Here is a 144179-nt window from a genome sequence, read left to right on the forward strand (position 1 = left end):
ACGAAGCAGTTCATCACCTCAAATATTTAAAATACCACATTTTTTCTTTTTTTTTTTTTTTCAATTATTATTTTTTTTAAACCTGAAATCGTATGCCCTCGTAGGCAGGTGAAGCAGGTTTCGCCCCTGGCTGGCTGCCGGTCGCAGCGGGTGCAGGTCACGCAGCCCGTTAAGGCGCAGGGGCCCTGCTGGAGTTCCTCAGGTGGCATTGCCCAGGCTTTGCCGACAAACTACATTCACCCTGCCCACACTTCTCAGTACGCATCCATTTTATATTTTGTGTGGAAAGTGCAATCTTCTTGACAGATATAATTGCCGTATCTTTGATATATCTTTGCAATGCTGAAATTTATTCACTTCCACAATACAGAGCCTAAAAAATACTTCAGATCCCACCACCGCTGGCTCCAGCCTTGTTTTTGAGTCTCTGTTTACAGCCATGGGTTTGAGAACCTGCAGGACACGTGCTGTGTGCCTCCAGATAGCGACACCCCCGCGACGAGGCGTTGTGGCCTATGCACTATGCAGCCCCACATACACACTATGTCTTACTTCTTCTCCCAGGCCCAACAGCAAACGTAAAATACAGCTACACTAACAGTGCTATCGCACACATAGCCTGGTGAGGGAGGATGTGGGGAAGCAAAACCCCTCTCGACATATGGAAGCAAGGATCTTGGGCACATCTGGTGTTGCTGAAACAGTTGTTCGTCGCGATGACTGTTCTAACAACTTTAATTACTCACAGTTCATTGTAATTATTAGTTGTGCTGTAAATTGCCTTCCTTCAGCTACAGCGGTCTTGAGAAATTGCTCAGCATAGTAACAGCAAGGGGTTTCTATCTACCATACTAATTGTAAACTCTAATTGTAGAGTTTAAGTTCAGGCAAATAAAAACATGCCAACTGAAACATTCAGGTAGTCCCATAAATATTTTTCAGCACTTTTATGAAGTGTTCCCTTTCCTGAAACCTGAAGCTCTCTTCCACACAGACCTAGCAATGATCCCATTTTTCAATGTGTGCACCGGTGTATTGCTAAAAATGAAATGCAAGTTTAAAAGGGCATTATTAATATGAAGTGTAATATTTATACTAAATACAAAGCTGCTTGTTTTCTTGTTCTTCCTTGTGCATCACATTTTCAGCTTGTTAACCTGCTGTGAAAGCTGACGCTTCCCTTCAACTGTTTTTGATGGCTCCTGCTCTGTCTGGGTGCTTCCCAGTTCCTCTAGCCAGCTCTCAAAGGGTTGGTTCCCTTCCTGGGGCTCCCAGCAGCAGCTTCTTCCCTCCTGTCTCTGCACCCTTCTCTCCCCCAGGACATCCTTCACAGCCTGAAATGAAACCCAGCTCCGCTCCTCTCAAAAGGTTGCTGTGGCACTTGCAAAGCACCTGCTGCAGCGTGGATTTTCTCTAAGCAACACATGCCAGTAGCAGAGTGGGTGTTGGAGCTAAAAATGCCACAGGGAGATGAGGAAAAGCGTGAGAGGAGGGCATTTCAGAGGGCACTCACTCTGAATTGGTTTGGGGCACAGGCCTCAGTGTCTTCTAATTGAAACTAACTAATTTGAAAGATGACCAGGTGGGAGAGGTCCCAAACAAAGAGAAAGTACACAGGAATATCTCCTGCTCTGTTCAGTGATTATTGTTTTACATTACTGGATAAAGTCTGAAAGAACCACTCTTAAAATACAGAAAGGTCTGACATTTTTATGGGCTTCAGAATGTTTAGATGTAATTGTTTAAATATAAAATGATAATGGATGGAAAAACTGTGGAAGGCTGACACATAACTGCTTTTCTATTAGAAATTTGTCGTAATTTCTGTGTGATTTTCTCAAGTTCTAACAGTTCGGGCAGAAATTTTCTGTGCTTGGTGTCTGAGGGAGATGTCTAAGCACTAGCTGCAACAGTTTTGCTGTTTCTGAGATCTGAGGCAGAGAAAAAGACCATTGCTTTGTCAGTGTTAAAATATGCTTACATGAGATAGATAGACCTTGTACTCCTTCATTTTGCTCTTAAAATTCTGTAACTGAATTACATTCACAAATACTGTTTGAAAAGGCATTACAGTGGTGTTGGAAGGCAGGAAGGTTACATAGAAGAACAACAATTGTCTGTTCTACTTCGGGTTTGTTCCTTTTGGGCAGTCTTCACAAGCTAATTTTTTCAACAGAAGGAAGGAATTCAAGTTGACTAGCGGATGAATTCATTTCCAGAAATTAATAGCAAACCTTCTGGGTCCTGTGGGCTACCTTCTACAACATCCATATGACTGACACAAGAAGGTGCTGCGGTGGAGCTGGAGGCTGGAAGAGAAGGGGAGCTCTCGGAGCCACTTGCTCATCAGTGGTGATACCAACTCCTCTGCGGGCCCAGCAGACAGCACTGGGACATGGCTGGGCATCGGGAGGCAACGTAACCCACAAGTAATCCATGCGGTGCAGTGTCTACAGCATCTGCTGCCTCAAGCAAGTGTTTGGGCTCCCAGCCTGCAAACAGGCATTCTCTCTGCAAACATCTGGCCCGGTGGGAGATGCTAGCTGGCCCTACGGCAGTGATCACTGCTGCCACAGCTTTGCTAGCAGACCTCTGAAGTAACCACTTATCAACTCGATTAAATGAGTAGCTTAACTACTAGTTTTTTGGTAATGTGGCATTTCACATTCATCTGACACACGAGAGGGTCAAGAAACTTCAACTGTATGAATGGTAGAATGGTAGCGAGGAGCAGCAGACAGTGGGTCACTCTTCCACCAACACAGCTGGTGCCTGGGGAGAGCATCTGTCCGCAGAAATTGCATTGACTGTATTGACTGTTCCAGTTTGGGGAGTTATTTTTGTCTGGTGCAAACTAGGGAGCATTCACATGAACTGTCAGCAAAACTATGGGGATAGGTAACTGCGGAGCAGTGCAGCTGCTTGTGAAAGAGAATTTTAGCCTAAGGAACAATGAAACAGTTTTGATCGTGTAATTATTTATAAGCAGTTAGCAGTCCTTAAAAAGAGAGATTCTGGGTATCTCAAGATGGGTGCCCAGAATATATGTACCCTTTTAAATTATTTTGGCCCTGCTTTCCCTGACATTATTTCTTATTTGTGAAAACAGAATTCCATATTCTTCTTCACAGGATTTCTAAAAGATCACACGCTTATCTCTGCACAGAATTCAAGCAAGTACCACAACAAAACCAAAGAGGAAGTTGGCCATTTGCTGCAGAAATTTCCTGGTAAAGAGCAGTATTCTCCAATGAAAATGTTAATTTTGATCACTGAACTTTTGATTACTGAAATAGAACATGGAGGACAAGGAAGCCCACTTTTTTTTTTTTTTTTTTTTTTAGATAAAAGCTGAACACCTGTGAACTAATTACAGTTTTCTTGGCTTGTGACCTGTGGTATCAGAGCTTCCTTTTCAAAAAAAACTTACCCATCTTGCTGCATTATGGAGATATATTTAGGGACAATGAGTACGAAACACATGAAAAATAAAATCTCAACGAGAATAACAGAGGAAACAAGCTTTATTTTTATTATTTGAAATTTTTGTGCGTGGTAAAGGTACACATTTGACTCTGATTTTCCTACATTTCCAAGACAGAGTAATTTTTATTTTTATTGTCGGCTAAAGCATCAATAATACCGTGGCACACAGGAAGCTAAAACTACACACACACACACACACACACACACAAACACTTTGATGCGCATCTTTCATCCTCGACCTTAAGGAGACAAAGTTTGTGTTTAGCCTCATAGGGATTCAAAAACAAAACAAAAACAAAACAAAACTGACAAACAAAAAAAATGCCACCATCACCAACAAAAAAAAATTCATCATGAGTTTCAACAGAGCGCAAGACTTACATAAGACTTACATGTACACAAAACATATGAAATGGACTTACAAAGGTGGAATGTACAAAAAGCTTTAAAAAAAATCAAGAGAAAAGACAGACTCTTGGAACCGGAAAGCTGCAGCGTATCAACTGGTAGAGATTTCTAATGGGGGTACTGCTGTACACTGTGCAGCTCAGGGAACATTCCCATGTCATAAAGCCAAAGCAAAATTGTCCGGGTTAAGGCCGTGTTGCTCACAAACATCACTGAAGTGCTGTACATTCATCGGAAATAACGCAACCAGTTAGGAACCTTCCTACTGCGGAGCACAGATACCTTCCGTGCACTCTCCACAAACAGACCAAAACAATCACTGCTCACAGTTCTTCAAGAAAAGTCTCGATGTACACCATGGTTTCATAACTAGCTGTCACCCACAGCTGGAAGTCATTTCTTTATAACAAACACAACATATTGGGCACTTATAGTTCTCATTATGGCAACACTAGATCCTTAATTATAAAAAATAGTGACGTAAAATTGAAAACCCTCTAGCTTTTACAGAACAGAAGAGCATTTACTAATAAATAACTCTCCGTCTACATTAGACAAATGCTTTGCCTTAAGCCATTTTCCTTTTCCTATTCAGCTACGTTGCTGCTGTTTTAAGCTAGGTAAAAATCCTCTACTATTTGTAGTGGATCTACCTGAACAGATCCTTTTATTCTGTTCACCAAATAATGAAAATACAGTTGGCTAGTTTGTCCTAAAATACTCCAAATTACACAAGATCTGATAACCTTTTGCGATTACTTTTGAGTGGAAGATTAGTTAAACGAAGCACATACTTTCACCATTCATGCTGCGCTGCTAGTCAATTAGCATTCCAGGGAAGTCAAGGGAACATTTGGTTATACCTGAAATCTGGCAGCAGAATGCCTGTAAAGCCTTTAATAAATGCTAACAACTCAGTAAATCAAGTAGTGCAATTTTGACGTTCACTTAATTGAATGAGAAAACAATCTGCCAGGTTTTTTAGAACAGAATTTCTGCTTTGGTTGTTCTTTGTAAGGTTAGTAAGCCAAGCATTTTAGCTAAGTTGACTTGAAAAGCACACTGCAAAAGCAACATGTTCCTCAGTTTTCCTGTGCCAGGGAGATAAGGTAAGCCTTTGGAAGGAAATAGCCTATACCACTGAATTTGAAACTGTAATTTGTAGCATTTGCTATCTATCAGGAGGAAATCCAAATCAGTGCTATTTTTCAAGTGCCCTAAGTGCTGTTCTAATGATGTCCGAAATATCAATAAAATGGAAAACCCAAACCACTATTCAATCTTAAGAAAAAAACCCACATCACCCCTAATACTGCTAGCTCGGTAGCAAGGGGGTTGTGTGCCGAATTCCACATTTCATCAGGATGCCAAGGGTTGACAGAGGCTACGTAAAATCCTGATGAGCAGCACGGTGTCAAATGAACTGAAAATCTCCAAGTAAAGTAGATGCACGGAACAGTACAGTCCTAAGTATACGTTTTGATATATGGGTTAGGGTCTGATTGCTGTGGTTCTCAGAGTTCCTGGCAATGGAGGATTTGGCAATATTTCTTTAGAGGAAGCCACGCAAGTTTTAGTAAAATGTTATTAAGAAAATTCAAATTTGGAAATAGATTCAATCAGTAGTATCCATAACTGACAGCAACAATACAGTTTTCGTGTTCTCTCTTTTTTTTTTTTTTTTTTTTTTTTTTTTTTGTTAAGCAATATAGTTAAAACACTATGTACCTTTGTTCATTGATAATTAGCCATCTAAGGGTATTCCAATGTTAGAAATTGTCAGAAGGCTTCTTATAAGGACACTTAGAAGAAAATTACTTGATCATCATAACATTTGATTTAAAACTTTGTTAAATTTTGATAGGACAGCTTATTGTCTAATATCTGAGGTAACTATCATCTTAGGAATTTTAGGACAAACTCAGTTCAAGCAGAGGCTATTTTTTTCTTTTGGTAATAACAGACTTGATTTTTAACATTTCAAAAATGTTACTACCAGTTTCTTAGCTGCATTATATAGTCCAAAGCTTATGCCTTATACACAAATATTTATTCCAATGAAATAAGGAAACTTGTCTTTGCATGAGAGTTTGTAAATTGACTCTATGTGCAAAAAAAAATAAACAAGGGAAAGAGAAAAAACAGTAATTAAAAGAAATAGACAATACTACATATAAGAATTTGTGGGTCTGCATTTTTACAAGTCAAACATATCTTTCTGAAAAACCATTCATTTCTTTTTTTTCACAAATTGATTGAAACAACTTTAACCTTTTAGAAATAAGACAAACACCTGTAACAAGTCATTTAACAAAGGTTTCTTTCAATTTTGCAAATATGCTTAAAACGTTCCCCTGTTCCTGACCCAATGCCCTTTTGTTTCAAGGCCCTAAAAATTAGAAGAGAAAAATGCTACTTGTCACACTGTTTTAAGCATTGGCAGCACGCTCACCAGCTCCTCGAATGAGGTTTAAGAGTGAGCACCACTGTTTCTACGTTAGGCTATGGTAGCAATTCATCTTTTGAGCACTGGATTTAGAATTAAGAGTAATGCCAATACTCCTTTAAAAAGGACAAGTACACACTTTAAAAAAAAAAAAAAAACAAAAAACTTTAAAAACAGAACCAAGTCATGTGATTGTAAGCATTTCCAATTAAAATAATACTTCAACAACGAACACAGTAGAAAGATCTGGCAGGAAGGAGGAGGGACATTTTTCAGAGTACTGCCATTGTCAAATGGCACACATATGTTCCAGTTTGCTGAAATAACATACATTTACTTTTTAAATTGTTTTCTGTCAGTCAGTCATACATACATACATACAAACAAATCAGAACAAATCTCACAGTCCTTATTTTATCCTCTAACAAAATTCCCTTTGATGAAGGACTTCAGGAATTGGTTCAAATTCATTCTTATTTGTAATGTGTTTTTTCCTCATGTAAAAAGAAATAGCTTTGGTAACCCTTGGCTTTCCTATACAACCTCTGTTTACCACAGTTCCTTTGGTTGTATAATGTAGGTCCTCCATAGGGGTACCTTCTCTGGCTTTCTGTCCTGTGTGATGCTGCATTTCTTTTATTTGTTAATACAATGAGTTGCCTTAAGGAAACATGGCAATGAACACATACGAAAGAGTGGCACACATGAGGTTAATTGAGTTGACATTGTAATAACCCTGATCCTAATGAACTAGTTTGGTGTCAAAAGGTCTGTCGTTATACAGAAATTCAGCTCTCACTAATGTATCACTACAATTAAGCTTTTCCAGAGCTTTAGAAATGTCAGGTCTCTGCAAAGTCCTTCCAGCACACTGAGCAAGAGGAAGAGTGAAGAACAAGCACATGAAACAATCCTTCATTAATCCCACAGGAGCTGGGAACTTGCATTGATTCTCATAGTGCTAAATGTTGAGCTGCGTTAGGTCTGACAGTTAGAACTAGACTGATTTTGTGTGACTTAACTTTATACTAAAAGGACCTACTTGTTATAGATAGTAAGACTTAAGAATGTTAAAAGTGTAATACCTACCATGATAATGACATCTAGAAGATTCCCAGGATCACCTTTGGGTGAAATAATGCATAACAATGACACTTTTTCAAATTTGGAAGCTCTGAACAGGAGCTACCTTTCGCAGTCTTCAAATAGCTTTGGGGATTTTTCCCCCAAATTTTCTCATTTTTGCCTAACTAGTTAATTCCAGTTCCGTAAGTTGCAGTTTGTGTTTAATATCACATTGTCTCTATGAATTCAGTTATAGAGGATTCTGTGTATTAACCCTTACAACAAAAAGTTGAGTGAGGAACGTAAGAGGTGCAAGTTCTATGTAAACAAGATTAAGTTTGGAAATTAACATGAGAAGTCCATAAGAGACTCCTTCATAATTAAAAATGAACTCAAAGTAGGAGACATCCTGCCTTGGGTCTCTGGGACCAGTCTTTGCTTACGGGTGGAGGATTATCCATCTCCAGAGCTCGTTGTTACTGTAAGTATCGATAGACCTTGAAGCAGTGATTTCCAGAGTCTGCAACTACAACGTGGCCATCTGAAGTAAGGGACAGACCTTGGGGGCCATAAAGTGGGTCAGCAGATGTGTTAATGTAGGATAAAAACGATCCGCTTCCATCAAAGACCTTTGGGGTGATAAAGCACATATGAAAAGTTATGAATAAAAAAGAAAACTAGCAGACAAAAATCTGCTTTCAGTTATACCACTATTCTTATTTTTGAAACTGTTGGCATACATACATACATACCCTAGAATAAATATACACAGAATCTGATCTGTTAGTCTCATAATATGCAAGTTTATATACAAATATATTTCCTTATTAAAAAGAACTAATTAAGGCTACCAGGATCTTTGGCAAGAATTAAGCATGCAACAAAGTAATAATAAAAAAAAGCATCTTGGCTGTTCCTTGCTCTAAAAATAACCAGCTAGAATAAAACAAATTCAATCAGGGACTCAACCAACACCTTGTTTTCCTAACAAATCTTACTGTTGTGGCTAGCATGAATCTTAGGTTCCCACACAGAGAAAACCAGGAATTTGTTTACACTGTTGACAGTGCTTCCTGAGAACAGCTCACGAGCAGCTCCCTTATTTTCATATTCAGTGAACCTAATGTCTACATTTAGTTATTTATTAGATATTCTTTGGCAAAAAAGCTAAGAATTTTGTGATTAGCACTTTAATAATAAAAAGAGTGCAACTCTATTAACCTAAAAGCAGAATATTTTTCCAACATTTTAAAAAGTTGATAAAAATCTGCTGTATTTGCCTCAGGGTCTATACAGATCATTTGTTTTCTTTGTATTTTCTACCATGTCTCCAATCTTCTGTTATGATGATTATTATAAATTACTGTAATCTCAGTAAAGCTTGTAAGCCTGAACTCATCAAATAGCTTCTGGGGAACTACTTGGAGACAAGAGCCTAAGTAACCGTCAGACTTGCCAGCAGTCACACTGGGAAGTCCATAGCCTGACACTACCACTTCTAAAAGTGGACAGACCAAGAATGAGGCATCGAAGAAAAAACGCTGTGTTAGAAACCACATCACTGTTGCTGTCCTGCTTCTTGGGATGTCTGAAGACTTTAGTGACCAGAGTTATCAATCCATTAGTTTTCCTAATTGAGCACCTTTGAAATACATAAATCTCTACCTGTATTCGGCTGTTTCCCCAATCTGCTACAATAATATTTCCATTAGAGTCTACAGCTACTCCAGTTGGTGCATTAAACTGTCCATTGCCTTCTCCATTTGATCCAAACTTCAGTATGAATTCTCCCTCTTGGTTAAATACCTGTATGGTTTTAAATAAGAAAAGGAAAAAGCATGACATCACATCAAATATTACTGATCTACTACTACCAGTTCACTTACTAACAAAATTGGGAATTGAAGAATTCCAAGCAATATTCTCTGCCTCAATCACTCACTCCCCCTCTCTCTCCCTCCCCATCCTTTCTCAGCATGGACATTTATAGTTCTCCTATTTTGCTCTTATTTTAGAAATATTTAGAAATATGATAAAAGAAAAAAGAACTCACTGACAATGCCAGCACCAGCCTACATCCTGAAAACAAGCTAAGCAAAATAAGAAGCATTCCCATAATTAAAAAAGCCAAAATATTTAGAAAGTGAGATTCAGGATGTTTCATTTACGTAACATCATAACTATCTCCATTTATTTTCATCCATCTTGGACCCAGGCCCAGCTGTGCCACGAGGTCCAGCAGTGTTCTTAAGGACCAGCTGTGACCCAAACAAGAAAAAGCAAAGACCTGACAAGTGCCAAACACACACCGAGGTGCTAAGAAGGGGGGAGGTGAGAGGACATCAGCCTCTTCCAACACCCACAACGGACAGAGAGAAAGCCTTTGGGGGCGGAAATGAATGAAGCCCCAGGGTGGTGCCTCAGATGATGAAAAACAATAGGAAAAAAGTCAGCTAATAAGAAAAAACAGGCAAAGATAATTTGCTCTCTGCCCGGATTAAAATGGGGTGTCAGTGACAGAACACGAGAGAAGCCTATATTGAGGAGGATTTTGCACAGAAGATGCCTGAAATGAGGAAAAAGCTTGAAGCTTAATGGCAGAAGGAAGATAATGCTTTGCAGAGTGAGGATGTGTAATTCAAGACACTGGTGGCAGGAAGGATTTGGGAGCTATAAGAATGAAAATTGTTTCTGTACAAATGTATTTACTATTTAAAACAAAGTTTACTCTTTGCTCTTTTCCTCACCATCTAACAAAAGATAACAGCATGATTCAGTTTATAAATAACACTCAAAGTGTCAACAACTATCTGCATTGATTTAGAGAACGCTACAAAAATAAGAATCCTTGCCAGTTAGTACCAAATTGCAACAAATAACATTTTTATCCCCCTGAGTCACACCAGACACAGACAGGACGCTCTGTTCTCATTAGCGACGCAATTTATTTTAATTCACTAAAACGCCTCATTTCTTACATCTCTTCACTTGCTTTTGTTCGTTTTAGTTGGCCCTTGTTGTTAACTCTCTCCAGGCATCCTTGTTACCACAGTAAGCCCTGCTGGTGGAGAGGTAATTTATGGAGCCACAGGCCTCCTGCTGCTAAATCACGTAAACACTCTGCGACAGGGCTCCTGCCACAGCCTTGGCTTTACTGTCGTAATCCAAACCACATGAGTCGCTGTTTCTTCTCATGTTCCAAGAGCATACAAAAGCAAGATCACTGCTCAAATGCTAGGTGATTCAGCACCACTATGGACATCAAGCTGTATATGCTTAGTAGTAGGCAGACAGAAATTTCATATTCCACGTAAACATACACAATTTATCATTTTAGTAACACTGATGAACTCGACTGAGGCTGCATCTGTGCAGAGTGCAGAAAGTGCCTGAAAGGGTTTGTCATGTCCTGAAAACAAACACAGGTGACTAATTTCTGAAATGGCCTGTAACTCCTTAACATAAAATTTCCATCACATCTCAACATTTACCCTTGTTCTGGTTTATTACTGGGACAAACACATATACCACCCAATCTTACCATGACTGTTTAACAGGCCATGAGTTGGGACTTCCCCTGTGAGTAAAGACTGGCGGACACTTCTGCCTTGTGCAGGATGTACTGGATAAAAACTGATGGTCTATCACACAGTTGTTAAGACTATCATGTGATAAATGGATCCAGAATAACAAAGCTTACAAATATGGAATTAAAGGCTGTCAGGTATCTTCACTTTGTTATACCTGTATTCTACTAGAAAAGTGGGAAGATTTTACTGGGGTATTCAAAAGCAGTTATCAGTTACCTAAAATAGCAAAGAACAATAAATAACTGGCTTGGCAGACAGCTAATCAAAAATAACCACAGTGATATAATTTATCTCAGGTATAACTTATGTTTAAGCAATTGAATTAAAGAACATGACAGTGAAACCAAAGGCAACTGATTGTATCTCCATTAAGCAATGCACTGCATGCAAAGGTCTCCAAATGTGCAGTCCTCTCAACAGGCCTCATACATAGCGAGCATCATCTCTTTGTTTTTAAAGATACTTTATTTTCCCCAGGAAAGTAACATGATATAATAAAAGGCTTTCCAAACTGCTATTAATTCACAGTACCTTGACAGAATGGTTATGAAAATCTGTAACGATAATTTCATTGTTGCTGTTTACAGCTGCAAAATGAGGACCTGCAATACAGAAGGAAAAAAAAAAACTAAAAATTATACCATTAAAATAATTTTTAAAATAAATACATCAAAATATCACTATGTTTGCTTTCTGAACAACAAACAGTTAAACAGGACAATCCATTTCAAATTACTCATATTTGAAAGAATAAATCAAATTACTCAATTTGAAAGAACAAATGAAACATGAAATTACATTTCATGTTTAAAAAAGCTCAGCGTGCCTTTTTGTAAACAAATCATTTATTCTTCAACCATGTCAGCTAGTGCTATCATACCAATTAGCACTGTTTGTTCCTTCCTCTTCCTCTATATACGGATGACTACATAGATACTAATATGCTTATTAAGACAGCGCAGTGCTTAGGGATAAAGTTGTATATATAAAATGAAAATAGTACTCAAAAAAGTACAGCAGCTTTAAATGAAATCTTCCATCATTTGTTTGCTTGCTTCTTACAAGCTCTCAAGGAAGCAAGTTTTAGGACAAATACAAAAGTTAACTAGAATAATATTGCTAGGGAAAAAAAAATACATTTTTGTTTTCTAGTTTATTAAACTATGTGCACAAACTTACTAAGAAACGATAACTTGAAAACAGGAAATCACCTGAATCAAAACACTTGGTGCTATTTTGTGTTATTAAACTGGAACTCGGTTGCAATTTTCACAGTTCGTCAGTATACAGTATAAAACAGGTGAAGACCTCTACAGTGAAAACATTCCAGTAGTGACAATTCACCTGTTCTGTGTCGCCTACCACCAAGAATAGATGATACATTGCGCAAATGCACTGTTACAGAGTACTTGCACACCTATTATCGGGATGTATTCTTACAAATTTTAAGATGAAAGAAATTGGACGTACCCAGAAAATGTTGGTGACACTTGGCTGTGTTACAGCCAAAGCTTTCATAAATTATATAGTTTCACTTTATAAAATTATTTTACTCATATAGTTTTACTTTTGCCATGAGATACTGAAAGAGATCTCAAGAAAGATGAGAGCTGTTATATCATTTAAGCTATTTCTCTCTTATGCTGTGAGCTTGTCAAAACATCAGACTAGTCTATAACTACTTACTGTAAGTGACCAAACACCTGCAAAATGACCTGCATATATAATTTGGTGTCTTCATTTCAAATTCTGAAAGAGCTTTTCAGTCAAAATATGTATCAGTTTTGTTGTTTTTCTTTAAACCTAATTGCATGTTCTCATTGAGAGACACCATGTGCAAGTAGTCAGTTGAATATATAAGTGGCAATTTCCCCAGACTGGCGTTTCCCATTTGCATAACTGTGTCTCCCTGATCTCAATCTTAACACTGTTCCATTATGCCTGTTTTCTAATGGGAAGATACTACTTAGGGCACGGGTTAATGTGTATCTGACCACGGGAAATACAAAGCATGATGTCTGAGTTGATTATCATGAACGGCTTAGCGTGGGCATTGCAAAGCATTTATAAAATGCTGGTTAAGATCAGTCTTTCTCGGGTCAGTGATCTGAAATGCTTCCAGGCACAGAAAGGTAGATGAAACAGCCCAGTTACAGCTACATTTGCAGAACAGATGTTGCAGTCTTCCCGGCCAGATAAACAAATGGTGAAGTGAACAGAAGCTGTGTGTTTAGTAGAACCTTTCCCCCCTCAGGAAAAAAATGAGTAGGATAGAGCTTCTTCAACATGCTCAAACATCATGCAAATGTGAGCAGAAGAGGCAAGAAAAGGGGATTTACATATTACCATCAAGTGTACCTGCAAACTGCTTGTCACCATTTCCTCGGCTGCCGAACCGGGTGACTATTTTCCCATTTGCCTGGAAGATGAACACACAGCAAGCTTTATTGTCCACCACAATGATGTGTCCATTACGATCCACAGAAACGCCTTTAGGGCCCATGAGCTTTCCAGACCCAATTTTGGCCTAAAAGGGAAAACACAGAACAGGAAAATACATTAACGTGATAGAAATAAGTTAGTACTGTTCAAAGATGTCCTGTATTACAGACACACAGTAGCACGGAGAGAAATTTTTGTTGGCAAAAGTTTGCCAGAGGAAAGTGATTGCTTTATCAACTCAGATCGTGTATTTCTTCATTATATCTTCAGCCAAACAGAAAGATTGTTTTCTGTATGTTCTTTCTGGGGTGGAAGATCTGCTACCTCATTAATCTCCGTGTCGTCTTCCACCAGATCTACCTGGGACTGCTTAGACACTTAAAGTGTCAGCTGAAACCTGCAAAGGAGTTAGGATCATGCTGCCAAACTGCAAATGGAGTAATTTCTGAAACACTAAAGAAATCAGAGTTTGGTCCTATCTTTGGTGAAATAAAAATACTTCATAATTTTAAATAGTACTTGTGTCTACCAAAAACATCTGCCAGTATAATCAGCACCAGGAAGGGAACTGTATGCAATATTGTACCAAGGGAAAAAAAAAAAAAAACTTCAGTGGAGATAATGTGGATCTCACACAGTGAGTTATTTAGAAAGGCTGGAGAGCTCTCCAACCAGAACACGTTAGAAGGAATGGGCAACTTATACACCTTGTTATATGTTCATAACATGCATATGTATGTTTTTATATACACTATTATAATAGATATTACAATATAATTTTACATACATATGTATGAAAATACTTCTTTAAGTAGGCTAGACGTATACATGGGTATTTACACAACTGACTGCAATTGCCTTTTATTGGGTTTTGTGCATTACAATGGATTAATGGCAGGTCAGACTGTAGCTTAGCCTTCCTATTCTCTTTTTTTTAGTTATTATTCCTCTTAGTTATTCCTTTAGGTTTAAAAAGAAAGGAAGAGGAATAATAACTAGAGAGGCAACTGTTGAGCTCAGCCTTGTGTTCTGTGTTTGGTCAGACCTGCTTTCTATTCTTGTCACCAATTACAGCTCATCCTCAGGGCGAGGAGCTGTGGGAAGCTCCAAGCTGCCCCTCAGCAGCTCGGAATATTCCAGATTGTCCTGTTAGCACAGGCAGGCCTCCTGGCTGAAAGATGCAGGTACCTACACCAGAACTGGTGAATGTTAGATTCCTCTCCCAGACCCCAGGAAAAGCCAACAGAAGCTACAGCCAGCACCTCTCCTTCCAGGAGAAGCACACAGGTAGCCACCACTGGCCTAGACATATGCTTTGACTGCCTCTCAAAAAGCAGGGTGAAGCTAATGGGGACTACGTACAGGATCTACATAGTGGGTGGCTCTAGGCAACAGCATCCCACCTAGCCCAGGGCAAGCAGAAATTCAGGCAAAGCCTTCACAGAACCCTTGAGCTACCCAGGCGTATACCCAAGAAGATGCTGTGATCACCTCCCAGACCATTTCACATTTTTCACCATTCTTCTTTTTTTATCTTTTTCCCCAAGCAGATTCTAGAAGCTGGTTTAAACTGCATACAATCAGTCAAGTTTTGACCTTTCAATTAAAAAGAGAAAAAATAAAATAAAAAAACACGTTATAAAAATACCACCAAATTGTTTGGAGGTTTTGTTGTTGGAATGCAGCAACTTGCTTGCTGGTTTGGGAGGGGCTGGGAGGAGATGGGCAGCTTAAATGATGGGCAGGTTTGGAAGCAGTTTCCCAGATTGGCTCCAAAAGTCTAGGCTCCTGCTGGCCTTTTTACCGTTCTGGACAGGCAATCCTGGCTGTGCTGGAATTATGAATCCCAGAGCTTCCAGTCCCTGTAGTAATTTGTCAGAGATGTTCTATAAACATAATTTTATGTTTCCAACTGAATTTAAATGAAATAGATAGGAAGAGATTCATATTCTTTATGAAAAGACCATTTTTCACTGCGCTGCCTTTGCAGAAGGAACAGATCACCACTTAGAACAAGTGATGCATCTGCCTTCTGTGTCCGTCTCCCTGCCCTGCTGCAAGTGGTGAGGAATTTTCCCCTCTGCTCAGCACTGGTGAGGCCACACTTGCACTACCGTGTCCGGTTCTGAGCCCCCCAGTAGAAGAGAGGTGTGGACATATTAGAAAGAGTCCAGCTTAGGGCCACCAAGATGATCTAGGGACTGAAGCATCTCTCATGTGAGGAGAGGCTGGCAGAGCTGGGACTGTTCAGCCAGGAGAAGAGGAGGCTCAGAGGGGATCTCCTCCATGTGTACCAATACCTGGAGGGAGGACGAGGAGAAGACAGAGCCAGGCTCTTCTCAGTGGCACCCAGGGACAGGACAAGAGGCACTGGGTGCACACTGTTACACAGGAGGGTCCCTCTGAACAGCAGGGAGCACACCCGTACAGGTGACGGAGCTCTGGCACAGGCTGCTCAGAGAGGCTGTGGGGTCTCCTCCTTGAAGATCTTCAGAAGTCACTTGGATGTGTCCTGGTCATCCTGCTCTGCGTGGCCCTGCTGGAGCAGGAGTTGGGGCAGGTGGACCCAGAGGTCCCCTCCCACCTTAACCACCCTGTGATTCTGTGAGTGGCTGAAGGTCTCTTAGTCCATGACTGACAAGGCAGGACAGATTACAGGGCATGGAGAAGATCCATCGCCTAACTCATTTTGCTCAGTTCCCAGATGTTTTTTAAGCAAACAACCAAATTAAGATATGAAGGAGCTCAGCTGTCCTTAGGAAACCCCATGTTCCTACTCGACCGTGCATTCTCATGGGTGGGGTTGCAGGTAGAAGTAGGAGCCATCCCAAAATAAAGGAATCCAGATTCCCTGAAGCTGTCTAGTATGAAGTCAAAAGCATTACTGCACAACCTCTTTCAGTCTCAAATAAAGAAAACCTCAGGGAATAAATCTTGCAGCTTAAAAGACTACACTTAGCTAGCATGCAAGGATCATGTGTCTGGTTTATGTTCAGATACATATGCTCTTAGAAATTGCTCAATATTTAGACAAAAAACACCTAATTAAATCATGCTAAAACATCCCCAGGAAAAACTATTAAAAAAGACTGTGATCACCAAGGGAAAGACATGAACACACCTACAAAACGTACTCAGGTTTGCGTAACAACAAAGCAACAACATAAACCAAATGCAAATCAGTAGATTTATTTCCTCTGGGGTGATTAAATCATACTCCCTTTTTTCTTCTGGGATGCCTGGCTGTTTGTCTGCCTGTGCACTGTACCACCTCCTTACCATCTTTCCAGGATTCCTATGGAAAAATGACTCAGACTCATGAGTACAGTGTCTTCCTGACCATATGAATACATAAGAAATAATAAAAAAAAAAAAATCAGGAATAAATCACGTACTACAATAACGGGCACTCACTGCTGAGAAAAGGAACAAAAATCACTATCCTTGGGCCAGGATTTAAAACACAATTTGCAGGCAGCAATAAATTATGTCCAGCTAGAGCCTGAAGTTCTTTATACTAAGAATCTCTGTTTCCAGTTTAGATCAAAATACATTAATGACACGTCACTGGGTCTGGCTGAACATATGCTTTGTGTATTTTTATTTCAGAAGGTTTCTTAGAATTATAGGTTTGATTATTTAAAACAGAGTATTATGAAACCCAGTCACTCCTGTTAAGTTTATGAATGGAAGTATTTTCAGACTTCTCTGCCATTAGAAATGAATAAAGTATAATGAATCATCTGAATCCTTAATACAAATACTGTGTTTAATTGAATTCAGTCAAGGACATTATGTCCCTTATTTTATAGGCACTTATAAATTTAGATTGGTTTTCAAATATGTGTTTATAAAGCCACTCTACCAGAATGGAAAAATATTCCACTCTGGGATATTCATAGAGGTGTTTTTTTTATTTTATTTTTTTTTTTTTTTTAAAGAGACAGCTAGGCTATATAAAAAATGAGCTAGACACTCTCTCTCTCTCTATATATATATATGTATATATATAAAATTATACAGACTTTTTCACTGAAGTAGTAGGTGTGTTGGGGCTTTAAGTTCATTTCCACCAATCTTGTTTCTGTCAGAAAGGTTCACAATTGTTCATGACTGTCAGGAATTAATTTACAGACTTAAAATACACCTCTTCCTGTTCCAGAACTTCGCTAACATGGAGATGCATCATCACCACATATTGCAACTTCACACGATAAATGGATTTATCATTCACTTGACTGTCTTAATAGAACCATGACCACACGCCACACTCCACAGAACTATTCCTATCTGAACTTGCAGCCAGCTTCAAGCAGCTCCCTTCTTAGTCCCTCTAATGAGACAAGAAGAAATAAAAGTCTGACAGATCAGGTGTTTCCTTCCATCTTTTCCCACCCATCTTAACATGATGTCTTAACTTGATTTACAGCCCTGGTAGGCTGACAACAGGCTGTCTTAGATGTGACCCTTCAAGACTAGAAAGAAATAAATCTTGTCCTCAGAGAACCACAAATCCTTCTTGTGGTCCTAGCCTCCAGTTCCTTCACTAGGTATGAACACCACTCCTGGCACAGAGGCTGAAACATCTGCTTCAGCATGCGTTCTCTCTCAGCCTAGCAATTAAGACATCTTTTATAACACTTTTCTTAAGCAATCTGAAAGTAATTTACAGAGGAAGCCAGCCTTGTTACCCGGTTTTTATACATGAGCAAAATAAAGCACTAGGAAATGAAATGGAAGATCAGTAGTCACCTGTGAGACCCATGACATAGCCAGAAACAAAAGCCCCAATTTCTAAGACCCTATCAGATGGTTCATTGTTCGAAGGATAAGGTAGCCTTTCATTTTAAGAGACTCATGTTTTGGTGTAACTTTAGCTGAGGGTTTGCCAAGCTCTGCATTATGCCAGCTTCCCAGCCTTGAGAAAACGGAGCGCTGTCTGTGTTGCCAGCAGCGACTGAGGAAGGTGACACTTCTCTGCCTGGCAGAGCCTGCTGGGGTGAGTCAGCCCCCTTCTGTAATCAGGGAGGTGCCTGGGCCTGGCTCCAGGAGAAATCCGCCTCCTGGCTCACACCTCTATTAAATGCTGCTAAACTAAAGGAGAGTGAATACAGAAATAACAGATCAAGTACAAAACAGGCCCCTGATAATGCTGAGTTAACAGCTAGCAGACCCCTGTATCACAGATGATACAGTGTCTTGCAGGCACAATCCTTAGAGGTGAAACACCATTATCCCTTTATTTATCTGTGTATCTTTGCCAGCATTGCCCAGCTTAATCTGACAGAGCCCCCATAAGAATGCCATTAATACTATGAACACCTAAGAATTCATGCAGCTCTTCCCAGATTGCCACAGGCTAGACCTGGTAAAGCTGTGTCCTGTGCTTCAACTGTGTGACTATGCCTTCCATCCGTATATAGCATGCTTCCACAAATAACCCCGTGTTTTTCTCTCACAAATATATTTTGTTGCGTGAAATCTAAAAGTACTATTGTATATTGATAATGTTTCATCTTTCGTTTAATCAGCCTAGTCCCAGGAACTATGAAGTCCAATGCACTAACTAGCATAACCCACACAAACATTGCTGACTTCATGTAGCTTCTGCAGTCCAGCAAAAACATTAACTAAAAGTGAAGCCAGGCTCCGTGTCTGAGGAACTACCTTAATTCAGTTTGTTCAATACTTGTCGCGCTGCAGGTAGATTACAGTATGCAGGATCATGGCTCCTCCAGAGCCATGGCTTTTTCCTCCAGAGCTGACACCATCCAAAATGCTGGATTTACAGCCTGTCTGCAGAAGGAAGGAAAATGAACCCTCCACCCTCCGTTTCCAGATCAAGCCAGCTCACACTGAAGATGTTAAAAATTATTTATACCACACTTAAGTTACTCAGAGTATTTGGATTCTTAACTACATCTTTGTTTCCTTCTGGTGTCTTCATTTCATTCAAGGCCTTCAGCCAAAGCGTTCCTGTGTACAGTTTGGAAACTAGTCAAGAAAGATCATACATTCTCTGCAAATGCAAATATTTTTTAACAGCTGCATTACATATTAGTGCTGTTTTACTTTAGCTTGGAGTCTACATAAGATCTGGATACTTTTAAAAGCATACAGGTGTCTGCTTCTCAGAAAGGGATCACTGAGGACCCTGCAAGCAGAACTAGCTATTTGCTATACCATTTGTCACTTTGGAAAGTCTAATAAAGGAAGGCCATTTCTTGGCAGCCACATGATCATGTCAGGACCTGAGCTTTTTGGTCATTAGGCTGTCAGAAAATGCCAAACAGGTGACTTATCTCCAATAGAAGGCTCTAGAACTAAGTAAGTGTGGTAGAAATTTCCCTGCAGGTTTTTTATCTCACCAAACAATGTGCTGCTAATTTCTGCTAGAGATGGCTATTTCTAGCATGCATTGCCAGTCTTTGTAACACGCATTCAGAGAACAGCACCAAATGAAGGCAACTTTTAATTCCCTCTGGAATTGCAGCTGGCTCCCAAACATGAAAAATACTGCAGGTTTGCAAGCCTTAGTGGAGTACAGTAGCTGCCTCTTTATTTTACTCCTATGAGAATCACTAGAGCTGCTATGAAAATAAGAAGTACACTCTTCTCAGAAATTCTTATTTCGGAAGCCTGACATTATTTCCTGCAGTTTTTCCACTGCACATCACCCCAGATAAAATACTCCTGACCATGCTATAGCACTGGAACAACCTCCTGGGATGCCTTTCCTCGCATTTATTACCAGCAGGACCATACGTGAATTATGCACCTGATTTGTTGATACATATGGAGTAAATAGAGGAAGTCACCATCAGTCTGCTACCTTATGTTTCCCTTCCATATGTTACTGAAGACTTCCCATAAGTTTTTATGTCTGTCTTGTGTGTAAATACATATATACACACGCCTTTTTGTATAATCAAAATACTAATGATATGATGTTGTGAAGCTAGTCCAACTACACTTGATTACATGAGCTATTCTCAACTGTGAGTTGCAGAAAGGCATCCAAGCACCCAGTGGGAAGAACTGTAGAATGGAATGTATCAACTCTGTCTGTTATTACATTGGCATCACAGCTGTGACCTCTTCCTATTTATTATACAACGTGGCTGTTCCCACATTACAACAACAAAACTTGGACTAAGTTACAAACTATGTAGTTTCTTCACACAAACACACACACACCAAAAAAAAAAAAAAAATTCCTTTGCATTCCTTTTTAATAAGGAAAAAATAAGGAAAAAGCTCAGCAGAGCTCACATGGTAACTCATACCTTAAATTTTCCATCTGATGAGAATATGCTAACCCATTTGTTATCATAATCTGCAATAATGATGTCACCACTGGGATGCACAGCCACTCCTGTTGGCCGTTGCAACTGGCCAGGAGACCTTCCTCTTATGCCAAAGCGACTTTTGAACTGGCCATCGTTGGAAAATATCTGTAACAGAAAACATTAATTTTAAAACTAAGTCAGCATAAGAACATCATCTATTTCTTGGAGCTTACATTAAGTCTGAACACTGTAGTAAGGAAAGAGTTAGGCACGTGAAACACTTTAAAAAATCCATATTTGAAAGTAGTAAGCCTAATTTAAGAAGAGGCCTCAACCTGGATCCTGATTTCCTAATAAAGATTTTCTCAGCACTTACATTGCACTGTTTCAGAGATCTCAGAGTAATTTACAAACATTAGTGAATTATACTTCACAATGTCCCTCTCAGGCAGTTGGAAAGAAGTGGTGTTATTCCCATAACAGAAATGAGGAAAACAAGTGTCTCAGCCACAGTCAAACACTTAGACTCTAGAAGAGATAGGAGCAGAAGCTGAAAGAGAATTTCAGTATGTAATCATTTAACTTCGGAATAAGTACTGGGCCACTTTCTGGGAGATCTGTTAAATTAAAGGCTGCAAATTACCAAGTGGGAGGGTACTGATGAATATTTGACTCTGTCTCTTTGAAGAGGCCTGAAAACAAGTTGTTACTGCATGTGGCTTTCTGGTTCTGATATACTAAGAACGAGCCACTCACTTCTGCCTTGTTCATTGCTACCACATGAGCAGCCTGAAGAGCGATGACAAATTGTAAATGGTTTAAAGGACACACACACACACAAAAAAACAACAAAACAACAACAAAAAAAAAAAAAAAAAAAAAAAAAAAAAAAAAAAAAACATGGCAGGCAAAATAGAAAGCACAGCTTGATTTTCACACAGGTTACAGGAGCCAAGAAATCACGGGTGTCAGGGATGCTTGCACAAAATATTTTATCATGATACCAGACAGAAAAATCCATTAGGCAGACTAAATGTCACTTTAAAATTACATTTACCTTTTTTTTTTTTTGTATTTGTGCTCACTTAGGAAATGATACTTGTGGCACCTTGTCCTATATTTATTTTGAAACACAGGGTGATAAATTTACAATGTAAAATCATATTTACAAAAGGGCATTTTTTCCAGATTATTGCACTGTTTGCTTTCTTCAATCAATGCCAAACATAATAAGGAAGGAATATACTCTGATATACATATTAGATACAGTGCAGATATGAAAAAGATAGCTGCAGGTCAAGAAGATGGGATGATAATGAGTGATGTTGAGATTTCTCTGAATTTACATGTCCTTGAATTGTACAAAATCTGTCTTTCCTGGAATACAAATAAGGCAAAGGTAGGGGGGAGAAACAGAAGAATACTGAAAGTGGCATATCCTCATACCTGCACACACTGGTTGTTGCTGTCTGCTATTAATATTTTTCCATTTGTAGATGCAGCTACACCTTGAAGATTTGTAAATTCCCCTTTGTTTCTTCCTTTGGTGCCTAAAATTGAACACAAAACACATAACAAATTAGGTTAGACAGGACTAATCAGTTAGGACTTAAATGCCAATACATGCATTTATTACATCCTTGATGTATGGATGCCTATATTGAAGAGTTCTTATCGCTGGTACAACTTCAAAGAACCATCTCAGTAACAGATCCCAGTTAGGTACAAGAAGAGATTGTCCTTATTCTTATCAGAGGAATTACCTCTGGCTTTTGTGGATTAAGGTGTCTTCACAATTTCACAATTTGCCTCTTGCGAGAGGTTACAAGTAACATATTTTTCATATGTTTGACTTTTTTTTTTTAAATATGGATTTTTATTCATCTGAGAAGGCAATGAAAGAGGCAGTACTGGGGGAGTATACAGATAGTCTAAGATAAGAACCTGGATGGATGGCAGGCGTTTAGTATAATTAGCTAAATCTCCTCAGTCAAGTTATAAAGTCAAGGAAGAAACATACCGGTCGTTTCTTTGGATGTGGCCTTTTCAAAACAGGGAAGTTCGCCATTCACTCATACAGTTTTCATTCACAGGATATAGAAGTTCCCTTAGATAGGAAACTGTGATGAAGAACTGTTTTTGAATGACTGGGACTTGTGGACCAATGAAGACCAATACCTGGAGACCGAATCTTTCTGCAAAGACCTTTGATAATCCTTATAAAGCAACACACACACACACACACGGGTCCCATTTTTATCCAGGACAAATGCAATAGCGATTTACACAGAACCGTAAGTCTTTTCCCCAGAGGGTCTAATGAGATAAAGAGCAATAAAAAGTAAGGTTTTCACAAAAGTTCATTAAGTTTAGGTGCCTCATCACGTAGATGCTTGTTCTGAGACGTTATGAGGAGAACTGCAAAGCAAACTGGTGTCTTTAAAAGGTCAGCACTGAAGTGTCTGGTCCAAACTACACCTGGAATACAGTAACAGTATCCAAATTCTGCTGTGTTTGTAAAGAAGGCTCAGGGGTCTCTAGACAAGCTGAAGTTATGATCTTGAACCACAAGGTTATTCATAATGATTGAATGAATTTCAAAACAACAAAAAACAATTCTATAAGCTGTTCTTTCTGAGACTTGGATGCAGAGCTATTTTTCCCCAGTAAAGTATTTTCACAAGCATTCACTGGCTGCCTATCAAACATTAATTGGTTTCAACTGAAGAACTTGTATTTTACTGTAGTCAGTCCAAATATCCTGGAGCTCAACGATTAAAACTGTTCTGACTGTGACCCCCAATAGAAGGCATCCATATTAGCTCTAATTTGTATTTAGCTTTCATTAGGGATGTGCACACTCTTAAAACCCGTTCCTTCAGCTGTGGTGATGGATGTGGGATGCATATTTCCTGTCACTGGCCAACAAGCAACATTCAACTCCTCGTCACCTGGTGCTGACAACAAGTCCCTTTGTTCCAAGGCTTGTTTTCTTATCTCTGTATGCTTACATCTTCTCAACAAGGCAAATGCTCCTCAATTTCTGTAGTCCAAGAGGAAACTACGTGGTAAGGGAATAGTGAGTTATGCACCAATTATGTTGCCCACACTTGAGCCATTTCTGCATATTCTTTTACTGAGCAGTGCCTGAGGGATGCCTGCAGTAATTTTTTTCCACCATATGTTAATGTTAAGTTTCCTTTTTGCCTTTTAGCCAAAGAGAGTGGATGAAAAGTAAGAAGCGTTCCTTTTAATACCGAGAGAAGAGGAAAAACATTTGTTAGAAAAGAGGAGGTGCAAGCTAGAGCATCTGGAACCAACTAGCACAACCGTTGTGGAATGTATGCGCTTTCCCCTTAGAAAAATGTTCATTTTTAAAGATAAGTGAGATCTATATAAAGAGTTACTCAGTTTTCTTCACATATGCATCAAAGGAGGGGGCAGGAGGAAGGAAAAGAAAAGAAATTACCCAGGAATGCCACTGTCACATTTCACAGTAAGTGTTAGATACCGTATTTTACTAGCACAGTGTGCAGATGAAATTAAGCTCCATGAAACATTCTTGTTAATAGCACTTTGCATTTATTAAACCCAGGACACAGGTCCTAATTTGCACACAGGCTCCTCTACAGTCTCCTCTGCAACGGGGCAAATTTCTCGGAAGAGTTCAGCTGAGGCTAGTGAAACACACACCTTATTTCTTAAATTATGTTCAGGAAGAAAACAGATAACCTTGAACTTCCTACTTTGAGTAATTCACTATGCCAGCAAAGATGTGTAGCCAAGCACAGGCAGTGGCAGCAGCTCGGTTGAGAGGAAAGCTCATAGTAGAGTATGTCCACACTCTGGGAAAGCAGGATCCTGCAGCCCTGTAATACCAAAGGATGACGGCTCCTCCCTGTTAAGCATATTCCTGCCTTACAAACACCTGCCTGAGAGAGAAACTTCAGCAAATCTTTTACTGCGAGGTATCACCTCTCTACACGAAGGCAACCAATGCTTTGTCTTCTGTTCTCCGGGCAGTCAGTCAGTCTGACTGACCCCAGCCCAGGGCTGGGGCTAAAGGATGCACTTGTGGATCCTTGTTGCAGGGTTTCCCACACAGCTTGGCTTGGAGATAAAAACCTGCATCTTTCATATTTCTTGTTGCCCAGCCTTGCTTCCCTTCTGGCTCTGAGCTACTGAGGGGCACAACGGAGGAAAAAGACATTTTACTGCAATTTCTGCAGCAAGTTGCTTGGGACTGGGAGGGCGGGCTGAACAGAGCCATTAGGAATCAGATCCACGGAACAGCTCCTTTCAAACCATCGCTGTATACAGTTCTCCAAATAAACAATCAGATTGGATTTAGCCCTGTCTAATCCCGGCTGACATTAATCATTGTACCCTGCACAAACCAATTAATTTAGCTTTGAAGACATGCGTTCAACAACTGAGTAGCCATTTTTCAGCTCAAGACAATGCAGCACACCCAAAATGCTGCAACATTTCAGTCTTTTGTTCTTGCACAGTACAGGCCAAGTTGAATCTCACCAAAAAGAAGAAAAAAAACTAGAAACCTATAAAAATCACAGGGGTTGTTAAAAATTACATCACGTACCTAAGTCTGCGGTGTAAGCGCAGGGCATCTGGACAAACCTGCTGAACAATGTTCATTTTTGATACTCATAAAAACAGAAGTTTTTTTGTTTTCATTTTGCTGTGTTTTACTGATGTGAATAATAACCTCCCTGATTGCTAACCTAGATTTACCAGCTTCCTAAAACAGAAGGAAAATACATACCACTCCCCCCAGCAGAAAGGGAATGTATTCAAAGAGACAAGATCCCTGCAGAAAGATTAGAGATTAAATGGGAGACTGAGGATGCAGTACCAAGAGCATGTTGTTTAACTACCATTACTTTCCTGCCTACAACACCAAATACTTCTTCTGGGACTGTACTCTACATGGTATTGAGAAAAGAAAAAAAAAAAAAAAAAAAAAAAAAAGGAAAAGGTAAAACTGAACAGCATGGAAAGCCAGCATGGAAAGCACAGACAAATATGAAGGAATTGCTTTCTTGTTTCTTTGTTCCTTAGCTTCATTTCTTTCTTCTCTTAGAGGGCCAAAAGATATTTAGTCAAACCCTACACATTATTAGGATATGCCTCTCCTGTAATAGATAAAACTGAAACACAAAAGGCTTTGTAGCAAAATTGTACTAAATCAGATTTAATAAACTACATACTTATCGTAGAATAAACATCAGTGTTACTAATCCAAGTTATCTAAGTTTTAAAACCAGTCTGTTGCATGAAGGCACACAGTGTTTGTAACCTGTAAAGAGGAATTCAGTAGGAACTCTGGCAGACACACATACTGTTAGTAGTGGAGTTCGAGCTAATTTGTATTCATTTGCTTGATGGAACATCTGCCCCTAAAAGCTTGGCAAAGAGCTCTGCCAAGCCTTGCTTGTGCGACAGAGCCCCACCGCAGCGAGGTGTACATGGGTCCTAGGGGTAGGTGCACCGTATGCCACAGCTACAGAGCTGCTGGGACAGCAGCAACATCCCAGACCACAGCAGGCAAACCTCTGTCATCATAGGTCATTGCCTCAGTCTGAGGCATCAGAGTTCTTCGGCCCCAGTCCGATACAGGTATGGCTGCAAATCTACACGGCGTAGGTCTGGCCAAATTTCACACTGGCAGTCACAAGCCTATAAAGAGTTCATGACTGGCCTCAGAGGGATTTGAGCTCATAAACTGGAAAATGAAATTCTATTTGCCCATTACAAGGCTTTCCTATTTCTACAGAAGTATAAATTCTGTATAGAAAATATATCCTACTGCTTCTTAATTGGTGTGTTCCTAGTTTCTGAAATGGAGGATAGAAAACAACTGATGAAAGCGTGTCAGGAGCCTCTGCACATCTCTTCCTTCCCCAGTGCCCTTAGCCTGGCCGTAACGTGGATAGGGTTGGACCTCCCTGCAAAGGTTGGGACAGGGGAATGGATGAGCAAGTGCTGCTTGCTATGGGGGAGCTGGGATTCCTCTGAGCCAGGCATACAAGGAGGCTCAGTTAGAGAAATAGACATATTTCTCTATGTCAGTTAGAAAAACAGACATATTTTCAAGATATCCATGCAGAGAGCTCACTTTTATTTTTGTAATTGCTTAAGAAGTTTATACCTATAGGCAGCCCTCTTTCTTTCAAATTGGACAATCCAATACAGAATGTCAGGCTGAGGCCTTCAGAGAAAATTTAAATACCAGACTAAGAACAAGTCCCCTAAAAATTTAAACATTTCCCTAAAACCAACTCACAGCTCCCCATTCATTATTTGTCAAATGTAAATCTAACCCTTCTGCTCCCCCTGAGCCTGCTTTGAAACTGCACTCTTTATCAGGCTACCAGCTATTATTACACAGGCCTTCTTCATGAGCTCATATGTGGAGTAAATTCACAGTAAGGCTCCTATTTGGTTTCAGCACTGATAACAGCCCAGATGATGACATCCACACCTAGTAAGGAAGCTGACAGAAGCACTGTTAACGGCTTATTTTCAGTCTTTTTTTTTCTTCTAAAAAATAAAAAATTAAAAAAAAAAATGCAGAGCAATTTACACCCATTAAACTTACCAGCTAAACTTAGCCGCTCAGTTACATGGTTGAACAGAGAGCTAAACACAGTCTGAGGAAAAGGAAAATTGAGCTTTCTAGCAGAGAGCCAACTCTCCATCTGGCTGTGCCTGATGCCAAGTCCAAGCACAAATAAACGAAGAGAAAAAGAGAAAAAGCAGTTGAAGTGGGAAATGGCACCACTACTGCTAAATACCGTCAAAGAACCCAGTCATGAAAAGTGCCAGAAAGAAAAAAGAAAGAAAAAAAAAAAAAAAGGAGTACCAAGGCATACAGCCTGGTATGGCAGAGCTGGAGCACAAGACAGGGTCCTGGGCAGAGGAGGAGCTATCTGATGCCACCCATGGCTCTTAACCCTCCTTTGGGGGACCTGGAAGAGGCTTACCAGGGAAGGTGGAAGTGGCTGACACTTCCCTCACCTCCACATTCCTCCACTCAGCGTGGGTTTAAGGCACAAAAGCTGGGTAACAAAAGAGCTTTTCCTCTCACAGTAATGCTTCCTACCACTTGCAGCAGTAGAGAAAACCATCGTACAACAATTATGTTCTGGATATCACAAACAACGTCTTGCTCGTGTATGTACAAACTAGGTACATGCCACAGAGATGGATTTTTGTTAAACTATGGATTTACTTGTTTCTTTTCATTCCTGTAGCAAGTTTAGCAGGCTGTAACATTTAGAACATGAGAACTGCATGGACACACTCTTACAGCTCATGCCTGCTTAAAAAAAAAAATAATAAAAAAAAAATGTTGAGGTCATAAATTATTGAGAGAGAAGAAGAGGAAGCAAGAAATACTCTGGTCTTTTAAATAATGAATTATATAACTGTATGAACATGCAGTCAATAGCGTGACCCTAAAGTGTCTAGATAGAACCACAAGCCTTTTTAAAAGCCATGAATATGACGGAATTGGCAACGGATGCAATGCCCAATTCCCCATGAATGAAAGCACTTACCTGCACTAATGTTGTATTAATATTATTTTTTAATACCGACACAAGAACTATCTCCTGCTAGGAGCTGAGTGATTTACTTGTGCATACAAGTCCATATATCAGCATAGATACAAGGGCATGCTCCATATATCCAGATGCCCAGAGGAATATTACAGTATGATTCTCCAACACAGCTGTACAAGCTTCTGGCAGCCCAACTACAGGCTTTATCTTGCCCAGTTTAGAACAAAAATCCAGATTTGGCCAGGCTATCAGAGCTCAAAATAAAAATACACAGTTGTGTTGGAAAGCAGCAATAAACTTTATTTTGCATGACTTCATCAACAAATGAACCGAAACTCAACTTTTCCAAGTGCGTTGAAACTGGAACTGGACAAAATCTTAAATCCCTGAAGGCTATCCCTGTGAAAACGTCGGAAGTTTTACCTGTGTTTATTAATTACACATATGTTGGAAGCGTGTAGAAAGCTAGAGCATTGCAGCTGCAAATACTTAAGAGACTTTTCAGATGATACATAACCCCACAGGGACATCCCTATGCAGGATCAGTCTGTCAAATGAGTGGCTGAGAATGGAACGTGGAATGGGATGAAGCATTACCCTCGGTTCAGTTTTTTTAATAAAACAGCAATCCTTATATCCCAAATGTGGAAACTCATGAAGGGTTTCAACAAGCTAAAGCTCTAGAACTAGAGCTATGCATTTCCTTTTTTTTGTTTTTGTTTTTTATTTTTTGGGGGGAGATAGGGGACACAGAGCAAGGAAGACAGCAAACAGGGAGGAGGAAAAACTCTGAAATAAAGAACGTAATCTATTTCATCACAACAACAAAAAAGGGCACTGAACTTTTCAAACAACATTCAAGATTGTTTTAGAGATTATGGTGTATTGGAGAGAACCATTTGGACAAAAGGAAAAAAAAAACTGCAGCCATACTACTGTTTGGTAGTTAGGTTAGAAATCGGTCACTAGAAACAAGGGATACAGAAGTGAAAATTGTAATCTGAAATCCTGTTAGTCCATACCGAAAGGTTTATAACAAAAATATTAAAGTTTCAAAATAATTTCAGGATATTTTTTCTTAAGTATTTACTATTAAACACGTGTGTTTTTCTATTTGACTCTAAGAGGAATTTTGAAGTCTGGGTCAACCTTGTCTCCATTTAGACATGCAATTTCCACAAACAGACAAATTAGCGCTTGATGTATGTGACCAAAAGGGCCAGCACTGTGAGAAGGATCAGCCACAATGGCCCCCTGCCATTCCCAGGCATGCTGTGTCTGTGCAGGCTTTTCTGTCCTGCTCCTGTCTGCTACAGACCTAGGGAGACCCTTTCAGTCTGAACCTGCCCATCGAGCCCCTTCTCTGTTTTTCATAAAACATATCACAAGCACTCCTAGAAGAGTTCAGAGAGACACTTTCTTTCAGACCAGGTCTGAATCACCATAAAACTTAGCCTTACTAACAGTAGAACAGGATGCCATTGACTCTGTATAAATGCTTGGAGTTGCTATATATAGGGGGTTGTTTATCTTACAAGGAAATGCACTGGCCATCTGGGAAAGGCCAGACATTTTGAGTTGCTCCATCCAAAGGTTGCACTGTGCTGTCCTGTCAGTAAGCAAAGCATGCATGCTGAATGCATTTTCTGATACAAAACTTAGGTTATTGCACAGACTGTCTGTCACAGTAAAGATTCCTAAAGAAATACTAACAGACGAGAAATCAGGTAGACAGGGCTAACTGACTGACAAGTGGTATCCAGATAAGTTTTCAGCAGAACTACTGAAAATCCCTGCAGGATTAACCACCACCCATTCTCCACTACAAGAAGGAAAGCTACCTTGCTAACCAGTGGTCAAGCCTGGTAAACACGCTGCTGAAATCCTGGCTTGCACCTATTAGGAGTTAACTTTGTTAGCTTTAGCTTTAAAACAGATTGCATCAGAAGAGCTGAAAGAAAATCACAATGACACCTAGATGTTGTGTTTACCGAGCATTAAAAATGCACAAATTTAGAGATATAAAGAACCAAACACTATATAAAGAACCGAACATATTTAGACTGGGGGGAGAGAGAACACAAATAAGGGAAATCCTAATTTTGTCCAATGCTGACATCAAGAAATAACTATATTTGTCCCAAATTTTAGCATGTATAGATCCTAGTTAATTAATTAGATTAACCTTTAACATAATCATTTTAGAGAGGGAGTCCTCCAACTTTGCTTCTTGCCATGCAGCTTTTTAAAGAAGTAATTTAATCTAAATCTGCAGCATTAATCTTTTTATATTGCCACTTTTCATCCAGTTTCACCGAGCTATTTTTAATAACGTCAGTAGTCAGCACAAGTCACCTACCTACTCTGAAGATCAAATCATCTTCAATGGGATTTTCTTTTCTTTTTCCAGTGCTGTACATGCTCGCAGGTCTTTTCACAGCTTTCTGTTTCACGTGACCACTGCCAGGAGATTTAACACGCCTCTTAACCCCTTCAGTGGTAGGTGACACATCTGCTGACCTGACCACTTTAAGTTTAAATGGGCTGCCCTTGATATGCTGATCATAAAGTCTCAGTGACAAAGTGAAGTCCCCTTCTTTCTGAACAGTATACAAAAATTCGTAAGTGCCGTTTTTATTGTCAAGTATTTCCCCATCTGCTACGCTCCCATCAGGCGTGCTCAGTTCAGCAGTGAGGTAAGCGTTCCCAGATTTACAGAGCTCCCCATCTTTGTCCTTCGTTGTGATGGTAACAGACATGGGCTGTCCGATCACGGTCTGCCTCAACCCCTCACCTGTGGCGACTGTTTCAGAGGCAACAGCATTGGTGGTTAAAATGGTACCCAGATTGTGAATGGACTTCTTCAGGCCTTCCGTTTCCACTATGAAGTCCAACTGGTCGTTTTCACGGGGCTGCAATGGGAAATCCCGCTCGGCCAGCTCGTTCAGCTTGTCGCTCATCTGCTTCTTCACCAGCAGCACTTCAGTTTCAGTGCCATGGTTGAGGGCTTGGGCCGTAAAGTTGCTGCAGCTTTTAATGCTCTCTTGTCCTTCCAGTAAGGTATCCAGCTGCGTTTGGAGGACCTGTGTGCATTGCCAAACACCAGATTAGCATCACGTTGCAAGATCTGTGCTAGCAAGATGCTGCATGCTTTCTGCCTGAAGGCATTTGAAGAAACACAATTTACCGTGCTTTACTTTACAGTTTATTTTACAGTTTTCTTTTAGAAAATGTACTGCACTGATTCCCTGCACGTTCTCAGAATACCACACTGAGACAAAAAATGTACCCCGTTTTGGGTCTCCAGGGCTTCAAAGATCCACTGTCACTAGTTTGAATTACTCCCTTTACCTGCCTTTATTTATTTATTTATTTTTAAATATTTAAAAATGTGGAATTTTAAGCACCTTTCCATCTAATTCTCAGTTACAGTTAATGAGATAGTTAATGGGAAGCAAGTTGTCTGCACAGAGAGAGAGAGAGAGAGATTTTAAGAATCACCAGGCCCATGAACAAGGAAGGCTGCAAGGACTTCGTAAAATGATTTCTTCAGGGCCAGAGGAAACTTTGTGTTACTCCTTCCTCTATGGAGAGGGACAAGAAGGAATCTACATGCACCCTGAGGAAAAGTGTCATCCATCCTGAGGAAAAATTCTTGACCTAAATAACTGAAGAAAGTAAAAGTCTCCCCAGCAGAAGTTGGGCAAGATGATTCCCCAGTTTCAGCAGTCAGGAGAGGAAAACGTAAAGGATGGACCGGGGATACTGGAAAGAGTTGGGCTGAGTAGCCTGAAATTTTAGTGGGCAGCAAGTAGCTACTCTGTATTTAAGACTGAAAAGGAGCTTTTATTATAGGCTCAGTTCTGGCCCTCAGTCTAAAATCCTTAAAACAGTATTGACCTCAAAATTGTTAAGTGTGGGCTGGGAACAAGGCTAACTTTTTTTTTTAAAACAGTTTTGTAATGAATTAGAAAAAAAATCCCTGAATTATAAAAACCTAACAGAGAAATTCATGGGAGTCTGGAAAACACAAACATTCCAGTTATCCCGCACAATCTCCACTGACAAAATCCCCAAACCAAAGGACTCAGTCACACATGTGGTATGTTTTTCCTACAGAAAAGAACTAGGGCACAGGCATTACAGTGGATCAGAGAGGTTATTTGTTGACTGTCACTGCAAAATTAGTATTTTTGAAACACTTCAGTTGATTTTAAATTAAACTTAGAGACTCTGTGTCTATTGCTATGAGATACTCTTCCCATGCTGATAAACACTATGTAATGATACTAAGGGCATTTTTTTTCTGATTTTTATGTAGCTATCTCTTTCTCTCCACTCACTGGGAAAAAAACTGTTAACTGTTATCTGTTTAGATGCCTAGAGAGGCATCTAAAAACCTCCCAGGATTCAGTGCTAGGCATTTTTGATCTGCCATGCCTTTATTCCAGGCCATAAACAGTTAAACAGACAGCATAGCTAGTAAAGTCCCAGGATGACAAAAACCCCTACACTCAGGATAAACCACAGACTGTGGAGGAAGACAATTTGCAGCTATATTTTAAAACCGTTATACTCTCAATGTAGCTTTCTTTCATTATAGACATGGAAAATATTAAGTCCTATCGTAACTAGCATTTCAGATGTGTTTAGAGCATTTTACATGAGGCCTCTCAGTCCACTGGACAACCAAAACTGACTGGCTAAATTTCTTTTAGTAAAGAATAGCTCTTCCTTTTTTAATTTTTTTTTTTTTTTTTTGCAAGGTGAGAATGATGAAATATTTGGATTTGAATTATTTTGCAGGCCTACTGTTCAGTCCAAAACAAAATTTGTTTCTAATCACTCTTGCTATACAAACAGGAAATACCTCTTTTATTGCTTATATGCAGCTTCATAAACTTTGGTTCTCTAAATCATAAAGCATCGGAACAGGCTGCCTAGGGAGGTTGTGGAGTCTCCTTCTCTGGAGATATTCAAGGCCTGTCTGGACGCCTACCTGGGCAGCCTGCTCTGAGGAACCTGCTTTGGCAGGGGGGTTGGACCCGATGATCTTTCGAGGTCCCTTCCAACACCTACAGTTCTGTGATTCTGTGAAATAGTTGAACATGCCCCTTTAAACAACAGTAAGATAATTTAACATCATATTCCATCTTGTGTGAACTTCATACACAAACTGAGTATATTTTCTTGCTAAGCAAATACAGTTTTGGGACATCTTGGATATGTTTAGATGAACAGAATTGAGAATCTGAATTCAGACCTATTAATCCTCAACCTATGACTTCTAGGACGAAATATGTTACCAGGCATTTGAAAGGAAAACAGTGCTTTAAAGCCAAATGGTAAGCCTTGCTCAGTTCTTCGGGAGAAATTGTTTGGCTTGTATCTTCATGAGAGGATTCATGGAATTGCAGCCCAAGGATTTCAGACTTTAGTTTGGTATTCCCTTATTGGCATCTGTACATGAAACACGTGCGCTTTAAGCAGATACCTGCTCATTGTGCTTGCTGTTTTAGATCTCCTCACACCACATGCATGGGGCTAGCTACCCATACAGGATCTGGATTCCATTTTCGAGTGTGTGCAGCCACAAGCAAGGCTGTGAAGTACTTGATTTCAGGAAGACTAAGTTGTCCTCTGGATTTCAGACACAATTTGTCAAAGTGGCGTCCTGCATCATTTATAAAAACTGGCTGTTAAATTAATAGCTTTTCATTGAAACAAAACATGCATCTTACTTTGTGTTTAAGGCCATAATTCACTTCCAGTTCCATAAGCAGCACACTCTTTCGCACATTTAAAGTCTTCTGGAGTTCATCAAAAGTGGAATGAATGTCATCTACAATGCTAGCCTTTTGGTTGGTTAACTGGTGTATGATTTCAGATATAAAATGAAGTGCTGAGTCGATCTCTGGAAGCCTGAGGGAGGGATTAAATTACAAAGATTGCTGTTTCAAAAGTTATTAAACATTGGCCCTTGCCCTGACATTTTTTGATGAAACAATCTCATCACCAGGCTGTCTTTAAACTCGGTCATTTCCCAGAAGTAAGTTCATTCTTTTTATAACCACATAATGGTTTGGGTCTGATAAAACAAGGCTAAGCCAGGGCTTTCCCTTGTGGAAATTCATTACACTTCAGGCAGTTCCAACAGGGAGGCGTTGGATTCTCTGTCCTTTATGCAGATGTATCTACTAGGGAAGAGGGAACCAGATTTACCCCAGTTTGGTTTTGGTTTTGTTTTCTTAAGCTTTTCTGCCACAGTAAAGTTTGTGCTAGTCTAAGCATACAGTATTATTTATTTATTATTAAATTCATGGCTGGCTAGTACTTTTCTCCATAATATTTTACGCTCCTTCTTTGGAGAACACTTGTATTTCCAACAGCTTCTGTTTTGCAAAAGACTAATAGGTATCTTTTACTCTTTTCTTTAATCCCTCAGTACATCAAACTCACTGGATTTTTTTTCCCTTATGCTGTCCTCTTTGCAATCCCTATTTTATGGGTAAAGGCCCATGGCACAAGCACATTAAAACAATTACCCAAGGTAACACAGGAAGGCAGTGCTAAAACTGAAAAATAATCCATGGAGACTCTGTACCGTTTATTGACAGCATCCAGCTGGACTTGGAGGGAAGCCTTGTGTTGCTCCACCACATCCTTGAGTGGTACTGTGGGATGTTCTGCATGTTCTCCCTCTGTACACTCCCGGCACATGGCTGTCTCGCAGGACTGGCAGTAAAATTCCATCACCTGAAAAAGTGCACAGCTCTAGATTCAGACACAGCAGCAGTACCATCAGCTCTAAGCACATCTTTCTGTGCCTTAAACTCATGCTATTAACCAAGCTTGCAGATTGCAGTTCAACGTGAAACAAAGACACCAACAATATACTGCTTAACAGTTGTCTGTTATTCTTACATATCTCCTACCAAATGCATTTTATTCTATCAGGAATCATCAAAACAGCAATCTGGAAAATTCAACGATGGACCCCAATGCTAGCCCTAATACCATCTTTATACTGTGGAATAGTAAACTTTGGTGTTTCTCTACTACTCCATGAAAACAAAACAAAACAAAACAAACAAACAAAAAAAATCAGGGCATTCTGATCACCTCACTAACTTAATCCTTTGTCTCCCTTAAGGGGCTGCCACAGAAAGTGTAAGTTTAGGCTGTTTTTCTTAGCAGGGCCACTTGTGCAACACAAACTCAACTGAGATCACCAAACGCCATGTTTATTTGCTACAGAAAAACACCCTCAATGAACAAATGTGCTGCAGGGCAAAAGCTCTATATCCCACTGCTAATCCCTTAAAACCATCAAAACCCCATATCTGAGACTATAATAAGAGTGCTCATCTACACTTAAAAGAGCAGAAGATTGTTTCAACCTGTTAAATACCCAGTCAAATGCTGTCTGGTGATTAAAAAATAAGACCTTCATTGTGTAATAAATACCCCCAAATCTGAATATACTCATGATGGTAAAGAAAAGTGCTGTGTACAAAATCATATAATAGTCAAAATAGCACACATACATGCAAATTCAGCATGAGACATTCTTTTACAGCTCGAAAGTTTTTCAGCGCAAATAATTTTAGGCTTATTACTGAGTGTGTAAGAAAGCTCACAGTACATATGCTTCAAAGCAAACCATTGGCAGCTTTCTTGCGTTCAGCACATAGCATCAGAATCTTGAATAACTCGGTTGATGCTTTTGGCACGCAGACCTCACACAGAGGAGTGTGCTGGAGATGTGGGTTGACATTAGGTGGTTGTGTGGGTAGAGTAGAACCAGCTGTTTTCAGGTACCTGAGCAGAGGGACCTGTAACAGCTCCAAAGGAGCTGGCTGTTCCAAGTCTTGAGAATTAGGAGGGAGAAGTATTATTATTATTAGAAGTACTATTAGCATTAATAGGGATTTTCCTGTGATAAGCTCCTTTCCTTCTTATCTCAATTCACAAGACATGAGATTCACACGTAGTGAGGGTTCAGTTGTTTGCTGGCCATTTGTGTAAGCCACTTTAGAAACAAAGTAAAAGCTGCCCCCAAATTAACAGGGTAAGGAAAGCACACGTAGACCTAAATAATGGCAACTCCCATTAACACCACTCCAGTAATCCTGAACTTAGACAGTAGTGGGTCCTCTGAGGCCTGGCAGTTATTTTCGTGATCTCTAACATGTGGGGCAGTCTCACAAGCATAGAGGAAGTCAGTTAAATAGCACTTAGGATTCAATTATTTACAAAGGCTTCAAAAATTTGCAACCAGAACCAACCAAAATGAACAACATTTTATTAGGAAACTATAAGCCTTTTTATATGGTCATAAACGTTCACTTATTTTGAATCAGTGTCAAAAGTTCATCTTTCTGTCTCTTCATAATTTAATGCTCATGTTCAAGAGATTTTAACAAGCTTTTTTACTTGTTCTATATTTTTTATCTTTGGATACGATAGAATAATGTAATATTTCTGTTTCCTATTGAATACTTCATAACAATACCATCATATTTACAACAATATACATGAGAGAAAACATCTCATTGGCAAATTAAATTTTAGCCTAATTGACTTTCTTCCTCTTTATTCAAGTGCCAGAGAAACATATAAGCCAAAATGGTAATAGCAAGCAGACCATAAAGAGCTAAAATATATGTCTGCATAGAAATTGTCTTCTTTGCCTCAGTCACATTCAAAATGTGTTGAGTGAAACATCTTTCATTTCCCATGAAAATCTTTGGATTGTGCCATGGCTGAAGAAGAAAGAAAAGCTAATATTAACACAATTCAGGCCTCAAGTGCTTCCATGAGCTGATTTCCTAAGATTTTATCTAGCACTTCCTAATCATCTAAGATTCCATATATTTATTTTTTTCTTAATTTCTAAGTAGAGGCAGACACGTACTACTGGCTTTTCCTCTCCCCTCTCCATTCCCAACATGAGCATCACATTATGTAACATTCCCAGAAAACTTTTCATGATTCAGGTTTGTTTCACAGAATATTTCAGAAGAAAAAAAATTTAAAAAATTGCCTGAAACCCTTTTTTCCAAATGTCCTCTTGTGCAGGATAGACTGTGGCATCCAGCATTGCCTTCTGCTATGTTTCCACTGAAGTCACAAAATCAGGCAATGAAAACAGCCCTATCAGCTGTAATGAAATGTGAGTTAATACTCACTGGTTCTGAAATCCTCCCCACTGACTCTGCCTTAAACCAGACCAGGATATTTCAGCACAGTGATCTAACTAGAGATCCACACGTCTTCACCACTGTAATTTAACTGAGTTACAGATTTTTTTTCCATTTGCATAATCAGGTCTACATGTACTTCTGAAATAGATTTCACAAAGCCGAAACACGTGGATTCCAGCCCTTCAAAGTTCAGGTCTCAAGAAAAAAGCTCTCAGCAATGACAAGCCTCATTTATCCAAAACTACATCCAAATAATCATATTGTTCATCCTCTGCTTTCTATTTGTTTGAATTAAAACACCAGTCCAGAGAAAAGGAAGTGTTTGCTCTTTGCCAGCCCTCTTCCCCATCTCTCACCCATGTTCAGTTCCTCTGTCCCAGAGCTAGTGTGTACCTGAGATTTGTATGTTTGGGCTTTTAGAAGAATACAAGTTTGGATTACCTGAGCAGCCCTCCCAGACTATGTGGCAAAACTTAGAAACAAACTCCTGTTCTCCCAAGTCTTAGCTTTTGCCTACTGATGCAGTAAACCTGAAAGCTTTAATCAAATTTAAAATAAAAGTTTACAAAACTGTTATGACTTAAACAACATACTTACATACAAGTAAACCACTTAAATCCCTTGTATTTATTCAAATATGATTATATCAGAGTCAGACTACTGCTCCCTAACTGTATTAAGTGTTTCTGGTGAGGGAGGACGATATTTTGCTAGCAGTGATCTCAGTTCATTAGTGCTAATGCTCATTAAAGGTAAGTTCTGACATTCTGAATTTTTCATTTAGCCTCAGTGACACACTGAATATTGCAGAGTACAGAAAAAATAGATTACAGTTTAATGGGATACACAAGTGACACAGTGGGAAGTATAGAAGTGAGGAGAAAAAAGGGTTTAAAAGGTATTTTATGAAGCCATTTCATCAGAACATCAAGGATAGAGGCTTTCTTATTTTTCTATGAGAAGCACATAGGCTGTAAGCAAAAGTTGCACACGTTCAGGAAATGTTTTTCTAAACACAATCTTTTACCTGTCAAGTTCCCAAGCTATTCTACCAACTTTCAAGAAAAACCTAGCCAGAGATGAGACATGCTCTCTTGTTTCAAGTGTTTAATCTAGTATTTGGTGTGTTCTCTTGTTGCACTCTACAGGCAGAAAATAAACTGCACTTGTAAAATTGAGGATCCTAGGCTCTAAGCTGGCTTTCACTTCAAACTCAGAAAAGAAAAAAATCCATATTATATAGTAATGGACCTAGAGTTACACATTATTCCCTGTCCAGGCTATACCTAAATGATTGTAAACCAACATTTCCAAACTAGCATGCTTATGCCCAGCAGGAGTTACAGGAGTTTAGCAGCTGAGAATAAAGCCAATCTTATTTGCATGTGCAGATACAAGATTAGAACCTTCTCTCAGGTTCAGAAGTTCCATAGCATATGGGCCCTACTATCCCAGTTTCACAAGGACATTGTTGTGCTCTGTGCTTGGTGAATAAGGAAGCATTAGTTTATAGTTCCAGCACAGGAAATCTCTTACGTTAAGATACTACAAGCTGAGTTTCATTTTTCATAAGCACGCACACAACAAAGATGCCACAACAGAGGATGAGAGGATGTGTGCAGAAGAACTAGGATATACACAAACGTATGGAAAGTATGAGTGGTGGCAATGAGACCAACTGGAAAGGAAAGCACTTAACCTACAGGGCCTGAGGAAAGCTAAGATAGAAGCAGACAGGAAACTCAGTAAGAAAAAAACAGCAGTTTCTATCTGATTTTAATCACGGAGGTTTAAAGCCAGCATCACTGGAGAGGCTGAAAAAGCTTGTTTAAACAGAAACTTGTTTCCAAGCTAATACAAAGAAAATCTGGAAATATTTAAATCAAACCAACTTGATGCAAAATTTTCCCTCAAGAGCAAAAATACAATGGATCTGACAATACATATGATTATACCCAAGCCCATATACACAAGTGAATGAGGAGAGGATTCAGTGCAGAATGACTGCCCGTTCTTTGCAGGCCTCCTCCAGCCACCACCTCAGTCCCCCCTCGCTCACTCCGATATTGCTCCTTGCCATGCAGCACCCTGTCATGCTGTATACCCATGAAGCCAGCAACAGTCCATTTCCTCAGTCATGCCCAGGGTGCCCGGCACCCTGCCCTGCACACCTTGCCCTTTGGCCAGGCCTGCCCAGCCAGCCTTGGTCAGTTCTCCCCCAAACTTACCTCAGTTCCCCCCTTTATGGTGATTAATGTGCACTTTACCTTTTAATTTCCTAGTTCACAAAGCTTTAAACTGGTGCTATTTTCAGCCTCTCCCCCACCCCACCACCACCCCACCCTCCCAGTTCCTACTGGAACAAGAAGATATTCCCATCACACCCTACTCTGCATCTTAAAAGGCAAGCTATGCTTCAAGGCAAGCCAACTAAGTTTATTTTAGAGGACTTACAAACACATCTTTCCATAGAAAGGAATTTTCAGAGAACTATAAGGTGGCCCAACTTTAATGTAGACATTTTTTTCTACATATACCCAAAGACTCATCAGTTGATAATGTAAACTGCAAAACAAGTAACATCTTCATTTTGACGTCTGTTTCTTGTTTTTTTTGTTTTTTTTTTTTTGGTTGTTGTTTTTTTTGTTGTTTTTTTTTTCTGCATTTCACAAAGAAATATGAAATGGCTCCCATCACAATTCCTCTATCAGAAAAGAACTGTGATTCATGTTAAGGAGATCCAACAAAATGTAAATAAAAAAAAATAGGAATACATTAATGAGTAACCACTACACACATACAGGTATAGCACACACTAAAAAAAGTTACGCAAGTTACTCATTAATCAGATTGTGAAGCAAATCAGTTCTACAAGCCAATCTAATTGCAGCAGGTTAGTAAAGGAGAGGGAACTGAGCTGTTTTTCTGTAAGAGCAATGAACACCTATCAACTGAATTACTTTTATACAACCCATACACCTAAACTGAGCATTGAATAAAACAGTTCACAGAAAGTTGTCTTAAAATCCTGGCATACATTTCTTGGTTTGCACAGAAGTTTACAACACTACATGGCTCAGTTTTTCAATATGGTCTACGTACACTCTTGCAAAGCCTAGCTTTGAGACAGAAGCTGATCTGCCTACCATGAAACCACACAGGTTACTGTTGAAAATGCTGAAAGCTGCAGAGTTGGAGTTGTTCTTGTAATAATATTGGAATACTTACTCACTTTGGGGGTACTTGCCAATGAATACAGTGATACCATTTGAGGGCGTATGGGAGAGGATGCTGGACAAAAAGAGTAGGTGGGGAAAAAAAAAAAAAAAAAAAAAAAAAAGCAGCCTCCGAGGACTGATAACACAGGAGGCACAAAGCACTGCAGATAAACAGTAGCTCTCTGTTTTAAGCCTGTGCTGACCCAGCGCATCCTGAGTTAGGATGGCCTTTTACTTGGCACTATGTTAACATGCTCACATAGCTTCTGGGACTGCCTCCAATCTCTCAGGGTCAGTATGCGGGTAGGTTATGCTCATAAGGTACCTGCCTCATACTGCCTAAACAAGCCCACAGGTTCTCACCACAATATTTGAGCCTATGAGTAAGGCAGTTGTGGAAAGCCATCCCAAAGAGCCAAAGGCACAAGGTCCAGGGCTTGCAGGGGAGCAATTGTGACCAAATGTACTAAGAGGAGGTATCACCAAAAGCAGTTGTTAAGATGAAATAACACTACTTTAAGATGCTCCTCTGAATGTGTTTGAGTACTGCTGGTTTTAAGAAGTCACTTGTCTTTGCTGAGCTAAAATAAAAATCAAAGCAATTGTGTCATTCCAATTCCCCCACTACCTATTTAAAATGACCTGTCCATGTTAAATAACCAGACCAGTCAGCACACATCAGTACCTGTGCATATCATGGGAGCTCATCTCACTTACATTTCCGTCATGATTGGGGCAGGAGAGCGGTTTGCCCGCAGCAACAGCGGTGACAGTCTCCAAGATGGAGGACTCTTCAATGCTGTTGTCTGGCGTTCGTTGCAGGACATCCATCAGGTTGGTAATAAAGAAGTTGTTCTGGAGTGCAGAAACCCCTTTCTCTGGCAGAATGGAGGTCTGGCGGCACACGGGGCAAGAAAGGGTTAAGCTATGGGCTGGAATGTAATTCTGTAAGCACCTGTGGGGAAGGGAGGTGGAGGGGGAGAAAGAGAGGGAAAGTATCATCAAAGAGGAAAAAAAACTCCCTTCATTTAAGAACTGGCTTGAAATAGCACTACCCCTACTTACGGGAGAAAAGGTAAATCATATTCCAGGCTTCAGAAGTGAAGTATTATGGGGACTTTTTTTTCCCCTGCCACATCAAAAAATGTTCAATAAGCTGACATCACTGTGAGAGTTATGGGCCCCTCTTTGTGCCATTCATGCTGAGTTGATCTATTCTTTGAGACATCTACTGCATCCTGCTCTTAGGATAGTAAAAATGATAAACTATCCGATAAAGTTTGACAGACATCAAGTTATTGCATTAAGCGTACGTCTTTAACCGAGTAACCGATGGTTGACCTTTGTCTTTCCAAATGAATCTCCTTTATTAACTTGTATCTCTGGGTTTAGTGTTTCAGACCTAAAACCTGGTCCCAATGAAACCAATGGAAAATTTTCCATTTATTTCAATTAGGAAAGTTATTTGGCAGTTGGCCAAAATCAACGCAGCTCACTCTGCTTTGTTCTTACTACATAGAGAAGCATATCCTAAGTTATCATAGTTTATGTTAAGACAAGTTTTGGGGGGATTTTTGTGTTTTATTTTTCATTTTGATTAGTTCGCTTGTTTTAGAGATACTAAATTTCATAGAATACAAATCCAACACAAAGCTTCTGTTATCAAGAATATGCAGTAGTTAGTGCTTCTTCTGGCCTTGAAATCCAAGTTAACAACTGCTGAGCATACAACATTTGACTGCAATTCAATATAGCCCTGTAAAGACGGGAAGCTCTGCAGAATGCAGTTCTTCAGGAGTCTGAAAGGCGAGCAGTGCTACACCGAGTTGTTCATGTGATGCCAATCAAGGAGGGTGACCTTGCACAGCTATGTGTCTCTCATCCACTTCCAAGCACTTTGCTTGCACCACTCTTCATCCTCCCTTGGCAGCCCTCCTCCTGACCCCCCAGTAAGGGCTCTGTGAAAGGAGAGCTTAGGTTTTGTTCATCAGCTGTACACTGGAGGAGTTCTTCCAACCTCTCTCCATAACCAGATCAGCATAAGAGGATTACAGTGAAAACCAGAAGCTGACTTTAGGATTTACACATGAACTGAAGTCAAGAAACTTAAGACACAATGGTGAAAATCTTGACTTCACTAACTTCAGTGAGAGTTTCACTGCTGAATTTGGTAAAGACAGAGTTTCCTACTCCTTTAGGAAAAACTATTTAATCTGGCACACTCAGAGATCCACATTTTTTCTTGGACCCCGTAAAATTAAATACGCGCATCACAGTTCTAAGAGGTGGAAATCTCCTTAACTGTGTTCACATGAAGCGTCATTTATTATTATTCTCCTGCCATTCAATATATAACCCAAAGAGGTGCATCCCGTCATCAGATCAAGACTTCTAATCAGTAATTCTTCAGTTAACTTTTTTGCAGATGCTGTATTCCTGCCACCGTTTGAATGGATAATACAACATTAAAGTATCCCTAGGTATGTATATTTAATTCAGATGAATACAGTAGAAGGCAAATTGCTGGGTTTTCTCCATCTCTTTTCAGAGAGTTTTTCTACTTCAGTCAACCAAGCTGCAGAATAACGAGGACACTTAATCACCGGTTATTAATAATGTATATATTGTGTCTAAACCTTGGACATTAAAGGATGGGATAATTATTTTGCTACTTAGTAAACCAACAAAGAAAGGTTTTTATTGTTTCTAATTAAAGGATAATCAGTATAAATTTGAGGCTATTAATTTGAAGACCAAATTCTGACTGTGACCTTATTCATTGGTGTAACTCTATTCATTACTTCCATGAAATATATTTACTTACTTTTGCATAAAGGGAAAGCATTTGAAATATTCTGTAGCTGCCTCTTCTGCCTGCCCAACACATATAACAGTTTTTACCTCCCTACTTCTCCAGCTTTCCCACAATTTATTGTCCCTTAACATGACCTTTACAAGTAAAGAGAAAAGTCAGCGTCCCATAAAGGACACAGGCTTCTGTGCTCATTCCAAGACAAATGTCAAGTTACAAGCACAAAGAAAGAAAGGACTTACCTTTCACAAAAAGTGTGCAGACAGGGAAGTACTTTGGGGTTCTTGTAACGGTCCAGGCATATGCTGCAAATCAGAAACTGCTTGTCAATCTGACGGACCACAGGACTTGGGATGTTAGAGCCTTCACTGGCCATCCTAGACCACTGACATATGGATCCTGTTCCCTTCTACCCTGCACACTGCTGGAGTTGGTTGAGAGGGAAAAAAAAGAAAAAAAGAAAAAAAGAAAAAAGGCTTATAAACTCCATGAAATTACAAAATCAACAACCAATTCACCCATATTTCATCCTGATACGGGAATTCATATTTCCATATAAAGCAAAACCAACGGAGAATTAAACTTCTAAAACGTCGTGTTGGTGATGAGAGATTGGGAAACAGTCTACCCCAACATACATAACACCTCTGTGTGAGCACGCATTTCAGAAAGGCATGTTGCCTCTGAAATATGAGTTACAGGGCTGTTTGGTTCTGAAGACATCCACGATAAAAGTGTTCTTGTGCCAGTAGGCTAAGCCACTTCTAATAAACATTGGATTTCTTACATCTAGAGCACCACTGGCAAAATGCTTAAACTGGAACTGCACCAACCAAATGACTGTGTCACAGAGTTTAAGAATGGTTCAACTTAACATTTCTTCCCCTTATCGGTGCTGATGGTGCCAAAGATATGGTAGGCTTGGATTTCAGGAACTCCTGTGAAGGAACCTCCAGAGCCAGCCAGTCCCTGGGAAGACAGTGCTCAAATTCTGTATCAGCAGCAGAGGTGGGGTAGGTGAGGAGGAAATCCTCACAGTAACAGAGCCTAAGCAAAGAAGAGCCAGCTGATAGCTGCTGAGAGTCGGCAAAGGTAGGGCTGAGGGATACAGGAAGCAAATCCGGATAATGAATGCAAGGAAAATGGCATTCCAGGCAGGAAGAGTAGTCACTGAAATGTCTCCATAACACTGGCATAAAAAGCATGAAATAAAATGGAAAGAAGCAGAGCTATTGACTGGCAGAATTAAAATCACAGGTTAAAGGACCCCCAGCAGATTTGGAACTCCTCCTGTCCTGCAAGCAAGGTGCTGGAAGAGAAAAATTTTTCAACTGGAGGCACAGATTACAGCAACAGAATTAATGAGAAGAAAGAGAAAACAGGAGGAAAGGGAAGGGACCAACCTCAGGAAAAAGTTAACTGCTGGTTAAAATAGGTTAGAAAAACCTGACAAGCAGAGCTCCTGGCAGGGTGGCCAGCACAGCTCCTCTCCCCCAGCACTGAGAGGTGCAGGCTCCCTCCCCGAGGAGCCGACCGCAGCCGCTGTCCTAGCCCTGAGGCCTGCCAGTCCTCCTGCCTCCACGGAGGAGCAGGGGCTCCTTTTCTGTGTGAGCAGCCAGCCCAGCTGGGTGCTTCCACCACAGGCACACTCCTGAGGTGGTTCCTTCTTCCCTAAGCACTTTCTACCCCAGCTTGTAGTCATCCAGACAGCTCGATATTTGGCTTACAGGCAGATGAGGCTTTCCAAGACCCCCTGCCACAGGTGCTGATCACGCTCCCTTCAAGGTCACTCACTTCCATAATGAATGCTGTGGCCCATGGCATTTTACCAGCAGCAACACATCCTGATCTTCCTGAGCTGTGTATTAAGCTGTGCAGGTATGGCTGGCTTACTACGGTGGACAAGTGGCTACCTCTAGGATAATGATGGTGCCTATGGAACAGGGTGCACTGACCTCCCCTGTAACAGGTCCCTGGGGATTTGCCTCCTCTGCTAACAAGTACAGCAGCAGAAAGTAATTCCCAGTTAAAATCCCCAACAGCGGTAACTGACCTGCAACTTGAGGTACAACATTTATGGTGTGCCCTTTGGTTTCCTTTTACCCCCCTAAAAAGGGGAATCTGTAAGGTTAAAAATTGTTATAATATTCATGCAACTCAATGTTTGCTCATGATCCAAAAATGTGTGATTTCAGAATTGATCATTTGTTTCACTTTTTTCCATTTCTTTCCCTACCTTAAAATACAATGTCAATATTAGAAAAACACAAACTGCGTCTATTTAAGCGCCATAGATCACACACAGTAAATGTTGAGGGATCAGTTATGAACCCACGTCTCTTTTTAAAAGCTAGAGTTAAAAAATGGCTTCACAAGAAGTGGAACAAAAACATTCAGCTTTCACACATGGGAGTAGAAGGAGCAGGCTATCAAACATGCATTAACACATTGGTGCATTCGGCTGTATAACATGCTGCTCTTCAGCTGTGTGCTTCAAAAGACAATCATTTCACCATCGATGCAGCTGCATTTGCCTCCCACTCTCCCAACCCGAAAATTAGGGGGGTGGAAACCCAAACAAAACAAGGAAGATAATCAGAAGTAGGAGGATGTCTTATCAAAAGCACAGTTTCCAAACTGGACACCAATGCATTATGAACAGTGCAACTTTTTTTTTTTTTTTGTTATAGACTAAGCATAGACTATTTTTATTAAAAAATGTACTTAAGATACAAAAGAGTAGGTCTCTAATAATGCTGCCTGCCATTTAATAGAAGAAAGCTCTCTAGCAACCAAACATGATTTACTGCAATTTCTTTTTCAGCCATCAAGTACACCAGCAAATGCTGTTTATACATGGACAACTCACATAGCCTGAAAAATTTCATGTGCATTTCATCTGATCCTCATCCTCATTTTCTGAACTCCCCATCTCATTGCAAAAACAGTTGATTCCTAGCATTTCATACATAGGTCTCATGCCAGCTGCTTTAACTTTCAAATATTCACACTTTCAGTTTTGTCAGTCAAAGGAAGGATTAATGAGAGATCAGAAATAAGTGCCTTTAATATTTGTTGTTTTGTCTGGAGCACAGCAGGCCATGATTATCATTTATTTCCTGTGCTCACATAAATCAGGCTTAAAACATGCACCTGAAAACAGAATTTCATCAGCACAGTTCAAGCTGTGGCCACTACATGGTACATTAAATTCTTACACAAATTATTCATGTTAAAAGTTTGTCAAGTATGTTATTTCCAGGACTAAGCATCTGATTCCACAGCCTCCCTCAGCCAACTTCACCTTTGATGTAATTTTGCTAAATGTGGTATGGCTATGGAAATGACTATTTTGTCTCAATGAAAGCAACTGTGTAACCAAAGACTATCTGAGGAAAAGTTGCAAATTTTAGATGATCCCTTTAAATATGGCCAAAGACAGCATTTATTCTAATTTTCTGCAGCACTATCAGCAATTCCTCAAAAACAGCAACATAAGTTTCAGATGTATTGGCAGCGGGAGATTGTGCAAAGTAAGAGTTTTTTTTTTAAACAGAAAACCCATCATTTTAATAGTAGCATCTTCTGGGAACTGCTAGGGTTCTTTTCAGAGGTTCATTTTTGTCTCAGAAGACAGAGACAAAGAGCAGCTGAAGTACGACATTTGAAAATAAGTCTGAGAATCACTGAATCACTTCTCCATATATTTACACTTTATAATTTAAACAGGCAAAGCTAAAGGTTTTTGAAACACTGCACCAAACAAGACCTAAAACCCCACCCATTTATCTCTAAGAGGCACACACAGAGTGGAAGCCTGGGTCAGGTTTGCCAAATTAAGTGCAAAAAATGGTTGGAAAATGTACACCCTTTGTCACCCATTTGAGGCTTAAGGATGATTGTTTTCAGCCATCCCCAAAATTACATTAATTATTTTTCCTCCTACTTGGAGATAGGACTATTGATTTGAATTCAAGATGCACTATAGAGCAAAGAAAGGAGGAAACAATGGCTCTCTAAGCTGGTGTAAAGCCTTGCCCTGCTACACATGCATGCCTCCAGGAACCAAAGTCAGGGTGTGGCCTCACCCATATGAAAAAGAACTTCCCTTACTATTAAAAAAGGGGAGAAAATGTTAGGGTACAGCAAATAACAGTTCCAGAAGAGCTGTTTCCGACAAATAGTCACGCAATAGCGAAGTGCACCCTTTCTGCAAGCCTGTTTAACTCAGCTCTTCAACCGTTACCGAATTCTCTGTTAGTTTCCATGGCCCAGCTGAGAAAGAGACAGGGGGAAAACTTGCAACTGTCCGTTTCCCAGGGTTTATCCCTAAAAGCTCAGAACTCCCTCTCGCTGAGATGCTGCTATCACCGAACTCCACCCAGCCAGAAATGCAACTAGCCTGAAAGTACAGCCTGGGGAGAACAAATTGCATGCAGCTTGTTCATCCTCTTCTTATCAATGGCATTCACAACCCGAGGGTCTATTCATGTCTGATGAATGACTAGGTTTCCAATGGCAACGTTTGCAAAGGAACAGCCAGGCCTTGAGAGCGGTAAGAAAGGGTGGGGAACCTCAACAATGTTGCTCCAAAGACTGGGGGAGCTGGGCTTTAAAACTCCTTAAAACAGACATGCCATCTGTCCATGCTTTTTGGGAATAAAGGACAGATTCGAGACATTTACAGCAGCAGCCCCGAAATGAGCCAATACAGGACACAGCAAGTACATCAATAATCATCACCGCCACACAGCCCGCTTGGGTAGAAGGCTCGACAAGCTACATTTGCATTCCTTTCTCTCCCACTCTTGCAATCAGTTTGGTGCCTTGTTGTTTAAAACACAGCAACCCTCTTCATTCTTACAGCATGCAGAAGCATAATGAACAATCGGGGCTGAAACAGCAGCCACCGGGAACAACACTGAGCAAAACTCGAGCATTTTTGACCTACCCATCTTTGTAGAAAAATAGCTTAATCAGTGCAGTGCTGAGGACCAAATCCTTGCAGGGTCGGAGCTGCAGTTCCGCAGTAATCCAAACGAACAAAACATCATCTGTCAATATTTCAAGCCTCACGCGTAAAACCGGTTAAGGATCCCTATCGGAGCACGGTCACCCTTAGAGGCACAGCGCATTTTGTGCTCTAAGGAGTGATGCTCCATTCCACGAAGAGGACAGGTGGAAAGAAAAATGGAAGAACGGGAGGAGGCCAAGTGAAGTCGTCATGAATTTTTTTTTCCCCCCCCCCCGGGTCATTTACAAGTGGGAGACCCCTTCAGGATGCAAACCAATCAATCTTTATTTAGCACATCTTTTTCTCACTCAGCCCGTGTAGAAAGACTGCAGCAAAGCGTGCGGGGCATTGTGGGATAGGGATGCAGCAGAGAGCTGCAAGGAGATTCGCTGGGTTATTTTTTTTTCCCTCCCTACTCAGCAATCAGCTGTTCGGAGGCTCCGCGCAGGGCCATTGAATTTGGGCACCAGAATGTTATTACAGGATTAGCAGGCGGAGACAGCCACCAGTGTGCAGCTGGCATGTCAATGCAGCCCCGAAACACATATGCAAATATTACTCGCAAATCGGAAAAGGGATTTGAGTCCCCGGGGGAGAGCCGCTATTACGCAACGTTGGTTATCAGGGCGGTCGCCGCAGATGAAACGAAAGCACTTTCATTTAGAAAGGGAGATAAAGCTTAGTGCTCAGTGATTGCATTCAGATTTGTCCAGGATTCAGAGTATTTCTTGACTTGGTTCTCCCCTGCTCCAGCTTCCAGCACCAACAAAAGACCCCACAAACGCCCTTTGTCCCTCCAGATGTTTAAAGCAGCACCAAGGAACCTCTTCCGAGAGCTGTGCCACTGACACACAAACCAGCAGCAGCTTCTTGCACTGCAAAGCCACGAGTTTAACCTGACTCGAGTCAGCTCAAACACTCACAGCTGTGATTCGTAACCTCACATTCAAGGACCAAGAGACTCAGAGCCAGCAGTCTGCTGAACTTCTGCACAAGCATTAATGCGAAGTTGCATTCCCTTAGTGAATCTAATAACTTATTTAAACTAACTAACTAACTCACAGATCAGTCCAGATTTTACCAGGCTGTTACCAAAGGAAATAAAGTTGGTGTCAGTGGAATTTCTCAGTTATACAGAGAAAGTTGCTCAAAATATGCTTGTGAATACACAGACACTACTGAAGCTAAGCAACATAGAATTAGCTTTGTCCTCCAGTACAACAGCTGGTGGGCTTTGCAGACAAGGTAGTATTTGCATCCCTAAATACAGTGAATCTTTTCTTTTGAAAAAAAAAAAAAAAAAACAAAAAAAAACAAAACGACAACAAAAAAACTCCAATCATATGCAAGTATTACAGCTCACTGAGGCTAACAAAGCTTCCCACAAATAAAAGGACAAAAAAGGCCATTTGCATCAGGAATAAAAACTGTTGGCTTTAAATACTGTCTGTGCTACTTGGACTTAATTAGAAGAGGTAGGGTTAGTTTAGACCTCACAGCTTAAAAAGTTGCCCTACACTCTTTAAACAGTTTCCAGAATATACTTATTCTATTCTTGGACTGACCAGGTAAATAGGATTAATAATCATTATCATGACTGACATTTAATCTAAATTCCTGTTAAAAACATAGAATCTCTACCCATCATATATCTCCCGCTTGGCAATCACTAAGCCAGATTGGTTTTATACATCGTGCAGATCCAGCCTGGTTTCCCTGGGTAATGCCCAGTGGGCAAAAGCATGTTGTAATCCAGTTTATAACCTGAAATGAAACATCAGGCAGCATGCGTGCATGTGTTAGGAGTCTGGGTGCCCATGCCAAAACGCTGCTCCTCTGATTCCCTCGACATGTGCCCAACTCTGTCAAAGAGAACAAAGTCTGTTTCATTTTAGCTCCACACTCAGCAGGTCAGAAAAAGCAGGGATCTGCACGGCACAATTCACAGCTTAAAAAAAGGCCAGAGTTTCAGGCATATTTTTGGAGGGATGGGGGTGGGGTATTGCTATTCTTTCTTTGGGTTCTTGCTTTTCTTTTTCAACTGTACAGAGAACTCCATTACAAAGAACAAGCAAAAATTTTTAACTCCCACAGCTAGGAGATCCAAAGTCTTTTGTTTTTGCCACTTGAACAAAGGCACATTTAAAACAAAAATCAGGACTGAAAACTCTGGAGTGCACCCCCAGACCTGAGGCGGAGGGCTCAGACAGAAGCACACAGGCATCACTTAGCTGCTTGCTTTTCCTTGCTCATTTCCAGCATCAAGTTTACACACACTAAAACAGAACAACAAGGATCTCTCAAATTGCTATTTCCACTCACAGTCAGTAGCACGGACTACAAACCCCTTGATTCAGAACCGCTCCCGTAACATACCTCATGGCCAAAGGAGACCGCAGGAGTCACAGCTACAGCCACTCTCTCACCGGGAACTACAACTCCAAATGAGAGATTGCTTCAAAATGCCGTTCTCATGCAATTAACTCCAAGAAGCTGCCTTCTGACAATGCTCTTATGTTCTGGAAATGATTCTGCTTCTTAAACAAAACAAAGCCGTGGTACTGTGGCAAGGAAGAGGAGACAACCGAAAAATGAGACAACAGAAAATCTCATTTCCCTTGAGATTTTGGTTCTTGCATGTTTAATGTTGACACATGGGCTCCTTCTCCCTTGTGAAGAGGAAATGGATTTGTAGCTCAGTGAGCAATCTTGCACTTTACCCCATACCAGTTATTGCCAGCCCATTTCAACCAGGTTTATTGTATGTCTGTTCTGAGCTGGGGGAAGGGCATGGGGTTTGTTGTTGTTTATTTTTCTTTTTAAAAAAAAAAAAAAAAAAAAAAAGAAAAAAAACCACTAATCTCCCACAGAAGTTTGCTGCGCCCATTGGAAGTAAGTTCTGTGGAAAATATATAGCTCATGCCATCTTCATAGCACCACAGAAAGGAGTGGTCTAGCCCCTGCTATCATCCCCTGTAATTGTTACAATTTTCAAATAATTTCTTCTCCTTTTTCTAACACAGCCTGAATTAGCATTCTGAGGGAGTCCATAAATGGTAAGTTACAACAACAAAAATCAAAACCAACCCCAAACCTGTAGCTAATTTACAGACCATAGCTGGATATTGCTACATCCTTCCCCTAATATTAAATGAGTCATTCAAACACTCCAGGTTAAGATTAATGGCCTGCACTGAAGTCTCTGCCATAAATTGACTGAAGGGAGAGTAATCTAACTCAGCCTGCTCTACAGAAGATTTTAAGGTCAGCAGAAAAAAAAAAATATTGGGTTAGTCCTAACTAAATGGCTAAATAATACAGTTGCAGGAAATAAGGCTGTCTGGAAAATAAGAGGTGGGAGCGACCAGAAATCAGTTCCCTGAAGCCATGATGCTGGGAATGAGGGAACACAAACACAGGCCAGGATGGGCTGTTCAGCCACCCCCTGGCTCCACACTGTTAATTTGATGCTGGCACCAGGAAATCAGGTGGGGTGAAACAAGCAGGCTCTGTCATTGTGGGACCGTGCCCACACCAGGATCACGGGCCCTTAGTCATCTGGATGGGACGGTGCTGGTGGAGGCTCCTTTACCTTTCCCCACCATTAACAAGTGCAACCTGCAGCCTGACCCGGCGTGCTCCAGCAGCCCAGGCAGTAGCTCAGACGGGCAGGGAAAAGCCAGGGCTGCTTGCACTGCAGCCAGGCTCGCAGCCACAACGCCTCTGCCCTGAAAGGAGCTCTGTCAGGTGCTGGCTCCTCTCCCCGTGCCACAGCCTAGAGCCATGATCACTCGCCCATCTTGTGATCCAGTGGGGCAGATGCTCTTCCCCTAAGCTTGTGACCCTACACATGGCTTGTCACAGCCGGGGGAGGCAAAGAACTTGAAAGGTTTGCCTGGGATCTAACACTGGGCTGCTGAGACCTTCACAGCCCCCACAGCGCCCATCCTCCTCTGCCTTTACCACCTTATTCTGTTTCTTTCTACCTCCTGCTTACACCTAGCTCTGCTTGCCCAGGCTGTGGCTTTTGTAGCAAGCCTGAAGAAGGCATTTGCCATTGAGGTGGCACTGCAGCCACCAGAAAACAGCTCTGTATCCTGACATCTCTTCGGCACAGCAATGGGATCACCCCCAGTTCGACTGTCAGATGTCAAGGTCATGAATTAGATTTCTTTTACAGGCTCTCACCTGCTGAAGACAGGAATAACAAGGATAGAAGCCACTGCTATAAATGAAAACTAAATCATTTTACTTGCTTCATGTTCTTTCCCCTTTCCTCAGTTTGTAATCAAAACCTATAACAATACGTGTGTCTGAAATAAGTGGGTGGGCCTCTTGAGACACCAACATACTTATGCTTTATACTCCAAGTTGGAGAAGAGAAAAGGGTTACAGCTGATACCTAACCCTCCCCCCCTTTCCTTTTCTCTGCACATCCCCGCAACCTCTGCCTCCCTCTGCAGTACCCCAACGCAAAGCAGGACCTTTTGGTGGTCCTGCTTCCATCCTTACAGACCCCATGTTCCCCCAGTCTCGCCCTCAGACAAAGGGGAGCCTTTCTGCTGGCTGCCCTGCACACACCAAGGGATAAGGCTGGCAGGTTAGAGCTCATATTATCACCCAGTAATCACACACCCGAGATGTGATACTTACTTTAAGGCTATTTGTCTGTCTGAGGTTTTCAGGACCTCATTTCAGGACCATAGCCCTTTCCGTGTTTAATAAGACATTTTCTCAGGTGAGCTATTTTAAAGAAAAAAATCCACAGCGAGGCAGATCCAAATAATTATTTTATGGGCTAGGTGTTGTGCAGGGCTAAATAAAAGGATTTTAAATTCTACACTTTTCATCCAAAGCTGCTAGTCAGAGCATCCATAAAATAAATAAATAAAAAAACAAAACAAAAAAAAAAAAAAAAACAAAAAAAACCTCTTCTGATTAACTACCAAGTGCCACTAACCTGATCCTCATACTTACACATTTTTGACTCTAGGCCTATCTATTTTATGAACAATAACAGGTTTCTGTTCAGCCTTTTTAGGTACTTGAGCTCAAAAAAAAAAAAAAAAAAAAAAAAAAAAAAAAAAAAAAGAAGCTAAGCTGGCAAATAATTAAAACTGTGCCTTAAATCACTGCAGCTTCCATAAACAGCTGCTCTGAAATGCTACTTGAAATCAAAGTGCTCCATGGAGACTCCACACTAATCACTGCTAAACCCTCCAGGCGCAGGACATCAGGTAGTACAAAAAGCAGGAGGCTGAGCAGGAATCTGTTTGGGAAGAGGTCCCTGGCCTCTTCTACATACTGTTAGATATAAGGTACATTAAGAACTGCTCTAGGCATTTTCTTTAGAGCTGCTGAGCAATGGCAAGAAAAGTAAAAGGTAGATGCAAATGCTTGGTCCTGAGGTGAGCAGTGAAGGTTGAACTGCTCAGAGATCATCCCCTCCACTCCCTCCTGAAACATCAACCTGCCCCATGCTGCATTTCTGCTTGATCTTACAGTTCTGCAGCTCTCCCTTTAGGAGAGATGATAGCCTTGAGTTTAGTCATATATTCCCCACTGGCCTCTCCTCTGCTTCTGCTTCCATTTACTTCACTTGGATCGTGTTGAATTAGCACAAAGTTCAAAGCAGCAAGGGACAAGACAGCACCCAGCTATCACCACATGACATGCAACTTCTATGCAAAATTAACCTAGAGACTGCCAGCCCTTCAGGCTTCTTTCTTCCTCTTTTTTTTTTTTTCAACCTTCAAAATCCCACTTCTCAACAGAAACAGCATAAGAAAAATAAACTGGGAGAAAAAATACAGATGTTTCACAGCAAGAAATGTCAGACAGAGTATAAGCATTAAAAAAAAGCAAACAACAGAGGCACAGGAATTCATGTCTCCGTAGCACATGGGCTGTGTAGATAGGGTGCCTGAGCAGGTGGGATTTCTGCCAAAAACACATACGGGAGAGAGACTGAAGGACAAGAGGAAGAAGAGACCCTCCCCAGCCCGTGAGCATGCTGAATTCAGTTTCACATAACCTGCAGCACTTACACTGTTTAAAGGATGAAATACTGCTTGCTGCTTCTCTGCATTTACCTGAGCTTTTGTACAGTATCCGCCTCATTTTCTCGCTTGGAGCCTACAGCGACGTTACCTTCTATGTCTGCTGCCTTCTTCTGAACTGAAATGCCTTTCAAACACACAAATGTATGTCTAAGCATCTATATATCACCCTCGGTCTCAGAGAAGACCTCAACCAAGCGTTAAGCAGCAGGCAGAGGTTTACCCAGGCAGGCTCTTTACGTTGGCAATAACGCGACACTGCGCTTTCACAGCAAGTAGGTAAACACGTAGCCGCATACGGCAGGTACTCTGGCACCAGAAACAGCGAGACAGTGTCAGAATAACCTTGGCAAGAGCAGCTCTGTGGGTTATAACAATAGTTGCACGCACAGGAGTTAAACCGACCAAAAAACAATAACACAAAGCCATCTGCAGCTCTTGTGGGGAGCTCCAAGCGCACACAGCCAGAGCCCGCTGGCTGCAGCGCTGCCTTCTCCTCCTCCACACTCACAGGGTCGCTCCATTTGAGTTAGCATTACTCAGCCCCAGCACCTCGGAGCTTGGGAGCACCCAATGGCTGCGCTTCAGTGGGTAAACACGCCTTTCCAGACCGCAGCAAGGACACTCGCTTGCTGATTGCACTCCAGTGCTCCTATTTAAAGAACTGTTGTTGTGGGAAAAAGCCGAAACCTTTCTGCAGCATAGACGATGCGTTCCCCATGTCTTGTGCCTTGTCTGCAGAAATGCAACAATTCCCAATGTGCATTTCCACAGCAGGGTTTCACTGCAGCCACAGTAAGATGGGGCCTCCGGACGGGCCCCCCGTGCCCCCAAGCAGGCCGGGCCTCCAGGCAGTCCTCATGGTCCTCCCTCAGGTCCCACCAAGCAGCTGCACTGCCTCAGCCTGGCCTTTCCTCAGGCCTTTTCCATGAGGCACAAGCTTTTAGAGCAGACACAAGCTGCACGGAGGAGCAGCAGGAAGAGGTGCCCACCTGAATCCTTCTCCAAGAGTAACTCTCCTAAGCTTTCCCTTGGATGTCCCGTCCAGGTTCCCACATGCTAGCAAACACACAGGGCAGGTTCAGGCCAGATGCCCAAGGCTCCTAGAGGGCGCTGGCAGCCTGACCGTGAGCAGATGCCCATCACTGACAACATGCCAGCCTGCTGCAAAAATTACATGCTCCAAAGACCCTCATACGTATCATCCTGTCTTTCCAAATTGACATCACAACTTATGAAGTAATAGCTAATGAAAGATGAGAAAAGTAGTACCGCTCATATGGTACAAATTTTAATGCTCCCAAACTGAACTGGGAAACACAGTACCTTCATTTCTCTACAAAAATACATCTCGTTTACCTTATGGGAAAGCCAGTGCGTCTGCAAATACTGGGAGCGCCCTAAGGTCTCACAAGTCAGCTACTGCAATTTAACCACAATGACACAATCTAACACAAAACACTTTCTATGCTATGAAATAAGTTTTCATAGAAAGCCTTTAGTTTGGATGAGGGCTATTTTTATAATGAAAGAAGTGCAAGATCGTAGCATATAAAAGACCAAATTTTTTGCAGTCAGACATCGGGATTAGATTTTGCCAGCTTCTTCTTTCTGCAAGTTCTGTGAAGCGATGTAAGAGCTGCCTGAGAATTTAGCAGCAGTCCTTGTGATGACTGTGACAAGACAAAACATGCTGTTCTTGATATAGGTTATATGCAGTATCATCGAAACAACAACACCTGTTAGAAAAGTATGTGAAGTAACCAGCTGTAGGCACTGCTGTTAAGAGGAATTGAGAAATCCTAGTGGAAAACCAGTTACAGATACAACATACATGCTCTGCACTATTTTGGGTGCTGAACTTCTTCTCTGGCTCAGTTAGCATAGTCAGGGGCTGTTAGGACACACTTCAGATAAATGCTTCTGGAATGCTGATGAACCTGTAAGTCTGAGTTAAATTTTACTCACAATTTATATCCACTGCATTTTAATCTTTCTTTTTAATGGCCACAGATGAGAAACCCCTTTTGAGGCTATCAGCCATGTCCTGGCTACTTCATTCCATGAGCTATGAAACTCATTGCCCCAGGGCGCTACAGCTGTTAATAATTTACGGGCATTCCAGGACAGAATGACAAATTCACAGAGGGTAAACCGACTCAAGATTTTTAAATATAAAGACACCTCCTCTACCAGAAGCAGAGCTGGAAGCACAAATCCCTGAAGATGAAAGAGTATTCAGGGGCATACTATTATACGTCTGATCTATTTTTATGCTTCTCTGTAGGCACCCACTGTCAGCCACCATCCAGATTATAAGGCTGAGCTAGATTTACTTTTGTTTTGACCCAGTCTCACCTTCAAAATACTCAGTGTAGACATCACAGGAGCTGTCATAGTAGCCACTCCCTTTTTGCATAGTTAATGGACAATAATGGCACCACAGGGCTGTTTTTATTACTTAGCAGAGCTATTTAGGGATGCCAGGTGAAATGAATCCATCAGACTGCTGCCTTAATGCACAACCTGCTGTATGAAGAATGCCACTGAGAGCCACAGAGCATCTTTAGCATGTATGCTCACTTCTACATCATACAAACAAGACATGCAACAATGGAGACTGACTGGTCATTGCCTCAAGCAGGGAACCTCTTCGTAGTGATTACAATATTAACCTACCATTTCTCCACATCCTCCTTCCTTTTCCAACATAGTTTATCCTCCAGGAAAAAAAAAAAAATACTTCTAGTGATATTTCCTTTAGACTGATGTGTTTACCTTGCTTCCCTGCAGAAGTACTTACTCTCTATTTTCCTAAATGTAATGCCATAGAGCTTGGGGAAAATAGGCCTTTATTGCTGTCCTTAAATACCATCTAATTCCAACCCCCTGCCATGGGCAGGGATATCTCCCACTAAACTAGGATGCCCAAAGCCCCCTCCAGCATGCCCTTGAACACCTCCAGGGATGGGGCATCCACAGCTTCTCTGGGCAACCTGTGCCAGTGCCTCACCAACACCACAGTAAATTTCTTCCTAACATCTCATCTAAATCTATTCTCTTTTAGTTTAAAGCCATTACCCCTTGTCCTATCACTGCACCCCCTGACAGAGTCCCTCCCCAGGTTTCCTGCAGGCCCCCTTTAGGTACTGGAAGGCTGCAATGAGGTTTCCCCAGAGCCTTCTCTTCTCCAGCTGGGCAACCCCAACTCCCTCAGCCTGTCTTCACAGCAGAGGTGCTCCAGCCCTCTGACCATCCTCGCAGCCCTCCTCTGGACTCATTCTAATTTGTCCATATCCTTCTTGTGCTGGGGATCCCAGAGCTGAATGCAGCACTCCAGGTGGGGTCTCACAAGAGCAGAGCAGAGGGGGAGAATCACCTCCCTTGCGCTGCTGGCCATGCTGCTTTTGGTGCAGCCTAGGATATGTTTGGCTTTTGGGCTGCAAGTACATATTGCTGGCTCGTGTTGAGCTTCTCATCAGCCAACACCCCCAAATCCTCCTCAGGACTGCTCTCAAGCCATTCTCCACTCATCCTGTATTTGCACTTGGGAGCGCCCCAACCCAGATGCAGGACCTCGCACTTGGCCTTGCTGAACCTCAAGAGATTCGCACAGGCCCACCTCTCAGGCCTGTCCAGGCCCCTCTGTACAGCATCCCTTCCCTCCTGCGTGTCAGCCACGCCATACAGCTTGGTGTCATCGGCAAACTTGCTGAGCTCAACATATTGTTGGGATCTTTTCAAGAGTATTTTCCAAGTTCAGCAAAATCTTCTGAGTGCAATCTTTTTTTTTTTTTTTTTTCGTCTGTAAGTAATTATGTCAAGTGCATTTGTTCAATATTCCATCACTGCTTTGGATGGTTTATTGATCTGCACAAGCTGTAGGAGTGTCTTCATATCAGTCAAAAGTTCAACATAATATAACCACTGCTCTTTCCTTGCTAAATCAACTCATAAGCACTACACAAAGCACACTGCAAGATACCACAAACCTTCAAGATAAAAAATAACCCAGTTCAACTAAGCTTGGGCATAGGAGTCAAGCACAATACAAATCTTTGCAGAGACTAAAATTTACTCTTTTCCTTGTAGCCATCATTCCATGTGACAGTTTTTCAAATGACAAATTCAATGAAAGGACATTATTCATTAAGCCTAGCATTCAATACTGATTAAAAATAAATCAACAGAAAAAGAGGGAATTCTCAATCTACATTTCCAGAATGGGGATGGGAGAAGTCAAGAACAGAAGCTCATGGTTACACAGAGCAAATAGCTTTACATAACCAAAACAAAAACAAACAAATAAAAAGTCACCCAGAAATAAACTGATCATACACGTTTAGACAGACAAATAATACTAACACAAATAAATAAATCCATACTGGATTAGGAACCAGCAGATTGCTGAACATTCATCTCATGCATTTAAAAACTGTCCAGAAGCAACTGCAGCTACTCCAATTTTTGTATCTCTTCTGCAGTGGGCATCCACCCTGACTTAAGAGCTGAAGATCCACCTAATTCATTGCTACTAACATCCACCCAAGACTGCAAATATTCAGAAGGTTTCAAAGGGAGAGAGAATGCATAATACTTTTACACATGACCAAAATGCTGATCATAAAAAGCCAACCTGTCCAGTCCTTTCAGGGGAACTTTCAGATTATAGATGATATCTGCAGTTATTACAGTCATTTGCCTTCTCCTAGGGGCAGGGTATATTCTTGAAGTTAATCTATTACCTTAAAGATCCAATATCTAACAGTAAAGTGTTATGGTTTACAGACAAACTGCTGCCAAAACAGCTATGGTAGCAGTCCAGCTATACAGGATATATTTTGATGCTTGTGTCAAGCAGATCACCATGTAACGTAAGAGGTGCCAGAATACATGCTGTTAACATTTTTTGCATGTCTATGATTAGCCTCCTTCTTAATTTAGCTATGCCTTTTTTTAACCTTACTGCATGAACTGGCAGCAAGGTGGATGGAGCCAGACCACATCTACCTGCCACAGTAGCTGTTCACTGCCTCAAGTAGTATATTACAATTGCTATTTCAGTTCTTCCTTTTGAATGGTATCTGCTTTTGAGCTCTTACCTGACGTCCAGCTGGCAAGTGGGAAAGCTGCCTGGTGGCCAACAGACTTCTCAACTGACTAGATCCTTGGCTCTCCCCATAGAGTACATTAGAATGGTATGTTATGTCATTTATTTCACTTCATACTAGTCCAGTTTCAAACTAAACTACTAATTCCAGCTTTTAAAATAAGCAATGTCCAATCCAAATATAGCAAAACACCCCAAATATTAGAAGGAATGACAAGCAATGCCAGGATAAGTCTATAGATTCTGTGACTGAAAATATCCAGAGAGTTTATTGTAGAAAATAGTAGACAAATGTCTTTAATATTGCAATTTATACAACAAATATTTAATTATTTCAATCATAGAAATAAAACTCGGTCTTTATAGAAATGAAACAAATCAGAAAGGTTGATAAGAAATGCCACCTGCATCTCTCCAAAGGTCAAAATGAATTTTGCTCAGAGGGTGGTGGGCTTAATTCCAGTTGATCAAAAGCAAGGGAAAGGTTCACACAATTTCTCACAAAATAAGATTTTTTTTCCAAATTGCATTAGCTCAATGTTTGCAACCAAGAAGCTCCTGCCATTACAGGCACATGTCAACATGAACCTTACAACACGCCAACAGACTGTCTACAATACAGTAATGTCATATAACAAATACAAGAGCAAGCCCAATTCTAACAGAAGAAGCACGTCATAAGCAATAACCCATCAAAAACAGAGGCACAAAGAGGTGAAGTCTATTTATATGACTGATAAGCCATGTTCTTTTCCCTTCAGTATTTTAGTAACCTCCAAACAATGATTATTTCCTTTCCAACTTTTATTCCCTTCAATAAGTACTGGTTTTGTTTTGGAGTCTTCTCTCCTTTTTTTTTTTTTTTTTTTTTTTTTCTTTAATTGCAGCTCATGTCACACACTTCCACATGGTCAAGTTTTTTGTTTCATTTTTTCTTAAATCACAACCTGCACTCTCTAGAAATAGCATATCTAATTTTGGTTCAAGGTGTCAGCCAAGCATAGGATCAGCAATTGTGGATTTTATTCTGACAGTCATAAGATTTCTTCAGTGTGGTCCCTGAAGCCTGACTAAAAAAAAGCAAGTTCATATATGTTATCCTGCAAAGTAGAGATGGGCAGGTGTCCAGGAGAAAGTTTTCAGGGCTCCAAAAATTAAAAAATAAAAATGAAAAATAAAAAAGGAAGAAAAGAAAAAAGTTGAAAAACATTGTCTTTGAGTTTTCAAACCATTTGTAGATTCTTAAGAATTAATGGATTTTTATAATACTGCATTGTCCATACAAAATATTTAAATTTGTGGTGTTTTTCTCTTCTATAGTACAGTTCTATTGAGGATCATTCTTTATAAACTGAATTATTTGGAGTAAAGATGTGTTTGCTGCTGTATATGAACAAATAGTTCAAACCAGCTACACTTGTACCCTTGGGCATGTTTAATTTTGATGAGACAACATGCCTGCCAACTGATCAAATCCAATTCATTTACACTTGGCCCAAGAATCTCTCCTACCTTATCATACATCCTGCCTTTGTTTTTGTATAAATACTTTATGTGTCTAGACACAATCTTACACATTTCTGCAAAACTATGCAGAAATATTTTATGCAGATGATTAAATTTCAGCTTTACTATAGTAATGTACAACACTTTGTTCTCTGAATTAGAACACCCAAACCTTTTCAGTGCATTTAATTCCCCAATTTTCCTCAAAGGAATCAGGAGCCTCACTGTGTTTATATAAGCTGTTCAAATCCTAGTTTTGTTATGAATTAATTAAATTCCATTATCAGGCAAAGACAGGCCCAACATGTTTTTGAGATGGCTTCAAGCAGCAATTATCTGGGATTTTCCAGTAAACAACCTGACCTTCAAGCTGGGATTGCCAGAGAAAAATACTATCATGGGCTTAGGAAATCCCCCAGCTGCACTGCCATCTTTGTCCAGGTAAGATCTGAATTTCCAACCACTGTGCATGCTGCTGGACATAGCAGAATTCAGATAGCACTTGTGTACTCTCAGGACATGGACACCGCTTATCTCATACCTGACCTCAGAGCCAAGACTCCACTGAATTCATAGACAGAAAACAACTTCCAAAAAAAACATTTAAGACCTGTATTTCCCCCCTCTCCCCCACCCTAAATAAAGGCATTAAACATAGTCTTCTAGTTTTTATTCTGTATCTGGCATAATACATTTGCTGTCTACCTTTTAAAATTCAATACACAAAACAGAAAATTTTCCCCAGTTGGCTGAAATAGATGTTTCCATCTAGAATTTGTTCTGTCATAAAATCCACTGCATGTTTCCTTTTGGCCCTCAAGCAGCATGCATTAGTGATGCTCCTTGGAGTAACAAAGAGATTCTGTTTAACCTTCCCTCTCAGGAAAACCTTGGTGTACCAAAGCCATTTCTCATAAAAAATGACGAAGCCCTCGCTGAACACCAAGCTGTTCTTTACAGCCAAACTGCGGGCACTACAGGACCAGATCAGAGATGTGAGTTTCTTCACAAGTTTGTCAAATGCTTTGCTGAGAAGTTTAAGGAAACCTGTGGCTTGCCATAAACAATCTTGGACAAGGGTAAATAAAGCACAGAAGCTTTGTTTCATTTGTCAACAGCCAATAGAACAACCCTCTCTCCCCCCCCCCCCCCCAAAAAACAAAACAAAACAAAACAAAACAAAAAAACTCTCTGGAAATAGGGACTAACCTCAGCTTTCTGCTTTCTTTGTTTTCTAGCAAGACGTTGCTGTCTCAAGACCAGGTACAGTAGCTTCCTGGTACCTTCTCTCTATAACCGCTCCAGGCTTTAGATTTCATGAGTCCATCTTCCAGAAAGTCATGGGGCTAGCTTTAAAATAAACAAGTTTATATAGATTTTAACAAACCAAGCCTTTTAGTACACTTTTCAAGCCCTACAGTTTATATTCCTACACTTATTCCAAGTATTTTACATTGCCTAGAAGCTCTCATTAGCATCACTGGTCAATTTCTGTTCAGTTCTTGCACAAATGGATATGTGGAACTTTAAGAAAGAAAACTTCTGATGGTTATATCACAATAGTTGGTCACTATATCACTATATAGTACATCACAATAGCTGTTATCCAGGTAATAAATCCATTGCCCTCAAAGACAAATAATCTGAGGCTGGAACAGACAGTGGCTTTTCTTATACCATGTCCTTACCTAATAAATACTTATTTAGTCACCGCACTGTCACCACGTTTTTCTTATATACATACAAATGGACATTTATGTCATTGTTCCGGCTTGACGAATATTTGACTTCAGGGTGATTATCGTCTTATTCTTGGTATATTACCTGATACATTATATTTCCTTGTTCTTTCTTACCCCTATCAATCTGCCTGACAGTCTGCCTACAATGCTTTTTGAAAACAGTAAAATAAAGTAAAAAAAAAAAGCGCTGGGGGGACGGAAAGGGGATTCATGCTTAGCAGGGGAGCTGTGCATCAGGTATTGGCTCAAGTTAATTTTCTCAAAAGCAGAACAACAGAATATGGTTGTCAGAACATTAATGCCAACTTCAAAAAACCTGACACCTGTGAGAAGCAAAAGTCTCCCTCCTAATAATACCTTGACATCAACCTCTCAGATTTACAGGGATTTATTTTGCTTTGAATAAACATCACTGTGCCTTTCCTTGGCAAACTGCTTGGCTTTGTTTCAATTATTGCTTTCAAATATTAAAGAGCAGAAGGCATTTGTTTCCCCGTCACATCCTGTCCTGTTTACACAGCATCACACCATCAATCCCCTTTGAAACGCTTGCTCTTACAGCAAGCTCGACACACACACGGTTCAATCAAAACATTTCCTATTGTCTCATGCCAGCCACAAACGGATTTCTGCACAAGCACTGAAAAGGTTTAAAGGTTTCGACAGCCACCTAAAGCTGAGCCGGCACGACTGTCAGAGAAAGGTGCTGTCAAACTGCTCCAACTCCGCCACTGCCACCCTGACTTTAGGAAGAGAAACGAAGACAAAGCCCTCGCTCACGCACACAGCTCAGCTCCTGGCTAGAGCTCGCCCACTGCTCAGCCGCTACTCTCCCAAAACACTCGAGAGCAAGAAAAAGCACAAGGATAGTTAGAGACGAGTGCGAAAGGATAACTTACATTGTTTAGAGAGACAGTGGGAAAGGACTGCTGCGGTTTCTTCGTTATTTTACACTGCTGTTGGCAGAGCAGACAACCACAGAAGTTCACCTACAGAAATCCCTCTTTAATTCTCTCTCTCCCAGTTCATTTACTCTAGAGCCTCTCAGCCTGACGAGATCCAACAGTCAAAAGTTTATCCCCTCGTATTTCCGAATGATATGGCCGACTCTCCTTGGACACATACCAATGATGCAGTAAAAATAGACAAAAGGGGGGGAGGGAAGAAGCGATCTAGCTTGAGCCTGAATCTTCTTAACTCAGTGTTTTCTGTAAAAGCTGCTCTCATGTCAGGAGCTCCCATCCCTGCGCTAATTTGCAGAGCATGGAGTCATCCATCTGGTTTTCATAAACTGCAAATTACGAGCAAAGCGGGGAATATACACAGCCCAGCTTTAGCTGAACTCCCCGAGCACCAGCCTTACAAGTAACCTGAGGTACAAAGGCTTTGAAAATAAACAGGCAGCCCCATGCCAGACTGACTGCATGCACTCTTGCGTGCGTGCAGCTGGCCGCCTCGCTGCCCCCCAGCAGCCCCCAGTCCCTGAGAGCACCCCACGGCTCAGGGAGGTGGCAGACACTTCCCCCCCCCCCCCCCCAGGGGAACAAAGCAAGCTTGCAGCCCTCCCTCCCAGCACAAACAGCCTCTCCGGAACGGGAATTAAAAAAAAAAAAAAAAAAGTGCATTGCTTAGTTCAACAGTTTAGCAACTCAGTTAGAACAACCTGGTTTTTATAAACAGGGAAGTGAATGCTGATCCACTTACATCCTTTAAATGCTTCCAGGTGGGAAACAAACCCACTGGGGTCTCTCTCTCTCTTTTTTTTTTTTTTTTCTTTTCATTTGCTGTTTCTTCCTCTAGTAAGGCAACTCACAATCAGTGGATGGCTGCTTGATAGAGAGCCTCTGGGGTGATCCTGTCCATAATTACAATGAGCACTACACCAAAAGTATCACAAATAAAACTTCTAAAAGCACCCAGTGAAAGTCCCTGACTTGAAGCTCCCAAGTCACTTTCACACCCTAGTTTCAGCTGTTTAAAGATCTACTGCCCTGATTACATTCAGATGCAAGAGGCCTGAGTGCTCACCTACATTTCTGGGTAGCTCAAGGTTTTGAGTCAGAACAAAATTATGTGTCTTTTCCAACAAAAAATTGCAAAAACGAATTTTCTCTTCTTTACAGATGATAAAGAAGTTCTGCTGTTGCTCGAGGCAAAAAGTTGTTGCTGTTATTTACTTCAAAATATCAAGTTTGATTTACTCTTCAGTTTTGCCAGCAAACTTTTGCAAGCTTTTCTGCTGGGAATAAGCTTACTCTGTTTGGACACTGAGAATCTGTAAATGAGGCAGCTTTCACCAAAGCATGAATCAGTGCAGTGAGTCATTAACAAAATAAAAACACCATTGTAAACAGTCTGCCTGAAAATCCTGAGCCTTGTCACTTGCTCCACTTCTCATCTTTGCATGATTATGATCCTCTACTTGGATTCAGGATTGATATGACTGGATTGTTATTAAAAAAAAAAAAAAAAAAAAAAAGATTCTAATTAATAGATACAAAGGAGAAAATTATGAACTAATTTTCTGTACACGTACTTTTGCCTGTGCTGTCACAGTTCCTTCCAATAGTTGTAGAAGCCACTGCATAATTTTGATCAAATCTGGTAGAGGGCTAAAGCTCTCTATTTTTGTATTACATTCCTACAGCTTTTGTGAAAACAGGCAGCCCTCCAGAAGAGTGAAATACAATCTAGCGATCCAATGTAAAGGGCTACACATGAGCTCAGGCATATTATTAGACACCAGAGCACCCCACACAAACAAGAGGTACATGAGAACAGATTTCCTGTGTCCTACCAGTTGACTGCTACCACAGTTGTACATCTTTGGCCTGCAGGCTAGCATTTTTCCTTTTGTTCTGCTCCCCTAAGAAGGTTAACAGCAAAACCCTTGAAATGCACAGGCATCAGCTTAAGCAAAGGTATCTTTCTGATATAGCAGTAAACAGGGTTGGTTAACAGTTGAGTTATTATTTTTCTTAGTAAACGCTTGGGGTCAATTGACTACATCTTACTTTTATCAGGACTGATATTTTCCATGAAATCAAAGGACTTAATCCTGGTTCAGAGTTCAGATTTGGGGACAGAAATTGTTTCACAAGGGTACAGCAGAATAGCCCTTGTGTGGCTTTCTGGATGTGCAGGCTCTCCTCCCATCCATACTGATATAGCACAGGACAAGTTGAATGAGCATTATCTTTGGAATAAGAATTCATTTTCTAGTGAGACATGGTGTTAAAGTGAAGAGTAGGTGGAAATTACCACTTTCAGTTTGTGATGATGGTGCAGACAATGTTTTTTTGCCTTGAGGAGCAAAGGCATTACTTACACTAATCTCTCAGGTACCCTTCAATTTATTTGTTCTCTCAGAAAAATACTGCAGTCCACTTACATCAAGAGTTTTTTTCACAAATAACTGCTACGTAAAAAAATAAAATTCAAGATTCAGAAACAGAGGACTGATTTTAAATGATCTTTCATTTTCCAGGCTTTGGGGATCATTCTTATTCTTCAACTGTTTCCCCTTCCTTTCCTCTTCTTCATTTCCTCCTTAGTACCACCTGTGTGAGTAGAAGCATCCTACTGCCACAGACACCTCCCGCTCTGAGGCAGGCTGGCTGTGTGTCCCCTCACTGTAGCATGCACTGCTTTCCCCTGGATAATAGTAAGACATCATTTGATACCCAGTTTATCACACACCATCTCCACAAACTTCTAGGCAGACAAGCATCACATTCCTATCTAGCACAGGGGTGTTAGTTTTCCTTGAGAAACTGAAAGATATTCGTCAGTTTGCTGATGAGAGAAAATTTACAGTAGAAGGTTTTAAACAAGAACAACTGCAACAAAGACCAGATCAGTTCAGGAGAACAATCCGCTAAGAACAATTTTCTTTCTCAGAAAAATAGCAGCTTCCATTAGGGATGTTTTCAAATGCCAGCTACAAAATAACCTTGTTATTTTCCATGCAAATAGAAAGCAACCCTGACTTCTCACCAAGATCAACATATCAGCAGTGTTAGCAGGACAAGGACTAGGAGAAGGATGCAGCTTAGATCTTGGTAATACTGATCATGTGCAACTTCATGTTTAGATTCTTGAAATATATTTTTTAACTGCACTGTATCTTTGTTAAAGCAAAGAAATTTGCCCCTCCTCAGTCAGTGACAGGTTTTGATGCACAGTAGTTGGCAGAAATTGTTTCTCTCTTGGATTGGATTCTGCTCCCATTGAGCCTAGTGGGTTTTTTTTGGAACTTCTATATCGTAAAGGTATAGATGGAAGCAATTTATTTTCTATCCTGTTGCTTTGTAGTTTAAATACTGAGAAAGTGGTAGGTGAAAGGTCTGGGTTTGTTGGAGACCACACCTTACCATTTAATTTGAACCTATGAAACTGCAGAATGATGGAAGCTCAGAATGGCAGATTAACAAACCAGGGATGCACCACAGCTCTGTGTTCACCTTTCATTCACACAGTAAACTACTTGGTGTAGGATTTTAAATACATTCCAGGTTGGTCGTAGTTCAAGTCCTATATGAATCTCCTGATGCAAACAAGCTGTCATGCTTTGTACAGACTGTAAAACCCCAAGTCAGATAAACAGACAAATCTACCCTTGGAGGAGGAGTTCAAGGTAAAGCTTCAGTTCTCCTACCGTTGATGAAATATAATAATGTAGATTTTGGCACTGACCATGACCCATTTTTTTGGATTTTTTTTTTTTTTTTAAAGAAGAATTAGTTGTGATTTAAAACATTTAAAACCAGCACACGGAGTATCTCGGATTGGGGTTCAGATGCTGAGCTTGTATTCCTTACTGTGAATTTGCTCTCTTACTGTGTGTTTCATTTCAGTATTTCAGATTGTTGTCCAGAGACTTAAGTTTGGCAAAAGTCTGTTCCCCTGCAAGTTGCTGATGATCTGAAGAGATAATACTGTGATAATTCTCTGCAGTCTACTCCTACTGTTAGATCAGGACTGGGCTGCTTCAAAGCTGTTGGTATTTTGCTTTATAATGCAGTAACACTCCTCTTCCACAGAAAGCAAATACACAGCTCAGACAAAAAATATTACATTATAATATTGATGCCATAGCTGTAGTAGCCCCAAGGCTGCTGATATTTTCACTACAGCCTGGAGTAGCCCCTGGCTGTCCCCAAGAAAAAGCAAGAACATGCATAGCACTAAGCCACTTTTTCACATCAACTCTCACTTAACGTCTGTGACTGCAGGGATCTGGGCTTTCCTGGAACACATAATCTGATTCTGAGAGCTCTGGTGACATTCAGCCTTGTCCCTTCTAAGAGAGCTGCAATGGTAAGCCCTTTTTTCACACTCTGAAGCCCACAGTGCAGAATCTAATGGCTGGATACTGCTTTGTCTTCTTCAAGCTTACAAATAAGCCAACAAAGAGCATGCAATGTATTTCTGCCAGTGGCGTTCATAAAGGTCACAGATTGGAAGGATGTGATTCCAAAAGACATACATTAGGCTGTTTTCAAAGGTTCCTGTTTCCCTTCCCCAAGCCCCAGCTGCACACTCCTATTTCTTACCTTGCACTGTGTGGCTATGTTTTCTTACTCTGACTGTGGCAATTTTGGGACCTCCACTGAATGGATGCAGTTCATTACCTGAGAGAAAATTAACACACAGCAAAATGCATCAATTTTCTGCAAGGAGAGTGAGATGAATTAGCTCACAGGTCTGGCAAGTGCCACAGGTGATGAAGAGATTGAGCATTACGCACCAGAGCAGGGGAAGAATGAAGACTGTGAGCCATTTTCTCAAGTTGCTCATGAAAATATACCATGACACAGGCAGGTTAGCACCACACCACTTCTGCCTGCTGAAGCTCAAAGCCCCACTTCCATGGCAATCTTGACCCTTAAATTCTGGCATACCCTCAGTTTGCGGCAGGCCCACAGTTCTACTCTGTACTGCCCTGAATCATACATAGTTTGCTATCCTCAAAAATTAACCACCAGTCCAGGCTCCCATTAAATCATGGTGTCTCAGCATTACTGTTTTTCAGGAGCTTTCATTCACATAAGCACATTTTCTTTCAGAAGCAAGTGTCCAGGAAACACTGATGTAATACATTTTCATATGGCTACATTCATGAGAAGTTCAGAACCAAAAGTAATGTGTCCAAACCCTCCTTTTAAAAAAAATAAATAAAATGTTGTTCATCCAAGAATCAGAAGTGTTACCATGTGACCAGTAACACAAAGAAAAGAGCACATGGATAACCACAGCAAGCAGTTCAAAAGCCCTTGTGGGGCTGAAGTTGGTTCACAAGATGTGTATTGAATACTGTGCAGTTTGTTTGGCAAAAGAAACAGGAAGGGCTACATTTTCTAAAAAGCATACCAAGCTTAAATATTTATTGACTTAGTTCTTCTCTGACCTTGCCCGGAGCCATCCATTCTTACAGCATAAAGGGCCAGTATATGCCTGGTTTACCCTACTTTTCTGCCCTCAAGTACAAGGAGAAAGGAAAAAGAAAGTATGTTGAGACCTTTGCACTGAGGAACATGGAACTCAGGGGGAGAAAAAACAGCCTGTTTGTGACTGCAAGCATGGGACTGTAGTGGGAAAGACTACAAGAAGAGGGCAGGAGGAGAATGTCAGCGGGTGGAGGGCTTTGGGGGAGCTTGTAAGGGCTGTGAGGAAAGCAGAATAAGCATCTTAAATGGTATGGAATGAAGAGATTAAGGAGGACTCCTGGGAAGAAGGCAGCTCTTCTGGAGAGGTTGTGAACCATGTGGTTGAGGTACAGGGACATGGGCTGTAGGGAGTGAGGAGCTAGATGCTCTGCACTGGCTTGAGCTGGAGACTGGGACAAAGGGTGAGGGGCCTTAGGCTAGGAGACAGTAAAAGCCAGAGTGAAAGCCTGAGGGGCTCCTGGCTATGCAGGGCTTTGGGGCAGATGTAAATACAAGGAATCTCTACTGAGGATACCCTAATTTAGGTACTTAAGCACACATACAAGAATGTTTCCCCTGCTCTTCCTACCTACATGATCATCTCTTCCCACTCCTATATCCTCTTTTTTTTTTTTTTCCCTGTCAGAGCCACATAAGTTCTAGCTCACATGTTCCCATCTGTGCATTGAAGCATTACATTTTCCATAGCTACTGAGAACCAAAAAAAAAGTTTTAAAAAAAGTTTTGATGCAGCTCTGGCTCCCACAACATATGCGAGAATGTATATATGCAGAATTGTATGCCAGGATATTACTGCAACAAACATTAACATCTGTCTTACAGTAGATTAGGGCATTATACTCAGGGAGCATGAGGTAAAATGCCCGCTGAAGACACCATGTAATGAGAAAGAAGTCAGGAAGAACATGAGCCCCAGTATGAATTGATTACATGAGATAAACTACAGTACTAGCCTTGAAGCTTAATGGGTACTACGCTTCTCGGTTTCACATGCTGTGAAGCAGCAGTGGTAAGAGGAAAAGGCTGATGGCAGGCGATATTTTTTTTAGACAACACCAACCAGGACAGAACACAGCAAGCTGCCCACTCAATTAAAGGCCCTTTTATGCTTAAATTGCTGCTTTCTCAGACCTTCAACCTAGCTACGCAGGCAAAAAGGAAGGAAACTGAAAAATTGAAAAGCTCCTTTATGGATGAAAGAGCAGTGGCATTTATAACATTTCCCGACTACCTGAGCACATACTGGGACACAGCTTACTTTCTGGGCCCAGGAGACGTAGGGTAGAGAGAGGAATCTGGGTGGGCCACCTGGAGGCTGCAATTAATTTTATACCGTTTCTGTACATATCCTAAAAGAAGGTGGTTAGCCAGACTCTGTTTTCCTACACTATCAAACCAATGCAGTTATGCAGATAGCCTAGTTCTGTAAGCCAGTGATTCCTGTAAGAAGAAAGCTTTGGGCTTGCTTGTGGAGGCCAAGGGAGCATCTTCCCAGCACGGGAACAGAGCACAGCCGGTACAAGTACCGTGCGTTGCTGATTCCTGTTTCCTTCAGCATTTCAGGCCAGCTGAAAGGCCAGGTACACGGAACAGGAGGGAGAGAAGTCAAAAAGACCAGTGGATTCTGGTAAACACAGATTTAAGGCAGCACAGGTCTGAAGGCCACTTAGCCACTGCAGTTCCCTCCACCACAGGCAAAGAAGGTCCCTGTTCTTTCTTCCTTGACCTGTTTCCAACTATATTGCATGCAGAGCACTCTACGGGACTGTCTCTGTAGCAAATTCTCAATTGAGAAACTTCTGCCACTGTTTTGGGGTGAATTTTGCATGTATACCCTGCCTTGCAATCCTTTTCTTTCCTAGGTGCAGTGCTTTCTCTGAGTAACGCCACCAAAATAAAACTGACAGCAGGTGCAGACCCTCTGCTTTTGATATCCAAGTAAGATCTGAATACTAAAACCCTTCTAGTTTTTTCTTTTCATTTTTTAGAATGAAGCAGCATGTTGCACTTCACTGGCAACAATATCCCTTACCTAGAAAAGGATCTAATACTTAGGAAAAGGGACCTGAAAAAATACAGTTAAAGATTTTAAAAGCTTTCCCAGGTGTGGGTGAAGGTTGAGGATAATAACATGGAGAATATTAGAGGGTTCAGATTTAAGAGAGGGGACAACCTTACACAGGGAGGCTGAGGATGGTTTGTTTGCAAACCTCAGTCTCTATTCCAGCAGAGACCCGAGTGAGGAGTTTTACAAGGAAATCTACCCACACCTGACAGCAGGCTCCCACAGCTTCTTTCATGCACTCAGATGTTTTTTCTGTTACCTGACAGCTCAGTTTTCTGTTCAGACTCAAACAGCTGATGTCTCTTTCTCTTATCATAGCCTTAGCTGATAAATGTCAGGCAGATAGGACACATCAACAGAGCACCTGCAAATAAGCTGAATCCCTGAGAGGAACAGTGCCCTCAAAGCCTCCTGTTTTCACTGAGAATTTGAATGCTCAGTGTCATAAATTACAGCTCCAGTAACACAAAACTTATTAATCTAGGTAGCCATTCTTTCCCGAGAGATCACAGAATCACAGAATTTCTAGGTTGGAAGAGACCTCAAGATCACATTTGGGAGCTCACCTGACATTGTCAAGGACAAAGAAGAGGAAATCTAGTAGATCAGATTCAACTTGACAGTCTTTGCCAAATATTGTTAGCAGATTACAATTTTCATTAACAGGTCAGGGTTTTGGTCAACCCCTAATTAATTCCCTCTATTAACTGCCATATTACTGAACGATAACATGAGTGCAGCTGTATTGCATGTGCCAGCAGAACATGCCAGCCACAGGGAAACGTTGGCAAGTGATCCCACAGTCAACATGCAGTGCACCTACAGAGACATAGGAAGAAAATGAATTGCCCTGAAAACACAGCCCTGGGAAGCAGATCTTAGTTCTATTTCCAACTTTTTGCAGACTTCATTTCCCCCTCTTGTAGATTGAAGATGATATGCTAATCTGCTTCCTTAGTTATCTGAAAGCTGAGTTAATGAGTATTAGTAAATCATTTTGTTTCCACACACTGCCTATCATCTCAGAATCAGAAAGTACAATTATAGTGTATGCGGTTCGCAGTAGTCAGTTTCTTTATTTTTTTTAATGAAGGATGTTGATTCAGTGCCCTGTTTTAGCAACCTCTGTGAATACATCTTGAAAATTATCTCTCTGGGAGGAAGACAAATCAATTTTAATCTGCTGCCTGTTTACTCTGATGTAAATCAAACAGGCACAGTCTGCCTCTACAGAGCAAGCCATGTTGTGCTGAGCTCGTGATGCACAAGGGAGTTCTTTCTTTAGACGGGAGACAGACAGTGTGGTAAGCATATTGATTATTCCTAACTGTGTACGATGAGAGCACAGCAAAAACTCTTAGGTGTGCATTTATGCCTGATGTATCCCATTCTGCTTTCATTTTTATTTAAGTACTGAGATCCAGGTCTCTTAATCTATAGACAAAAAAACAATTTCATCTTTATTTCTCAAGGCTTAGTATCTATCTACTACTTAGAGTAACTGAAAACCTCCGGTCTGTGTTCATAGCCTGACACAGAAGCAGCCTATTTCTGTAATTACCTTTTATTCACACACTGTATTGCTTTGGAGGAGGTTCGGTCTCAGAACTGAACTGTTCTTTCTAGTGTTTTAACAATAAACCTCAATTTCTGTGAGCATCAAGACCCCTCTAGTTAGAATGTACAAAGTACAATAGCTGCCCACAGTTTGGCTGGTTTTATTTGCAGGTTCCTCTCTAAATATCTCTTAACCAGTGTTTTGCACAGATAATATTGCTTGATTAACCCTCTGCAACTCAACATTCACTAAATGAAGCAGTCCTTAGAAGCATTATGGGGGATATGAGCATTAAGCCAAGGGTCTACAACTGCATTAGGGCTGTCTGCAGAAGCGGTGCACTACCCCAAAACGCAAGCAGCAGGGCAGACACAGGGGCACAATTATATGGCAACAGGTCTCTTAAGATTTTAATTTTTTGTCATGACTCAAGGCTAACCAGGATCCAATTGAAACTTCAACGTAAGATTAGTTCTGTGACTTTAAAAATAGGCACAGTGAATATGCTTATGTACAGTAACAGCTTCTCCCCCCCCCCCTCCCCAGGTACTCTGAACTCCAAGCGTGAGCTGAAATTTCTGCAGATCCAAGCACTTCTGGTTCTGGCAGCATCTGAAGCAGCACCCTGGAGAACGGACCATCCCTGCCATCCTGGCACTACTGAAGTGCTGTCGTAGTGCCATATGGGACATTTCCAGCTACTCCAGAAGAAGGAAACACTGAAAATACTGTTGCAGCCTCATCTGCTTGAGGCTTCCCACTCAGTTTTGAGCTCAGAGCACTTTGGATAAGCAGCCAATCTGCTTGGCCAATCTGAACCCCGGGAGATATACACAGGCATCCCTAGGAATTATCATTAGCATTATCCAACAGAATCTTGTAAAATAAATGAAAGGAAGAAAAAAATATAACATATGCTGCTGAGCGATAGATACTTTGCTCTATGGTCATAGCAAAGTCACTTAATCTGTTATATCTCAATTTTCTTCATTTATAAAATGTGAATGACGATGAGCTCAGCTACCACATGAAATCTAGACAGACTGGACAAAACTTCAATGGCAGAGTGAGTCTGAGATTCTGCATGGTGTCCAGCTGATAGGGTCACTATGATTTTCTTGGTAGGTGGGAAGGGTGAAAGAATCTGAAAAGTCCATCAATATTTGCATTGCAGGATTAAGTTTAAGAATACTGCCCAAATGGACTATTGTATTTAAAATTCTGAACATTAAAAAATTATATTAAAAACAAAACAAACAAACAAAAAAGTAAAGCTCAATCCATCTCTACAGTCTTTTGCTCTGTGGAACTGTGAATTTTTCCTAATAGCAGCCAGCAAAGAGGACAGAAATCTCTGAACGTGACTTTGTTTTTCCTATGGCTAGGTATATATCTTAGAATATGACAGCACCTATCAGCATTTCAGGAAGCATTCATTTAACAGTACCCCATATCTAGCCACTTCACACAATGCCATTCATGACATTGCAAAAAATGTTACGCTTTGAAACACAACTGAATGATCAAGTACGGGAAACGCAGCTAAAAAGAACTAGATACTGATTAATTATTTACCAATTTATTTATTTAGTTTTAAAAATGCAAGTTTAAATGGGTCGTGCCCCCGTTAACTTCTGCCCTCCCAGGAAGGTCTTATCTGAGACTGAAAGAGCGTAATCCTAGTAGTCATGACACTGCATACAAAGTAGCTGCTTTTTTACATCAGACAGAGGAAAATACTCTAACAGCTGCCTCTGTGAATGGCAGTGCCTACCTGCCTTGCTAAAACATCTGCCCTTAATCTTAGGAGAAAAGCCACGATGAGGCAGAAGGCTACTTACTGCCGTTCCATAGAGTCCGGGCAGGAGTACGAGAGGCTGAAACTCACTCTGCCTCCGACCAGAGGAGCCGGCTCCCTGCAGCACTCAGACAGTTGGTCCCACTCTGGCCATCAGGCGGCTGCGTTGAAGGGTGGCCTTGCACAAACACAAACAGCTTGTCAGCACAAGCCAAAGAGGCGGGCCGGCCCTGCCGGCCACAATGCAAGCCAATGATTAGCTGCTTGGCGTTCTGGGTGTTCGAGATATTGTGTTTCATTCTTCAGCAGGGGCTGGCTGGGAAGGACTAGTGCTTGACAGTTTACTGCTGGGCAGTAAAATGCTTAAGGCAGAAGGAAAAAGAATCAATAAGTCACTTCGGGAAAAACACATACTTGCTGCGATTGCTCTTAGAAAACCCACAGGCGTCCCCAGTGCATCATTTCTTTTAGGTCAATCAAACAAACACTGCAAACTGAGTCCAGTCCATATTTGCTATAGAGAAGTTTCACTTGCAAAGTCTCTGATTTTTCTTCTCTCCACTCTTTTTCACATTCTCATCCTTCCTAACATGTTTCATTTGCTGACACCGTGGCTTCTCACTTGTCAGTCACAAACATCTTTGGCCCTGACCTCCCAGCCTTTACCGATCCTCTTCATTGCTTCTCTTCACCTCCATCGTCACTGCTTGTTCCTTTGGTCATCATCTTCCCTTTGGGGCAGAGTCACAACCCCAGCACCCCCAAGGTGAGGTTTTGTGAGATGATCAAACTAATCTAGCAACATACTGCTGGTGAAAGTGGAGATGCCGAGCCTCCCTTCTGTTCACCCTCCCACCCCCCCCATCCTTCCAAGAAAAAGCAGGGTAGCCCAGAAGCAAATACATCTAGGTCAGTTTAGTGATTCTAACAGCGAGACAGAAGAGCTGCTTCATGCAGCAAGTACTCCCTGAAATTTCTCCTCCTGATCTTGCCTCAGCCGTCTATGATCACACCTGTTTCTCCAAGTTCTTATCTCCTTCATTGTTTGAATTGAACTGTTCCTATTTAATTGAATATCCTGCTTACAGCTGCTGATCCTGTTTCATCCCTGCTCTGTCCTACTTTTTTTGCCTCTAGTTTGGCTGTGAGGCCCGTCTGCCGCTGAAATCAATCTCATCAAGTCTCTTACACCAACTCCCTGGATGAATATCATGCTTTGTACTTCAGTCTCTCTGAGCAATTTCCCTGCTTCAGAAATAATTAAAATGCTTCTTAAATGCCATGCTATCTTTTTGGCTTTCGCTATTTTTTCTCTGACCTTTCCAATTAATTCTTCTCTCAGCATCTTCCTCGCTCGCTCCCGAGGCATCCTACTTCTTGTTATACTTCATACAGGTTTTACTGTTTGCTGGTGCAGTCTCCTGTTTCACTTTTGTAAGCGTGCATTTCTATTTTTCAGCCTTCTGCTTCTTTCTGGTCCTACATGTTACCCAGTGTTTTAAGAATACTGCATTAAATGCCTTGACAGCTCCTAGTTCTCAGATCCTTTTCTGGGAGCAGATTACAGCCAGCCGATCACACTCCATTCATTACTGCCTTTACAGCCTTGGCACAAGCCGTTTCCCGTCCCCCTGCTTTGGTGAAGGAGCTGAGCCCCCTGCAAAAGCAGATGCTGAAGTTAGCACCTCGTTGGGGTGGGCAGGCATATCGCAGCTCCCAGGCTCCTGCTGACAGGCTGCGCGTGAGTTCTGGCACACTGCGCTGCATCACAACGTGCCTGGGTCACGTCTGCAAGTTTCTCTTCACAGTGAGGCATACTGGGCACGTTTCTTAATGATAGCTGAGATGCTAGTGCAACCGCACGGCTCCATCAGCTGCCATCCAAGCATACAATCTACAGCGCCTATACCTTTATCCAAGTCTGCTGCTTAGTTAACCCTAAACTAGGCACATTGGCAATATTTTATTAGAGATCTCTTCTTTAATGTTTTCAGTATTGATATTTACTGTGTGATCACAAGATTTGATTACTTCAGTCATTTTGATTACTGAGCCTGGATCTCATTCCCAATGCACCTGCATTGTTCTCCCTAGAAAATTCAGCATCTAAGGTCATCTTTTGTTTCATAGTCCAGCCACACTGCCTACACATCTCCATGCAAGCCAAGCTTTCTTGTCCTGAGCTTCAAGACCTTTTCAGAGTTTCTCCTTTCTTACTGATCCACTCCCACAGCTGTCTTCACCACAAGGCCTGTCTTTTCAGCATTCTTTCTTCCTACAAAGCTCTTTTCTTTCCACCTTGTCCTCTATGCAGAGAATGCCCGGCTTGATCAAATCAAAGTATCTATTTCCCTTTCTTTTCTACAACCCACACAACACAAAACATTGAAATAATATATCAGAATGAGTCTCGGGAGCAATAAGTAGACTACAAGTAACTCCAGAAAGAGAGATGCTCCATACACAATATAAATTTTATGTGCTCAAATTTTTCTATCAACCATATGCCATATTTAATGCACCTTTTGGTGCTAGATTTTTAATGGAAAGGATAGGTATCAAAAGCCCTTGATGGACATGGATCAAGTGCTCAAACACTGTACATGAGATTGTGAAAAGACTGCTATGAAAAGACTGTTTGTAGATGCACAAGAGAAAGAAAGCTAGCAATTGCATCTCCGATTCCCATGGCAATTTATTTAAGATGCTAATTCAGTGTAACCACAAATACAGAAACAAAAGAGAGAACAAGAATGAGCTGATTTAGTGAACTATGTTGAAAAGGCAGACTTTAGACAAAGTCACTCTGGGTATAACTCCAGTGACTCCACTCACAGAATTATGCCAAGGATGAAGCTGCCTCTTTGTCCTTAAGCCTTGTATGACGCAGGAAAACTGTCACCAGCACTGCCAAGGGTACAAACCCAAGTGCCAGCTAATCTGAAGACAGCCAAGCTCATTTAACAGCTCAGTTTTACCAAAGGGGCCATCCAGCCCCTTTCTTCATCATGACTGCCAGCTGCACAGGCCTGCCCCCTCCCTCACACGTGCTCAAGGAGCCGTGCGATGGCTCACGGAGCCAATTCTACTCACTGGGTATGTTTTTCAGACAGGTTAATGATCTGACTCATCTCCCTGTCACGTCAAACAGCGCAAGAGGCAGCAAAGGAAAGCAGTGATCACATGTGGCTGGAAGCAGGAGAGGTAGAGAGGTGGAGACTGGGATCTGTCTTCTTTTTTTTATAAGCAGAAAGTTGGCTGTCATCCCCAGAAACCACCATCCCTTCTGGGGTAGGACCTAAAACTATGAGGTCCCAAACCATGGCAATCTTAAGCACAAGATCCTAAAAGCACCTAACACCCCCCCTTGCTTGATTTCCAGCAAGCACTAACATGTTTTAATAAAATGTTGTCAAAGTGAAAGTGCAGTACTATATTCATTAAATGCAGGTTTCTGAAAACAGTAATAATTTGGTTTACCAGGGGGAAAAAAAAAAATGGATAGGGGATAGATTCTTATGGGGGGGAAAAAAAAAAAAAATTAAAAAAAAAAAAAAAAAAGAAGCAATTAAGTATTTTGCATCTGAAAACAGAAAGCATTTGGAATATGAATCACCACAATTTAACCTTGCCTACTCCCTAGGTTGCAGGCTTCTCCATGGGGTAACATTTAGAGTCTGTCTCCTTCCCTACTTCCATCCATGCATCCGGTTTATATCATTTATTCTTTGCTCGGTAAAACTGTTATTCTCCCTTTCCCTTTTTGTGGCCTCAGCCTATCTTCAGCCTGCCCTTTCTTCTCAAAACACAATCCCAGCTGCATGCTGTTTTGCCTGTCACCTTCACCCCTTAGGAGGCCACCAGGGAGCTTCAGACCCTGGGGCTCAGCCTGACCAATTTGTATCTGTGCCTCCACTAGGAGTAGTCCTCTCCTGCTTCCCCAGCAGTAGCCATAGACACTGCAGAAGGGAGTTAAGCAGGAAGATTTTTGTCATGTTTTACTGGCCTGGTTTCAATTAGAAAGTGGGTCACAAGTTGTTCCCAGAAAGCACACAAGCTCAGGCAACAAAAGACTTTGGATGGTGACAAAAGTGAAACTCTGTACGTGAATTGTTCCACTTTTCTTTAAAAAAGGAAAAGAAATCACAGAAATGGCAAGGAGAAGAGATCATGTGCAGATGTAGCACACTAACACATGAGGCTGCAATCAATGGGAACTTGGGCTTAGTCCCAGCTCAGACCATGTGCATTTTGAACTTTGAGCTCTTGGACCATTTCCTAATTAGAGAGCAAGGGGCACACTGTGGAACTATTTAACCCTTTTGTGGTGCCTCACAAGGTCAAGCAAATGCCAGAAAAGACACTGGGGATATATCTAGCCCCTGGAGGTCACATCTGACTACAAGAAACATCCCTCTGCTCCAAATGGTTTAGTGAAACAACAGCTGTCAGCACATCACTGTTCATGGCTCGCTACACAGAAAGATGAAGCTCACAACTCCTCCTTCCTGCATCGCTGAAGGCTTGCTGGGATGTCCCCTATTCTGCCAGCTCCCCATCTGTAATGCCACACCAGGGATCTGATCAAAGCAGAGATATCCACCTGGAACTTAATACTGGAAATAATGCCAAATTGCACACAGAGACTTGTTTCTCTACAGCACAGGAGCGGAAAAGCAGCATAACACAATAAAACTGTAAGCAAAAATACAAATAACATTTATCATGGTAGAAACTGTATTGAAAGAAATAAGGTTACATAGCTGATGTACATCAACAGCTGTGATAATTCCTATTCTATCTGACTATCACTGACATTCTAGTTAGATGTGGATTAGTGATTTAATCCTTTATATTCCGCTGTAAAATATCAATCTTATGTCTCATCTATTTCATAGAACTACTGTGTGGATACATTTACAGCACCTTGAAGCTCTCATTGAAGAAATTCTGGACACGCAGACTCTTACTGCTTTCATTATTGATTTAGGAAAGACAACTTTCCAGAACCAATAAATACAGGATAACTAGTTTGGCAGAATTTTATTTCCAACAGGAGTTTGCTGGATAATGTAATGCTTCTAATTTTGACCTTCTCTGGTTGATCACAGTACCAATTAAATACTGTTAGAGAACATCAGTGCATAGAGAATGAAAAAGAATAGGCCAAACATTTTTCTTCATCCAGTTCAACTGATGTGGTCTTTCTGTAAGTTTTGTTTCAACTTTGACACCTCTAAGGTCACTCATTCCAAACATAATACAAATATACTAATAAAAACAGAAGCACCTCCAAAAACACATGCGCTGTGGATAATGATTAACCTTGGTGTCACAGGGCACTGTAAATCTTCAGGCTAATACTCCCTCTGTGCAAGTTTTCTCCCTGTTTTCATTGGGTTCCTTGTCCTTGTAAGAGGTGGTTCACAGAGCTTGGAGGAGATGTTTCATGTACAAACTACTCTCTGCATATGCTCTATCCTACTTAAAGACTAAGTTCCTCAGTTTCCCATCTCACCAGAGACTTTTTGAGCCTCAAGGTTTGACCAGACTGCACTGCGTCAAGAGTAGCAAAAAATACCAAACCTAGCTCTAAGATAGCTGTCTGCTATATACGCTGCCAAAATACTAGAAAACTCTGTCCAGCAACAAAGCGAAGTAGCTGGACACTATGTTGCCCTAAATAAATTTCTCCGATACCCCAGCTGGCTGTAAGCTACTTTGATCTATGCTGTACTACATTATAGTCACTCCCCTGCTAAATTCTCTGAGTGAATCTAGGTATGATATTTAAATTCCACTGGTGTTCAGTGGTGATTCATCTACTTGTAGTGGGATTTTTCAAACAATGCTGAAACACCCCTTAGCTATGATTAGCTTTGGAGTTCACTATATACTCCAGAAGGACAAATGTTTTGCTTTTGGAAGAGGCCTACGTTCAGTGGCAGGTACTTCCAAAGAGAGCCACCGACACCAGCAACATCAATACATTTCAAACAACACAAAATGATTCACCTCCAAGGAATGCTTTTCCAGATAACAGTATAAATATTTCAAGCAGTATATTTGGAACAGAAAAACTGATATGAAAAAACATGCCATCTCCCTTTTTAGATATGGCCTTTGTAACACAGGCTTTTTCTTCACACTTCTCTGGGTTGAGATGTCCCTGGTCACACATATGAACTCGGGGAAAATATTGAAAAGAACTCTTTGTGAAGACCTTGCTGTTAAGCAACAAATAGATGTGAATAATTAGAAGACTGCCTTCAAGATAGCAGTGGCTCCTGTTCCCATCATAAAACCTATTTATCTTGAACTTAGACATAAATATCACACTCACTTGTTTGGCACAGCACCAAACCTCTGCAAACAAGAGCAAAGGATGCTCAGAGAAGAGGAGGTGTTTGCCCATCAGAGGAAAAATGCTCAATTAGCAATGCAGTGACCTTGTTTCAAAGAAAGCACTTTAATACGTGCCTTCCTTTCAAGCATATGAGAACTCCTGCTGATTTCACTCTCACATCAATGAGGTCAGCCATGGATTTAGCCAGGAACTAAAAGGAATTAACTCTCCTCACACACACACACTGAGTAACGGCCAGAGTGGTCTGCACCTCACAGTGCAGATGAGGCTCACTCCCTTCATCCCTTCCCACTCCCAATAAAGATCAGCAGCTTACCTCTTCCTGAGTGAGACTACCCAGCTGTTTTATGTTGGCTGTCTACATATTGAATCTGGGTGAGGGGGATACCAAGAAAATGCTACACCCAGTTTATTTCTACAACCCCTTTTCTATCTAGCAAACCTAGAGAGCATGTTAGTTACCTAGCATATGGAAGCACTTAAATAATTCAAACAGTTGAAAGGAAACTGTAGAGGCACAAAAAAGGTCAGAATCATTCACTTGAATGAACAAATGCTTTTAAAGATAGTTTTAAAAGATGGTAGTGTGTACTCACAGAAGCCTGAAAGCAAGCAAACACTACAGTCTAAGTGTTCAGCATCCTCATGTAACTGGGTCACATAAAAGGGAACTTTTGATGACTTCCAGGTGTTCTCAAGTCTGGCTCCTTGTGGTCACCCAGTTCCCTATAAAAACAGGGCCATGCTAGTTTGCAATCAAACCTCTGTTACAGAGGTATTCTGAACTGCAGGAGAGGGGAAGAGCTTAATATCATAAGACATCACAAACTTTAGCCACGAAGAACTCATTTAGAACATAAGAGTCCCCTGATCCAAGCAGCACATGGCTAAAGCTGTCGTGTGAGCAGGACCAAACTGCTCCCATGCATGGTGTTAAGTCATATCGTTTTATAGCAGCCTAAGAAAACTGAACTGGGAGTCAAAATACTCCCAGAGCTTTCTTCTGTCAATCACGCATACAAGAACCAGGATAAAAATGTATAAAAGACAATGCTAGCAGACTGAGCATACTAAGATTCATGTTAAAGGCAAAAACAACAAACAAGTCCATAGACAAATGGATAACTGCAGAGTGAAAGCAGCAATGCTATCACAAATTCCTAAAGGGTTGATAAAACTCAAGCAAAACTACTAAACTAATGCACACTGAAAGAATGTAGTCCCATTTGGTACAGTCTCACTGTTTTGACAAGACATGAAATTCATGAAATGATAAAATGCTCCAGAAATATATATTCTGTTAGAGATCTGCAAGCATTTAAAACATTCTTCATAAGAAAATGGTTGTATGAGAGTGTATTTTGATACAGCAACTGTAAGTTATGGAGGAAAATCCATATAAGAACATACTTATAACCAATATGAAGTACAAAGAACATGTCTGAGAATTTAAACATACTTAATTTTTTATTCAGTGTGATTCTAAAATCAACTAGGTAGCTTTTTATTTACCACCAATAGTGTCTAGATACGTCCAGAAAGATTTCTTGCTAATATTACATTGGGGCAAGAACAAAGTGTTTGAAATATTAGCCAGCCAACTAAGAAGACTGGGGATATTGTATAGTCTATCTTAAGCAAATAAGTAAAGAAAAATACGTGTAAAAGCAATTCCAATGCTATCTACATTAGCAAAGACTTTCTGAAGATATGCAGAATGAGAAAAAAATTGAAGTATCTATAACTTAGATCCAGCAGCACTATGTTTTTTACAGTTACAGGAAATCAGTTCCACCTCAATTTTTTTTTTTTTATTATTTTTAACTGCCATTAAAATAATTTATATATATATATAAGTGTTTCTTTCAGCAATTGGTCTTAGTGCTATTCTTGCTCTAAAAGTACTGAGTATGTTGCCTCATTCCTTGAGCAAGGACTCCCTGATTTCTGTTAAAGCAGTCACAGCTGCCTGACTACAACCCAGTGCCCTACCAGGGCCTTTGTGTTGACCTTGTCTATGGCATGGATTAAATTACAGTTTGCACACTGCCGTCCATTTGCATGCAAGGAACAAAATGTGTTGTGAGGCGATACTGCACAGTACCCAGAGTCTGGATGAACAGCAGGCCTTGAGAATTTCTGTGTATTCACTTGTGCTTCTCTGCATGTTTGTCAAGATGAGCCATGTGGCATGCTTGAAAGAGGTTTCTTGCTTAGAACTGATTGTTTGCTCTTGGTTGCTTTCTGACTCAAGCTGAAAGAGATCTCATAGAAGGAGGTATTGATAATCGCTAAAATTAAGCAATTGTTTAATTAATTGACTTATTTTAAAGCTATATTTCTTGGCCATTTTAAAGACAGGTTAAAGATATCAAAAAAGCACAAGTCAGCCAGAAAGGAACAGGAGACTGTTAACATGTAAACATAAAAATTAAAAACAAAACAAAAACAAACAAAAACACATTCAGATAGGCATTTTGTTAACATCAAATATTTTGTGAAGTCCTCTAGAGATGTCAATACTCCAGTAAAATTAAGCTTGCACCAGAGATAGCCTTTTTTATATAAGCCTTGCAACTGAGGAAGATATGAAACAAGACACACTGAACCCAGTTACACAGAAGAGGCCAGATTACATTTGCAAGACTCTGAAGGAAACTCTTTGATATGAGGAGAAGTATTCCCATGGGTGGCTCTCTCAGAAGGTAGTAACTTTACATATTGCTGTACACAGATTTCCCAGCATGAAACAATGTTGGCTTTTTTTTTCTTGCATGTTTTACTAACACTATTTCCTTACTGTCAGGGCTGTTCTTTCCCCATTTAGAGCTATGTTAGGCAGCTCAGGACCTCACGGTGGACAAGATGTGAGCTGCTGGCTGTCTCCTCTGCAGGTAAGCAGTATTCAAAGGTCAGGGTCCAGAGGGAATCTGTGCAGTGAATGAAGTCAAATGAATGGAAAAAAGACTCCTCTGTCACTGTATTTCTCTGAGTTGGCTCTTAGTGGGATCATACGTTGTCTATAGCAAATAAAATGGCCAACAATTGTTAGCAGCAACAATTAAGCCATTCATTGTGCCTTTCGGAAAATGATGGATGGAGTTTCTTGTACCAACCACATCCCAGCTGCACTCTTTATCAATTCCTCCTTCATAAAAGTTGTGCTATTTGAGCATCTGCTCTGAATCAGTAGATAAACAAACTACTATGGACTTCTTTGTACACGCATCCATTCACAGACAGAGACAACACCCCACTGACCTAGAGAATTACAGTGTGACAGACACCCCTGCACCTACTTTTAATCTCCACACCTGATTGAAGCAATCAGTTGAAGAGCTCTCTTGAGTTCTCCTTAGTAATAGCAAATAGCTTTATTTGGATAGCTCACCAGAAGTACAGCTGACAACACGGCGATGTTGTGCCACTTCTTGCTCTGGCCATACTCAAACTTTCCTCAGCAACAGAAGGGAATTATATTTAAAGGAAAAAGCTTTTCAGAAGATAGGGTCAGACTAGTGGGGGGTTTCTGCTGCTGAAAGATCTAAGCAACCTTTTCCCAGCTCAATAAATCAGGGTTGCTTAACGCCCAGCCCTGTTTTTCCAAGGACTAGCTAGCTGAGGATCAAGGAGTGTCAGAGAACTCTCTTCTTTTAGCCCTCCACAGGACGTACAGTCAGGTGAGGTCCCCTCTGCATCTGACTGCCCTCATATCTTCAAAGCAAGCAACACCAAAAAAACTTTTGTGCTTTCTTCAGAAAACTTTTTAAGGACAGACCTGTTTTTTAAAAACATTACCTGAAAACAATGATGTGACTTTTTGTTGCCCCAAGAGACCAAACTGATAATTCCCAAAATATAAGAATAACGGTGTTTTACATTGTGGTCCTCCCTTGCCTATACTGTCTGACATGGAACAAGAAATTAACATTCTGGAAAAAATGAATTAGCTGAAATTATTTCAGTGCATGAAGAACCAAGGTCAGAATCAAAGCAAACAATCACGAGTCTCCTAGTAATTACCATGAGAACGATTACTTTTCTCATCAATAATTATTGATTTCTATGTCTTTGATGTCCATACTACGGTGTTTATTATTAGCACCATACAAAGCCATCCATGTTATAAGCCCCGCTGTTAACTCTCAGCATGCTCTTAAAAACAAAATAAGCTGAACAAGTTCATTGTTTTACATCTTAAATTGCACAGCCATCATTTTGTGAATCGCAGAATCAAATAAAAGAGTACTTTGGCCATCCTGCTGGGTGGAATGGTATGATGGTTGGAAGCCCCTTCAGGGTAAAATTTTGCCATGAGAATATTCAGTATTGAGTTACATTCACCTGTAGGATGGCTACGTCTTGGCACAAGGTTAATATACGTGTTGCCCTAGGAACTCCAGCACATTAAAATGATTTGGGTGTTAGATGATTTAATTCTTTAATCAGTTTTCAGACTCATTGGTTCGCTTTTACATAGGACTTACCTAATGCCTCAGCATAAACTAATGGCTAATTTAAAATCCGTTTGAGGGCTACACATACTATAAGAAAGTTGTAACAGCCTATGGATTCTTGTAACAGCCTATGGATTCAGATATGTCAGCAGGAAAGAACTCAGTGTCAAGGGAGTCAATACCAACCTCCTCTTTCAAAAACAAAAGAAAACCTAGCCTTGGTATGCAGGAGGAATTATTTTTCTACACTCCGCTGAGGCAGAACCAGAGCTATATTTTAATGAACTTATTTCCATCCAGCAAAGAATGGAAGTAGGTTTGTAACAATGCAGAGGAAGCTCACTTTTAGTCTACAGACTCTCTCAGTTCTAAAGAAAGGCCCCTTGATTGAATTCCCACTGAATCCGGGAAAAAAAAAAAAACTCAGACCAGTGAGTATTTAACATTTTGGAATGTCTTTGTAAAGACAACTAAAAAGAACTGAAGCCTTTAAAAATTAATACTAATCATCTTTCTAAATGACAATCAAGCTGCAGTGGTTATTTCTCATCTACCATCTTTAAAATCAGGTCATTACTTTTAGTAATGCTTTGAAATATGTGAATGATAGGACAGGATTTCAGAAACTCCTTAACAGTAATCCATACTCCTCCTGGGGATAAATTATTTTGCCTTGGCCATTCTAGCTTATCCATTTGGGAATCATAGCATTGCCTCCAAAAAAAAAAAAAAAAAAAAAAAAAGGCACCTGTCCTAATACTCCTGAACTAATGAGTTCTGCAAAATCCTTTCAAAGTACTCGCAAACCAGACTGATAAGATACTACTTTATCCATTCAGATCAAACTAGATAATTGCATGCTTGCAGATAATCTTTCAGAATTGTTTTACTCATTGTTCCCTGCATTCAAGGAAAAAAAAAGACATTTGATGAGTACAATAACCTTTCACGTTCAGCAGCTTCCATTCATTTAGATTCTTGCAACTGCTTTCTGAAAAGGACAACAGTACCACTGTCAGAATATATTTAAATTTAGGCCCATTACTAATGCCCACTGTTAGCTTTGTGTATGTTTATGATAACATAATTATATAACATAGTAATATAGTTATACAAGTTACAGTGTCAATACAGAAGGAGATATAATTGCAAAGTAGTTTCAACCTGAAATAAATTTATAAAAAAATAAAATAAAAATCAAATTCAAGGTATTGCAGTTTTCCAACTGCAATTTGACCCTCTGGGATTCTTTAGAATTTTTAGTGCTGCATATACAGCTAGGTTCATGCCCTCATACTAAAAATGGCAACTAGAAGTCATATGCACAATATAAATGTCCAGAAAGAATAATTACACAATTTTGCTCAGATATGTCAGTTACACATTGCTCAGTTAAGCTGTAGCTTGCATTCATGTGCTCCAGCCTTGCTTCATGAAGGATGATCTGAAGATTGTACAAACTGAATAAATGAAATACCATATCAATGGAATAGCATATTATAATATGGGTATTTCTGACTTATTTCACATGGCAGATTCAGTTCTAGTTTATGGGTATAAAAAAAACACTGCCTACCTTACACCATGCCTTTCAAACAAAACATAGCAGAAATAGTGATGTTAACAGATGTGTGACTTATCCTGAAATCTACTTGTAAAATGGGTGAGGAGCAGAAAGACGGGAAAAATTGGCTTTACAGAAAACACGGATATTATGAGCCCCACTGTTCACAGTACACGATCCATGATGAGTCTATCATGGTGATTACCATCTGACGGCCAAGTGTCATGTTGCTGCTGTTTCATTCCAATAATTAACATTGAAATTTAGATCCTATAAGTAACTGCAGGTAAACATGCTTCATTAAACTTAATAATGAATATTATTGCCCTGGTAATTAAGGTTATCGTCAACATTATTAACTTAGTAATTACTAAAGTCAATAATAAAATAGTGTCTTAATGATTTTAAGGGAAATCTTCATTACTGGTCTACAACTACTTGTAATTGTAGCCATGCTTTGGTCAGTAGAGTTAATTTCAATTAATATACTTCATTAACTTCATAGCTAAACTCTAACAGCCTAAGGGAGATATTCCATTCCATGTGAATCAGTATGACAGTTTTGAAATAAGGTCACAGTAAGTATACATTTTCTTATTTTAATTACATGCAATTTCAACTCATATCTAGGCAAAACTCTGGCATCCTCATGACCAATTCAGTTTCAACATACCACTGACATCAGTATTCTGACTTCAGATAAAAATACAAACACAAAAACAGGTTGTATGATAAGATTTTACATGTGGATCACATATAATTAAAATATTTGGTTCTTCTTTCCTTCATGGCTAAGCTTTCACTTTATTTTTACAACAGCTTGTAAGTAATCTAGGTCCAAGGATTACCTTCTGTTTCTATACAGTATCTAGCTCAGTGATATTCCAATAAGAGAGTTCCTGGATGATACAGAAATAGAAGAGTAATAATCTAATATGCAGAATAAAGTGAAAATGCCATTGCTGGGATCAGAATTTCATATCAGGTGTAATGACTGATAATGTTTAACAAATTGATCTGACTCTGCATGGGTTTTTAGGAAACAAACAAGCCCTGTATAATTGGATTAAAAACAATTTATAACTGAATGAATAGACCCAATTACTTTCTTCAGATTTCGTCTTCGTGCAAAGTCCACAGAAAAACAGTAGCATCTTGTTTGTTTGTTTTTTTTAATTATCATGGATGACTAAACAGACTGTAACTACATGTGGCTTGCTGTTTGAAAATCAAAATCCAGAATTCCTCGTAGGTAGCTTTGTTGTAATTGGTTACGTTAAGCAGTACATCAGTTTCCTTTTTATTCCTCAACTAGATAAGCATAATGCTCTTCTTCCAGACATTTCTAAGTCTTGGTAAATCACAAATCATGGAAGTGCTTGTGGAAAAGCAGATAGAAATTAGAAGACAGGTGGGAGGGAGAAACAGAAAGGAGAGAGGAAATACATTTAAGGAAATTTGTCCTTACCTACCTCGTGTGCTTCACAATTCTTCATGTAGGGAATTAGGAAACAGGAGTGATCACAATAATGACTGGAAAGAAAAACTCTGGTCATTGACTGCTTTGCAGGGGTTACCTGCATTGGCAGTGCACCCTGTATTTTGCATAGAGAACGCTGAAAGTTCTCTTCAACTATGGCCAGTTGCAACCTGGCCAGACAAGACTGGCCTGATACAGACACTGGTTTAACCTTTCTAATTCTCCAAGTGAGGTCAACCAAAAGGCGAACAGGATAGTTGGTTAGTTTCCAACCACCCATACTGCTTTCCTACAGGCCAAGGTACAGGATTGGGTGGTTTCTCACCTCCCACACCTCCCTGAAATATGTGGGGGGGGATGACACACCTACAGTGCTGGCAATCAGCATCACTGATCTGGTCCTGTGCTGTTTACCAGGGGTAAAGGTATCTGCAAGAGGCTGACACAGCAGAAGGCATGGGAATGGTCAGACTTCACTGCTTTCAAAGAAAGCTACAAAGCATCAGTGTACATAATTACAAATGAGGTTACAGCTCGGGGCTGCAGCACCAAGAACTGCAGGGGATTGTTTAACATTCAGTGAGCATATGCCTAAAAGTCAGTGCACACACTTTCCGAATTTCAGCATCCAGCTGCATGCACATCAATGAACATTGCTTAGGTTTCATCAAGATCAATTTACATTGTGGATGAGATCTGGGGGAAAAACTGGTATATGGTTCAAAGTGCAGTGTACCAAGGATGTTTTTTTGGATATCTGTCAGGAAAATGCCAGAGCAGATTTTAAGTAAAACACCTGAGATTTTTCATCCATGTCCCAAATCTGAAATGATTCAGGACACATATGAATTATTTCTCTACATTTTATAGACTTAAGCAGGAGCTTTCCGTATTTAATCCAGGCAAGCAGTGGATTAACTGCCTTCAGCCGAAAGCCTGCCAGCTGACACCCCTTCCCTGCACACATGGCATTTGATGTCTGCCATTTTAACATTTTGACATTTTTGTGAGAGACATTGTCCTAAAAGGTCACCACTTGTCTCAGCAGTTGGCTTGCTGCCACTCAAGCTTGGGAAGATTAGCTCCACGGCTGTCATCGAAAATGACAGTTTTCAGAGCTAAGTTTCAGAGAAGCTATTAATTTCTGTGTATGGGGAGGGTGGGAGTAGGGTACGCAACTGAGGACAAGATGAAGAGAAGCTCCAAAATCACCTTTCAGTTCCTACAACGAAGACAGGCATTTCTATGTATACATCTGTAAGATGAAGCTGAAATACTGAAAAAACAGCTTCTAAACAGCAGATGGACCAAGCACATAACTTGTCTTATAACAGCATTATAGAGACAGTAATACTATGAATACATTTAGTTCTTGCACCAAACAATACAACATACTGTCTCTCTAGTCACTTCACAGCAGTCACTTCTTAACTGTTATCATGACTTTTTCACGAGGTTCATAAAAAGCTTACAGTACCGAAGCAGTCCCTAGGAAACAAAAACTTGCGTAAATAAAGCAAGAAACATGACATGGCATCTCAGACAAACTGGCTATAGCCTGCATTTCTCATGCAATTATCTGACATTTATACTTGTCACTGGTTGCAGGCTGTTTCCAATAAACAGATTTTGTTCACAGAATACTATGAATTCACTAGCCATGAACTCAATAGAACAATGGTACTACAGAAGCTTTGAACTAGAAGGGAAGCTATAAAAACAGGATGCTGTTTCTTCAGTGGTAAGAGATCAAAAAAAAAAAAAACACTCAACAAATACCAATTCTCTTCTTTACAGTATTACCGTGACACCAAGAAACCTGCAACTCCGCTACTTCCCAACAACCTTACCATCCTGCCTTCATGCCACAAAGCAGATAAAGATCCTCTTCACGTACAAATAGAGTGAGATTGGTGAAAAACATGCATCGCTCACCGTGCTACGTTCATTGTTCTTATCAGGTCAGATGCAGACTTACTGGTGCCCCTTATGATGACTATTTGTGCTTCCGATAATAAGGTACTGCTGAGTTTCTTAATGAGATGTCCAGTTCTGCATTTTTGGATTTTCAAAGAAAAGATTCGAGGTGAAAAATATCACGGCAGATTTCCCTCCTATGTGTTCACAAGCAGCCTATTAATACTGAAGTATCTTTCCCACTGCATATCTAATTTTATCTAACAAAACTATCTATCTAGAAGCACCCCCTGCATTTGCTTGGGTTCTTCCCTCAGAGACAAAGTGGCAAGCAGATATCCTCAAAATCAACAAACATAACTGCAAACTATTTGTTCTGGAAAGCTTTCATGCATCCCATTCCCTTAGCAGCTCTTCCACTGAAAGCTGAAACAATACTGCATAGAAGCCTTCCCTGTCAGGATGTTTTCAGCTTTCATCTCTCTGCTTTTTCAAGCAGAACACCAAGGTAGAAACCCTAATTAGCAATCTGAAAGCAGCACACAGGCAAGGAATACTTACATTTGCAACTGTATTTGCAATATTTGCGCACTGATCCAACGACTGCTGATTACAAAGAGGAGAAGGAGCTTTTTAGGCTGCGTTTCAAGCCTTGTAGCAGTGTAAAGAAGGCAGTTATCTGAAAGCTACTCATTTTCTATATGCTGTGCTCTACTTTCTTCCCATGTGCATACAACACAGCTGCCAGATTTAATAACCATGTCAGCCTGCTTTCCCCATAAAGCAGCAGAGATGACAGGATGAAGATGAAGTAGCCAGCGTGTTAATCTGTAGCTATGGCCGCACTAAGCCTTGAATGAATGTCATGGTTTTATTTCCCTTGAAGAAAAAAAAAATAAATCAGATCAACATTATTTGTGGAGAAATGTGCCAAAGGATTTCAGAAATGTGAATCCATACTTGCCTTCAGTGACATTTAAGCATATTAAAAGAAATGGCTTTTTTTCCTCAGTTAACAAATCCTAGGAATTGATGTTGCAAAAAGGAATTAACTCCTGATCTTTCATCACACATTTTTCCTAGCAGCAACTGCTGGTACCCAAAAATAATAAAACCATTAACTGACAAATTAGTCGAGATAGCCAACTCCTCTCCAGAAGGAATTACTTCCAAATCTGCCTTTGCTGACTTCTTTCAGAAAAACGGAATTAATAAAAGGGGGAAAGTTCTCATTTACCATTTAAATCCTCCCATGCACTGTGGTTCCCAGAGCACTGGACTCTCTTATCAGATGTGGTCGGTTCACTGCCAAGGTGGAGCATTTCCGGACCTCCATCTGCAAAACCAGCTCCAGGTGAGGGAGGGATGGGCAGAGTTTACATGCCAAGAGAAGGTGCCAGACATACAGACAAAAACTACAGGCTAAAAATAAACCCAGAAATGAATTTGCAGCAATGTGGGGATGCTGCAGAGATTGTATGACAGCTGTGTGCGTCTCTTTCTCTCTCATTTATATTCCCTTCACTTCCCTTGGAGGCACCTGTCTCAGCAGGGAGTGGTTTCTGTGGAAACTACGGACAGTCGGTTTTCCCCTCAGAGAAACTGTTCCTATGGCAACCTTACATAATGCATATGGCCTAGATTCTTCCTAATAATAAGGTAACACTGAAATTCTCATTACAAAATTAGTGCTGATTAGTTTTGGGGGCAAGAAATATAGTTATCTAAAAATTGTATCCGAAATACAAAATATACAAATGATATTACAAATTAAATGAGAACGTAGCGGGCATTGTCACAGCACCACTCACAAAGAAAATAATTTCTAAATTCCAGTAAGCAAGGTCTATTATTGTGCATTTGTGGGAAGCGAGGAGAAAGGGAGGCATTTAGTTGACATTATGGCTCAACGTAGCAATCGATACTGCACATTGAAGTGTAGAGGCTTTTTTTTTTCCTGTTTATTCTTCCAGCAATGGAGATCTCACTACATCTACTACATTCAAAACGGAAATATCAGCTTCAGAATCACTCATTAGACATTATGAGATGGTGCTACATTAAAACTCGAGGAAGTGGCTGGAAGGAGCTGTATGAGTCAGTGAGGCATAGTGTGCAGTGGAGCAGAAAGCGAACAGGCAAATTGCTGTTTACATGGCTTTCCTCTCAGCTGGGAGGAGATGAACCTGTCCACAGCCATGGCAGGGAGGGCAGATTATCCGATCCTATTTGGGAGATGGGAAGATGAGGGCCCTGGTAATGGGGCTGTGCAGGCTTCTAATTCAGCAGCTGAAGACCTGCCTATGTTGGAAATGACATGAAGTGGTGGTCATGTAACAGATGTTTAGTGACTTCTGTAAGGCAGGTAGGTGTTGTCTCCCCTCCAGCCACACCTGCGGATAGCCCTTTTATTATTAAGAAAAAACACAAGTCAAATGATTAAAGTCAGAGCTATACATTTACACAAAATAAGAGATCTCAGTTTGAAGAATCTTGTTGGGGAGACATGAGTAAAAGCCTATCTTTGAGGTATCAGGGTTGTGACTCAGTGGATCACAATCTCTCTTTACCTGTCAATCTAGCAAATTTATTAGCATAAAATACACTAATATACATGGGGACTGATTATTTTCCTTTATGTCTACTCAGAAGATGAACAAGAGAGAACACACAGCCTACAGAGTATTTCCCCCAAATTTAAGCAAGGTCCTCCTGCGCTGCACTGTGCAAAGGGGTTCTCCAGATGGGACAAGGCAAGCAGGAAGCATTGATTAAAGCCCCACAGCCTACAATCTCATGAGGTTGAGATGACCTGTGCTGCCTGAAGGCAAGGTGCTGATTGGGATGTTACTTCTCCAAGCAGGTGTTCAAGAACCAAGAGCAAGGTTTCACTAAAAAGCAGCTGGTGACAGAAGTGATTGGGACATCCAATAAGACAAACCCAAGCGAAGGGATTTCCCTGACTGTGAAAAGTTTGACTTTTAAACTAAAGAAGAAAACTGCTCCATTAATTGCATTGAATACCCAAACTGACTTACACAATATACACCTACTTTGACAATCATACTGGCAGATTGGCTGATATTTTTTTCTTTTTCTTCTAAAACTCAAGTGTTTTATGAAGATGTGAAAGTATTAAACGTTATCTCTCTTTTACAGAGAAAAACAAAGGAAATTTGGTGCGTGGTGTTAATTTCAAATGGATTTGACAAAGGTCACCACCACCAGAACATTCTCTGCGCCTTATGTGACTGTGATATTGGATAAATCATAAAAGTTTCATACTTAGTCAAATATTACACAGGAGTCAGGCCTCTCTGACAGTTGATCTTTGAACCTCTGATCTCATGTTCTATCCACAGGACACAACAACCATTGTATTACAAACAACCCTTTGCCTTGCAAAACTGAAAAAAAAAAAAAAAAAAAAAAAAAAAAAAAAAACAGGAAATTAGAAAACATTTTCATCATCTTTCCAAATTAATCCTACATACAAAATCACATAATAATTAGACAATGTCTAATGAAACACATATTTAGTGCCCTAGGAAAGAAAATATACTCAAAAGAAAAGCAATAATAGTGAAAATACTCTGTGAGCAAATTAGAAAGAGCTAAACTGTCACTTAAATTCACGTCATTCTGACATTTTGCTATGTAAAATCTTGAACTTCTAAGAGTATGTTGCACAAAGACTGCAAGAGGGGCAAATTGAGAAATTAATATTATAACCAAAGAGGGTAAAGAAATGAAGAAAAAAAAGCAAACATCTGACATAGAATGAGAAAACTCAACTAATTCTCATAGCTGTACCAATTCTTCCATCACAGAATAATATCCAATTGTTATGATTGGTTACGTGGCTTCTATACCAAGTTATTATTTAACTGGTCAGCTCAGCACAGAGGTAGCATGAACTTAGATCCACCACCATTTACCTATGCAAATAACCAATTCATAGACACCTGCTGCTTCCTCATGCATAGGATGGGGTGTTTGGGCATCAAACTCAGAAACAGGCATCTCACTACTACCAGTGTACTCCCAGTAAATTAACCTAAGAAGGAACATTGCAGCACTTATATTTCTTCCTCTAAATTCCTTCTTTAGCTACGTGGGGATCTCAAACTGCACAGATTTCTGATCACACTAAGTGACCTGGCTGAGGTACTGCTGAGAAGGCAGTTAGACTGACAAAAGAAAGATTTACGTTCACAGCAGGACGCAGGCACACAGAGATGCAGCTGTAACTCATGAACTTGCTGTTAGTTTCCTTCCAGCACAGAGTTAGCTCACTCCGGGACTACAAACTTCTCTTGACAGCTCTGGATCTGCAATAATTGTCTCTTCACAAAGAGACTCAGAAAACATGTAATTGAGCTATTACAACATGGACACTGTTTGGCGCCTGTCACTGAACATGATAGCAATCCTACAGCCTAACACACAGCTGAGAAATGCTGACTTTCAGTGGTTATATCTAAAATGCTATCTACCCATTCCAGCAGTATTTATTATGTTTCCAACATCTTTTCCTATCTCATTACATCAAGCTTAAGAAAACCCTGTATTAGTAACACAATATTACATACGGCCTTCCTCAAAGGTAGAGAGAAGCATCAATAGAAATCTTTGTACAATATTACGTTACTTATTCCAAAGAAATTTCTAGTCCACATATCACCTTAATTAGCTCCATGCTACGCTTTTACATAGACAAACTACTTCAACAGTCGATACCCTGGAATTACATCAGATTTATATTGCTTTTGATACAGCAGTCTCTTTCCTGCTATGGAAATCATCTCCCGTATTACGGAGAAAGGTCCTTCTTTCTATCTACTTGATAGAAATAAATAAAGGGGGAGACAGATTTACAAAGAGACACAGGCAGGGTTGCCAGATCCTAACTGCAAGGTGCCTTATAGGTTGCAGATTTCCCCTGCCAAGAGTTCTTAGCTTAAGCAGTCCACAGGAATGACACCCACAAAAGCCAGCACACTAGCACAGAGCTGTCTAAGATAGCTAATGGGGAAAGCCAAAAAAGAGACCTTACACTCTATCCATGAACTTGGTATCCTCATCAGGGTTGCAGGAAAATGCCCATCTCTGGCTGGGATTCATACACAGCCACTACCCGGAATTAAGTGCCTACCCGTACCCTTTCTCACAAAAGTTGACTGGCAAAGAGATGGGAGGCAATTACCATACTCCAAGATGAGAGCATGTGGCTCAACTCCACTAGCATCCAGATGAAAGTTTAACCAACATTCCCTTTCTTTAACAATATATTTTAGGTTATTCTAAGGTAGGAATCTTCCTGAAACAGCTGTCCTGCTACAGTAAACAATTAAAGGAATGAAGGAGGGAACAAAGACCACCGTGTAACCTAGTAGTCAGGCTGTTGGTTAAGGCACTAACCTGGCAAGTCCAGTATCTGCTTCGGTTATTGGCTGCTCATCAGTAGTACCAGGTTTCTGGGTCCCTGATGGTAGGAGCTGTTTCGCTGGGGTTCAACAAGTGCTTTCAGAGCTCTGTCAGACAAACTGCTTTCAGAGAGGACAGGCACGGAGTGTCTTCTGTGACGGCCCTGACACGTGTAGGTATGAGGGAGATGCCCAGTTTCTGCTGTTTAGCATCTCCAGACACCTGGGTTACGTGGCAGGTTTTGAAGACCTACATTTCTGCCTGAAGTGTTTAAGGTGGCTATTAGGTACTTGAGGCCATCTACAATGCAGGAACAGGGGCACCTGAGCTGGCAGGGATCTGCATTCCGACTCATAGCCCAGAAATGCTGGGGAGCTCTGTGCAGGAACAGAGACGATCCGGCCCTGTGCATGGTCACCAACAAGCCATAGTGCTGTGCACAAAGCTGCACTCTCCTGGGGGACCTTTCCAGACCAGTGGTTCCTGAATCTCAGTCTACCCCAGAGAGCGGGCAGGCCCTACCTCCGACCTCAGTCCCTGCTTGAATTTTGCCTGAGTTCAGCCAAGGAAACAGTCATTATGGGGATTAAAACTAATCTGATTTCATCTATCTTCGAACACACAGGAAACAGATCAAAGGTGGATTTCTGCTTGGGTTTCTCATGGATTTCAGTTTCAGTTAATGCTCCCAGCTGCAGGCCTTCCTGCCTATTTCTTCCCCTGTTTTAGAAGCAGAAATCATTGCCAAGGCTCCAGCAACCACGCCAGAAAATAGTGACAAACAGTGTAAGCTGATCTGGCAGGCTTCATTAAGGGCAGATTAAACGCTGACAGTCCCCAAGGTTTTTGTGATATGATTGCATGACATGGCCAATGAACTACTCACTCCCTAGGGTGAGATGCAGAGATGATGTTCAACTGCCTGGAGAGTGGAATATAGACTGCTCTGTAAAATTACATGTTATGATGATGTAACATGCAAGGTGCCATCCCTAAACAAGGTTCTTCACCTCAGACAAACTCCGTGTATTGCTAAACAGAAGTGTGTTTATTCCTAAGGGGACTGAATGATGTAGAAAAATCAAGAGACTTATAAAATGTTGAAGTGGGAACTCAATAGTTCAGCCCCGAACTCAGAATGTTTTGTCTTTTTTCCCTATGCAAAGTTAACAGTTCCTGTCATTTCAGATTTTTTTTTCCCCAATAAATATTTGAGAATGGTCAAGTATTATTATACCAGAATGTCAATAACTAAGGTTCTCAGAGTTCTCTGTGCTTGTGGCAAGGTTGTCTCGGACCTAAAACTGCCTCCTAGATCTCCTATCTACTTGTAACCTAATGATTTTCCTTGCTTTACAGAGTGATGGATCCACAAGTTTCTAATCACAGACTGTAGGATAAGATTTCCCTTTTCAGTCCAGAATACCTCAAATGCTTCCAAGTTTTCCCTTATATCACTAGATGAAATTAAAAGTTCCAATCCAAAATGCTGCCGCTTAACGTTCTGTTTTACGTGACTCTTTCTGTACTCATACTATCCAAATAAAATGGATACGGAATCAAATGCATTCACACAAATTTTTAAAAGGCCCCACAACATAGAAAGAAGAATTTTAGCCATTGTGATCTTATTTGTACACGCAGAACAGATACAGCAGAAAGAAGCTCCATCGGGTCTATACAGCTACAGCAGAGGAGGGTACTTTAAGGTAACAAACAGGAGAGTAAAATTTGCTATTTACACTATGAAGTTTTAGAGTTCTAGTGGTGTAGAAGTGAAGGTGAAGGCCTTATCCATGCCTCAGTACCTTAGCTAAAAATGCAGGAAAAACAGATACATAATAATTAACGTTATAATTAAAAAGTGGGAAACAATCCTACAAACTTCCATAGAACAGTGTTCTGAATTCAGTCAAAAAAAAATGTGTTTCCTCCTGGATTGCATCTATCAGCATAAGTTCAGAAGAGGAAAAAGGGCTGTTGAAGTTGTCACATACCTAGAGAGTAATGCATCCAAAAAGCAGAGCACAACTTCTTAGCTGTCTCACAGGTTTTGAGTTGCTCATATGATTCTTTTCCAAAGCAGCAGGTTCTGTCTTTAACAGCTATTCATAATTTCAAACACATCTGGATGTGTTTTAATGAGGTTATATCTACCAAAAGCTTCTTGAACACCGTACACGCAGCATCCTGTTTGCAGGATGCCTTTATCATTAGATTGTTTGGTTTGCTTACTGCTACTACAAGACAGCAGGTGGAACTGAGGTATTGGTATACACAGGGGAATATATATCTGTAAAAAGGAAGTCAAACAGTTATTTGGAAAACAAATGAGCCATTGGTGTCACAATTTGGTCTTTTCCTTGTCCACCTTCCACATTCTCCCTGCATTTTAGTAACTCTAACTGTAAAACACAGGAATTACTCTATGCCATCACCATAATCAGCACTTATGATCTCTCTGCTTAGCCCTTTCAGCCCAGGGAACTAAACAAAGAATAATTAAAAAAAAAAAAAAAAAAATTACCTTTAGCTCTGTCGTGGTTTAACCCGACCGGCAGCTAAACACCACGCAGCCGTTCGCTCACCCTCCCCCCTCCCTCTCTGGGACGGGGGAGAGAAATGGAAAGTGAAGCCCGTGAGTTGAGATAAAGACAGTTTAATAAGACAGGAAAAAAAAATAACAAAAATAATAATAACAATAATAATAATGATGATACAATGGTGATAATACGAAAGTAATAATAGTATGTACAAACAAGTGATGCACAATGCAATTGCTCACCACCCGCTGACCGATGCCCAGCCTAACCCCGAGCAGTCCGGCCCCCTCCCCCCGGCTAGCCACCCCTATATATTGTTTAGCATGATGTCAGATGGTATGGAATACCCCTTTGGCTAGTTTGGGTCACCTGTCCTGGGTCTGTCCCCTCCCAGCTCTTACTGCACCCCCCAGCCTGCCCGTTGGCAGGACAGAGCAAAGGCTGAGATGTCCTTGGCTTAGTATAAGCACTGCTCTGCAACAATTAAAGCATCGGGGTGTTATCAGCACTCTTCTCATTCTAAGCCAAAACACAGCATTCCACCAGCTACTAGGAAGAAAATTAATTCTGTGCTAACTGAAACCAGGACATCTATCCACCCCTTATTCCATACCATTTATGTCATGCTCAGGTTACACTCTTTTCCATACATTCTAATTAGTCACCTATAGTAATCATGGTAGTGATAACATACAGTATAATATACTATTTAACATGGTGCAATTCAGTTCATGGGCTATTCTCACCCAGTATTAAATCTCCTTGAGGTACACACCGGACCTCTCCGTTCTTTTGCATCACCCACCAAGTATATCCAGGTCCCTGAGCGAAAACAATTCCACGAATAGGTTTGCCTTTTCCTGAGGCAGGAGTAGCCCAGACTGTTTTACCCAGCATATTTTTTACATGCACTACAGGAACTTTATCCCCATCTACAGTACGTAACAGGTTTGATTGGGCAGGTCCAGCTCGGTTGGTAGATCCCCTAGTATTGACTAACCAGGTGGCCTTTGCCAAATGCGTATCCCAGTTTTTGAACGTCCCAGCGCCCATTGCTTTCAAGGTAGTCTTTAACAGGCCATTGTATCGTTCAACTTTCCCGGAGGCTGGTGCATGATAGGGGATGTGATACACCCATTCAATACCATGTTCTTTGGCCCAAGTGTCTATAAGGTTGTTTCGGAAGTGAGTCCCATTGTCTGATTCTATTCTTTCTGGGGTGCCATGTCGCCATAGGACTTGCTTTTCAAGGCCCAGGATGGTGTTCCGGGCGGTAGCATGAGGCACAGGATATGTTTCCAGCCATCCGGTGGTTGCTTCCACCATTGTAAGTACGTGGCGCTTGCCATTGCGAGTTTGAGGGAGTGTGATGTAATCAATCTGCCAGGCCTCTCCATATTTATATTTCAGCCATCGTCCTCCATACCAAAGAGGCTTTGACCGTTTGGCTTGCTTGATTGCAGCACATGTTTCACAGTCATGAATAACCTGTGCTATAGCGTCCATGGTCAAGTCCACCCCTCGATCACGAGCCCATCTGTATGTTGCATCTCTACCTTGATGGCCTGAGGTGTCATGGGCCCATCGGGCTATAAATAATTCACCTTTATGCTGCCAATCCAGGTCCACCTGAGCTACTTCAATCTTAGCAGCCTGATCCACCTGCTGGTTGTTTTGATGTTCTTCAGTAGCCCGATTCTTGGGCACATGAGCATCTACGTGGCGTACTTTCACAGCCAGGTTCTCTACCCGAGCAGCAATATCTTGCCACAATGCAGCAGCCCAGATAGGTTTGCCCCTACGCTGCCAGTTGTTTTGCTTCCATTGCTGTAACCATCCCCACAGGGCATTTGCTACCATCCATGAATCGGTGTAGAGATAGAGAACTGGCCATTTTTCTCGTTCAGCAATGTCTAAAGCCAGCTGAATGGCTTTCACTTCTGCAAACTGACTCGATTCACCTTCTCCCTCAGCAGCTTCTGCAACTCGTCGCGTAGGACTCCATACAGCAGCCTTCCATCTCCGATGCTTCCCCACAATACGACAGGACCCATCAGTGAACAGGGCATATTTCTTTTCATTCTCTGGCAACTGGTTGTACAGTGGGGCTTCTTCAGCACGACCCACCTCCTCCTCTGATGATATCCCAAAGTATTTGCCTTCTGGCCAGTCCATGATCACTTCCAATATTCCTGGGCGACTGGGGTTTCCTATTCGAGCCCGCTGAGTAATCAGTGCAACCCACTTGCTCCATGTAGCATCAGTTGCATGATGCGTAGAGGGGACCCTTCCCTTGAACATCCAGCCTAGTACCGGTAATCGGGGTGCTAGGAGGAGCTGCGCTTCAGTACCGACCACCTCCGAAGCAGATCGAACTCCTTCATATGCTGCCAATATCTCCTTTTCAGTTGGAGTATAGCGGGCCTCAGATCCTCTGTATCCCCGACTCCAAAACCCCAGAGGCCGACCTCGAGTTTCCCCAGGTTCTTTCTGCCAGAGGCTCCAGGTGGGGCCGTTCTCCCCGGCTGCAGTGTAGAGCACATTCTTTACATCTGGTCCTGTTCGAACTGGCCCAAGGGCTACTGCATGGACTATTTCCTGCTTGATTTGTTCAAAGGCTTGTCGTTGTTCAGGGCCCCATTCAAACTCATTCTTCTTACGAGTTACTTGGTAGAGTGGGTTTACAATCAGACTGTAATTTGGGATGTGCATTCTCCAAAACCCCACAACACCTAGGAAAGTCTGTGTTTCTTTTTTGTTAGTTGGTGGAGACATAGCTGTTATTTTGTTGATCACATCCATTGGGATTTGACGACGTCCATCTTGCCATTTTATTCCTAAAAACTGGATCTCCCGTGCAGGTCCTTTGACTTTATTTTGTTTTATGGCAAAACCGGCTTTCAGAAGGATTTGGACTATTTTCTTCCCTTTCTCGAAAACTTCCTCTGCTGTGTCACCCCACACAATAATGTCATCGATGTACTGCAGGTGTTCGGGAGCTTCCCCCTGCTCTAGTGCAGACTGGATCAGCCCATGGCAAATGGTAGGGCTGTGTTTCCACCCCTGGGGCAGCCTATTCCAAGTATATTGGACTCCCCTCCAAGTGAAGGCAAATTGTGGCCTGCACTCTGCTGCTAGAGGGATGGAGAAAAATGCATTAGCGATATCAATTGTGGCGTACCACTTGGCTGCCTTCGATTCAAGTTCATACTGAAGTTCCAGCATGTCCGGCACTGCAGCACTCAGTGGTGGCGTGACTTCGTTCAGGCCGCGATAGTCCACTGTTAGTCTCCACTCGCCATTAGACTTTCGCACTGGCCATATGGGACTATTGAAAGGTGAATGAGTCTTGCTGATCACTCCTTGGCTCTCCAATTGACGAATTAGCTTATGGATGGGAATCAGGGAGTCTCGGTTGGTGCGATATTGCCGCCGGTGCACAGTTGTGGTAGCAATTGGCACTTGCTGTTCTTCGACCCTCAGCAACCCCACAACAGAGGGGTCCTCTGAGAGACCAGGCAAGGTAGATAATTGTTTAATGCCCTCTGTCTCTAAGGCAGCAATACCAAAAGCCCACCGGAACCCTTTTGGGTCCTTGCAGTATCCTCTTCTAAGATAGTCTATGCCAAGGATACATGGAGCATCCGGACCAGTCACAATGCGGTGCTTTTCCCACTCATTCCCAGTCAGACTCACTTCAGCCTCCAATACAGTCAACTGCTGAGATCCCCCTGTCACTCCACAAATATAGATGGGCTCTGGTCCTTTATAGCTCGATGGCATTATAGTACATTGTGCACCGGTGTCTACTAAAGCCTTATACTTCTGTGCGCGTGATGTGCCAGGCCATCGAATCCACACAGTCCAATAAACTCGATTGTCCCTTTCCTCCCCCTGGCTGGAGGCAGGGCCCCCCTAATCCTGGTCAGAATCTTCCTCGTTTCTGTGTTTGAAGGACTGTCTGCTGGAAGTTGGAGCAGCAAACTTTTCGGAGAATCCCTTTTTTTCAAGCATTCTGCCAGTTTTTGAGGATTTTGCCATTGTTCAGGGGTGAATTTCCAACACACTGGGGGTGCCAACTGCTCTAGATGCCTGCCCATATCCACCCATACTCCCTGCCACCCACAACTATACTGCCTCCGGGCAGATCTCCGGATGAGCTTCATAAGTAGTTGTTTAACTTTAAGCAGAATCTGAAGTGCATTCATGAGGCAGAACAACAAGACTATGGTATTCTGAGTATTCCAGAAATATTCAATATCTTGGAGAGCTATTGTGACAAGCTCAGGGGATAAGAGGGTGGTGAAGGAGGAAGACAGAGTGACCCAGGAGGATACAGGGGTGGTGAAGGAGAAAGGGAGAGTAAGCAAGTAAGGAAAAATATCCTCCCCTTTCCCCTCCACAGATTGACTCTCTAATGGAGAAAAACAATAGGTATAATTGCTAATAGTTCCCAAGATGCTGTTTCCAAAGTACAGAGTCCACGATGTTACTGAGTATAAATACCAAGTTAGAGTCATGACCAGATATCTTATCGTCTCATAAGCCATTGCTATAACACTTAGTACCATAATGGTCTGAAACCAGGGCCCGGAGAGGAGAAACAACACTACAGAGAGCAAATACGGAAAATAATGTACTATAATACTCAATTTGGAAAACAGGCGCAGCAGAGTTGTGATTAAAGCAATCAGCATCATGACAAGTGACTATTAAGCAGGTCTAATCCTTCCACCAATTTTAGTTTAACACACTCTGATCAGATCTGCCGTTATCTCAACCTTTCGGGCCCCACGTTGGGCGCCAAAAAGACTGTCGTGGTTTAACCCGACCGGCAGCTAAACACCACGCAGCCGTTCGCTCACCCTCCCCCCTCCCTCTCTGGGACGGGGGAGAGAAATGGAAAGTGAAGCCCGTGAGTTGAGATAAAGACAGTTTAATAAGACAGGAAAAAAAAATAACAAAAATAATAATAACAATAATAATAATGATGATACAATGGTGATAATACGAAAGTAATAATAGTATGTACAAACAAGTGATGCACAATGCAATTGCTCACCACCCGCTGACCGATGCCCAGCCTAACCCCGAGCAGTCCGGCCCCCTCCCCCCCGGCTAGCCACCCCTATATATTGTTTAGCATGACGTCAGATGGTATGGAATACCCCTTTGGCTAGTTTGGGTCACCTGTCCTGGGTCTGTCCCCTCCCAGTTCTTACTGCACCCCCCAGCCTGCCCGTTGGCAGGACAGAGCAAAGGCTGAGATGTCCTTGGCTTAGTATAAGCACTGCTCTGCAACAATTAAAGCATCGGGGTGTTATCAGCACTCTTCTCATTCTAAGCCAAAACACAGCATTCCACCAGCTACTAGGAAGAAAATTAATTCTGTGCTAACTGAAACCAGGACAAGCTCTTCTGCTTCAAGTCAGCACGGAGACACTTTGTTGCTTGCTGTGCCCATTTGTGCCCTAGTAGTTCTGACCTGAAATGGATGCCTCTAGACTCCAGGGACATCCAAAGGCAGCTTTCCACAAACTGCACTGCTTACTTGGAACGTCTTTATGTTTGTTAAATACAAGGAAATAAGTTGAAACACACAAACCAAAATTACCCTCTGGGAAAATTATATTCCAATGTGACTAACACATTCAGCTATTTAAACCTCTTTATGGCTTTACCTCAAATTTAAAATGAATTGAGTAGCTTTCTGGGTGTGTGGGGTTCCAAGTGGAATGGAAATGATGAAAGCATTTATTCAAAACACTGGTTAGTAACCTTTTCCAGCACTCCAGTCCAAATCAGCTATTTGAGGGGATTACTTATAATTTATGAAGCACACACTATGTCATGCTTGCAAAAATGAATTCCTAGAGAGACCTAGAATGCTGCAGAAATCACGGCAGATTCAGATGAAGATTGTTGGAAGAGGGAGCAAAAAGCTGCAGTGATGTGTTAGCAGTATTGTTTCTCTCCTTTAGATTTTTCAGTAGTTTTTCTCTATGCACAGAGAGTTCCTTAGTTTCTGGAAGTGAGAGCACTCTGGCTTGGTGAGAAAGAATCAAAAGTGAGTCTCTTCCTGCTATCATTTTCCATAGATACCAGATTGATTTACACAGATCTCAGATAATCCCAGTGCCTGGAAGTAATCCTTTAACTCTAGGAGTTGCAGACTCCCTTCTGCTCCCAGGCTGAGACTGAAATCACAGAAGAGAAAACAACTCATGGTTTTACAGAATAATGCTCTCATACCCATCACAGCTTTTTCAGCAGTATAACTCATTGTACCCTTCAATCTGAAGCCTAAGAATTGAGAAAATACCACTACTTGCTTTGCCTCCTCTGAATACAGTCCTGCTGCAATAGATGACATCCACAAGGAAATCCTGGGTAGAAAAAATGTGTTAATGGGTGGCTTTTAATCACACCTTTGATCCTGAAAGCAAGAAAATGTGGACAAAGCCCTGTGCTCACTGTTTTCTATTGGGTATTTCTCTGCTGAGCCTAAAAGCTCTTTACTGACCCCACAGGGTGCCTAATTCTCGTTCGCAGGCTTAGCCTGTTAGAACTAAGCACAATCTTTAGAGGCACCGCAGTGTAGAACTGGGATTCTTCAAGTAGATACCGAGCATCTAAAAGCATTGCACCTGTAATTCAGGATCTCAAGTTATTAGTCTTATTTCTAAGCCGATTCACAATAGCATCTCAGGGTGTACAGAGGCATTCTATATGATTCAAGGACGCAAGCGTTCAACCACAATTCTTGCACTCATGGAGTACAGCCATGTTCCTGCTTTCTCAGCTCAGATGCAGTGTCACAGGCATTTCAGTAACTGTGCTAGGAACATCAGATCCTAGATGATTCTACTTTGCTGAAGAACATCATGCATCCTTTGTGTGAAATAAATTTTCCAGGTACTGCTACAATCAGCAGTATACTCAAGCAACTAATTGCTTTAACAAGACTCATTATAGAGAAAATGGGATTTTAATCTCATTGTTGACTACCAAGTAAAGCAGATAAATAGTTCCTTTTCTTTAGTATCAGCATCTTATTTGGTTTTATTCCCACGAAACAAATGAAACAGCAAGAGCCCACAGATCTCAGTTAACAGCCTGTCTTGAATCTGTTTGGGCAGTTCATGCATAGTGATTTCTCTCCTATTTTATTTAAGGAAACTCTAGCACTGTTTTCCACAAAAGCATCATTTTCTTGCAATGAACAACTTGCACCACACCATAAAATAATTTGATATTAACATTATACTAGTCAGTAGTTAGTATTAGTAGTTAATTAAACTTACTGCTTTAATTACATCAGTTGCTGATTTTAGACTTCACTGAAAGCATCAGAGATGGTGAGAAGGACATTTTCATTTCAAACTCTCTCAGCCCCCTAAATCCTTCATTAAAGCATTTACTACACACGTCCATTCTGAACAACTCCAAAACTGTGCTAGAGCCAATGAAATCTGGCAATCATGACCACATTCAGAATTACTGACTAACAAAGAAGATCAAGGTCATAACCACTGCCTGCCAAACAATTGGTTGTTGTGATCCCAACTATGGATTTTCACCCTTCTTTTGTTGCCAAAGCCCTTTCTATAAATGCAGACAATGGATGCGTAGCAATTGCTCTCTGTTGCTGGGCTGCTTGGAATAGAAATTGTACTACCATCTTTTGACTGTAAGGAGAACTACACCTTTAAAGTGTCTCCCTTCTGTATTAAGTCACTGCAGTTAAGCAACCTTCTTTAATTCAGTGAATGAAACAAAAATCCATTTAAACATGGAAGCACAAGATGTCCAGTGTAGTCAATGAACTGAGTCCTTTACAAAAAGCAATTTGATTTCAACATACCCATAAGAAGTCCTGTAATTTTGGACAATTACATTATACTCAAGAAAAAAAAAAAAAAAGAAGTCTTAAGCGTGTCAGCTACAGTACTGTACTCCATATGTTTTACTTCAATACATTTACTCCTTATGTCTTACTAAAGTGTTTGGAAGCAGCTCCAGTATCACAGCTCCATGTCTCCTCTACATGTATCATTTCCAGTCTGTACAACTGCAATAGTGCTCAGTTCTCAGGCAAATCAGTACAGATCAAAGCTGGTATTGGCTACAGACTCCTTAATCTTCAGTGAGTAGTTTATATCGAGATCAGTTCATAAGTGATGGACGGTACCACTTTCTGAAATGCATAGTAATCTATATAAAACACAGTTCTTTGGGAGGTGTCATACAGAATTATAAGAAAATGTCGAAGTTTTAGCACCAAGAATTCTTCCACTTTTAAGCCTAGATGAAGTTCTGCAACAAGCCAAAAACACATTGGAAAAGCTCATAACAGGTCTTCTGAGGTTGGTTATCCCACACTATGCTCATACACAAAATAATGGTATTTTGAAACCATGCTAACACACGAAGATGACATTTTTAGGCAATTGCAGATGAATTTCAAGTATTCACAAAAGACAAATTCCAAAGCATTGCAAACAGGCACATATATCTAAACCCCAAAGTAACATGTAAAAACGTACACCATCCATATGATATTAAGAACCATTTTGGGGGTGGAGCATTTAAAAACATTTTTCTGCGTGCCAACAAAGGTTCTGTTGGATATCTGACAACAGAAACATTGTTTGAGTATGCCATGATCTGGCAACAGCATTCTTGCCAATCTCTGAAAAGAAACCACTGGCATTTAGGGTGTGCATTATGGCATGTGTGGTTTAGTAGTACTTCACCACTTTATAAATTCAGGGCAAAATCTTGGTTTCATTGAAGTTAATTTGCTGCAGGCCTCAGTGGAGCTAGGCTTTCATCCACAATATCTGAGAACTGGGTCTACAGTCTGGAGGATAATATTAAAAAAAAAAAAAAAAGTTATTTTTCCTCTGCAAACAGAAAAAAAATATATAAACAATGACTAATTGGTAAAGTTCAAGTTTTTTCTTATGACTCTTTTCCCTATTAATTATACTTTGCTGTATACAGTTTTTAAGAATCTCTCAATTTATGTATGTACATATGCAAAGAAATTGGGAAACAGCATATGTATACAGACAGGCTAAAGATAGGTGTTATCTTTCATTTTCTTCTCCCATTAGCACAGTTCCACTAACTTGCAGTTCCTCTGGTGTAACTGAAATTATATATGATGATAGAGTAAAGCCATTAATTCAAATAAATTTTTAGCGCTCACTTGTAATATTAAGCAAGCTATTACAAAGGAAAAATCAACAGCCTTGACAGGCACATTTCATTTTGACCTCTCATCTACATCCTCTTTGTAAAGGACCATCACATACCATACTGTGGTAGCCAACCCCTTCACACTGGACACAACCAGGGGTTTAACTTTTATACCAGCTAGATGGACAGAACACTTGACTGCTGTGTAAATTAAAAAAAAATCATGTTTTATCAGAAGAGCTTTTTATAATCCCTACTCCTTAGCAGCAATGAAAGCAATGCCCCAACTCCCTTGACTATGTACAACCTACTTTTATCCCAGGTATGTCTAAATAAAGCAATAACTCTGGTATTAATAACAGTGCTTCTGTGTTTATACACAGCACCTAAAATTTGATCAAAGAAGTGAATTCTCTCCATCCCTTTTTGTCTACTGTTCAGAAAATAACTTGTGATGGTGTCTCTCAAGGCCTGGGGATCTCTGATCTCAAATCCAGTGTCTCACCAAAGACACCGGTTATTGGCATGATAAGCCCCAAGAACTGGTGATGCACTGAACTTCTGATCTTTTACATGTCTGTACCCAGTATTCACAGCATTAGTTTATAAGGATATGCCTTTATGAAAAGCTATGTTACTGAGATTTGAGAATCAATCAGCTGAAAGAACGTTTAGCTTGCATTGGACTAATGATTCGTTTGTAGTCACGTAAAGCAACTAGCCTGTGTGCTCTCTGGGAAGGAGATGACTCTAGCTAACACCTGAAATACACCAGCATTTTTACAGTAAGGTGAGATGTCACTAGTCTTGTATGAGAAATATTAAAATTGACCTCTGAGAAACTGTTGAATTAAATGGAAACATGAAGACAAAGAAAGAGGGAGTGCCTGAGTCTGAACAGAATTCCAAGAAGAATTTAGGTAGCTATCAGATACAGATAAGCCCTTAACATTGTCTTCAGTGATATTTAAATCCAGAGCAGTGCTTTTTTGTTTATGAACTGGATCCCAACCACAAAGAACCAAAATACTCTAACTGCTTACTAGCTGAAACTAAGCTAAAATAGGTAGATATAAAGGGTTGCTTTTATTTCTTTTGGCTTGCCTCTGCACCTACTAAGTTCATTGTCTATATTTGTCTTACTAAGTAAATTATTCCTCTACTTTTATCTTATAGGGGATTTTAGGTTAGCTGGCAATAAATAAAACGTTTTGCTGTGGTGGGTGTGGATGATCATTAAGACATGGGGATTGGACCACTTTTCAGGGTTCAGATGCCCCATCATAAGGCATCATACAGAATAAAGAAAAAGTGAGAAGGGCCTCCTTTTTCTAAGCTGCTTTGCCTGACTGGGAAGCTGGCAGTGCAGAGTGTCACTGTGGATGAAAAGTCATCACCACTGATTACCAGCAGCTGGAGATACCCCAGCACACATGGTAACTATGGGGAAAACACCAGGACCTTGGTTATCACCCAGACATCTTCAGTGATTCACATCACACTACTCCATCTAGGCCAGGCAGGACAAAGTGAGACCCTGATACATACACATATATTCCTAAACCCCATCAGAAGAGAAAAGCAGTATTGAAAGCTTCTGTTTCTTGCCCAGCAGTAAGGCACTGACAAGATACCCTTCTATCTCTGAAAAAGCAGTCATCAACCACAAGTCCAGTATATGACAAGACTGCAATGCAAGCAGCAGTTTCCTGTGCTTCCCCTCTTTAGGGAGCGTTGTTAGCTTCTTTATCATCACTATTCTTTCCTGACACAAACATCCAAAGAAAAAAGCAAAGATCTGAAAGGTTATACATGGGATTCATGTGCTGTAGTTATTTTTTTTTCCAGTACATTTACAGTACTGAAAGGGAATATTTGTAGTGACATTCCAAGTGCTCAGAGTGAGGATTCCTATTCACAGGGAAGTAGGAATTAGACCCCTACTGAAAAGATGAATCCAAACAAAATAAAAACCATTTGCATAGAAAACTGATCCACAGAATGGCATTGTTCACTGCATGGGCAATGCAATATTTCATGATTTTTCATTTTCACAGAAATTATTTCCATGTGCTCGATTACAGGCTACAAGCAAATTCTGAGATTTCTCTGCATGCCACAGCATGAAACTGATGATCTATATTTGATCCTAAATTCCTGGCAGGTCTGAGTCTTGATATGCCTTTGTCTCTTACCCCATTTTTCTTCAAAACGATGAGCTTCTTTCTGAAATGCGATAAAACTTAAAACTGTTCGCTTTGTGCATATGCTTTCAAGTTTTTATTCTATACCAAAATTACCTGGAAAACAAGATGACAGCACAAGAAAAGAACTACAGAGATATTTAAAAAAAAAAAAAAATCAGGGTTGGCAGCATATTCTGGAAAATGCCAAAGGGTTTGTGGAATAAATCCCATTTGGAAACTTTTGAGATAAAAGAATCCAGCTGTTTTCAAACACCAAATGCACCACTAAGAAGTCTCTAAAATTGCAGAAATGTATTAAATCAACAAAACATATCATCCTCCCACACAAAACAAGAACAACAGCAACAAAAGAACCACAAAACATTCCTATTTAGATAGACTTCAGTGCTAGCTGAAGTATGTCTCTTCCAGGCAGTTTGTCAAAAAATATACACTACAAAGCACACAGGGGTGAGGGAATTTATGATGCTTCAGGCTATTGCAAAGCTAAGCAGAGAGATGAAAGCATTCATGCTGCTAAGGGACCTAGAATAAGGAACCAGGTCGAGCCATATGATGATTGGGAACCCTTTGCAAAAGCTTTTCTATCAACTCCATTAGAGTATTTCAATGACTGTACCACTGAACACGAGTTCCCGCTTTAGGGCTTAATTCAACGTTCAAAAAAAGTTGTAACTTTTTACTACCTTTAAAAGGTCTTTGGACCAAATGCTAAAATAATAAAACCAATCTATTTCTGTATCTTTTCTTCTGCTGTGCCTAACAAAAACAAAAAAAAGGGGGGTTTTTGGTTTTTTTTTTTGTTTTGTTTTGTTTTTTTTTAAATAAAGAAAAAGCGCATGGTATATAACCTGATCAACTCCTTCATGACACGCAGAGCATGAAAATGCATACATCTGAAGCATACTTCTAGGAAAAACTGGACCTTGGAAGTATTTATAACACAGGCTAGCTCCTTCATTGCAGTGATAGAAAACACTTGGAGAAGTCTGCAAAAACTGCAAGAATACTGCTCTTTTAATTCTAAAGAGATTCTCTATTTTCAGGCTGTCATTCCTTGTCATTGTTCCTTCAAAAGGGTACCTCGTTTCATAGGTTTCTAGCTCTGCTCCTCACAAGCAGTCCCCTGGCTGGTTAATACCCTGCACAATCCAACTAGTTGTGTGACTGCACTCCGAAACAGAGCTGCAAAGTGAATTGGCACTACTGAAAGTCAACATATTTTAATTTTTAAATTAAAATTTTGTCCAATGTCCAATTTTTAAATGGACAATTTACCAGTTCTAGGTTTGAAGCCAGACACAGTAGCACAAGTGAGGGTAAGGTAGCTTCCAGAAAATAAAGAAAAATGAGCCACTGGAAGCTACTAACAGAATACTACCCTGGGATAACAGCCTGGATGTCCAAAAATCCAGCCAAAATTCCTAACAGAAAGAGTTCTCCCTGTAGATGAATAACACTGAAAGGTAGCAATTTCATTAACTATGATGCAACGTAAAAAGTTCTACTCAAAGTTCCTTATATCTCTCCTTATCTTCTGATAATACCACAGGATCAGTTATACGGAGTTTTGAAACTCACATTTCACAATGTCCATTTCCATCTGGTCTTAAAAAAGACAAAAATAAGATGTAAGCAAGAGCAATTCAGAAACTTTACCATTTCTAAATACACACACACAAAGAACATAAAATATACTTGTGCTGAAATGGCTGGAGACAGAAGGTGCAAATTTGGCAGGCAAGATGACTAAATAAGAAGTAATGCATCTGCATTTTCCAATTAAAATCAGTTTCACTTTGACTGATCCACTGAAAAACACCCTTTTTGTCCTTTATCAAGTGTTTTCCCTCAGCTTGAAAGGAAGCAGCTAAGGAACATCATGCTGAGCTTGCATACAATTAACTTCACCAAGCAATGAAACATTCAGAGAAGAAACAGCAGCCCTTTCTGTGATATGTAGATTTTTGCACTGTGCTTACACAGTGCTGAACATTCAGCATGATACATGTAAAAGCATTCTAGCTTCCAAGATCTGTGTATTTATTTTATTCTATTTAAATGTTAACTCACTATAGTCTCTGTAACACACCTGAAGGAATTACAAAAGCTGTAACACCACAGAAAGTTATTTTCTATTCAGTTTTCTATCAGTATAGACATTTGGGCTTTTATTCACAGGGGATGCCTATGTATCCCTATGGATCGAGCTATTCATAATTATATGAGAGGCACCTTGCTACAGAGGGTCTGTCATTTTTTTGACATATTTTTGACATTTGACACATATTTTTGACATTTTACCTCAGCCCTTTGAATTTAGATGTCTGAAGAGCCCTGAAGTGGTCTACATGAGAGTTCATCTTACTGCTTCTGATGCATATGACAGATCTCTTTCGAGTACCATGCCTGGCCTTTAATCTGCCAGCAACTGCTTTGTTAGAGTCTTGTTTTTATCAGCTCATCACATCCCCCTTGCTCAAACAATGTTACACAGATTCAACATCAAACTGACAAGAAGCACCTTGCTGTAACCTTACCTTTGATGTTTTTGGTTTTGTCCTTGGTTTTGTGCTCCCCACCACCACCCTGCTCTAGATTACTTTAGGTAATAACGAGCTTGACTTTTGATGCTCCAGTCTTTGAAGTACTGAACTTTTGCATGCAAATGGCCAGGTTTCACTGCAGCAGAAAATAAGACTTTGTATTTTTTGATGACTGTTTGAACTGAATCTATTCAACATGTCTGCATAAGGCTGACTAAAGAGGTGCATTACTTTTACATCAGATAAATCTCCCACAGACCATTTTCTATGCTTCCTGGAATTTATCTTCTATGAAATTTTAAGTGCCAGTGTTGGAGTTGGCTGAATGTTACTTGCCAGCTGACATTAATTTTGCTCTTCTCTAATTCACAACCACTCACAAATATTTCTCACTTTTGAGGAACACATCCCTGCATGCTTTTGCCAAACTCTTTGGTGGCCCATTTTGCAAATGTCAGTTGCTTGTGAAAAACAAAAAAAAAAAAACAAAAAAACAAAACAAAAAAAAAAAAAAAAAAAAACAGCTATTGACTATGTGCACGCTTTTCATCCAGTGCCTTTTTTGATGAGTGGCTGAAATTTTCATGGAAAATAACAGCAAGCAAGAGAATGCATTTCCATGATGAATCTTTTGGGATGTGCAATATCTCCATGACTGTTCTACCATTGTAGAAATATTAAAGACTGACAAAAAATATAGCCACTATAGTCTTCAAGAATGTTGGATTAGAATGATTCATTACTGTATTTACAAGATTTCTCTTTTTCCCTATATTGCCAGCTCCAACCACTATTTCCCACAGCAACGGTGGCTAAAAAGACAGCAGCAGTTTCATGCTAATGGCCAGAAGGAAAAATATTGAGCAATAGGCTCAATTCTTCCACCTGCAGCTTATATGCAGTGAAGAGGCTGCATCGTATGCTTTTTAGATAAGAGTATCATTACCCATGACTTGAGGTATCTCCAGTTTGGCCTATAGTGAACATCCATGCTCCTCCTCTTGCCTGCCCTTCTGAGCAAGCTATGACAGCCCATTAACCACTACTGTGAAGTTCCTGCTGACTTCCCACCCGGTGAAACTACAAACATTTTAAGCTCTTGTTTTTCTCTAAGAAAAACACTTCTAGTTATTGGGTCCTGGCTATACAGAACAACCCCCTTCCACTGCCACAAAAAACAGGCCTTGAGGATACTAAAACTGTCAGCAGCTTATCAAGAAAAATTCCCAAGTGCCTAAGGGCTGAACATTTTTAGCTGGAAGACTTGAAATTTAGGACATAATATCAGGAGGGATTGGTGTGAGTTTAAATATACCCAGGAAGATACTCATGACCCAACTCTCCTCATACTGCACAGATATCTGTAAGGATGAGTGCAGAACACAAAATTGAGCTCACAAAAGGACCACGGAAGTTCTAAAAACACACCGGAATAAGCACCAAGAACTAAGCACTGTGGTGGGTAGTGTGCTATCAAAAAGGAGGGGCTTGAACCTGGGATCAGGAGAGGGAACTTGAACCTGAGTGCATCAGATAGCGGGCACAGCTGAGCAAACATTTAGCTGAAACCACTAAAGATCTGTAGGCCTCCACTACACAGAGGGTGAACATGATTTATCATAACTAGAGACAACTGACAGCACAGGTTGGTCAGGAGCCACAAATCCTAACTTATGTCCACATAAAATGGAGCTTGCCACCCTTACTCCAGCCCGAGAGCTACAGCCCTGAGCTCCCAGTCTGGTCAGGTTCTCTATAGACAAACAGAGGCATGTGTAATGTAATATGTGTAGTCCCCTTACTTAGAGCACCTATGTCATTCACAGCAGGATGGGTGCCTGGCTACAACAAAGCTTTGGGTAGGTTACAGATCTCGGGCCCCAGCAAGAGTACGTGTTAAAACTGGGTTTAGTGGTAGGAGTCTCACGGTATGAATATTTGTCACTATCAAGTTCAAGACAAAGCAACTATTCAACGACTTTTATTTACTTATTTTAAAAGGATTTACAAAAGTGGCTGATAAGAACTAGCTGTACTTCACTACTGAAGACAACTGAGAAATAAGACACCCTTTATTTTTGTCCAAAACACCTTCTTCAATTGCCTTATTTTTTATTCCTCCCCCCTTCCCCCCCCAGAGTAGAGAAAAATCCTGTCAGCACAGCAGGCATTAAGCATTTCTGAAAATGTTATCAGAGCACAGAAAGGCAGTAGTAGAGTCAAACACTGTAAATCTCAAAGATGTTTCTCTTTCTGAGCAAGTGTAAATAGGAGCAAAGGAGTCAAGATATACCATGTAGCTTCTTTTTTCAACAAAAGTAACAAGAACAATTTGTATGTGGAAAACTTCTGAGCAAAAAGGCATATGTTGGCATGACGATAAATTGAAAAGCTATTGCATAGAAATACAACAAGAATAACAACACCAGGGGATTATTAAAAGGGCAGTACTCCAGATTGTCAAATGTGGTTTGTCAGAAATACGAACAAATAACACTTTCTCTAGTTTAGTTGAACTTGCAACTCTGACCCTCAAAGCTGGTAATAAAATTTTCCAAAGAACAGGAACAAATAGAAGTTGCTTTGTTGTATTCTTATTTTTCCAACTTTTTAGGAATATCTTAAGCCTAGAAAAAAAAAAATCATTTTTGGTAAATAGATTTTATTTCATTTGCATTCTTTGTTACCCTTAGAACATTCTTTTAATCACCTTACAACTTCATTTTTTTTTCCTTCATCCTTCTGTTTCTTTTCATTTTTATGTGTTTCAAAATAAAAATTTAAAAACAAGATAATTGGGGAAAGTGGATAATGGCTTTCTGCTTTCAAGAACAGGGATAAAAGTTGTAAGAGGGCATCCAAAAATGAACACATACTAAGAAGATCAAGAACTCAGAATCTAACAGCTGAATTTACCCCACTGGCACATATGTAAGCTGCTTTGCATAAATCAGATACATTATAGAGCTTGGGATAAGATACTCAACTGAAAAGTTACTTTAAAAAAAGTAAAATACAGCTTACTAAAGTCATGAAGGACTAGAATGCAGCTTTGCAGCTTTTATTTTTAATAATACTAATTTATATTTCAAGACTTGTTGCAAACAAATATTTTTAGAATGAATTAGACAAAGAGGTTTGAGCTACCTGAAGATTAATATTTTGGTCTCAAAGGACATTTAACTGAAAACATCTACTACTATTCCACAGAAAATGTAATTTTTTCTGCTAGAGACAGAGGAAAACATTTCAAAAGGATTGCTTTTATGACCTTCACTGTCCTGGAGGATGAAATGATCATTCATCCAACTGTATTCTTGCTTTTGCCAGCAAAAATTACACTGCCCTGATTAGGTTTTCCATTTAAATGAATGAAGTCTTTCAGGAGCTCAGGTTTTTCAGGTTTCCCTCAATAGTCAGCCCTGCTAAAATTGGGCATTTCCTTTTAGTGCATAGTTTCCTACCAGTAGCCAGGACTAGCGATAGACACAGCTGTGTCAAGAGATGGAAAAGCAGAAACAACTACAGAGAACATTAAATGTGATTATTCGTTTTCTTGTTTTTAATAAATTTTAACATCATCATTCCTACCTCTGTACTGTAAAGTTCAATCCTAGCACGTCTGCACCATGGTACTGCAGCTGACCACCACTGATCTAAATTTGAAATACAAGCAGCTACTGAACGTTACTCAGACGTGCAGGTCACACCAAGCCTTGTGTTACTGCAGCTACAGGTCACAAGAAATACATTCACCCTGGCTTAAGCCATCAGAGGCATCTCTCCTCTCTGATGTGTTGCAAGAGTATCCGTACTGAGGAAGCAAGGCCTGCTAAAATTTCAAGTCCTTAGGTGGTAGGTTAAGAGGGTCATTCAGCATACTATCCAGTGGTGACAATGAAAGTGAGATCTTTTGCAGAAAAGGTGTTTAAAAAAATAGTACTTTAAATTTCAGTGATTTTTCTGCCCAGGAAAAGAAAATGCAAGTATTTTAGCACAATACTTAATCAACAATGTTCAAAAGAACAAGAGTTAAAGTTAATTCTAAGCGTATGTACTTTGCATTTTATTTGAAATCCTACTTTTTTCTTCTTCCAAAGAGCTCCCTTTCCCTTGTTGCCAGGGCTTGTGTTTTCCCTCAGGCTTGTCATAATCCTCAATTCCTTACAGTTTTGCATTTTTCTCCTCTAAGGCCTTTCTTCTGTCAGCTCAGAAAGACCTTTCATTTCATGTTCTTTTTTTTTTTTTTTTTCCCCTCTTTTTCCTCTCAGGCCCTCTCTCTTCTATACTTATACTTACTACATGTGACCATGTTTTACATTTCCTCACTATTACTTTCTTAGGGTTTCTTTAATCCAGTGCATCACATTTTACAAGAAATACGTCCATGTTGCTTACTTCTCTCCCTCAGGCACCCCTCCTCACCTTTCATATCGTTGACTAGTCATTGCTTCTCTTTCTCTCAGTCTATTTTCTCTTCAGTCCTTCCTCTGCAGCTATCAGTATCAAACTAGTTAATTGTTTCTGTGGGCAGTGGGGCAGCACTTAAGTTAGCATCTATTCAGGACAAGGGCTGTTGCTGCCCTCCCCTAGGGAGGACTGACTAACATTAAGGCCCAAGAACTGTTGTCACAATTGATGTTGTCTCAACTGACATTTGAGACAGAAAAAACATCAGTGTAGATGCAACCTGCTCTTGGAGTTCTAAGAAATTGGGGACTGAAACATTTCATCAGTACTAATCTTGCACTGATCTTTAAAACAGCTGCAGTTAAAGATTTCTATTCTGGCTGATGCAGCCTGGATCACTAATTTATTTATTTGCTTCAAAAGCCTAACCTCAGCCCTGTAAGGAGTCACCAGTTATGGCTTAAAGCAGTGTGATAGCAGTCATAGTTTATAACCAGGCAAGGGAGCAGCAGGTGCAAAAATCAGGCATTTCTGTCACTTGGCAGATCAAAGCTGTCAGGTCAGTATCCCTAAGAGTTGAATGAGAAAAACTGGAAAATCAGCTTCTGCAGATAGAGCTAACACGTTATTGGGACATAAGAAACCCATTAGTCACAGAGAACTTCAAGAACTCAAAGGTGCCATTAATAAAAATGTAACTACTATTCCCAAACTATTTTATCTGGCAGGTATGCATACATTTTCCTTTACCTATGATTATCCAAATAAATCAGTGTGCAAGCACACATTAGATGGGACATTCTCTCGAGAGCATGGAAGGAGGTTTTCAACCTCTGACTTCCCAGGCCAGGGGAGATGCAGCGGGCAGTCACAATTAGCTTGGAGCTGCTGGTCTCAGCTCAGTTGGCCAAGAGAAGAGAAGGAGATAATATCAAGCACTGGCAGTGCAGCTCTTTAGACAACAGTAGTCAGTAACTTAAGTTTTTAAAAGCCAGTTCTGGAGCTGGCTATGATATTAATATTTGGTCCTATTGAAACAGACTGAGCTTTCTCCAGGACAGTTGTATGCAAAACTGTTTTTCTGAGCCGAAGCTGCTGTCCTGGTCTAATTATTGTAACAATTCCATATTCCCCTGATTTGTGCAATTACCTTGGGTTTGTGGTTTTGCAGAGAAGACTGCTATTAAAACAAAATCAAGCCAGTTATTGGTAGCAATAGTGCTTGCATTACTTCAGCACCTCTGAAACCTAGTCATGGCTCAAGATTCTGGTGTCCTGAGGCTATGCTGAGGAAGATGAAGGCAAGTAATGAGTACACATCATATGTCACAAGATGGAAGCACTGCAACTTTCTCCACTTTAGCAGTATGGCTCAGCATTTCACATTTGGTTCTTTGTGAAAACCTGGAATCATGTTGCCCACTGAATACCGGCCTTGGGGCCAACCCGCAGTGACAAAATACAACTCATCTGTTCAGATATGAAACCACCTTCCTCAGAGCGGGGTCTGTTGTGGCGAAAGGGAAGTAACTATTGTAGGTACTCACATGGTTCCCATAAGAGCGATACTGAAACATGTGACTGTCCCTCATGGACTCTTCATTGTGATGTCCCTGTGCAAAGTTGAAGCCTAGGATCCGAGAGACCTTCTGATCGAATAAGCTTTCCCAAGGTGACAGAAAACCCTGTGGTAGAGCACAAAAACAACTCAGATTTTCCTAGTAACATCAAGGCTTAGAGATCACTGTTCTCTGAACAACTTTTCTTCACATCACACTAGTTTGACATGCTTAGGAGAAGTTAAGATGCAAGAGTTCAGACAACATATGTAATTTTTCCTTTTTAAAAAGGCCATTGCAAGGTAATTTTTTTTTTTTTTTTTGTAACTTCTTTTGTTTTAAAATATACTAGGAAGTTTTAGGCTTTTGAGGGAAAAAACATCAAAGCCCCTGAACACCACAAAGGTTTGTAGCTTTAGTGCAGGACTGGAAACCACCAATGGAAAGTCCTAAGGCCCTTCCATTATGTTAATCATGTTTCATCTAAAATAGTTACACCATTTCCCAAACAGCTGCTATGTAATCATAATTGTACTTGCACTGCTTTTCCCCCATGTGTTTTATAAAGTGAGCAAGATTTTATTAACCACATTTGAGGAGAAGCTCTCCCTGCATGTACATTTTTCCATTCAACCCAAATAATTTTTCCTCCTCCTTCTTGATTCTATCCTCTTCTTTGTTCAGCTCCACTGGTGTTTACTCACTTTCCCCACCCACATTCCCCTCCACCATTTTTGTTTGCAGTCTCTAGAAAATAGAAACTTTATAAATCAAAATTTATGTGAAGACCTCATTCCATGATTCAAGGAAATAATAGTTCTAAATGAAACAGTTCAATGTCTTACTTTGAACTAAACACAAGAGCCATGATTTTAATGCTACCCATTTATTCCTCTAACAGTTCACTCCAAAAGGTAACTGCGATGATTCTCTTAGAAAGTAGTACTCCATGAAAGTACTGTGGTTGCATATTCATTGGGGAGCACATAAAAAAGCCACTACTACAATTATGTATCATTGGTTGTGTGTTCAAGATTAAGCTAAAACACTGTTTAAACCTTTTGGATTACATTCTGTTACCTTTGTCTATATACTAAGAAGATTTCAAATCTGCATGCCATCCCTTAAATCTAACAATAGATTAGCATAAAAACCTGTAAGATTATAAATCAAATGTATCACAGATACATTAATGTGAATCTGCTATGCAGTAGAACATAATGAAATTGTAAGTATGTAACTTACTATCCAAAATTTATGAGTATATAGATATATATATCATATATATATCTTGTAGGCTTCTAAAACAATTCTTTCTAAAAATCTACTCACTGAAAGACAGACAAGATTACTGAAGTGTAATTTTACACACACACACACACACCCCCAATATATAAACAAAAAACGAAGTTGCTATAAAATAGTCAGGAGTCCTTGCTGCCATTTCAACAGCGAATGCTACAAAGCCAAAAAGAGTGTTTTAATATTTTGAACACCCAACATCCAACTTTAAGCAGCTGTCCTGTCAAATTGCAGACAAGGAGAACTCAGAGCATGAATTTTCTCATCAATTTATGATCTGTCTCCAGTGCCATTTCTCTGCTTTTAAACCAAGAGGAGCAGGCATTTTTACAGACCATATTCACCTGCAGACAAGAGGTAGATAAGTTCATTCTTTCTTGTTAGTAGAACAAATGAGCATGTGAAGAACTTACCTTTTCCTCATTTTCTTGATTCCAGCTGCTCCACAGTCTTCAGCTTTGCACAATTTCCCCAGCCTGTGTGACCCCACAACAGAGCGTTGAGTGATTCATTGTGGCAAACTTCCTTCTGTTCATCGTCAGTTCATGAGGCCAGGCTGGCTGAGGTGGATGACAAACAAAAAAAAAGGAAAAAAACTAACAAGTGGAAGCATCCTCAGGAGAAACTACAACCATTATATGAAACAGTGGTCTGATTAAGGCACGCTGTTCTTTCAGCATGTCAGCCAGTTACTTTACTGACTATTGACTTTGGCTGTAGGTCACTAGGGTGCTAATGCCAGGCAAAGCAAAAGGCATCTTGTCCTTTGATAGGATTTAAGGGTAATCTTAGGAAGGAAGAGTGAGAACACTTATTAGCATTTGGGGGTGTGATTGTTAATCCAGCAGTGGTGCATGGCTGATACATTAACTGTTTCACTCACAGGAACGAATGGAAGAAGGTTCTGCCAAGAATCTGTCTTTCATTGACTGAGACCACAAAGTCTGAATCCCATTCTTAAATCAAAGCCATGGTAAATGTTAAACCTGTGTGTTTCACAATGAGGGATTAATTCTTTCTTTATGCATAATCCTACCTGCCCACAAAGGAGACACTGCTGTAGAGAATCTTTAAAAGCCTAAGCAAATATACCTAGTATTTTATACAATACCTACAGAGAGAGACACAGAGGGAGAAATATTTCTGCATGCATTTTTCTCCTATTTAATCAACATCATCAGTAGCTAAACTAGGTCAGGTCCAAAGTAAGCCAGTAATGCTTTCTCCACTTCTTCCCCTTTATCATCAAATCCTAATTCCACATGTGGCATTGCTGCAGGAGCAGCCAAACTGCATGCTATATGTTGCTCTTCTTCAAAGCACTGTAGTCCTGTTGACTACTGCAGCCTCTCACACAAGAAAACATTCTTTGCCCCTGCAGGTTTACAATTCAGCCATTTACCATACTGAACTATCTGCATTAGCAGCTCAGGCAAAAACCTTTCATTTGCAGCATTCTTTAGACTTCCATTATACACACCTATTGGCGTGTTGCAATGATACATCCAGGAAAAGAGACTTGCTGACCTACAGTACAAGGATCAGAGGGAGATGTGTGGCACTGATGAGACCATCACTGCTGCAGTCATCCATACGAAGAACACGAGGAACATCTTTCACAAAATTCAGCTGCAGGTTTTCCCCCATGTCCTAGGGACAGAAAAAAAGAAAAAAAAAAAAAAAAAGAAAAGAAAAACAGCCTATTTTATTAGTGATTAAAATATATCACAAGCTTGCCCAATATACTCACTGAGTGGGCACAAAGGTTTTGAAGTTATTCCTTCCTGCAACAGCTATCAGGTAACAGAGTAACTGGAAAGATATGATGCACAACAATGTTGAGTTAGAAGTCACATCCACATGCGAAGTTTTTTATTTAACCCTTCGGTTTGACTGCAAATAGTCCTGACAACTTGTTGGCTTGTTGTCAGCTTGAGGTGGAGGTTGCAAGTAATTTTTTAAACTCCCTTGGCATAGGCAGTGTACCTCTCTTGATTTAAACTGAAAAAATTGCTCTCACTCTCTGGAGTCTCCAGCAGCTTAACATCCTCCAAACTGGATCTGCCAGCAATAGCACTAAACAACAAAAAGGGCATTAAGGGAAGGCTCTGATGGCTCTTTTGAATTTGTTGTGGGATTCCCAACCCAAAACACATCCTGTTTAGGTGGGCTCTGTTCTTCTCGTGGTGGACAAGTTGAACATAAACCAGTGGTGCACCCTTGCAGCAAAGAAGGCCAATGGTATTCTGGGTTGCATTAGGAAGAGCGCTACCAGCAAGTTGAGGGAGGTGATCTTTCTCCACTGCTTAGCATTGGTGAAGCCACACCTGAGTAACCTATTGGTATTATCCCAAATGAGATCTACTCCCTGTTAGGGCCAATAACAACATTGCTTTTGGAAAAAGAGCGATTAGTATTTGCATCGTGTCTTTATGGCAGTAGGGATTTTTCCTATTTGACTTACAAGTTTAATTGTTAATTAGTCCATATGCCAGATATCTCATAAAAACAAGCCAAGACAATTCTTGATTCAAGCAATCTGCATTCCTTAACAAGTGGGAATTGTTAGCAGGCAATAAACAAAATAAAAGAAACAGAAAAGATAAAGAGGGTAACACTGCCTATAAAAAGGCCAAAAGTTACCTATGCATGTAGTTCGATCCATGCAGACAAAACTATCTGCCTGTGCGAGTCCCACAACAGTGAAGCTTCATTGCTGAGCTTTCTGCCACATTTTTCTCTAACCTCTGCCTTTGAATTTAAGGGAACATGTTATGAACACCAAAAGGCAACCCACTGTTGTTCACACAGAACACAAACTCCATTCGGTAGTCCATTACCTAGATAATCTGATTAGTCAAATTTGGCCAAAAAATAAGTAGAGCTGGCCACACCCCACCAGCTGTGCAATGTAAGAAAGACTACCATGCTATTATGAGGGAACTGCAGAGACGCATCACTTACAAGCAATCATAAAAAAGCTAAAGATTAAGATCCTTCAACCTTCTCTTCTCTAGGACATCCAAGCCCCCGAAGATTTGAGTCAAAAGTTACCAACTGCAGGCAAGGAAAATAGCATTTGCACACTGCTGCTTTTCCAGCAAGTCCTCTCACACGCGCCATGCAGTTTCTTTACTGATTAAGAGCCTCAGTCTCTCTGCATCGTATCTTGTTTTGGCTTGTACTGTGTAATGTATTTGGCTTCATTTTCACAACTGATCTCAGTGACCTTTTCAGACAGTTTTAGACCTGTCATCTGATAATTTATGAATCCTGTAACCTGATCCGGGTGTCAAAACGTTTACTTGATTAATATATTGGCTGAAGGACCTTTAAAAACAGCAGAGACGGGACAAAACGCTACAAGATGGCCATGTCATGACAATCTTCTGGGGCAACAGCATAACATTGAGAAGTTTTCCATCCACCTTTAAGCAACTTCACAAACTTGCTCTCACCAAGGAAGGGAAAGGCCTGGAAATAAAGAGCTATAGGATAGCTTAGTGGAGGAACGTATAAGAGCAGGACACATTTCAGGTGGAACAAGACATCCGCTCAGTGTGAGAGTCTGGCCTACCTCAGTCTCTAATGACAGGAGGCCCATAGGGTAGCAGGTTACGCCATGTGAAAAAAAAAAAAAATATCCTAACAGTTTGGCTTCCCACAATGTTTATAGCCTCCAAACCCCTTTATAATCACAGATCATTTTCTTCAGTACAACGTTATATGTCAAGAATTACAGTGATTTAGTAGGTAAGACACCTGCCTTGCGGAAATGTACTATAGTTAAATTTAATAGTTGCTTAATTTTCTTCTCCAGCACAGATCGTATCTCAGACTTTTTCTTTACTTAGCTAGTACATATTTAGCAGCTGACTGCTTTAAAATACTGAGACCTTTTCAGCTGTGTCTTTCACTAGTATTACAGAAATACAGTATTCTCATTTCTTCCCTGCTACTTTTTCCCACATTGACAGGAAGTAAAACAGTATTTTACTCTATTACATGTTATTTAAATGGTCCATATCAGTTATTCCTTGGAAACCTTCATTGCCTTCAGAGGAGAAAAGCTATAAACATCCCTCAGCTGTAGCATGCAATACTTGAAAGCACATGCTGACCATTCTGATCTTTAGAGACCCGAGTCCCTCACAGTGCTGCCAGGATTCTCAAACACAGGCTCAAAACACTGAATTAATCAACATGAACATGGTAATTACTCAACACCAGAACTTTTGAATGAACATTTAAGTAGTATATCTCAGGATTTGTGTCATTTATTGCACAATGTTTTTTTGTTCCTCTGTCAGTCCACTCAGACTTGTCTATGTTACTTCTCACAAATGAGATGTAGAAAAAAAAAAAAAGGGCCCAGTTTATTTTAATCAAATACTGTACCACCCAAGAACCGCAGCTGGGTAATTTGTAGTTTATTCTTAGGTCTGAAACCAGCTTACACTGACAGGAAAAGAAATTGAGAAGGTTATCTCCCACTGACCTGTCAGCTTCTTCCTCACAAGAGCACTGCAGCTTCAGGGTTGAGCAATCTTCAGACGTAAATCTTAACAGCTCTGTAAACATCTGCACAATGGTTCATCAATTACACTTCCATGCTATCTGTCACTATTGAAGTTTGGGGAGAAATTCCTGAGCAGATCCATTTGTTTGTTTTACTGCAAAATTACTCTTCTGGGAAAAAAAAGTTTGCCTTTTTTCTTGGCACACACCTAGAAAGGGAATGAGGAAACATTGCCAGGTTGTTAACCTAGCAATTACCTAATCAGAGACATTTTTATCCATTTTCAGTGGAATTTTTTTTTTTTAATTTCATTAGCTCCCTACGACAACTTTCAGGTTTGTTGTCATTCAGTGCTTTGAAGCTGTTGCACAAAGCAAGGCAGGGCAAAGACATCAGTCACCTTAGTATGAATTGCTTCCGCAACCAGCCTAGGCCAGTACCCAGAAATACACCAGGATCACTTTTCTTAGCATCTAGATGTACATCATGTCACAGGGACAAGCCTTAAATATTTTCAAAGTGCAGATTTTAGTCTCACTGTTGCCTCAACTCTGTCCATGTAAACGGCAAATTATTTCCACTAGCACTGAAGAACAACTGAATTTACTGAGAATCATTCACACAAATCACTTGTCAGCCCTTTCAGGCAAAACCTTTTCCCCTGTTTCTCTACAGCAGGTAGCTTCACATCATCCTGACCTGTGACAAGGGCTTCAAGGCACAAGAGAAAGACAAAGAAAGAAATAGATTTATGTGTAGAGAGATCCATCTGCAAGTCAGGAAGGAAAGAAATTGTATGAAAAGAACCTGTGGCCTAGAGGTGGTTCTCACATTCTTACTTACCAAACGTTACAGCCTTGATGTATAATCCACATCCTTTTATTCCTCCTCTTCCTCTTATACCCATGAGGAATTGCTATCCTTCGTTTTACTTGGAGGGAGAGTCGTGAGTGAGTGTGCAAAACCAGGTCTTTGTCTGTAAAGTGCTTTACCCATGTGTGGCAGTATTATACAGACAGCTTTTCATGACTGCATTTTTCTGTGGGAGCAGGATTCCTCTCCCCAAGCAGCATTGCCCACTAACACTATCATGAGAGAGCAGTTGGAGATCCTGGGCTGAAAACAAGTGTGACGTACCATTCCATTCAGCTTAAAATGCAAGAGAACCTCTTCTCTCACCTTAATGAAACCGATCTACTTTCAGAAGCTACTTTTTTCCAGGCTCTTAAAAGATAACTCAAAACCTCTGATCACAATGTTTTTTGTTTTAAAGTTACCACAGTGTGCCAGAAAGTAAATACACACACACACACACACACAAAAAAAAAAAAAAAAATGCAAACAAGGTGTCATACCAAAATTAACTAAATTAACCATTTCTTTTAGACCTGAGGGGCCAAATGCGGCTTCATGAGTCAACCCAGGCAAACAATAAAAATCAGTGAGTTTGACCCACAGCACTTTTCCATCTGCAACAAGCCACCTAGAGGTCATGCTCATAAACATCTGGCCGTTTGATTTGTGGCAAAAGTGTACAAACAAGACAAGCACAAGAAAGTGGATGAAAGAAAAAAGAGAATAAAGTTTTTTTGAGAATCTAATCAAAATCCATGTAGGATGATTAACAGTGAAAGGAGTTCTTTTCTTAAGAAGGGCTAGTTCTCATTTCAAATAAGAAACTGTAAGATTTCCTGCTGATTTATGATGTTTTCAGATCAAAAAACAAATGAAGATGCATGCAATGGAGAGGTGCAATATTTCCTATCCTGTTTCACAAACGCTATTCAAGAAAGGAAAGATATTGTGCTCAAATCTATACTTCTGCACATCGCATTTGCTGACTTTCAAATACATATCGACTGAGCGAAAAAGTTTAGGGATTTGACATCCATCAGTGAGGAGAAAGCTCATCATCCGCATTCCTTGCAGCTGCTGATACTCAGCCAACACACTCCTACTCTGATGTCAGTGGTCTAAATGAGGGCCGTACTCTGATAGCTTAATCCCAGGAAATCTCTGCTGAATTATTAGCTGAGGCTGACTTCCACAACAACTGCACTGTGCTCCTCACGCACAGAGAAGATTCCCCAGCTTCCGATTCCGGCAGGGAGGATTCTGCAGCCATTAAAACCTGGTCCAAAGTCCAAGCTTACCTTAAAGAGAGATTTGTTCACACATTGACCACCAGCATGAGCCCTTGGTGGAAGGAAAAGAATTACCCTGTCCCTCAAGTAATTAGAACTGGGTCATGTCCATAATTACTAACTGCAGCAAAATGCCATCGTGGCACTGAAGGAAGGTATTGAAAATATTAAAAAAAAAAAAAAAAAAAGCACCTTCAAGTGTTCAGTACTTCATTTTCCCTTCTACTGGCCGGGAAGCTAGTCTGTTCAGGTTTCAGTCTCTTGTGGATATCATCATTTATATATAAATGGAAAATTTGTTCATGACTCATCTGCCTGTATTACCAAGTGGATTTTTTAGTCCAATAGCCAGACGTCCATTATGCTGGCTGCTAAATGATTTACATTGATTGAGTATGCACTGTGTGCAGCTCTTGCAAATTTTATATGCTGGCTGTACAGAGGATGAATACTTGCTGATTATGCTCCAAATAGCAACGAACCCAATTACCTAAGCCACTAACTCCCAGTAAGGAAGCCAGAAATACAGCTGTTGCTTCACTACCTTAAAGAAACATTTACTGTTTGTAACCCAAAGTACTGCAAATTGAAATAAATTAGAGATTTACATTAGTGAAGAACTGCCCTATGAGTTGAAATCACCTCTCTTAATAATTGCTGTTAATTTCTTGTGCTCCAGATCTTCTATTCCAGAGCACGGCCTTACCCAAGACCCATGAAAGTGGACAAGAATCCAGGTACTTCAAGAATCTGAGTAACATGGAGCCACAAAAATGAAAAGACTGGACAAAAAAAAAAAAAAAAAAAAAAAAAAAGATAAATTTGAGGACTCAAACGTAAGGATATTTCTGGTTCTGAACTATCTTGTGGTAAAAAAAAAATGAATCCCATCATACATGGAACAAATTGTGTTGCAAGGAATAGGTCCTAGTAACTGTAGAGGAATCATTTCAAAAAAAAGATTTGTCTGAAAGTAATGTGCAAAGGTCACCTAGACCAAACACTTTTCCACACAGTGCTAACTTCACATTAGATATTGAGATCCTGGGCCTTGTCTATCTGATCTTCAATACAGATTGACATATCATACCTTTGGCACTGGTTCCAGTGCTCTGCCACTCCCACGGGTAAGATTTTTTTTTTCCTTTCCATGTCCTACTGGAAGTTCCCTTGTTGCACCATGTCACTGCTGCCACGCATCCCTTCATTGTGTGCCTTCTGTGTCTGAGCATCCCGGCTCTGTACCGTGGTGCCAGAGAAGAGCCACCACCACCACAGGCTGCACATCCGAGTGATAACAGCAGTGGGCCTGTACAGATTCAAGACCAAAGGGAGATCAGCACCGCAGGAAGCAGCTGCAGTTCTACAGGTTAAGGGCAGCCAGAAATTTGGCCAAGAGCCTCCCTTAGCATGCTCACATGGCATTTCATGGCTCTGATGTGCTTTTAATTACCTGACATCACCACACAACTCTACATGCACAACGCTGCTGAGTCTGTGCTTAGTGGAAGGTCTTAAAGCTAGGACTGGAATAACAGGAAAATCAGAACAGAGTGAAGAACAAGTTTGTTCTTTTAAATTCACATGGCACCTGTCACACAAACACTTCTTCCTTTCATGAGCAGCAGAGAAAGCCCCACGCTGTATCACAGAATTAAATAGAAAAGGCAAAAAATGACCAGTGTGATTGAAATCAGACCCCCCTCCTCTCGTTCACAGAGCACATTCTGAAGACTGATGGTTAATTGACTTCCCATTCCAGTCAATAATGAAATTCCTGCCCACAAATGTAACTGCTGTTCTGGACTCTGAGGTATACCCACAAGGTCATTTGTCATTAAAAACCATGAGGGGTAAAGCACTCCCTCAAACACAACACACAGGTGCACAACTCCAGAGACTCAGTGTCGATCTAAGCTTAGCAATGCAATTGATCCAATAAACAAAGGCACAAGATGTCCCTTTTTTAAAATAAATTTTTGCAAGTGAGAATCCTTTGTCTTCCAAAACTGAGATAGTCATGGACAAGGCTTAACCATATCTTGGAACCTAGGATGGCTTCCTGCACCTGCCTGTGAGGTTTGGGAATGGCAAACAAAGCATATCATCAGAATACAAATTCCCCAGTTAGCAAAAGGCACTATACATCAGCTCCAACTGCATGGAATAAGGCAAAGCAGAAAGAAATTAATTACAAATCTCCTTTCCACAAATGCGACTTGTGGATTCAGTCCTTTCTCTCTGGAAAGGCAGATAAGGTACTTCAGAGGATGATTCTGGAGGCCAGTTTATTCACTTACTCTCTCTCCTGCTCTGTATCTTTCAGGCTACTCTGTACAGTGGCTAGAAGGAAGGATATGAACAGATGGCTGTTTGCACTGATAACTGTGTCTGCTCCTAGTCAGATTAACTGATTAAATCCCAGTTAAAGATTACAGACAGGTAAAATGATACAGACAGTGCTTCAGTCACTCTTCACAGTCCAAGTAAAGAGATTAGGATGCATTCCTAACAACAACAACAAAGAAATTCAATACATGTTAGATAGGGGTTGTGCAAAACACACTGCTAGAGCATACAGTATTTGTCCTTCTAAAATACAGTTTTAAAGGGCGTAAAATTTACAGGAACATGAAGGTCAAACGGAAGTTTAGAGGCATAAGGCACACATGAGAGTCAAATGAACACTTACGGAGAGAAGGCATGCACTAGGATCAACAAACCCTAGGATATTTGACAGAATAGTATCAATGTCATGATTACTTTTTGCTTATCAAGGCTTTTGGCATCAAGCTATGCATGAGACATAGGGGCTGCAGCAGTATCCAATTTCATACCTCTTCTGATCATGCTGAGAAGAGATTCCCCTTCAGAAAAATTGGGAACATGCCAGAAGACTGGAGCATCGTGCTGATACTCACTAAAAAGGAGAATGCATTGACTTCAGTAATTATTACCCTCAGTGCATGGCAAGATAACGACAAATCCATGCAATGCAATCAATAAAGAATGAAAGGATGGGAACATAAGCAGGGATGGTCTACTCAATTACATGGAAGACAGACACTGGCTCATAAACCTGATTGCATTCTCTGAGACCGCAGAATTGATTGCTAATAGTAATCGTGAAAATATAATGGCTTCAGCAGAGTACTTGACATAGTGCTGTATGACACTCTACTTAAAATGGCAGCTCTTACCCTACATCAATGAAAGCACAATAAATGGACTGAAAATTCATTAACTGGCAGAGCTTACAAAAATACGCGACCAGGTGTGGAAGTTTCTAGTGGAGTTCTACAGGGTTTCATTCTGGGTACATAGCCCATAAAGGTGTTTCTTCCTCTCCAGGGAAGAAACAAATGTTTGTTCCTTATACATACACTTACATGTTTATCATACTGAGATTAATGAAGGGTAAAACAAATTTGGTCATCAATAAATTCAGTTTAGCAATGCACACTTCTCAAGAAAACACAGTACGCGTAAAAATAGCAAGTACAAGCCTCACATACAAGCTGAGTGCATATTCTAGGAAGCAAAGAACTTGAGAAGATTTTGGATTTAGGCAAAATTAAGAGAGTACAGACATTTCTGCTGAAAGTAGAATGAATGGGTACAATCCCTGAGTTTATACCATGTTGCAGCACAGGGGAGGGGAGCTGCATTGGAAATGAGCTTGCTTCTCCAGGCTTCGGTTAAGAACTAGGGAAGAAGCAAAAAGAGGCACAAAGAAGAGCTGAGAGCTCAGCAAAATGTTTTGCTGTATGGGCTACCAGAAGAAAACAAATAGATTATGTGATTACATTACATAAATCCTTTGTAAGGAGAAAACTTTTTTTCCCCCCAGATTTGTTTAATACGACAGAAAAACAAATGCAAAACACCAGTGGTTCAAGCCAAGCAAATTCATCTGTGACATTGGACAAAGTTCTACTCTGCAAGGTGATTAACCAGAAGAGCAAAGTACCTGGGGGAAGATTTTTCATCTTTGCTTGCAATTTCCAAATGAAGACTGGAAGTCTTCAAGGAGAACAGAAGCTTTAGTCTGACTCTTCAGATCAAGAGGAAAAACAAATCTGAAATTCTGCTGAAAGTACCAGCTTTCATCCTGTGGTGCTCGACCACACTTTACTTCAGAGGCCTTATGATCCTTCTCACTATGATGATAGCCAGGTCTTTTATGAGTCACCTGCACTCAGCTAAGGTTCATCTTCTTCCAACCAATTCTCAGGTTTCTCTACACATGCTCCACATACCTTTAAGAGGACTAATGAATAGGCATGACCATTTTTAATGTGTGTAATGAACAAAAAAGCAACATTTTCAAACTGTTACCTAAAAATCTGTTGAAATACACATTGCCCACTTCCACATGCCAGGTGCTGAATGGTTTTAATGCATTCCAAACAAAGACTTAGCTGCTCTCAATCCTGACCTCATCTCTTCTTCTACTACTAGAAGATGCAGTTTGCTCCAGGCCAATACATATGCTCCACACCCCTGCTTCTAAAAGTTACTGAAACAGATGATTTTTTTTTTTTCTTGATTTGAACAGAAACCTCAGGATCACACTAATATAAGCCATTTATTTTTATTAGATCACATCCTCCCCTGTAACTTTGACATTGTCTCGGTGGAGGAGAAAGCCTTCAGGAAAACACTGTACAAGTCCCTAACCCACAGACTGCTTGCTTTCTGCAAAGCAACTGGAGCACCCTTAGAGACACACACCAAAACATCGCTCTCTCAGTTCTTTGCAGAAATACACCCTCCTTCCCCACGATTTTCTCCCTGCATGAAATAATCGCAGTATTAAGTTGCCATTTGCAGATGCAACCTCAAAAATTTGTTATTTCTAGCACTATTATCAGTTATTTCTGGTGTCACGCAGCAGGACCGCCAGGTAAACCCCACATGACAGCACCGCGGCTGCCAAGCGGCCGGGAAATGGCGCCCGCCTCCCCTCACGCCCGCAGCACTGCGGCCGCCGGAGGCCTCTGGTGCCACCCAGCGGACACCTCGCACCGCCGCCGGCCCCGGGGGACCTCCGGGGGACACCGTGCCCGAGGAGAAGGGTGGTGGCCCTGGAGGAAAGGGGGAGAGCCCCACATCTCCTCCCAGAGCCCGTGAAGAAGGGAGGATGGCAGTCTCCTGTCAGAGCCGGCCCCCAGTGAAACAGGGCGCCCTTTGTAGGGCAGCAGTGTGCAGTTTTAAACTGCAGGAGTTCCCAAAAAAAAGAATGAGGTTTGATTTTGGAGAGGGATTTGTAGCCCAAGAGCAAGGCCCCACAAGCAGCCACCCACACCCTTCGTTAATTAAACCCAGGCCAGGCTCTGCCCTCCCATTAACAGGCAGAGAAGCAGCGCTCAGGTGCTCTCCAACAAGCTCAGTCAATGCCATCTGCCACCACCAAGTGTTGTGAAACGGCCTCTTTGCTTGGCTTCCTGCGACCTGTCTCATTAACGAGGCTTCTCATTAACACCAGCCCCAGCTGCAAGTAACACCGTGCTCCATCCAAGCGGAGCCCTGCTCTACTGCCCCGCACTGCGCGGGCTGGAGGTCGTTCCTACCTTCCATGGGCCTATACTGACCAGGAACAAATAATCGTATATGCACGGTGCACGTTTTTACAGAGTTCTGGGGTTTACTGGTGTTTTTGTGCTTGTTTGTTTTGTTTTGACATATGAAAAGCTACTTATATTCATGCTGTTTGTGCAGGATGCAAGTTCCAAAGTTTGCCTGTTGCAAAGCATAAACAGAATTTCCACAGATGCTCCTCTTCTGTCAAATCCATCTGCAGAGTGAAAATTCATTTAGGGCAAATGTTTTTAGATCTAGCGCCCAACCCAACTTTGACCAAAAAAAAAGACAAAGACAAAGGCAGCCCCTCCTCTGCCCCCAGCTGCGAGATCTAGGCCTGCAAATTTGCTACATAATTGAAAAAAATGCAATTTTATTCCAAGAATTGCTGCCAAAGCTTAGTGGTAGGACCACACTGAAGTGGGTGCAACAAAGAGATATAATAATCTCTTCAGATGTCCTTGGATGCATTACCTCCTCCAACCACTTAACTGATATAATGAGCTAAATGAAGGCATATGGGCTTTGTATCACAGAGCTGCTGTCTATAGTAGGTGAACTAATACAATTTCTAATGTAATGTCTCAAACACTTATCTTGACTCTCAACATCTGCAGGAACTAAGCTATAAAACTTAATTGTAGCTAATATGCAGACTTCAAACTTAGTCTGAACGAACTCCGGTTTTCTCTCTTTTCCATCCAAGAAGCACACACCTTCCCCCATCTCTTCCTGGAGCATTCTCAGTCCCCATGCTGCTTCCCCACCTGTAGCACCAGCAGTCCAAACCCTTCCTTCCTCTCCGTGTTTTTTTCCACCACTGTATACTTCTATCTTCTTTGCTACAGGCTCTCTTTGGTGTAGCTTTGTTTATGTCTTGTTTTGATAGCAATGAACAGATCATTATCCACAGGGAAGACAGCAACACAGTGTTTCCCAGTTGTTTTGTTTCATACAGCCTGTAATTTTTATGATAACAGGGTTATTTTTTGGTTGTTTGCAAAGTGATCTGATAATCTAATTGTATTCTCGATTTCCTCAGACCTTCTCAAAGACATTGTTTTTTTATAGTCTTCTTTCCAAATCCTGCAAGTGGCATTTTTCTTACCATTGCCATTTAGTACTTGTCTTTCAAATTTTGCAAGCTGCTGTAAAGAGGAACACATACGCATGTTCTAGAACAGTGTGCCCTTCTCCATCTGAAGGGCACCAACACCTGTGGTATCTAACAAGCATTTTTAATAAGCTATTTTTCTATCACTTTGTTGCACCAATGATGCATTGCCACAGACTGCTAGCAAAGGAGCTGTTTATCAGGTCTCTGCCTTGGAAATCGCCATCAATGGGCACAGATGCCTTGTACCCACACAAAACCTTTCTTGGTGGGCTGTGTGGGTGGACCTGGGCCTGCATTCCTGCAAATACTTGTGGGTACAAACTAGTCACAGCCTTACATTTAAGTATTGTCTTAAGATAACACATCAGATAAACATACATTTAAGATGAATGTTGTCTCAGTTTTACACCCCTCAAAGTGAATGGACCATCTTGTCTTTTCTGCTTGTTCAGTGCTTGCCACTTTGGTGTCTCAGGCTACCAGTAGGTCTGCCAGATACTTTGGCAGTACAAACAAGTGCTAAAAAGTATTAAATTGACATATGGAAACATCACTGTAAGGTTTTCTCTTGAGGTTGGAGACAAAATAGATTATGTCCTACATACATAAGAAAAGAGTTTGAAAGTGTTCTTTTTTTATTTTATTTTATTTTTTGATATGATTACTTTCGGGAAAACACAGGTGGGTCTGAGTCATATAAATGTCTGATTTTCGGAACTGCTAAGCCTGTATAATCCCCCCCCCCCCCCCAGTAGGTCTGCAAGTCTATCCACAAGAGGGGCAGTAGCACTCTATTCCAGCACTGAACTTGTCCTTCCAGATGCGGTTTTAGAGCCAGAGATCAGGACATTGATTTTGCTTAATACATCACTGACACTGCCATTTTAACAGCAAAATCCTCCATCCGCACTCTTTTAAGGAATGAGGAGCCAGAGCCTGTCAGGTGGATTAGCCATATGTCAGCTCCACAGTGCACACCACAGCAGAGCCATAGTTAATCTCAAACCTTGATCGCAAGCCAAAGGGAACAGTTATATAACTTAGAAATCTGAAAGGTGCATAGAACAAAAACAAACAAGAAGGAACAATCACCCTTACTTACACATGTGCACATTTTACTACAACTATTAGGCAATCAAGATTGTCATATAATTGGCTTTTTTTAAATTACAAAAATGATGGAAGGGTAGCAGTAATTAAAAAGTGCAGGCAAGACGTTGAAAGATGATAAATTACACAAAGGCAAAGTGCAAATGAAGCAAAACCTTTACAAGTATTTATTCGCTTCTTCATGGATTCACCATTTGTCGTGAGAAGCCAGTGTCAAACTGGTCAGAGGGACATGTAGCCCTTGGAGGGAACAGAGTCACCAGACCAGAAGATTACTTTTGAAAAATGGTATCAAGCCCCAGAAAAGATGCAAGCCATAGGAGTGGAGCTCTTCACTGGGACAGATTGCACGGGCAAGTTCTGTGGCACACGCCTGAACTGTCATGAACATCCAAAGCAAACTTTTGAAAACTGATGAAAGGAGAAAAAGGTCCACTAGCATTATTCCTCCCACATGGTTAAAGGAGATGATCATGCAATTAATTCAGCTTATTTGGTAGGACAGTGCCTAGGGCCCCTCAAGGTGGGGCCTTATTATGCTAGGCACGTAAAAACAGAACAAGTCTCTGCCCCAAAACGGCTTACACTCTCCCCATACAAGGTCAGAGAGAAGAGGATAAAGGAGAAGCTGAGTGAACTAGCTGTGGAAGTGAAGATATTACTCTGTAAAACACGCTAGGAATTATTCTAAGAGGAAACTGTCCACTTAGGTAGTTTGAAATGCCAGCCTTTCTGCACTGCCTCAGAGCAATGCTCCAGAGATCATTTACAGAAACAGATGTTGGTGTCACGCTGCACAGGAAGGCCACCAGTCTGTAGTAAACTACTCAGGCCTACCTGACAGCAGTGGCTGGTTTTCCACAGAATAACTCACAGGAAGCCAGGAAGCTAATGGTAACTTCACTGCTCCAAGGGTCATGGTAGCAAGTCTCCAAACCTGGCAAGCAGTTTAATACCAGATATCTAGACATACGTTCTTGCACATATCATCTGCTGAGATATTATTTGCAGCACGTGGGTTGCAACCAACTCATTCGTATTTGCAGCATCCTTGGGTTTTCTTTTCCTTTTTATTTATTTATTATTTGGTTGTTTGGGTTTTGTTTTCCAAAGATATCCCAGGTTGCACACCTCTCTAGCACTTATACATTTCCTAATCTACTGTGGATACATGGCATTGCTCCTCACTGGCAGAAGCAAACTCTTTACACTAAGTAGTGCTAGTAATAATAACTTTTGCTATTTTTCTCTATCTTCGAAGCACTGAACAAAATAACTAGCTAAGCTACTCAGAATGTTTTTCTAGCTGCATTTCACATTTAACAAAACTATCCATTTGCTTTGTGCCCACGCTCTTAAGGTATTGCAGTGAAGGTGCAATGGTAAACTCTAGCAGAGAGATGTCAGGCCTGACCTAATCTGCACTTCAGCACATGTGTATGCATACACAAGCCCGTAAGTTAGATTCATGAGTTGTCCAGATGAAGTCATGGATAGTGGTCACTATAACTGTGGTTGGTTTTTTTGGTTTGGATGTTTGTTTGTTTGTTTTTTTTTTCCCACATACAATGATAATTTCAGTGAGAATAACCCTTAGTTTGGATTAAAGGACCAGAAGGAAACAACCCAAGCAAAACACTGGTGAGAGGGCAACACATACAATTTTGTCTGTCTGGCCTCTTCTGAGCTGGAGACAAAATGGCTGGCATTCTTTCTTGCCAACTTCGACATTAACAGGAGGCACTGAAGCCAAAGGATTGCGTGCTGGCCTCGAATGCAGAAAACCTGCGTTCTGCAAGCTGCTGGCTAAGTGACATAAGGCATACTTACTTCCACATGCCTCTCTTTCCTTTCCCACCCATTGCTACTTTTGTAGATCATGAACTCATCTGGATAGGAGCTGGCTTTTTTTATTCTCTCTGTGCACAACAGAGCCCTGATCTCAGTTGGGCCTCTAGGCACCAGGTTAATATGTATAATAATAGCGTGGTACAAAAAAACAAAGGCATAACAGTTTCATGACAGAACGCATCTCAGATGAGTTAATGTGTGCAAAGCACTTTGAAGTTGAAAGGTACTGCAGCATGTGAAAGCTGAGCAGTACTTTCCTATGGATTTGTTGATCTTGAAGACTCGAGAAACCACTCAAAACATGCCTCTACTCAGCGAGATGCAGAATGCGAAGCCCTGTTATACGTTCTGATCTCCAGATTGAGTACTATGTCCAAGAAATTCCTATTCAAGGATGTCATTAATAAAGCCCATGTCACTATAAGCAAATATCCTTACTTTTTGCACCTCTCTATATTAAAAACAAGCATCCCTGGGGAAAAAAATTCAAATAGGCTTTTCACAATCCTGCTGATTTTGGCATTATCTCTTCTCCATTGCTTTGAGTCACTCTTGCTTTCTGGTTCTCCTATGTAATTTGCCATGGGAAATCCAAAAATTCAAAGAAAAAGAGTTACAACCTGCCAACAGGTTGACATGAATCTTATCCATTCTGGATCCTGCAGTTAAGCTGACATTCCAAGGCTCACTGAAGACAAACAGATCCCCAACCAGGAATAAAGAGCATTTTGTGAGTACATCCAGGTTTCTTGGCTGGGTTCTTTCACGGGCCTGAGGTGAAACTCAGCCCAAGCACTCCCTGGATTGATTGCAGACCCAAAATGCTACTTAGGCTCATGCTTGCTTGAGCTGTTCTCGTACTTCACTGCTTCACACTACCATTTAATGTATTTCAGGAACAATGAGAAGCCTAGCTCAGGTTTAGGACCTACCTCACAAAGGACACCCCACAGTGTCTTGGAGCTCATGTTCTGACTGAGACAAGCTGCAGTAACTGAGCAAAACGTCCCCTGAAGGAAAGCACAAAGGTTACAGGAGAACAAGGGGGCTGCACAGAGCAGCTTTGTGCCTAATTTTGGCCTTTCTGAATTATCAGTTCTGCACACTTTTGTGTACACATAACGCACAGTAACCTGCACCAATCCGCCCGCTTACACATGCATCCATCCAAAAGGAGCAAAGCTATAATTAAATAAGGCTGACGGACGCCCACAGTCCCCACTAGCACCCACCCCCGGCCGCAGACGTCTCTCCAAAGGCGATGCCACTAGGTGGAGCCAAGCATCTCAGTTACTCCCTGGCCATGTGCACAGCTGCAGCATCAGCTGCATTGCCTAAACCACAGGTTTAAACACGTTTCTTGCTTACCGGGCAGTAATGTTGTTTCCCTGGCCAGTTGATACAGGGACAGGCTGTGGCGAATTGTCATTACGAGATTGCAAAACCCTACTCCCCAACCGCGCTGATTCACCCTTAGCGGAGGGTGATGTCAGTCCGGGTAGATTTGGCAGCCAGAAATGAGTTTGGGAAATGAAAGGAGGGGCTTCTGCTTACAGGGTGGAAGAGCCTCCTCTGTAATAGCTGCTTCTGGTTATCTAGGGAACGAGAGAGTCTGGCAGCTCTTGGTCCTTGAGTGAAAAGCTTCTGCTCACCTACAGCCTCCCAGGAGCTGGCAGACATGTGAGAAGCTTCTCCATGCTCCCGCAGTTGCCCCTCCAGCCTTTGTGGCAGTCAAAGGAGGACACACCTGGCTTTCAGATGGTCCAGTGATTGCAAATTGTACAAGAAGCTGCCTGCTTTCTTTGGTGAGGGGTACGGCAATGGGGAGAAATACAGGGAAAATGAAAAAAATACAGGGAGTAAAATAAAACCCCAGCCTCGTGGTCCACACAGAGCAGAAAGTTCAGGAAAATGATCAAAATACAGGTATTAAAATGGCTGTCACTGTGCTGTTACATGGGTGGTGATGACAAGAGGCTGAAAACTAGTGCTGTGCAAACACACAGTCCTGGAACTCCCTGCCTGGAAAAGGAAACAGTGCCAGGTCTTGTTCACTCAGACCTTTTGCACTGATTTGTCTCCATTTCTTTGGAGGCCAGCAGAGCTAAGTGTGCTCAGCTGCCCACAACAGAAGGGATTATCCCACCATAAAGGTGGTGAAAACCATCCAGTTTATTTTGTAAATCAGTTTACATTCAACCATGTCCATATCTAAACATGGTGTGGGAATATCTGTTTATAAAGACACTGTAAGCAGAGGAAACAAATAAGTGTGGAAATGAAAGGGGGAAAGGTTAAAAAAAAAGTCATTAGCAAATCAACTAATTGCAACATCTAGAAAATCATTAGGATGCAGATTGTCAGGCTAAATTTGAATTGCATTTATCAGCAAATATCATGGACTGTGGCAAGCAGGGAGCAGAATGTAAATACAACCACAGCTTGAAATGTATAACGCTATATAGATTCTTTGTTGAAATGGGAATGGGGATTAGCTAAATCTGCACTACAATGAGAGCTGTATATGTGGGTCCAATATAAACTTCAGAGAAGCTAATGTGAAAACAGAATCAGATCTTAAACTTTATAGTGCACTTACAAAAACTCTGTGTTCATCAGAAAAAGAAATCTTTAGTACATCATTATATAAATCTGCAAATACCATTTTTCTGCCCAAGTCTAAAAGTATTATCCAAAATAAGCCTGTATTCGTATTTACCTTGTCAAGTGGATGTATCTACAGAGATACCATTTATCATCTCTCACTCTTTATTCCATGCATGTCTCATAGTGTGGTGATCTCAGGTTTTGATCATTATGAAATTAATGTTTTCTATATGCCAGCTCTTTCAGTGGCAAATACCTAGAGGCAATCACCCTTAACAGGTGTTAACGGTGCATTATGCAAAGTGGGTCGTACAATCATGGGTTTGTACAAGAGCAGCCAAGTGGCCCAACTGCTGGAGGACCTCTTCTCTTCAGGCAAAAATACTAAGATGCTTTGCAGTCAAGGCGAGTTAAAGCCTGCAGGAAGGGGTGTGGTAGGCTCACAAAAGTGTGTCGATGGTCAAGGTGTGTCCCCGGTGAGTCATTAGTGTCACATTGCATAGCCTCCTGGGACAGGTGACATTTGGTAGCCACATTGCTAAACACAAGTATTGGTAAACCTTGCTACTGGAGCATGACATGACCATCCTGGGCCTTGCAGGCACATCAAAGAGCAGATTTACAGGGCTGTTATCACCTGGGATACAGTTATCACCTGAGAAGAGTTGGGGCCTCTGCTGTTCTCTGGTGAACAATTTTGAGGAGATTTTGGTAAATGTCAACAGTCCGCCCATATAATACCCCACTGTAACGAACAGAAATAGGTTTTTAAAATGTAACTTATGATTAACTTTATCCTCAAAAAGCAAATTATTATTTACTATAGTTTAAATTTGCTGTTGGGAAGCTGGGATAAAAATAAGTAAATAAACTTTTTTTTTTTTTTTTCTGTGTTCCTGAGCTTTAGACAAATTTAACACGCTTAGCCAAAGGTAATTCAGCCTTTGGCTTCAGCTGTGCTACCCTGCTGAGGCAGATTGAAGCCCCTTGGTGTCACCACCACAGTAAGGCCTCCTGGACTGTCCTTTGAAGTGCGCTGAGGTGCTCCGTGTCCCGGATCCTGCCTCGCACCGCTGCCTGTACCGCCGAGGCAGCTTGCCTGCAGGCCTGCTGAGACTCGCCTGCCACCCATGGCGCTTGAACGCCAGCCTCTGCTCTGGGCCGAGGCCCAGCTCCCGCAGGGCACCCCGCGAGGGGAAGAGCTCGGGTACCCTCCTGCAAGCCCAGCCTGACACCTCTGTCAGACATGGGCAGCACCAAGGCCCACACGCCCCATCCAGGCACCCCACAGAGCCACTCTGAGAGAGTCACAAGGATGAGCAGCCATGGCCTGAGGGGCTGTGAGCTGTGCCTGTGAGAAGCCCCACATGCAGCACACCAAGGCCTCATGCTCAGTGAGACCGCTGCCTCCAGCCACAGGGCACAGCAGGACACAGGGCACGTACCCTGGTGGCAGCAAGCTGGATGAGAGGCACCCCTCTGCCAGTGAGCTGGAAAAGTCACCCGGGTGAAACGCCGAAGTGACTCTGCCTCGACTCTGCCTCCCAGCCTGGGAGTTGCTATGAGAAGTGTTAGCCTGGGCACAGCAGGACCCCTTGCTTCTGGGTCTGCTGGAAACAAAGTGCTGTGCATTGGGCTTTTTCTTTGGCTGTCAAACCCTAAAGTCACATTTTCAGCCAGCTCAAACAGATACTTTAGCATCCAGCCAGGAAAAATGTAAGGCGATATTTACATATCTCTGTGTGTGCATGCCTGTTGACACTGTTCGCCACCGTTCCAGCATTAAACACAGTGGTGCCATGTTTCCTCCCTTCCCCTCTGCCTTGTTACTACCAGGGTTGGCTCCTGCACTTACAAAGCAGCTTTGTGTCCTCCCAGGACATAAGAGAGGCTGTTCTAAAGTCCGGCATCTGTCATTTATTGTTTACAGCGAAAGCTGCAGCTTTGAGCTGAGATCAATGCAGTTGCTTGAAGTGTTGGAGAATGTGCTCAATTATCACCAACCTTCCTGTCATTTGTTTGTATTGCTCTGCCGTGCACTCAGGCTGCAGGCCACAAGCTCCAGCAAAGCCTCCAGAGCCGGACAGCAAAGGCAGACATGAAAGGCGCAACCACACACCCAGTTAAGCCGAGAAGCTAAAATTAAAGCTGGTTGGAGCAGTGTGAAACGCCCTGCAGGCAGCAGGAGGATGTCTTTCTCCTAGGACCTTTTACAGGGCAGCAGTGAAAGCCCAAACATAACAACCGATAGGGGGGCTTGCTGCTGCCTCTTGCTGACCTGTCTTCAGAAGCAAAAGCTGTGTTTGCTTTGCCAAAACGAAGCCGGCACCTCTTGACGGTGACGTGCCCAGCAGGTGGGAAGTCTCCTGGCTGGAAATCTCCCACGGTGTCTGCATGGCCACATCCAAAGACCCCAAACTGAGATGAGAGGCGTGCAGTGGTAGATGCTGCAGTGTGATACGCCGCTGCCAGAGGTCACACACCCTGACACGAACTATTCCCACCATCACTCGTAAGAAGACAGGGGAGCTGCAGGTATGGTTGTGGCTAATGGGAATAAGATCAGCCTAGATAGCGCGTTCTGGGAACAATGCGATTGTTCAGCATCGCTCATACAGGAAACCAAACAAACCCTGTACAAACAGAGCCGGTTCTCCCTGAGAGCTCCTCGAGGCAGCTTCTGGTGCCCCACAGCACAGGGACCCCCCAGGCCTGGGGGGTAGCAGGCAGGGAGCAGTGCCCTGCTTGATGGTACCGCTGGTGCCCCCATTGAGCCTGCCCCTGCCAATATGTGGGGGGGGGGGGCACAGCCCCACACAGCTGCGAGGCAGTCGGGATGGGAACACAAATTAAAGCCACCCATTTATGTAAACTACCTCCAAGAACCAAATGCAAAAACAGACGCTTAGAAGCAGAACTGCAATACCAGTTTCAGTCAGGACCCACTGGCGTGCAAGATGAATTATATACATGCAGAATTTCAAAGAGGATTAATTAGGACAGGCTGAGTTCTGCCCACATCTTAATGACCTGAATAGATTATCCTCTCCCTCCTTGCTGCCTTGAGCTATCTGACTGGGGATTGTAACTGCAGATTTTCGCTTCGCTTCACACAGCATCAGCTTCATGCACAGGGCAGGGGGCTGGCGATGCACTGCTGCATCCAAAGAGCTCCCATCACCCTGCTGGGGGTGGCTTGTTTGCAGAGACAAACTGGGGAACAGCAAGGGGGAACAGGCTGCCCAAAATGAGTGTTTCTCCAGTGCTTCTCAAGCATTATTACAGGAAAAAAAAAAAAAAAGAGAGAGAGAGAATAAGTGAATAAGTGGAGGAAAAACACGATGAAGGAAGGATTATGATAGCAACCGGATGGAGAGTTTCAACAAAATAAATCAAAAGATGAACAAGAGGCACAAGATGCCCCTGCACCTTGCAGTATTTGCTTACAAGAAGTGGTCCCAGTTCTACCAAATAAACTGTTGCTGTCCCATGGTGGACGGACAGCACACAGCCTCCCTCCAGCCTGCACAGGGCTTGTCTGCAAAGCTCACACTGCTCTGCCCACCCCTGCACAGACTGGGCGCTCTCCTGCCCTTCCTGAGCATGGGTAAATAACCCCACGCCTGCACACCTTGGGGTGAGTACATTTTTCATGGGTGAATACAGATTTTCCAAGTGATCAAGATAGGCTAACTGGGAGTGGGAGACTTGATTATATAGCAGAGCTCATGGATTTCCATGGAGGCCAGGAATGCTGTGTCACGGGTGTCACCTGTGCTGTCACCTCTGCTATTTTCCAGGACCGATTTCCAAAGGTAATTTTTTCAGTTGCAATAAACAGCCTTGGAGTAGCTCCTTGGAGGAGCTACTTTTCCAGAAAAAAAAAAAAAAAAAAAAAAAAAAAAAAAAAAAAAAATTTAATTTCTTGGTAAGAAACTGTGCCTGTTTGGTGAACCTTAATGAGCAGAGCCGCAGTAGTTTGTAGTAGTTTGTATCTATTTATTTTCTGTAGATCACATCCATTGACTGTTCCCTTATTGGGACAGGCAGCCAGGCAGCATCCTCACAAGCCTAACCCAATGCGAGCATCACTTCAACTCCAGCACAGTGCAGAAAAGGTGACCTGGCACAATCCACATCCCACAGCTCTCTGCCAGGAAAAAAAAAAAAAAAAAAAAAAAAAAAAAAAAAAAAAAACACCACCATTTGGGTTCTCATGCCATTTATTTTATGCCCTTTTATCCTGCAGCTCTGCCTGTGTTCTTTCATGTAATAAACAAATCATAGGTCTTGCTTTACATATCGCCTCACATGAAATCTCTTTCCGGCACTTTGTCTAGAAAGTGCCTAGTAGACCACTGCATTAAATAAAAATGAAGTCAAGCTTGGAGCTCCCCTACCCAGAGCCCTGGGGTTTACAGAGCCTTCTTTGTGCAGTTTCTATTTCTGTCTGATTAAGCTATCTAATTCTCAAAGATTAAGCTATCTAAACTGACTGAGCACTGAAGCATTTAAAATGTAAATGCACTGAGCTTTAATCACAGCCTGCAGACTACCTCCCTCTCTCTCTCCTGCATATACGTGGGGGCTATTTCCTGGCCACTTCTGGGCATTGCACCTGCACCTGCTGGCACATGCACATCCCACAGTTGACCAGAGCACTGCTGCTGTGTAAACTGCTGGTAAAGTGCCTTGGGGATCACCTATCCAGCAGAAGAGAGGCCTAGGTGGAGGCAAGCTCCTCACAGGGTGTGTGGCAGTGCTGTGGGCCTTGGGGACGTGGGCAGCTCACTGCACGTGTGGTCAGCACTTCCCCAAAGCCATACAGAAGTCAGGTCACCCCCAGGTGTCACCTGGAGGGTGAAGGACAAGGTGTCCAAGCGTGAGGACGCGAGGCCGAGGGTGCAGCTAGGGTAGCAGACGTGGTCCCATCCCCCCTTCTCTGTCCTGCTGCCCCCATGGCCTGGCACAAGCCGTGGCACCCACACCAGTGGCTTCCTTGTTGGCTCAGCCTGCTCTTGGTCAGGCAAAAACATTGTCAGCAAGAGGTCGGAGAGGAGGAGGAAGGCAAAAACATGGCTCCCCCATCCAAGGCCAACTTATACTCCTGCAGAAACACACCTCAGAGAAGCAAGAGTTGCCAAATCCCCCTCTTCTCCCTCCCAGTAACACACTGTGAGAACGAGATGTCCCTTGATTTCTTTTTACATTTGTTCTCTACACAGGGAACGTTGCAAATCTGCATGGGGAGCCCTGGGAGGAGAAGACACGCTGTGGCCATCCTGCAGCTCTGGTCGCGGGGGAGAGTGGCTTCCTGAGCCACAGGCAGCAACTGCAACATCAGCTTTACCAGGCCTCCACAGGCTGCTGTCACATTAATTTGCCTAATTGCTTTTGAACCAATGTACAGTTTGGGCAC

At 41.1% G+C, this 144179-nt stretch overlaps 1 protein-coding gene across 6 annotated transcripts; it reads right to left on the reverse strand.

The window, feature by feature from the left end:
- Window positions 1-3489: 3489 nt before the first annotated feature.
- TRIM2 (tripartite motif containing 2) lies at window positions 3490-75024 on the reverse strand. 6 transcript variants are annotated; one of them, XM_082760231.1, is made up of 14 exons: window positions 63876-64066; window positions 62444-62584; window positions 50936-51120; window positions 43788-43969; window positions 41451-41688; window positions 34914-35065; window positions 34051-34231; window positions 30669-31392; window positions 22173-22276; window positions 20724-20891; window positions 13342-13522; window positions 11527-11597; window positions 9071-9211; window positions 3490-8034 (listed from the first exon to the last, which is right to left on the reverse strand). In XM_082760231.1, the coding sequence occupies exons 4-14, from the start codon at window positions 43919-43921 to the stop codon at window positions 7882-7884; spliced, it is 2247 nt and encodes a 748-aa protein (XP_082616357.1). In that variant the 5' UTR covers window positions 43922-43969; window positions 50936-51120; window positions 62444-62584; window positions 63876-64066; the 3' UTR covers window positions 3490-7881. The 6 variants fall into 6 exon arrangements, with proteins under 6 accessions (XP_082616357.1, XP_082616358.1, XP_082616359.1 ...); XM_082760232.1 differs by lacking the exons at window positions 50936-51120; window positions 63876-64066 and adding an exon at window positions 74890-75006; XM_082760233.1 differs by lacking the exon at window positions 50936-51120 and having other exon boundaries at window positions 62444-62580; window positions 63876-64065.
- Window positions 75025-144179: the final 69155 nt, after the last annotated feature.

The sequence above is a fragment of the Aythya marila genome (genome assembly GCF_965140915.1).
Source record: "Aythya marila genome assembly, chromosome: 4".
Lineage (NCBI taxonomy): Eukaryota > Metazoa > Chordata > Aves > Anseriformes > Anatidae > Aythya > Aythya marila.

Bases quoted from the DNA above. Each gene is read 5' to 3' on its own strand.
- TRIM2 (XM_082760234.1), bottom strand. From the start codon at position 43,921: ATGGCCAGTGAAGGCTCTAACATCCCAAGTCCTGTGGTCCGTCAGATT. The intron at 34,232-34,913 runs GTACAGAGTCTC...TCCCTCCCTCAG, and splicing joins CTGGATGCTGTCAATAAACG to GCTTCCAGAGATCGACTCAG. The intron at 20,892-22,172 runs GTATGAGGATAT...TTTCTGTTACAG, and splicing joins GCAACAACCAGTGTGTGCAG to ATATTTTCCAACGATGGCCA.